The 120,399-nt window shown below is 43.2% G+C and overlaps 4 protein-coding genes, 1 long non-coding RNA gene and 2 pseudogenes across 5 annotated transcripts; 4 read left to right on the forward strand and 3 right to left on the reverse strand.

Annotated features, from left to right (window-relative positions):
- Positions 1-9,467: 9,467 nt before the first annotated feature.
- Positions 9,468-11,962, forward strand: LOC121531491 (annotated as a pseudogene).
- Positions 11,963-16,746: 4,784 nt separating this feature from the next.
- LOC121531311 (homeobox protein DBX2-like) lies at positions 16,747-21,469 on the forward strand. The gene is made up of 4 exons (XM_041836545.2): positions 16,747-17,204; positions 18,446-18,535; positions 20,634-20,818; positions 21,100-21,469. The coding sequence occupies exons 1-4, from the start codon at positions 16,904-16,906 to the stop codon at positions 21,355-21,357; spliced, it is 834 nt and encodes a 277-aa protein (XP_041692479.2). The 5' UTR covers positions 16,747-16,903; the 3' UTR covers positions 21,358-21,469.
- A 3,023-nt stretch (positions 21,470-24,492) lies between these two features.
- On the reverse strand, positions 24,493-25,800 carry LOC121531490 (annotated as a pseudogene).
- Positions 25,801-31,575: 5,775 nt separating this feature from the next.
- On the forward strand, positions 31,576-32,355 carry LOC121531310. Its single transcript, XR_005994122.1, has 3 exons — positions 31,576-31,644; positions 31,836-31,906; positions 32,336-32,355. It is a non-coding gene; the product is annotated as an uncharacterized LOC121531310 (long non-coding RNA).
- Positions 32,356-39,096: 6,741 nt separating this feature from the next.
- Positions 39,097-40,904, reverse strand: LOC121531309 (secreted frizzled-related protein 2-like). Its single transcript, XM_041836544.1, has 3 exons — positions 40,611-40,904; positions 39,970-40,235; positions 39,097-39,782 (listed from the first exon to the last, which is right to left on the reverse strand). Exons 1-3 carry the CDS (start codon positions 40,892-40,894, stop codon positions 39,472-39,474), a joined length of 861 nt encoding a protein of 286 aa, XP_041692478.1. The 5' UTR covers positions 40,895-40,904; the 3' UTR covers positions 39,097-39,471.
- Positions 40,905-50,094: 9,190 nt separating this feature from the next.
- mov10l1 (Mov10 like RISC complex RNA helicase 1) lies at positions 50,095-77,615 on the reverse strand. The gene is made up of 25 exons (XM_041837164.2): positions 77,407-77,615; positions 76,918-77,045; positions 76,473-76,660; positions 75,086-75,248; positions 74,823-74,935; positions 74,411-74,598; positions 74,053-74,196; positions 57,980-58,384; positions 57,638-57,832; positions 57,235-57,349; positions 56,855-57,032; positions 56,593-56,663; positions 56,395-56,486; positions 56,039-56,097; positions 55,726-55,878; positions 55,352-55,533; positions 54,741-54,887; positions 54,520-54,641; positions 54,335-54,434; positions 52,362-52,508; positions 51,847-52,020; positions 51,335-51,484; positions 50,981-51,088; positions 50,516-50,748; positions 50,095-50,407 (listed from the first exon to the last, which is right to left on the reverse strand). Exons 2-25 carry the CDS (start codon positions 77,009-77,011, stop codon positions 50,383-50,385), a joined length of 3,546 nt encoding a protein of 1,181 aa, XP_041693098.1. The 5' UTR covers positions 77,012-77,045; positions 77,407-77,615; the 3' UTR covers positions 50,095-50,382.
- Positions 77,616-99,855: 22,240 nt separating this feature from the next.
- On the forward strand, positions 99,856-117,840 carry LOC121531744 (NUAK family SNF1-like kinase 1). The gene is made up of 7 exons (XM_041837163.2): positions 99,856-101,125; positions 107,104-107,224; positions 110,395-110,546; positions 111,650-111,715; positions 112,023-112,142; positions 113,774-113,906; positions 115,267-117,840. The coding sequence occupies exons 1-7, from the start codon at positions 100,835-100,837 to the stop codon at positions 116,352-116,354; spliced, it is 1,971 nt and encodes a 656-aa protein (XP_041693097.1). The 5' UTR covers positions 99,856-100,834; the 3' UTR covers positions 116,355-117,840.
- The last annotated feature ends 2,559 nt before the right edge of the window (positions 117,841-120,399 follow it).

Below are 120,399 nucleotides of genomic sequence, written 5' to 3' on the forward strand. Positions count from 1 at the left end.
TATAATAGCTATAAGGCAGCTCTGGAGTTTGTGCTATATTGCCAATATACCAAGGCTAAGCGCTGTATCCAGGCACTCCGCGTTGCGTCGTGCTTAAGAACAGCCTTTAGCCATGGTATATTGGCCATATACCACACCCCCTCGGGCCTTATTGCTTTATTTGTTTTATTTGTTTTATTTCACCTTTATTTAACCAGGTAAGACAGTTGAGAACAAGTTCTCATTTACAACTGCGACCTGGTCAAGATAAAGCAAAGCAGTGCGATAAAAACAACAACACAGAGTTACATATGGGGTAAACAAAACATAAAGTCAAAAATACAACAGAAAATATACATACAGTGTGTGCAAATATAACAAGTTATGGAGGTAAGGCAATAAATAGGCCATAGTGCAAAAATAATTACAATTAGTATTAACACTGGAATGATAGATGTGCAAGATATGATGTGCAAATAGAGATACTGGGGTGCAAATGAGCAAAATAAATAACAATATGGGGATGAGGTAGTTGGGTGGGCTAATTTCAGATGGGCTGTGTACAGGTGCAGTGATCGGTAAGGTGCTCTGACAACTGATGCTTAAAGTTAGTGAGGGAGATAAGAGTCTCCAGCTTCAGAGATTTTTGCAGTTCGTTCCAGTCATTGGCAGCAGAGAACTGGAAGGAATGGCGGCCAAAGGAGGTTGGCTTGAAATAACGCACAGTGTATTTGCATGGTAGAATTCAATGGCTATAGTTCATTTTTACATATTTTGTTTGAGCTGCTTTTGAAAGCAAAAGTTGAAAGCAATATTGTTGAATTCAATTTTCTTATTAGCTAGCTAGGACTGATGGTTTGGTTAGCTGCACTAGCAAGTCTGCTTGTTTGGTTACCACGGCAACTACTGTAGCTATCTAGTAAACTTGCTAGCTACTTCAGTGGATGTTGAACACATTTCTACCAGCAAATGAACCCATTTCTAGTGGCAAATGTATTAAATTATAGCCATGGCATAAAAGGGATAATTAACTCAGGGCTCTATGCGTTCTATGGAAAATAATGCAACTCTGTTGAAGGTCAGTTCCACTCCGCTAGCGCGTCTTGGAACACACCTTCCACGTAGTTCATCATTTTCCATAGAATGCATATCCCCTCGTTGATTATCCCTTAGGTGTAGTATAGTATTCTACACAGTATACTAAAATATTCTAGAGTAAGCACTACATGATCAAGGGATCAGTGGCGGTCAGTGCCGTTTATGATGAGAGAGGACCATTTTTTAAAATGAGCATGACCTTATTTCTATTAGCTACAGCATATTGGATGACTATCATTCATATTCCATTGACCCAGTTCAATGTAACATCAAAAGGTTTAGGCTACTACATGATACTCAAATTTTCCCTATACCCATCATGAGGTTGCTACAACGTAGCCTACAAATGAAAGTTTACATCGTAGGTGCACAGGTCGAGCATTTTTCTGGGGACAGACAGTGACACATTGAATACCGCCTTGCACACTCTTGCCTGCATCTAGCTGATATAGGGTGTGTAATCATTAGTCCAACAGTTACAAACAAGAGTTTCTATTGGATGAATTCAGGTATGTTTATCCCCGTTTCGTTCCGTTTGCTTCCGCTTAATAAATGTTTTTCAACAGAATTGGTGGAATGAATACACCCCTGATCATCCGCAAACCCAGTTCACTTAAATAGCAGCCACATACAAACAGCATCATCACTTTGCTCATTGTATAATTTCAAAAGTTGTCTGTGACCAGGCGAAAAAAAAACTTTCCAAACCAAACCTTCATACCATACTGTCGTTGTCAGCATATTAGCTAACGTCATAGTCAACATACAGTAGCTACTCTACTAGTCATAGTCAACATAGCTACTAGAACTAACATGTTAGTAAACCCCTTACAATCATGCAGTACAGTGTACAGCAAGCAACCCGGTGGCAATAAATTAATAAAACCAAAAGCTTACCTTGACTTGGAAGAGTTCCAGTGTTGGATAGCCATAGCCAGCTAGCTAACATAGCAACCCTCTCTATTTGAGCCAGGTGTTTGAGTAGGCTAAACTAGCTAGCTGCAATCGCCTGCTAAGTAAATGAAAGTGAAAAAAATACAATATATATAGTATAGTTTAATCTAAAAACTGTTTTAATGTTTTACAATTTTAAGTTTTCTGAAATTCACTAAGGAGCAGTGGCGACCCGTCATTCAGGGCAGGTGGGGCTGAGCCCCACATTTTTAGCAAAAAAATAATATTTAAAAAACAGGTTGCCTGTTTTGCATGTTATTTTGGCATTAATACATGTCACATATCAGTTTGCAAACAATGTAAAAACATATATATATATATATAATTGAGTTAATAAAGCCGCATACAAACATGGTCTCTTTTTTGCTTTCTTGAGTAAGGCAGCTCCAAAATGCAGGTGTTTCAGCCTAACTTAGCGCTTTCTGTTGTGGTGGGGCAGCCAGCGGAAAATACGGAGCTTAGGGGTTGGTAATGTTCTCTAGTTGCGCCTTGATTGGCTCAGTGTTCTGTCACTCATGGGGACACTATGTCACTGCCAAATCTAAGGGTAGAGCAAAAAAAATTCAAGCCCCTTGGGTGCTGCCATATAGTTCCATTAGAAGTGCCCATCCAAGAAGGCTCAAGGTCATTGGCCACAGATAAAATTACGTCAAATTACATTATGTCTACAGTAGCTTTGATTGGACTGATCATGTCAACATCATACTTTCAAAATCTTAGCTAGCAGTCATCATCATGAATTAAGTCGACAATCTACTGGCAAATCCTTTTCAATCCTTGTCATATGAAGAGAAATAATGAAGAGAAATGATAGATAAAACGTATCGGTGCTCATCGGCCATTGGACATAAACATTACACAACAAGTTGGAAATCACAAATTCAACAATGAGTGGTTTGAAAGGAATCAGTGGCTAACTGCAAGCATAGCAAAGCAATCACTAGCCTGCTATTCAGTGGAGTGCCTGTGTGGTCCCAAGTCTGGGTTAAAGGGTCTCTTTTCCAAGCTTAAAATTATAAACATTCAACATTGGCCATGCTGTCAATCCAGCATGATTTCTGCCACGCTCAAAACAACTGTTAACTCGGAACTGGGAAATCTGACTTCAGTGAGTTCCAGACAACTGGGAACTCTGGAAAAAATTTGCTTAGACTGGGAAAATAAGTTTTGAATGGTCATCCAACTCGGAATTGTAAGTCGGGAACTCGGGCCTCTTTCTAGAGCTACGACCTGAAGATCACTGACGTCATCATGATTCAACCTTGTTTTTTTCAGAGATCCCAGTTGTCTTGAAAGCACCATAAATTCAGAGAATGCCAGACTTTGATGACAAAGTTTGATGACAAAATTTGCCCACAAAGGACCGCCGCACCACCTTCCTGTTCAAGTGATCACAGCACGACAAGGTGAGTCCAATTATGTATTGTATGCTGCTGCATAAATTATGTAATATGCCAGGGAGATATGTATACTCTAGCTAAGAAAGTAATACTAAGTGTATGTTGTGTAGTACGCTGTTAGTAGCCCATGTGCCTCACCCTAATAATTTGGTCTATTTTCTGTTTTAGAGAAATGTAATCATCGGATATTGTAAGAGCTTTCATTGTCTGCTTATATGCCCCCTTTATTTATCTTATGGTACTGACTTGGTGTACAGGGAGAACACTGTAAGAACGGCCCATGTTCTGAATTCTGTTGCTGTACATTTCAAAAGTGCTGAAGAAATAGTTATATTGTCTATGTCCATCCTAGCTCGCTCATTAATGTCTTAATCAAAATTACGGATTGCCTCTTATCCGCTTGTCGTCCCCTTATGCCATAGTTTGTACATCTCAATTGTCAGTAGAAACCACATTTGTTTAAACAAGTCAGCCATATCAGCTATGTTTTTTTAAAGGCAGTAAATTAGGCTGAATGAACTGTTTCGCTGCCAGACAAGGCTCCACTCATAGACAGGTGTAGCAGTGGTAAGGTGTTGGGACTGCTGTTGGGACTCTGTTGTTGGGACAGCTTTATGTAGGCCCTAACAGTTTGTGGGCACCGTTTGTCACCGTTGTAGTGCAATTAAGGTATTGTTTAGTGTTGTGTTGTGTAGTGGCTTTGCAGGCATGCATCCCCCCAAAAAAATGTTTGTTTGCCCCACCAATATTTCCATGCTAAAATCACCAATGCTAAGGAGGATGGTCCTCCTCTTCCTCCTCTGAGGAGCCTCCACTGCAAGGGATACTACAGTGTGTAGTATAGTATTCTACAGTATACTACAAAAATCTATAGTAAGCACTAGAAGATCGAGGGATACTACAGTGACTACAGTTTACTACAGAATTCTATAGTAAATACTATAGTATTCTATAGTAAACTTTTGTATAATTTTTTTTATATGATGGTTATCTGGCTCAGTGGTCCAGCTCTTCCTGTAGGCTACACTAAATAGTGACATCATCATTTGGCTGAATTTAGTTTCAATAAATGCATTTTAATGTCATGTCTAAGGTCAATAGATGTTCATGAATCATCCCTCATCAAAGCCTCCACTGTGTCTGTAGCAATGGGGATTTAACGCACCGTTTCGACACTTAAGCTACATCACAAGAAAGAGAAGAAAGATAACTTTATTTTGATTGGTGTTCATTTTTTGTGGAATTGAAAAAATTTATCATTTAATACAGTTGAAATGTTTACAAATTAGATGCGCTGATATCAAAGCAACTTCCGAAAATGAACACTTGGTTATAGTGATATTATGTTTGATCTCGCAAACAATGTAAATGTGTGTTTAGATAGGTGTAATCTAGAGCCAAGCGTGTTGATTTTTAATCCGAGGGTATCATGCTATTGACACACTTGTTGAATTATGCAAGAGAACGTGACAACAACAGTCATTAATGAGGCAGTTGAGTGCAGGTAGGGTAGACAGAGCAAATGTTTGGTGGTTGCAGCCCTGTTCCACCCCTTTATGTTAATGTTTCATATATGCAAATACACCAGCCATACCTATGCAAATGAGGCACATATACTTTTCTTTATTTTAACACTAAATGTTTTTTTAAATACCTGATACAATAAGAAAATGTATAGTTCATTCTAAGAAAAAAAGTGAAATTTGACTAATTTATTACCTGAATTCCCACCAAAATCCCAGAACTCCATTCATTATTTGTCTGTGCCACGAAAATGTTGTATGTGCTATAATTCAGTCAATATCTGATGGATTATACAAATTCTAAAAGTTTGGAGTATCTTCATCCATTGTCCAACTGTTGTATTTATTATAATTGTTTTAAAAACCTTTTAACAATTTATATGACCGTTGCTACTGTCCTGATTGGAATTGTTGCTTCACAATTATGTTTTGAGCTCTGTTGTGAATCTATGACGAATACTCTCCATACTTCAACTTTTAGCTGTCTATTTTTATTCAACTTAGATATATACTCTTCAACCTATCCCTGGTAGCACTGGGCAGGCATTGTGAATAAAACCAAGTTATTGTTTCCTGTACGACGACTGTGCCAAGGAAGCACATCTGCTGTATGAGACAGCCTCCAACTCTCAATTCATTATTAATACTGAATCTCATCTGTGTCAAGGCACAGGAAATGTAATTACTTTGTAATGCCCACAAGTCGTAATTTGCTAAAGTGCCATCAGGAAAATAAAGTCATTCAAACATGTGGCCATGCAGCCAAGAATAAAAAGCAATACAAACAGCCTCTTATGACAATGACAGAGAGAGTAGACAGATGGAGGATACATAGCCAACCGTGCTCTTGGGAACTCACCCACTCGCTATAATCTTGGCAACTAGCAATACTAATATCAAAGAGGCTGCAGCATTAAGCAGTCATAGTCAGTGTTGGTAGCTACCTCAGGGTATTTGTGTTTGAATGGAAACTAGCTTGGGGAAATGGCTATTCTCTGGCCCCAGAGCTCCTCTCAGCTGCTATGGGATAGTAGCCGTATAGTGTACAAGCTTCGTAGTGACAGTTCTCCTTGACTGTCACATAAGTCACTTCCAATACTAGACTTGATGTCATTATACAATCTTCATTTGTCCTGTGCAGGAGTCATGACAATTGACTTGTCTGGAAAACATGCATTTGAATAATTGGGATAAGACATGAATTAAAGTCTGGAAAACATGCATTTGAATAATTGGGATAAGACTTATGATTTCAAGCCTGAAGCATTCCCAGTCTGGCATTATCCAAAATGATGAGAGATCATATAAATACAGACAATGTTCCTATTGTTAAGATACATTCATTCATATTATGGTGAATTATTAATAAGCCTATGGGCTACAAGCTTCAAGTCTGCAATACAGCTCAATGGTAAGTACAAATCCTGCTTTTGGAATGGCACACTCTTGATTTCTTTTTCTTGGTGCCATCTAGTGAGCATGGTTGAGAATTACAGAGATTTTACCAATGTATTAGTAGAAGTACTGGATCAGAACAGGTGGTGTAGCTGTGGTTCCACTGTATGCAGGCTGGGGAGAGTTGACCTCTTGGTATCAGCATAAGTATACTGAACCAAAATATAAATGCAACATGTAAAGGGTTGGTCCCATTTTTCATGAGCTGAAATAAAAGATCCCAGAAATTTTCCATACGCACAAAAAGCTTATTTATCTCAAATTTGTGTATACATTTGTCTATATCCCTTTAAGTGAGCATTTCTCCTTTGCCAAGATAATCCATCCACCTGACAGGTGTGGCATATCAAGAAGCTGATTAAACAGCGTGATCATTACACTGGTGTTGGGGACAATAAAAGGCCCCTCTAAAATGCCACTGATGTCTCAAGTTTTGAGGGAGCGTGCAATTGGCATGCTGACTGCAGGAATGTCCAACAGAGCTGTTTTAGAGAATTTGGAAGTACATCCAACGGGCCTCACAACCGCAGACCACGTGTACCACGCCAGCCCAGGACCTCCACATCCGGCTTCCTCACCTGCGGGATCGTCTGAGGAGGGGGAGGGGGTGCTGAGGAGTATTTCTGTCTGTAATAAAGCCCTTTTGTGGGGAAAAACTCATTCTGATTGGCTAGGCTTGGCTCCCCAGTGGGTGGACCTGGCTCCCAAGTGGGTGGCCTATGCCCACCCAGGCCCACCGATGGCTGCGCCCCCCTGCCCAGTCATGTTAGAAATCCATAGATTAGGGCCTAATTTATTTATTTCAATTGACTGATTTCCTTCTATTAACTGTAACTCAGTGTATATTTCTACATTCAGCAATATACATTTTATGATGTCTAGTTTTTCAGTTTAGAGAGAGTGTAAATCTAAGAATAAAAGTGTTTGATTTATACACCTTACTCAAGACAGTATTTTGAATCAGTTCCTATTGGGCAAAACATCATTTGACGGCATCACAATCAAAACAAGCTGTAAAAACAAGTTTGTAGAGTCACAAGCTTGATTGACGTAGTCATTGCGTGCTCGGAATATGGGACCAAATACCACATTTTTGACTACTTTAACCCTCTACTGCACATCGTTGCCCACAGGCAACAGAAAACCTGTTTACCCCTCACACACCCCAATATTACTTTTGTAAAAATCCTACACATAACAATATGTGATGACATGTCTGTAAACAATCCAATGAGGTGCAGAAGTTGGTATGATGTATCAATTAAGGGATGGGACCTTATTTTAGGAAGCAACATAAGCGCATGGTGTGAGTGAAGGGTAAGATACATTGCTCTAAAGAAGCATATTTGATTTAATAGATATTCACAAAATGAAGTTTTCTTTTCGTTGGCTCAGGGCAACGTTGTTCAGTTAGGCTACTTTTCAGGGCAATATCATTCTCAATGATAGACATGTAATTTGATGTAAAATGATGGCCTTGGTCAATATCTTTGCCAAAATATCCACTGACATACACAGGCAATGGAGCAGTTAGGATCATACCCTCTGATAGTGAGGACAGTGCGCTTGAGGACAGTGACAGCGAAGAGGAATCAGGTTTGAGAGGCAGTGAAATGCTAGTTTATGCCCCCAACTTGTATTTTCTTATGAAAAGAGTGCTTGTTTCTATTATATTTCACTTAATAAATGTTCCGAAAAGATCTGATTTTCCTTGGTGCTTTAGTAACCTTATGGCACAGCGTTACCCTGAGGCAAAACACTTTTTTTCTGGGTGTGGGGGTAAAAGTGACCATTTTTATTATTGATACATTATCAGTGTGATGAGGCAGCCTTAGTCTAACCTTGTCACCATTTTAAAATGTATTTTTAATGAAGTTATTAGTATCTAAAATACTTAAAGGTACAGTATATACATGTGTGGTTTGGATAAAGTGCACTAGTCCATTGCCATGCATATCTATCTACCAGTTTAGATGTTCCTGACCTTAATTGTTTGATACCGTGTTGGTTGCTCAGGTTTAAGCCAGGTGTGGTGAGTTAGATAACTAGCGTGTAGTTCAGCCATGCTTTCAGTCTCCCTGAGTAGTAGTTCTAATCATGTTCTATTTGTCTTTTAAACTAAAGTGTTCATGACTAAATATGGTAATTTAAACAAATGAATGCAATTAACTTAAATAATGTTTTCAATAGTGTTACCTGGTCTAATAAACAAAGTAAAGTTATTCTAATTAAATGCTCATTCTCATTGGTTAATAAGTGTGGGCGGGTTCGAGGAGAAAAGGGATAAATGCTGTGCTTTTCTCTCAGCTCAGGTTGAACACCATTTTACAATGTGCTCCATAGCAGTTTGTTTGTTGTGTCCCGTATGTACAGGCAGTTGATTTTGGCTATTCTGGTAGACTCTCTTTAGTCCCAGTAAGGAGAGCGTTAGGTTCTGTTTAGAGCTGTAAAAGGGGTCATTTCTAGTTATGCTGTTTAGCATTTAGGCCTAGTCTTAACTGCAGCAGGAACCCTATTGAGGGGTTGAGCTTTAGACTCGCTGTCATTTTTGTCCGTTTTCGTATCCTGAATGTTTCTGCTAAGGACAACTGTTTTCGAGACAAGCCATGTATCCTGAAACCCTGCATTTGTAATAAATTCAAATATTGTTTTTGTACAATCCTCCTCATTCCCACCTATCACCTCCCTTGGCTACTCTGGGTCTACAATCAGAAAGACTAAATCTTCCAAAAAATAGGATGGAATAGTTTTTTCCATGAAAAAACAGAATGTGTGTATTAGAGGTTAAGTGAATTTGGCCAAATACTTATGACTTCTTCAAATGGGGGGGCTAGATACATAAAGTGCTTTCATTTCTAAACAGTAAAACAGATATCGATCAAAATTAAACATTCAAATAAAAGGTGACATTTGGTACTGTCGCCTCATATGAAACATTTAATCTCAATTCCAAAATGCTGTAGTATAGAGCCAAATCAAAAAATGTAGCTTCACTGTCCAAATAAATATGGACGGGAGTGTATGCCTAATCCACAAAAGCTGTAAACCTAGGGATAACATGCACAGACTTTATGGAGATAGAGAGAACATCAAACAAGTACCAGGTTGAGTTCTCCCACAGCTTTTTGCAGTGTCAGATTCAAACAATTTGCTATGAGGTCTGCAGCTCACCCAGTGTTTCACTTTTTCAGAATACCTTACAAGTTACGTGAGCAACATATGTTCAATTCTCATGTGTTGGCTCACTACCTTGTGAGTGTATATAAAGAAGGGGACTGAGGCTCATAGACCACATTATTTCTGAAGTGGTGTCATTTTAGAATAAGGGATGCTGTAGCTCTGCGGCTGTTGCTCTTCTGTCTCTCTGATGCATGGGCTCAGGAAGAGTGTAGAGGGATCAGAGAGAGTTTGATCGAGAGCCAAGGGACTGAAGCTACAGAGATGACCTACAAACAGACGAGCAGCCAGACAACTACAACCCCTGACATCTAGACTGAGCTGAAAGAACTAAGAGAAATGGTGGTGGAACAGAGAATAGAGCTGAGGAACATGGAAGCCAGACTGGCAGAGGACCAGGCAGAGGAGCAACAACTTGAGCTTAGGCTGACCAAGAAGGATGTGGAGGAGCTGGAGACAGGAAATGCAGCCCAAGCTGCTGAACTGTCAGCCATGGAGGTCAGAGTGACAGCCAGTGAGAAGGAGATGGAGGAGCAGAAAAAGGAAGTGAGTGTCACTAAGACTGAACTGCAGCTCCAAAAGAACAAGGTGGAGGAACTGGAGAGAGAGAATGCAGCCCTGAAAGCCATAGTGACAGCTAGTGAGAGTGGGAACACAGCCTTGAAAGCCAGAGTGACAGCTAGTGAGAGTGGGAACATAGCCTTGAAAGCCAGAGTGACAGCTAGTGAGAGTGGGAACAGCCTTGGAAGCCAGAGTGACAGCTAGTGAGGGTGGGAACACAGCCTTGAAAGCCAGAGTGACAGCTAGTGAGAGTGGGAACACAGCCTTGAAAGCCAGAGTGACAGTGAGTGAGGGGTAACACAGCCCTGAAAGCCAGAGTGACAGCTAGTGAGAGTGGGACCACAGCCTTGAAAGCCAAAGTGACAGGTAGTGAGAGTGGAAACAGCCTTGAAACCCAGTGACAGGTAGTGAGAGTGGGAACACAGCCTTGAAAGCCAGAGTGACAGCTAGTGAGAGTGGGAACATAGCCTTGAAAGCCAGAGTGACAGCTAGTGAGAGTGGGAACATAGCCTTGAAAGCCAGAGTGACAGCTAGTGAGAGTGGGAACATAGCCTTGAAAGCCAGAGTGACAGCTAGTGAGAGTGGGAACATAGCCTTGAAAACCAGAGTGACAGCTAGTGAGAGTGGGAACATAGCCTTGAAAGCCAGAGTGACAGCTAGTGAGAGTGGGAACACAGCCTTGAAAGCCAGAGTGACAGCTAGTGAGAGTGGGAACATAGCCTTGAAAGCCAGAGTGACAGCTAGTGAGAGTGGGAACATAGCCTTGAAAACCAGAGTGACAGCTAGTGAGAGTGGGAACATAGCCTTGAAAGCCAGAGTGACAGCTAGTGAGAGTGGGAACATAGCCTTGAAAACCAGAGTGACAGCTAGTGAGAGTGGGAACATAGCCTTGAAAGCCAGAGTGACAGCTAGTGAGAGTGGGAACATAGCCTTGAAAGCCAGAGTGACAGCTAGTGAGAGTGGGAACATAGCCTTGAAAGCCAGAGTGACAGCTAGTGAGAGTGGGAACACAGCCTTGAAACCCAGTGACAGGTAGTGAGAGTGGGAACACAGCCTTGAAAGCCAGAGTGACAGCTCGTGAGAGTGGGAACATAGCCTTGAAAGCCAGAGTGACAGCTAGTGAGAGTGGGAACATAGCCTTGAAAACCAGAGTGACAGCTAGTGAGAGTGGGAACATAGCCTTGAAAGCCAGAGTGACAGCTAGTGAGAGTGGGAACATAGCCTTGAAAACCAGAGTGACAGCTAGTGAGAGTGGGAACATAGCCTTGAAAGCCAGAGTGACAGCTAGTGAGAGTGGGAACATAGCCTTGAAAACCAGAGTGACAGCTAGTGAGAGTGGGAACATAGCCTTGGAGGCCAGAGTCACAGTCAGTGAGAGGGAGGTGGGGGAGCTAAAGACGGAGAGCGCAGCCAGACCAAAGGTGGCCTTCTCTGCTAGTTGGGCTAATTTAGGACAAGTAGGACTATTCAATACTGAATATTGGTCTACAGTAGAGTCTTCAACACTGGCATGGCCTACAACCCAACTACAGGTATCTTCACAGCACCAGTGAAAGGAGTATACTACTTCAGATGTACAGCCCATGATTACCAGACTGTACGTTATATGACTGATTTCCTCCACCACCATAATCAGAAAGCTATGGATAATTCTATATATGATTATAATGGATAGGATGCGCATGTGTCTAATGCATTGTCTTCAGAGCTGGAGGAGGGGAGTTTGTGGTCTACATGCGTCTTCCCAAAGGCCATGGAATCCATTGTAATGATTCCCAAACCACATTCAGCGGCTTCCTACTCTTCCCTATGTGAGGGGAGCACCATACTATACTGCTGCAATGAACTGCTGTAACAAAAAGCTTTCTGATGTGAGCAGTTCTGGGGTTAAGATGTTCCTTTATAATCACTAAAAAGCCATTTAAAAATAACATTATTGGTTGTGTTATTTTTTTGAAGGGTGAATGTCTTCAGAGCATTGAGTCGATTGATTTCCCCTTGTCTTTATTGCAACTTCCATACATTTTTACCACATTCAGTTGGATATAGCCGCTGGATACAGACTTAATCATGGTGATTTTGAAGCGGAATGCTTCTGCAGCTGTGATGATGATGTAGGGTCCTTAGGCTCGTGAATGATAGTACTGCGAGTCTTAGGAGACATGAGCCCTATGTCATTGTCCTGTACTGGGGCTACAGCAGATAGACGACACACACACACACACAGACGCACACACACACACACAGACATCAGAAGCTGCTACTTACTGTCTGTAATAGTGAGTCACTCACAGTTGAATCAGGGTGTGCATGGCTGAGCTCCCTGCATGGTAAGCTCAAACAAATAACATTGTTCTTTGTTTACTATAAAACAAATATTACCACTGACAGTTAACACTGAATATGTACTTAGATGACACATTCAATTCAGTCAAAACAATGACTCCAGCTTCAAAACCACACATTTCCGTATTTACCCACTGGCCACAAACTGGTTGAATCAACGTTGTTTCAATGTCATTTGTCAACATATTGTGATGAGGAATGTACGTGGGAAATACATTGGATTTGAAAAAAGTCAACTGTTGTTTTGAGCGTGAAATTCCAACCACAGGATTATGTCATCATGGTAACCAAATTTCAACATAGACAAACCTTGCATAAAATATGGTGAATTTGTAACTTTAAAACAACATCAGATCTTCAACATTATATCCACTATCAGAAAACAAGCAATAGGCTGGGTAGGACCTCCTACTGGAGAATTGATCTATCTACAGCACCCATTTGGTCTCCCATTCAGGATTTCAACCAAGCCCAGCCCTGCTTAGCTATGATAGTTTTCACTGACTATTACCAACGTGCTATCTTGAGAGTGATTGTTGTGAGATCCCCACTTAAAACTAAATAGATTCACTGTTCCTATAAAAGTCATTCCAAAGGGTAGGTTTAAGAGTGCAAATGAAATGTAACCATACTTTATCACTCATATATCATCAATGATACTATTTAGGCCGATATAGCATTTGGAAAGTCTGGCTTTATTTCCAGTTCGTCTACAAATAAATAATTAATATGTTGGATTCACGTCTCCATCTCAACCAAAAAAGTTAAAGAATAGGACTAAAGGAAAAATAGGACTAAATCAAATCAAACTTTATTTAAAGCGCATTTAAAGTTTAATTTGATTTAGTCCTATTTTTGTCTTAGATTTTTAGTTGAATTGGAGACGTGAATCCAACATAAATTATTCATTTGTAGACGAACTGGAATTAAAGCCAGACTAAGTCAGTGGCTCAGATGGAACTATCCAAGCAGTAGATACACCTCCTTGAAATGTTGATATTTGGTTGTGTTGTCAACCAAACATAGTTTGTATTACAAAAGTAATATTTAATTATCTTACAAACTATTGCAACGTTCAACCTTAAAATGAATAGCACATCCATGGCCATATTTTGAGGTTACTGTAACTATAAATATATTCTTATCATATAACGCTTGCACCATGTACTTTTAATGTTATCTCAACTGCAATCCAGGTCATTTGGTTCTGCTATTAGATAAAGCACAGTGATAACACATTAATCTGTTGTATAAATAAACAAAATATCTGATGTATTCCCATTTGAACTTTGCTGTGCTTTTAAAAGGTTGAAAGCGTAGTGATAGACATTTGGGTGACAACTAACCCAAAATCAGACATTGTTTTTCCACTGGAATTTGGGTGTGCTTTTAGATGGTTGAAAGCATAGTGAGAACACATTGGAAATGTATCTAACTTTTATCTAAATTCATCTAACTCTAACATATTTTGAGTGGGTGAATATAGGTTGTAATCTCGTTGATCAACGTCTCAACCAAATATTACCCAATTATCCACGTTGAAATGACATAGTGTGCCCAGTGGGTATTCAGTGTGGGGTTATATTTGATATATCTCTTTCTCGTTGTCTTGCTATATATTACAGACTGTCATGGCTTTGCTTTGCAGTGTCCCTGCAGTGCAGTGCCTGCCTGCCTCCCCTCATCTGGGTTCCATTGTGTGGGTGTGCACAGAGCTGGCTCTGAATGGGCCTGACCATTCATCCTCCACACTGAAGCTCATTAGAACTCTATAGAAGCACAATTGTGAGCCCCACATTAGACACTTCCTCGCTGCTGCCACAGACACCACACAAAGTGCCAGTTTGCTGCTAAGCTAAGCGCATTGTCTTCTGATTCATAGAGTCTGGCCCTCCATTCATGATATTAAGTTCGAGTGGTGGAATATCAATTGAGTGTGTAATGGCCCGGTATCTTTTTAAGAGGCCAGGGACAGAAAGGAGCTTGGCTGGTCTGCACAGTGCTGGATCTCAACAGGACCATTGTGGAGCTCTGAATGGGGGACCCCACTTTTTCCCTCCAATAGAAAGTGGAATGGACATCAAATAAATTCACATGAACTTGCTTTCAGGGTATTTTCAAGAACTGCGTTCCCAATGGCTCAATTGTACCTCCCTTCCTTGGAATGCTACCTACGGAATCTGGCCCATTAACAAGTTGTGAATCTAAACAATGCTTTTCATACCAAATATCAAGTCTTACAAGATTACAATCCATGTACAATCCTTTTGTTTATAAGCGTAGTCAATATCATCAAGGAAATAACTCTCTTTGGTACAGAGCTGAAACAGAATAACTCAAAGAAGCAGACACGTTACATCATCAGTTTCTCAAATGACACCTCGCTTACACAAACAACATTGCACTCATCTTGCAGCCATGATCCTAAGAGCTGCAGTGCACTTTATGAATGTAATACTTTGAATTTGCAGTATCTATTTATGTGGAGATGAATAGTCTTACACTGCTGCCTGTGGCTCAGCCTGCGCTTCACTGTGTCATGAACAAATGGCTCCCTTCCGCACCAGACACCAGTATCACAAACAGCGGCCCATGTGGAGCATGTAAACCCGCATTAGGTACACACAGAGCTAGATAGCACAGCCTGAGCCCACTAACACCCCTCACACGAGACACCACAGTCGCTTTCTCCACCAGTCTGGGGAATATAAAACCTCAAATTTGATTACAAGCAACCTTTGGCTCCCTGGTGGCCAGACAATGGGCCCGGCTGTCTGGAGCAATTTCCATGCCCAGCATGAGGTGTCCCCCGAACCGTGCACCCCCTCGCCTCGCCCGGACATGCTTGTTTACTGTTCCCCAATTTTGTTTCATTTCAGTCGGCCTCCTTTTCCCCAGCTCCTCTATTATGAGGCTGAGGATCATTAGCAGGAGCAGTCAGTTCAGGGTTACATGGTTACACATGACGCCAGCCACCCATTGGCTAATATATACCACACACAACCTCACTGTGTTTGTGTGTCTGTAGGCTTCAACTGTGCCTCTGAAATTCAATGAATCTATAACAACAGGCCTGGGTTTGAGTCCCAATTCGGCAACCCCTGAATTCGCTGCAATATTATATACAGTGATATACTGCAACTGCTTGTCTAATTCTTCTCACATAACCACTTCATTTGATCTTTGATATTTCAACTCCACAGTACAGAAGGAGTAGAGTCTATAGTTTTGATTACTTACAAAGTGTCTCCCTTTCGTCCACATCAGAACCTGGCGTTAACTGCTGTAGATCCTTCACATAGCGGCTTTTTGCATATTTCTGTCAAGCTGGACGGTAAATCTTTTTAAAACAGACAGAATCTGGCAACCGGAGGCAGAGCAATTTTCTATGTCAAGCAGGAACCAATAGCCCTGTCATGTCTTTGAGTGACAAGCCATAGTGGAGTAGTCCAAATAGACACTGAAAAGAGGAGGAAAGTGGCTGGAGAATAGCACTTAGGCCATTACAGAGGCAATCTGAAATATGTTTTAATTGGTTTGAGTTCATGGAGTCAGAAATTGAACATGAATGGCCTGATGAATCTGGCATTCATATTATGTATCTGGTGCTCAATTAAAGTTAAGTGGAATTGCGAAAATAAAATAAAAATGACCAGAAAACAAGGAGATATTTTTCATTTAAATGTCATGGATATTTAAATTCTATGTCACACTTGCACAGTATTACACCATCAGAATAATTATACAATGATTTACTTTTGAAAAATTAAGTAATTAGAACGCAATGTGCAGAATCACATTCTATGTGGGAATTAGCTTTTTTTCTAGTTGGTCATCGTGCAACAAAATTAACACAAACGGTGACCTAGATCAAACCAAACCAAATAATATTATTATGCACTGTGTGAACGAAGCCACAAACTATTTAATTGCCACCGTGCCTTTCTTTGGGACACAATGGGTGCTCTGAAGGTGGCTGCAGAAAATAGAAAACTATTTACTGCAGGTCTGAGAAATACATTTGGTGCACGTTAAACTTTGGCCAGCAGTCCATTGTCTCGGGTGTCTATCATTTAATAGGCAAGTTGACATAATGAATGGAGTCGGACACACCTTCTGCCACTCCAGAACGGACCCAGTCTTATCTGAATTGAGAATCACATTAGAGCCTCTTAGCCAATCACGCGGCAGCCCCGGAGCAAAGTGCAGACCCTGGAGAAGAGAAGGAGAGAAGAGAAGAAGAGAGTTAGAGAGAGCTTTTGTTTTCCTGGGACTTTAATGAAGTTGGCCCTGGTCAGTCTTGGAGGGATTATAGCTCAGACTGGTGTCACTTGTGTTACTTGGCCCCGTGACTGCTGAGACTGCTGTGAGGTGAGTGAGGGAGCGTTCCTTAGGGCCACAGTGAAGGGGATGACCACAGGGCAGAAGGAGAGCAGGAAGAAGAGCATGGATATGGCGGCAGGATTACCTACTCACCCAGGCTTTGGGAGATCAGGGAAGAGCTTCCTCATGGACAATCTGCTGCGCTCGGCGGGGCCATCCTCTTCCTCATCCTCGCCCAACTCAGATGGACCAACGGGTGGGATCTTCATGGGTCCCCCGACCGGCCACCACATGAGAACCTGGGGCCCTCAGCATGTTGTCTACGAGGGCCAGAGTCAAAACTGTAAACGAGTCAAAGACATGGGGCTTCCTCCTCGGCCACACTCAGGTAAAAGCCTTATATGATACAAAACATCATGATGAGATCTAGCCTGTAGACATTTGAAACCACACTTCGGGAAAATGCATGTTTTTGATTTTGTTTAGTGTATACATTTTGAATATATCTTGTCTAATGACAATTGATGTTCTTCCGATTTGACCAAACCAGTTATTTTGACTCTGTACTATCCCTCATTTCAAAGTACGTATAAGCAACATGATTTGAAACATTCAGAATCAATCAAGTTTAGCTTATTTCCAGAAATAACACAAAACCTTTTGTATAGATTTATCATTAAAAAGCCACTGTAAGGAAATGCAAACACCACAATATCTTACTTTATTTTCCTTTTATGTGTTCAGTTCAGATATACTATGTATGTTTCTGATAATAATATCAGATAAACATTTGATATGCTATACTGGCTTTTTCTTAATTTGCTTTATTTTTTGGAAAGTAAATACAATTCTAAAACATTAGAAATTGTATTCATCAAAGAGTTTACTGAAGAATGCTTATGTTTAAGACCTATTCTAAAAGATAAGACATAACATAGTACTACACATGTAAAACATGGCATTAATGACAGTCAAAGCAGAATATTAAAGCAGCAATCAGCAGTTGAAACAATAACAAAGCATTTTTCCCGCCCCTGTTTCGGTAAATAGCTGAGGGATAGGGCTGGAGAAATGTAACCACTCTCAAATTCCTAGACAGAGCTATGGATACAAGGACTGACCATCAATGCTATCAAATTATAGTTTTAACCATGTTTTGAGGCTATATAGTGCTTTGTTTACAAACATTTGAGTAAAACAAGCTTATATTTTGGGTTCTGATGGGGTATGACAGTTGAACTAAGCTCATGAGCCGTATATAATATTCTTAAAGAATCAATGGGTACATATCATTAATTTATATGTCCAAAAATGGATGTAGCAACTACAGATTGCCCCTTTAATGACATACTGTATAACCAAATGCTGTTATGTTCTACCACATTGCATTTCACTACAGCCAAATTGTATATATATTTTTTTATATACATTCCATTTGCAGACAATAACCATTTGGCTACTCAAAACATGATGTTTGTTATTGTTTTTCTTCTGAGTGGATGGTTTAGCAGAAATATATATATATTTCCACCACAATTTATTCATGGTTTTCACCTGCCAGTATTTATTATTAATGTACAGTATAATTTAATGAAAGTCCCTCCCTCCCTCCCTCCTTCCTCTCTGCAGGCCTGTTGAGCAGTGTGTTTCTACGGGGCCCTCAGTATCTGCTGGCAGCAGTGTGCTGTGGTGGGTCCAGCCCTCCGTCTATCTTCTCCGGTGAGTGTTTTATGCTTCATCAGCGAAGCCTCAGCTCCTCTCTAAGCATTAGCAGCAGGGTCTCCCATACTCTCTACAGCTAATTACTGATGCAATGCCAGGAAACTAATTCTCCACTCAACTCTCTGCACTGCTATTCATGACCATTCACAGCTATTTAGACCCAGGGGGTAGGGTGGGGAGTAGGATATGGAGTAGGGGGGGGGGGGGAACTTTTATGGCCGTTGAGGCCCCCATTTGCACTCATATAGATACACACACCGACTCACTCCAATATGCAGAGCTAATAAACATTTTGTCTCTGTGAGATTAGAACTGTAATGATCAGTGGTATGCCACTGTAACAGTCTCTTACTGGTCTCTGTGTGACATTTTTATTGCCTCTCAGTGGCATTGAGCTCAGCCTCAGCACAATGGAACATTTGGCTGATAGTTGGTCCAACTGTGATAATTGGTCCAGTGTGAGTAAACTGTTTATGATCCTGCCAAAGGAAGGGATTGTTTGTGTTTATAATGAGGCTCTTAAGATGATTTCCTGTAGCTGATTATCTGAAAAATCTACATCAAACCAGAATCTATATTCCCTGGAATATGGATCTGAATTGTGTTATGTAATTGCATTTGTTGTGAAGTCTGTATTAACCTTTTCATAGGAGAAGTCTCATTATGTGAACAACATCAATTTCTCCTAACTTCTGTCAGGGTTGTGATGCTAGTTTCTAAGTCCTGTGACTCCTGACAAGTGAGGAAGCGAATAGCATCCCTCAGTAAATACCCCCTGGTCCCTCTTAGTGGGCTAACACTTTCCCACAGTGCCCAGCAACAGGACAATGCTATGCCCGGCCATGACAAATCGGCACTTTCGCTCCACCATCCACACGCGACCCCGCTGCAATTTTTCACCGCAGCAATGAATTCTGCGAAGCACAAAACACAGAAAACACAGCCATTCCTCTGCAGAAAGGGGGCTTTGCCCGGGAACAGCCCACTAACCCTTTGTGTGGCCAAAGAACCCAGTTTCCCGACTCCCTCCTTTCTCCTGTCACCTCACTCTCATTCCTGCCCATTTAAAGTTCCCTTAATGGAACATAAGAACTCAATGAAAGTGACTTTTATAGACTTATTCGAGCTCATCTTCCCATAGAACCGGGCCCATACCTGCAAGAGAAAAGAATTAGTGAGGAGCGCTGAGCCAGCAAGAGTAGTGGCCTTTCAACGAACAGTCTCTTTTGTGGTGGGTCCCTCAGGGTTGTGAGCTCAGACCAAGGGGGCAGACACACACGTAGCCCCCGGGAGTGACCTGTTAATCGTCCGTTTAAGTGGAAGCCATTGAGGCCCAATGGAGGCCTGAGGAGCGTGTCTAAACCGGTTACTCGCTCCCCCGAGGTGGTCTGTGTGCAGATTTGTCGGACAGATTAAAAAGGCATTGCTCAATGGGATTTGGTAAATTGTTCCACTTGACTTTTGTTGTGTGTGCACCTGTGAGTGAGGCAGCGTGGGATTGCTCCTCAGAGTTCACCAAATCCCTTTCTCCCCGGTGAAAACGGGTCTCCATTCTCACTTTAGTCACCCCCATTTTGTTAAATTAGACAGATTGACGCAAGTGGAGAGTAAGCGTGTATAAGATTGGCTACAGGAGATGGGCACAATCCATGTAGATAGTGAGTGAGGAAGTGAGCCATTTAGTAGAGTCTGCCTTTTATAATCAGTATGAGGATATATTCAGTGCTTTGGACTGGACTGGACATGATAAACCAGAATAATGCTCCATTTGAATAACAATCGGAGCAGATAATTTGCCCATTTATTATTTGGATGATTTTCTATTTCGTTCCACTTGATATGGAAATATAATACATTTCTTTTGCGTATTCAAATGTGTAATTGTTATTGACCTTATTTAAGTAAGACTATTTCTATATTCAAATATTGGTACTTGTCTCTAGTAGTGCAATGTGCCATTGCCTTCACGCAACAGAGAACATACGTCAATGCAAATGAGTTAACTCATCCATAACCCAATGACATTTCCCTTTCAGGTTATTATTAGATATAATGCAAACATTAATATGAATGATTCTAACCTCTGACCTTCCAGAGGGAGCCAACATTCCGATGTGGTCCCCGGATACGAGCCCCAAATCCCGGCGAGGGATCCTGAGGAGGGCGGTGTTCTCTGAGGAACAGAGGAAGGAGCTGGAGAAAACGTTCAAGAGACAGAAGTACATCAGCAAGACAGACAGGAACAAACTGGCAGCAGATCTCAGCCTGAAGGAGTCTCAGGTAGGAAACCATATATCTCCTATATAGGTCGGAGGTCACCATAACAACCTCATTTTACATCCCATGCTACATCATAGGCCTTCTCATCTCACCTCTTCATTGCATACAAACACATCTTACTGGGTCTTATTTGGGTGCCCCAGCCTAAATTGAGTAAATATCTAGAGTCACTTCTATTGTAAGAGATCATGCTCTCTGCTGTATCACAGACTTAGATTTGACTAAACAAAATGAATGGCACCTCAGTATGAACCTCTCACTGACTTGTGTGTCTACTGTAGGTGAAGATCTGGTTCCAGAACCGGAGGATGAAGTGGAGGAACTGTAAGGAGAAGGAGGCCCACAGCGGCCGCTCCCCCATGGAGGAGCTCATGTCCCGTGGCTACAAACAGGAAGAGGAACGCAAGGAGGCACCAGAGAGCACGGGCACGCCATTAGACAGATCATCATCACAGCAGCGGGACAGGGAAACGGGAGTTACCATAGAGAAAGAGCCATGCAAGACTTTGATACAGCCACTGAGTCTGCACACACTATGACCTCTGACCCCTGAGAGGATTAAAGACTGAGAGAAACCTCTGGGCAAAAACTGGTTGAATCAACGTTGTTTCCACATCATTTCAACAAAAAAATTATACATGACTTTGAATCAACGTGGAAAACCGATTGGATTGGAAAAAAGTCATCAACATAAGGGAATTTTGTATTTTTTTCACCCAACATTTAACCTAAATCCAATGGCATGGTGAAAGTTTTTTGTTGATTTCACATTGAATTCATGTTAGTTGACAACTCAACCAAATGTAAACCAAAACTAGACGTTGAAATGATGTCTGTGCCCAGTGGGAAGATGAGGGTCAGTGTTGTGAGGCATGATTGAAAAGGGACTGTCTGAGCATTGGATAAAACGACTAACACTCCATAACAATAAAATACTTTTCATTTTAGTATTGTGTGGGTTGCTATTGTGTAGCAACATTTTGGAGACTGACTAAAAGTGTTTTTGAATGTGTTTTCGGAAAGCGTTTTTGAATAATCAATACAAATCTCAAAAACAAAACTTTTATTAGACCATACACTGTATATTAACACACATTGAAGGTTAGTCAGCTACACACAACCATGTATAAATGCTTTAACATGTAATATTGTATTCAGAATGTTTGTTTTACTCTTAACTGAAACAATTGCTGTAAATAAAATGATTAATTAAATGCTGATTTCTTCATTCCATGTTAATATTCAAGACGTTGAGCATGCAAACTTAATAAGTTAGTCTTTAATATTTACAAAAATACAGTTAATAACTAAAGATAGTGCTTTCAACCAAGGACCTCAGGAAAAATATCAAATAAATGACAGATATTAAAAATATAAAATGAAAAATAAATAACAGTGTGCAAATCAAACATAGCGAATGTCAGATGTTATGCTGGAACTGTGCAACCAGAGCGGATGTCAGATTGCGGTGTGGACAGCTGGACACACCTCAACAGCCCTGCTCAGGGAGGATGGTACACTTGAGGATGTGGAGGTAGCTCTGGACCTTGTTGGTGTCTCGTCTTTTTTTTTTTTTTTTTTTTTCACCTTTATTTAACCAGGTAAACCAGTTGAGAACAAGTTCTCATTTACAACTGCGACCTGGCCAAGATAAAGCAAAGTAGTGCGATAAAAACAACAACACAGAGTTACATATGGGGTAAACAAAACATAAAGGCGGCAGGTAGCTTAGTGGTTAAGAGCGTTGTGCCAGTAACCGAAAGGTCGCTGGTTCTAATCCCCGAGCCGACTAGGTGAAAAATCTGTCAATGTGCCCTTGAGCAAGGCACTTAACCCTAATTGCTAATGTTAGTCGCTCTGGATAAGACCGTCTGCTAAATGACTAAAATGTAAAATAAACACGAAACAATTTCGTATTAACACTGGAATGATAGATGTGCAAAAGATGCTGTACAAATAGAGATACTGGGGTGCAAATTAGCAAAATAAATAACAATATGAGGTAGTTGGGTGGGCTAATTTCAGAAAGGCTGTGTACAAGTGCAGTGATCGGTAAGCTGCTCTGACGCTTAAAGTTAGTGAGGGAGATAAGAGTCTCCAGCTTCAGAGTTTTTTGCAGTTCGTTCCAGTCATTGGCAGCAGAGAACTGGAAGGAATGGCGGCCAAAGGAGGTGTTGGCTTTGGGGATGACCAGTGAGATATACCTGCTGGAGCGCAGACTACGGGTGGGTGTTGCTATGGTGACCAATGAGCTAAGATAAGACGGGGATTTGCCTAGCAGTGATTTATAGATGACCTGGAGCCAGTGGGTTTGGCAACGAATATGTAGTAAGGGCCAGCCAACAAGAGCGTACAGGTCACAATGGTGGGTAGTATATGGGGCTTTGGTGACAAAATGGATGGCACTGTGATAGACTACATCCAATTTGCTGAGTAGAGTGTTGGAGGCTATTTTGTAAATGACATCGCCGAAGTCAAGGATCGGTAGGATAGTCCGTTTTACGAGGGCATGTTTGGCAGCATGAGTGAAGGAGGCTTTGTTGTGAAATAGGAAGCTGATTCTAGATCTAACTTTTGATTGGAGATGCTTAATGTGAGTCTGGAAGGAGCGTTTACAGTCTAACCAGACACCTAGGTATTTGTAGTTGTCCACATACTCTAGGTCAGACCCGCCGAGAGTAGTGATTCTAGTCGGGTGGGCGGGTGCAAGCAGCGTTCGGGTTGAAGAGCATGCATTTAGTTTTACTAGTGTTTAAGAGCAGTTGGAGGCTACGGAAGGAGTGTTATATGGCGTTGAAGCTCGTTTGGAGGTTTGTTAACATAGTGTCCAATGAAGGGCCAGATGTATACAAAATGGTGTCGTCCGCATAGAGGTGGATCCGAGCGTCACCAGCAGCAAGCGCGACATCATTGATATACACAGAGAATAGAGTCGGCCCGAGAATTGAACCCTGTGGTACCCCCATAGAGACGGCCAGAGGTCCAGACAACAGGCCCTCCGATTTGACACATTGAACTCTATCTGAGAAGTAGTTGGTGAACCAGGCAGTCATTAGAACCAGGCAGTCATTAGAGAAACCAAGGCTATTTAGTCTGCCAATAAGAATGCGGTGGTTGACAGAGTCGAAAGCCTTGGCCAGGTCGATGAAGACGGCTGCACAGTACTGTCTTTTATCGATCGCGTTTATAATATCGTTTAGGACCGTCTTTATAATATCGTCTTATGGCTACCCCCAAGCCATAAGACTCCTGAACAGCTAATCATGGCTACCCGGAATATTTGCACTGCCCCCCCACCCCATCCTTTTTACGCTGCTGCTACTCTGTTAAGTATTTATGCATAGTCACTTTAACTCTACCCACATGTACATATTACCTCAACTACCTCAACTAGCCGGTGCCCCCGCACATTGACTATGCAACGGTACCCCCCTGTATATATAGCCTCCCTACTGTCACTTTATTTTACTGTATATATAGCCTCCCTACTGTCACTTTATTTTACTTCTGCTCTTTTTTTCTCAACACTTTTTTGTTGTTGTTTTATTCTTACTTTTTTTGTTTAAAATAAATGCACTGTTGGTTAAGGGCTGTAAGTAAGCATTTCACTGTAATGTCTGCACCTGTTGTATTCGGCGCATGTGACCAATAAAATTAGATTTGATTTGATTTGATTAGAGGAGGTAATGGTGGTCCATGGGGTCTCTCTCCAAGGGGGAGGAGGAGGGGGGAGGAGCCAGGGCTTCAGAGGAGGACAGGTCACTCAGAGAGTTACTGATCACTCCCAGCAATTGCATCTGAGGCAGATAAACACACAGAGACCGTGTCAGTGGGATACAAATCACTCTAGTCAACAGGCTGCAGAGATGGAAGTATGCACATAGTAGTCACACTCTTTTGCACACACACACACACACAGTGTCTGACTCTTACCTTCTCAGTCACTCTCTCCACTCCGTTCTGTAGTTCCTGCAGTATGTCGCTCATCTCCAGAGCCTTGTTGGAGCTGAGAGCTGAGCCTGAGCTTGGCCCTGAGCCATGCTGTGGTGGAGCTGGGACAGGGGGTCTCCCCAAGCCCCCAGAAGCTTCAGGATTACCTCTGTCAGCTCCTCTCTCTGGCAGGGAGGGGAGGAGGGGTGAGTCCAAATCAGATACAGACGATTACTTTTATGGATATTTATTAAACTTTTATCTGTCCAGGTGAGTCAATTTTACTCACTTATACCAGTGGAATCAATTATGCTCAACTTTACTCTACAGTACTATACAGGGCAGGCAGTCACTGTATTAACATGATACAGAAGGGTGCAGATATGAACATGCAGAAGAGACATGCAGAAAGAGTTTAAACACATGCAAACACAGCAACATTTAGATATGACTGTAAAGTGCTAGGCTCACTGCTAGTCTCTGTGCATTCTCCTTGTCATCCGGTGTAAGTTTGTGAAAGGTGTGGCACTTCCGTTTTCCAATGTGGTTTTTCATGGGGAGGAAATATTGCTCCTTTGGAAGAGACGTCAAATAAGAGATAAGGAGGATAAAAATGAGGAACAGGATTAATAATAATAATGAATAATAATAATGAATAATGAATAAGTAATGATGTAATCTCTAAGTTGAAAGAGTGAGGGAGAGGGAGTAAGTGAAAGAGTGCAAGGAGAACAGAGGAGAGAATAATAGAGGAGAGACTCACAAACTCTGAGTGCCGATCACTGGAGATACCATGCATTCTGGCAGACTGCTGAATGAACCTGTAGAAGAGGTCTGCCAGGGGTATGGCACCCTGCCTGTCCATGGGCACAGATGGGGGCACAGCCAGCCTTATAGTCAACATATACCAGGGCAAGGGAAACAACCCACACTGACCAATGTAAGAGAAAGCAACAGCAAGAGGAAAAAGTCAGTTGGAGATACCCAAATCATAAGCAAATGTAAGCTGGAAATCCAAGTTAAAACTACATCCAGCTCTTACTGTGCTTCATGGCCCGTCCGATGGGTTGCCAATCCTGTTGATGGGTTGACGGTTGTTGTGGTTGGTCAGCAGTGGTCTGTCACTGACTGTCCAGGCATCTGTCTGGACTACATGACTGGACTCTATGACTATGATTGTATGATGACGTCATTGTTCATAGAACATGAGGAGGGGGTAATAAAGCCATGCTTTTGTCTCTGTTTGTCATATCCGCTCCTCACACCCTGGAGCGGACAGAGGGAAACCAGGCGGAATGGCATCGCATAAGAAGAGAGAGAGAGAGAGAGAGAGAGAGAGAGTGAGAAAGAGAGCGAGAAGAGGAGAGAGAGAGAGAGAAGAGGAGAGAGAGAGAGACAGAGAGAGAGAGACAGACAGACAGACAGACAGACAGACAGACAGACAGACAGACAGACAGACAGACAGAGAGACAGACAGACAGAGAGAGAGACAGACAGAGAGAGACAGACAGAGACAGAGAGACAGAGAGACAGAGAGAGAGAGAATCAAAAAGAGCACAATGGCAGAGATGAATTAATGTATGGCAATGGAGCCCCAAAATAAAGTTTTACTGGCCCTCCACAGTCTGGTATGACCTGGTATGACCTGCATAAGAACTCTAAAAGAACTCACATTGCACACAATCCCTCCAAATCCTTAATGAACACCGTCCATTGTTTGGGAACAAAACACTCCATCACTAATACCAATGTGACCTTATATGACATCATATGATCTTATTGGTGGTGGTACAGTGGTGATACAGATTCAGTGCTTAATTTGTAAATTGGGAGGTACCAGAACAAAAAGTGTGCCCGAGAAGGGGGTGACCTGGGGGGCTCTGAGGTACCGAAATGCATGAAGAAAAATCACCTTTATCATAAAGCATTGCATGCATTATCATCGCTTTTGCATACTGGTATAGAGCAGTAGAGTAGAGGCACTTGCAGAAAATAATTGGCCTAGGTTTTTGAAAAGAAATCTGCCCTTTTATAAACGCATTTCTTGCAATTCTACACCATTTTAGATGACTGGAGACTTCAGCATAATATTTTTTAATACCTCACAAATGTTCAAAATGACAGGCTACTTTGACACTGACAAAGAGAGAACCTGTGGTCAATAAAAATGATCCATCAATATCCTAGGCCTAGGTGTGTGGATACACACATACTGTACAATATGAGGAGGAAATTATAGTCCTAAAAAAGCTTTCTAGTTTCACTGACTCATCCAATGATGTGCAGCTCACTCATTGGCTATGGCCGGTGCACTCGTGCCAAATGCTTATCTTTACTGAATACAAATATAAACGCAACATGTAAAGTGTTGGTACCAAGTTTCGTGAGCTGAAAAAAAATATTTCAGAAATGTTCCATATGCACAAAAAGCTTATTTCTCTCAAATTGTGTGCACACATTTGTTTACATCCCTGTTAGTGAGCATTTCTCCTTTGCCAAGATAATCCATCCACCTGACAGGTGTGGCATATCAAGAAGCTGATTAAACAGCATGATCATTACACAGGTGCACCTTGTTTTGGAAACAATAAAATGCCACTCTAAAATGTGCAGTGTTGTCACACAACACAATGCCACTGATGTCTCAAGTTTTGAGGGAGCGTGCAATTGGCATGTTGACTGCAGGAATGTCCACCAGAGCTGTTGCCAGAGAATTGAATGTTTATTTCTCTACCATAAGCCACCTCCAACGTTGTTTTAGAGAATTTGGCAGTACGTCCAACTGGCCTCACAACCGCAGACCTCATGTAACCACGTCAGCCCAAGACCTCCATATCCGGCTTCTTCACCTGTGGGATCGTCTGAGACCAGCACTCGGACAGCTGATGAAACTGAGAACTATTTCTGTCTGTAATAAAGGCCTTTTGTGGGTAAAAACTATTTCTGATTGGCTGGGCCTGGTTCCCAGTGGGTGGGCCTGGTTGGGGGTGGGGGTGGGGGTGGGCCAACCCATGGCTACGCCCATGCCCAGTCATGTGATTAGGGTCTAATGATTTGATTTCAATTGACTGATTTCCTTATATGAACTGTAATTCAGTAAAATCTTTGAAATTGTTGCATGTTGCATTTATATTTTTGTTCAGTATAGTTCTTATTTTACTTTGTAAAACAATTCTGCTCACTCAATAGGCCTATTTGGAAGTTGAACTTTGCAGCCTAGTGACAGATTAGTCTTCTCTTTTCAGCAGGATCCATTTGCTTTCAAACCTGCGTTTTCCCTCGATTGTACTTGAAATATTGCAAAAGGCCTGTTTTGGCTGCTTGCTGTTCACTGACAGATTTGCCACACATTCCTGACTGTAGGCCTGCCTTGTGATTGGGCTACACACAATCCTCAGCTAGACCATTAAAAAAAATAAGCTATAGCTTGAACCTATGTGGTTAAATTATAGGCTTACTCCTGGTGTAGCATTTTGAATTATTTAATTTATTTCTGAACAGACAGCAGTAATTCTATAACTTTGCAAATGTATTTCAATTTACCAGGGGTGCTGCAGCACCTCCAGCACACTATGATTCTATAAGGAAGTAATTGATTAAGTGCAACACTGGAGAGATAAGAGTTGCAGGCTCATGTCTATCAGAGAATAGAGAGGGAGAGAGATCATAGAAAGTGGATCTCATTTTAGTTCTGTGGTAGATACAGGCGCGCTTCTCTCTCTCGCCACAGCAATGGCCACGCGTTGGTCTATATAGTGCTGGCCCAACATTAGAATATCTGGCATGTTTTCACATTACGTTTTATATTAGCAGGTGAATTACAGAGGAGTCGACTTGAATTAACTTTGATTGCTTTTATTTGAATTTTTACATTGCAAACTGTGAAAATATTTGTTTCATGCCACGAGAGGTACCGGATCCTGGCAAATGGGTTCCGGAACGAAACAATCCACAACTGAGAGGTACGGATCCTGTTCCGGCAGAATCCAGCTCAAATTAAGCCCATCATTCTATAATGACTCATGGTATTTTTATAGCTCCACTTGGCATAAGCCTACCACTGGGTGCAGACAGGATGGACCCATGTCCATACGCTATGCAAAACAATGTGACAATCATAAACAATTCCCTTGCACTTAATTCAACCTAGAGTCAAAATAGATCCCCAACGTCTTTGCCCCTCGCTCACACTGCCATCTCGTGGTAGCAGCTTCCCCATGAGAAATTGGGGAGCTAACATGATCCCCACTCATGGACTCAAACATTCATGCCTGAATGCGTTGTTTCTGTTTCTTATTTATTCGACTGTCTGTCTGTGTCCATACGGACAAATTATAGATTTACATATCTTAACAACATGTATATACATGTATTTACATATATGTAAATTACATATATCTAAATATATGTTTACGCCTTATATGTATAGATATTTAAATATATGGACATGGCCGTTTTCATATATTTATACATATATGTTTATATATTTAAATATATGGTGTGGAAATACATTTTGACAGCATGCTGTGGTAGCTAGTAAAATATATTCCAAAATATATGTCATTAATATCCTACTGGGCACAGAAGGCAATTCAATGTTTTTATGAATGGAAAATTAAGCTTTTCACTTTACATACATCTCAGAATATACAGTATTAATGTTCTAGACATGTTTCATGGGACGTTGCAAGAACATTTGTGTCCAGTTTTCTGAAGATTAGGAGAATATTCCATCAACATCACATCAAACATACACAAAACATGTTTACCATGTTCTCAGAATATACAATATTAATGTTCTAGACACGTTTCATGGGACGTTGCAAGAACATTCATGTGTCCAGTTTTCTGAGGATTAGGAGAATATTCCATCAATGTCCCACCAAACATACACAGAACATGGTTGCCAATCCCAAACCACTGTCCCAATAAGGGATATCTCTAGGGCATGTGCTTATTGGGCCAGTATAGGTAGGCCATGCCCAGAAGAAACCCTAACCCCTTCTCCATAGGCACTTGTGTAGATCGGAAACAACTTGATAGGTGCAAGCAATAGGGTGAATGCACTTTGAAGTAAACTATATGTACAAAAGTATGTGGACACCCCTTCAAATTAGTGGATTCGGCTATTTCAGCCACACCGTTGCTGACAGGTGTATAAAATTGAGCACACAGCCATGCACTCTCCATAGACAAACATTGACAGAATAATGGCCTTACTGAAGAGCTCAGTGACTTCGTCACATTTCTGCCCTGCTAGAGCTGCCCCTGTCAACTGTAAGTGTTGTTATTGTGAAGTGGAAATGTCTAGGAGCAACAACGGCTCAGCCGCTAAGTGGTAGGTCACACAAGCTTACAAAACGAGATCGCAGAGTGATGAAGCGCGTAGCGCGTAAAAATTGTCTTTCCTCGGTTGCAACACTCACTACCGAGTTCCAAACTGCCTCTGGAAGCAACGTCAGCACAAGAACGGTTCACCGGGAGCTTCATTAAATGGGTTTCCATGGCCGAGCAGCCGCACATAAGCCTAAGATCACCATGTGCAATGCCAAGCGTCGGCTGGATTGGTGTAAAGCCTGCCGCCATTGGACTCTGGAGCAGTGGAAACGTGTTCTCTGGAGTGATAAATCACCATCTGGCAGTCTGACGGACTAATCTAGGTTTGACGGATGCCAGGAAAACGCTACCTGCCCAAATGCATAGTGCCAACTGTAAAGTTTGGTGGAGGAGGAATAATAGTCTGGGGCTGTTTTTTATGGTTTGGACTAGGCCCCTTAGTTCCAGTGAAGGGAAATCTTAACGCTACAGCGTACAATGACATTCTAGACGATTCTGTGCTCCTAACTTTGTGGCAACAGTTTGAGGTAGGCCCTTTCCTGTTTCAGCATGACAATGCCGCCGTGCACAAAGCGAGATCCATACAGAAATGGTTTGTCGAGAGGCTGTATCACAACCGGCCGTGATTGGGAGTCCCATAGGGCGGCGCACAATTGGCCCAGCATCGTCCGGGTTTGGCCGGTGTAGGCCGTCATTGTAAATAAGAATTTGTTCTTAACTGACTTGCCTAGTGAAATAAAGGTAAAATAAAAAATAAATAAAATCGGTGTGGAAGAACTTAACTGGCCTGCACAGAGCCCTGACCTAAACCCCATCGAACACTTTTGGGATGAATTGGAATGCCGACTGCGAGCCAGGCCTAATCGCCCAACATCAGTGCCCAACCTCACTAATGCTCTTGTGGCTGAATGGAAGCAAGTCCCCGCAGCAATGTTCCAACATCTAGTGGAATGCCTTCCCAGAAAAGTGGAGGATGTTATAGCAGCAATGAAGGGACCAACTCCATATTAATGCCCATGATTTTGGAATGAGATGTTCGACGAGCAGGTGTCCACATAGTTTTGGCTAACTAAGCGCCACCTGCCTAACTTCCTGAGTAACTACCCAGTGCCCCAGGCTCTACGGGACTGTATGGAGGCCGACAGTGATGTTTTGGTGGCCCAGCCATGTCTAGGAGAGGTAAGGGAACCACAAGTTAACTCAGAATCAAGTCTTCTATCATCAATGGAATGCTTTGTTTCCTCCAGCCTATAGGAATTGGGCTCCAATTGATTTAGATGGGAAAGTCTTATAAAGAGGCTCTGGATTTTGATATGGGGGCCTTTGCGCTTCCACTGTAAAATAATGGATTAGCTTCTCTCTCTCCCTCGCTGTCTGCCAGACTCTGTCGGCGGCCAACATGCATCTCCGTTTCTCGTCCCTGCTGTGGCTGGAGGAGCTACAGGCTGAGAGGGAGCTCAGGGAGTTCAGCATCTGTGGAGCCCTCCTAAGGAGAGGTGCTATCTATCTGCACCTAGAGGTGCTGGGCCTGGCTGAGGGCCGGCCCAGTCTCTTCATAGGTACGTGTTGACTCTTAATTATGGCTTGGCTGCTACACACATGACATACCCTATTGTAACATGAGACTTGTAATAATAATAACATGTTTGATTGTCACACACACAAGATAGGTGCAGTGAAATGTGGTGTTTTACAGAGTCAACCATACTTGAATTGAGATGTTAGATATAGTGTTTTGTCTTCTCTACAGGTGACAGAGTGGCACTGAAGAAGCCAATCAGTGGAGGCGTGGTGATGGAGTACATCGGTTATGTCACAGAGGTACTCAGAGGTTTCGATCTTCTTAGAGTTTTGCTTGTAGCTCTGATGTTTCTCCTTGTGCTTTGTTCACATTGACCTGAACACTGTTTACATTTAAGTCATTTAGCAGACACTCTTATCCAGAGCGACTTACAGTTAGTGAATACCTTTTTTTTATTTTATTTTTATACTGGCCCCCCGTGGGAATCGAACCCACAACCCTGGCATTGCACACGCCATGCTCTATCAACTGAGCTACATCCCTGCCGGGCATTCCCTCCCCTAACCTGGACGACGCTGGGCCAATTGTGCGCCGCCCATGAGTCTCCTGGTCGCGGCCGGCTGCGACAGAGCCTGGATTCGAACCAGGATCTCTAGTGGCACAGTTAGCACTGCGCCACTCAGGAGATCAGATATGGTCCACTGCGCCACTGTGGACCATATCCACAGATCAGTGACGAGGACGTGAGTCTCGTCACTGAATTTCAGCATGGCTACCATACTTTGAAGAGAATGGTGATCTTGTCTTTTTTTTCTCAATCCCACTTCCAGTATATTTTGTATTTAGTCAACTATTTCTTCTTCTCTTCTCTCTCCCTATCCCCAACCCCTGATACGTTTATTTCCTGTCTGGTCTGGTCCACCCCTGATTGTGCGTCCTCTCCTCTCTTCCCAGTGTTCTTCCCCAAAGCCATGATTCTTCAGGCCCCTCTACGTAGTGTAAATCTCAGCTCTGTTAAAAGTACACTTAAGAAAAACTTTTATTGATCATAGTGATTCAGGAGTATCATTAAAACAGGTCAATATGACCAACCAACATTAGACAACTATACAGAAAGCCCCTAAATTGATTAAATAAGTCAATCATATCAATGATGAGAAAATAGTCAGAATAACTGATAGCTGACACAGACATGGTGGTGTAGCAGGAAGATCAGAGTACTGTGAACCAAGAGGTTGTGAGTTCAAATCCCAGGTGAGGACATTTTGATTAACAATTAATGTATGAAAGAACATGCCCAATGTAATCATGTCTGCTAAATGGCATATTATTATTATTATATTATGTATGGCAAATATGTCAATTTAAAACATTGTATGTTAAAAGCACTGTGTGTGTATCCCTTAACCTTGCCAACAGACAAAGAGCTAGGTATAGATCAGTGGTTCACCTTGATTGGCTCGGTAACTTAATGTGTTATGACTTTTTCTTTGGATATACATGTTCTTTCAATGTTCCCATGAAACGTGTCTAGAACATTCAAATCTTATGTTCTGAGAACATGGCAACCATGTTCTGTGTATGTTTGGTGGGATGTTGATGGAATAATCTCCTAACCCACAGAAAACTGGACTCTTGGATGTTATTGCAACATTCCCATGAAACATGTCTAGAACATAAATATCTTACATTCTGAGAACGTTCTGGGTAAGTTTTATTTGACATTAAGGGAATGGTCTATTGGAAACATTCCTTGAACATCACTGGAACATTACTTTGAAAACGCTAGTTAATGACCTAACGAGACTCTTAAAGGAACATTCTCTAAAGTTGTGGGAACGTTTGTTGTTAGCTGGAAACCTGGTATGTTAATTCTCCTAACCTGCCTTGAAGAAGTCACTTCTGCTCTTAGCTGTATACCACCTAGTCAAAACCATCTTCAACCTAGGTTCTGATCAAGCATGTATTTATTACTGTTTGGACTAATGATTACACGCCAGCTGTTTTCCTGCGCTCTGGCAAAGGGCTTTCTTGTGCACAGGTGCACACTTTTATTGATTAGTGACGTCATTGGGGTAGACCACTTTTTTCAGTTATGTTCATTACTTAGTGTGTATTAATTTCTATTAATATTGAGGGCCTAAATGTTTACTGGAAATTCATTGAGATGGTTACTGTTTATGAAGATTGAGATATTTAGGCCTACCTGTTCAAATAAAATAAAATAATATTTTATTTGTCACGTGCCGAATACAACAGGTGTAGTCTTTACTGTGAATGCGTACTTACAAGCCCTTTCCCAACAATGCAGAGTTAAAAACTCTGATTTTGTATATATACTCAACAGAAATATAAACGCAAGATGCAACAATTTGTATGATTTTACTGAATTACAGTTCATATAAGGAAATCAGTCAATTGAAATAAATTCATTAGGCCCAATCTATGGATTTCACATGACTGGGCAGGTGCGCAGCCATGGGTGGGCCTGGGAGGGCATAGGCCCACCCACTTTGGAGAAAGGCCCACCCACTGGGGAACCAGTCCCAGCCAATCAGAATGAGTTTTTCCCCACAAAAGGGCTTTATTACAGACAGAAATACTCCTCAGTTTCATCAGCTGTCCGGGTGGCTGGTCTCAGACGATCCCACAGGTGAAGAAGCCGGATGTGGAGGTCCTGGGCTGGCGTAGTTACACGTGGTCTGCGGTTGTGAGACCGGTTGAATGTATTGCCAAATTCTCTTAAACGATGGTGGAGGCAGCTTATGGTAGAGAAATGAACACTAGATTCTCTGGCATCAGCTTTGGTGGACATTCCTGCAGTAAGCATGCCAATTGCATGCTCCCTCAAAACTTGAGACATCTGTGGCATTGTGTTGTGTGACAAAACTGCACATTTTAGAGTGGCCTTTTATTGTCCCAGCACAAGGTGCACCTGTGTAATGATCATGCTGTTTAATCAGCTTCTTGATATGCCACAACTGTCAGGTAGGTGGATTATCTTGGCAAAGGAGAAATGCTAATAGGGATGTAAACAAATGTGTGCACAAAAGCTGAGAGAAATAAGCTTTTTGTGTGTATGGAACATTTCTGGGATCTTTCATTTCAGCTCATGAAACATGGGGCCAACACTTTAAATGTTGCATTTATATTTTTGTTCAGTATATACAGTACCAGTCAAAAGTTTGGACACACCTCCTCATTCAAGGGTTTTTCTTTATTTTTACTATGTTTTACATTGTAGAATAATAGTGAAGACATCAAAACTATGAAATAACACATATGGAATAATGTAGTAACCAAAAAAGTGTTAAACAAATCAAAATATATTTATATTTGAGATTCTTCAAATAGCCACCCTTTGCCTTGACGACAGCTTTGCACACTCTTGGCATTCTCTCAACCAGCTTCACCTGGAATACTTTTCCAACAGTCTTGAAGGAGTTCCCACATATGCTGAGCACCTGTTGGCTGCTTTTCCTTCACTCTGCCGTCCGACTCATCCCAAACCATGTCAATTGTGTTGAGGTCGGGGGATTGTGGAGGCCAGGTCATCTGATGCAGCACTCCATCACTCTCCTTCTTGGTAAAATAGCCCTTACACAGCCTGGAGGTGTGTTGGGTCATTGTCCTGTTGAAAAACAAATTATAGTCCCACTAAGCCCAAACCAGATGGGATGGCGTATCACTGCAGAATGCTGTGGTAGCCATGCTGGATAAGTGTGCCTTGAATTCTAAATAAATCACAGACAGTGTCACCAGAAAAGCACCCCCACACCATAACACCTCCTCCTCCATGCTTTACTGTGGGAAATACACATGCGGAGATCATCCGTTCACCCACACGCGTCTCACAAAGCCACGGCGGTTGGAACCAAAAATCTCAAATTTGTTGCTGGTGTTTCTTGGCCCAAGCAGGTCTCTTCTTATTATTGGTGTCCTTTAGTAGTGGTTTCTTTGCAGCAATTTGACCATGAAGGCCTGATTCACACAGTCCCCTCTGAACAGTTGATGTTGAGATGTGTCTGTTGAGATGTGTCTCTGTGAAGCATTTATTTTGGCTGCAATTTCTGAGGCTGGTAACTGAACTTATCCTCTGCAGCAGAGGTAACTCTGGGTCTTCCATTCCTGTGGCGGCCCTCATGAGAGACAGTTTCATCACAGTGTTTGATGGTTTTTGCGACTGCACTTGAAGAAACTTTCAAAGTTCTTGACATTTTCCAGATTGACTGACCTTCATGTCTTAAAGTAATGATGGATTATCATTTCTCTTTGCTTATTTGAGCTGTTCTTGCCATAATATGGACTTGGTCTTTTACCAAATAGGGCTATCTTCTGTATTGTCACAACACAACTGATTGGCTCAGGAAAGGAAAGGAATTCCACAAAGTAAGTGAGTCGGACGGCAGAGTGAAGGAAAAGCAGCCAACAAGTGCTCAGCATATATGGGAACTCCTTCAAGACTGTTGGAAAAGCATTCCAGGTGAAAGCTGGTTGAGAGAATGCCAAGAGTGTGCAAAGCTGTCGTCAAGGCAAAGGGTGGCTATTTGATTTGTTTAACACTTTTGTGGTTACTACATCATTCCATATGTGTTATTTCATAGTTTTGATGCCTTCACTATCATTCTACAATGTAAAAAATAGTACAAATAAAGTAAAACCTTTGAATGAGTAGGTGTGTCCAAACTTTTGACTGGTAGTGTATATATATATATATATATATACACTGTATAAAAAAATTACAAGTAATAATATAATATACAGTGGGGAAAAAAAGTATTTAGTCAGCCACCAATTGTGCAAGTTCTCCCACTTAAAAAGATGAGAGAGGCCTGTAATTTTCATCATAGGTACACGTCAACTATGACAGACAAAATGAGATTTTTTTCTCTCCAGAAAATCACATTGTAGGACTTTTAATGAATTTATTTGCAAATTATGGTGGAAAATAAGTATTTGGTCAATAACAAAAGTTTCTCAATACTTTGTTATATACCCTTTGTTGGCAATGACACAGGTCAAACGTTTTCTGTAAGTCTTCACAAGGTTTTCACACACTGTTGCTGGTATTTTGGCCCATTCCTCCATGCAGATCTCCTCTAGAGCAGTGATGTTTTGGGGCTGTCGCTGGGCAACACGGACTTTCAACTCCCTCCAAAGATTTTCTATGGGGTTGAGATCTGGAGACTGGCTAGGCCACTCCAGGACCTTGAAATGCTTCTTACGAAGCCACTCCTTCGTTGCCCGAGCGGTGTGTTTGGGATCATTGTCATGCTGAAAGACCCAGCCACGTTTCATCTTCAATGCCCTTGCTGATGGAAGGAGGTTTTCACTCAAAATCTCACGATACATGGCCCCATTCATTCTTTCCTTTACACGGATCAGTCGTCCTGGTCCCTTTGCAGAAAAACAGCCCCAAAGCATGATGTTTCCACCCCCATGCTTCACAGTAGGTATGGTGTTCTTTGGATGCAACTCAGCATTCTTTGTCCTCCAAACACGACGAGTTGAGTTTTTACCAAAAAGTTATATTTTGGTTTCATCTGACCATATGACATTCTCCCAATCCTCTTCTGGATCATCCAAATGCACTCTAGCAAACTTCAGACGGGCCTGGACATGTACTGGCTTAAGCAGGGGGACACGTCTGGCACTGCAGGATTTGAGTCCCTGGCGGCGTAGTGTGTTACTGATGGTAGGCTTTGTTACTTTGGTCCCAGCTCTCTGCAGGTCATTCACTAGGTCCCCCCGTGTGGTTCTGGGATTTTTGCTCACCGTTCTTGTGATCATTTTGACCCCACGGGGTGAGATCTTGCGTGGAGCCCCAGATCGAGGGAGATTATCAGTGGTCTTGTATGTCTTCCATTTCCTAATAATTGCTCCCACCGTTGATTTCTTCAAACCAAGCTGCTTACCTATTGCAGATTCAGTCTTCCCAGCCTGGTGCAGGTCTACAATTTTGTTTCTGGTGTCCTTTGACAGCTCTTTGGTCTTGGCCATAGTGGAGTTTGGAGTGTGACTGTTTGAGGCTGTGGACAGGTGTCTTTTATACTGATAACAAGTTCAAACAGGTGCCATTAATACAGGTAACGAGTGGAGGACAGAGGAGCCTCTTAAAGAAGAAGTTACAGGTCTGTGAGAGCCAGAAATCTTGCTTGTTTGTAGGTGACCAAATACTTATTTTCCACCATAATTTGCAAATAAATTCATAAAAAATCCTACCATGTGATTTTCTGGATTTTATTTCCTCAATTTGTCTGTCATAGTTGACGTGTACCTATGATGAAAATTACAGGCCTCTCTCATCTTTTTAAGTGGGAGAACTTGCACAATTGGTGGCTGACTAAATACTTTTTCCCCCCACTGTATATAATATGCCATTTTGCAGACGCTTTTATTCAAAGCGACTTACAGTCATGTGTGCATACATTTTTTTACGTATGAGTGGTCCCGGGGATCGAACCAACTACCCTGGCGTTACAAGCGCCATGCTCTACCAATTGAGCTACAGAGGAAAAAAATTGAAATAGTAACACAATAAAATAACAACGAGGCTATATTCAAGGAGTACCGGTACCGAGTCAATGCAGGGGTTGAAGGAAATGCACCCGTCTTATTGGACCGAAAGGTATTGTCTAGGGAAGAGATAGGCAATTTCCTCAGGACTACCTAGCTGATGACTCCTGACTGTCCCTGTCCCTAGTCCACCTGGGCGTGCTGCTGACCCAGTTTCTGCTGTTCTGCCTGCTGACCTGTTCACCGGACACCCCCCCACACATGCTGTCTCAACCTCTAAATGCTCAGCTATGAAAAGCCAAATGACATTAACTCCCGAGGTGCTGACCTCTTGCACCCTCTACAACCACTGTGATTATTATTTGACCCTGCTGGTCTTCTGTGAACTTTTGAACATCTTGAAGAACGATCTGGCCTTAATGGCCGTGTACTCTTATAATCTCCACATGGCACAGCCAGAAGAGGACTGGCCACCCCTCAGAGCCTGGTTCCTCTCTAGGTTTCTTCCTAGGTTCCTGCCTTGTTCCTGCGTTTTTCCTAGCCACCGTGCTTCTACATCTGCATTGCTTGCTCTCTGGGGTTTTAGGCTCGGTTTCTGTATGAGCACTTTGTGACAACTGCTGTTGTAAAAAGGGCTCTATAAATACATTTGATTGATTGATTGTATTATATTGTTTGTAAGTCAATTTCCTTTTTGGGTTTTGTTGTACATAATAATACAGTGTATTATAGTCTTTTCGTCATCCATTGGACATCTTGCACTATACGGACATCCTGCAATTGTAAAAAAACAACATTCTGCACTCACCTTAGCCGTATTCGGCAATTTTTATAAAATGTATGAATTATAGACAGTAGAATAACCAACACTAATTCAGTGGAAATATGGTCGGTAAATATTGGCATTTTATTATATCATTTTCACTGACTTAACAGACAAATCCAACATACAAAACACATAAATACGGCATTATCTAAATAGAAAATAATACTCTTTAGAAATCATTTACATTTAGCTATTCCTATGTACAGTTTTTAGAGTGCATTCTATTGCTGTGTGCTATCAGAGGGAGCTGAGCTACTGTGAAGGATCAGTAGAGGGCAGCAGAGGGTCGTGTCGGTGAGAGAGTCCAGCTCTAACTATGCTCCTCTGCCCTCCTGCATCAATTCAGTAACATCAGAAAACGTCATATACTTAGGCCTTATACCAAATCTTTCCATTCTGAGAAAACTATTATTATCGTGAGTCCAGTCCTGGCTTGTGTGAGTAAGGACGCAGTTCTAAGCGACACAGATTCATCAGAGCTCATGTTTTTCATTCTATTATTCCTATACATCGTCCAGGCACTCAACACTTGTGGTGCTTCCACTTCCGCGTGGCCACTGCGATGCTGTGGTCCTCCTTGTGCCAGGGGAAGAGGCGGGTGAGAGCCAGGGTGCCATCTGGCTGCACCGCCCCAGTCAGCAGGTAGAGCTGGGTGCGGCCGGGCCGGACTAGGGCGTTGGCACAGCGCAGGTTAATGAGCAGCCACTGCTGGAGGAGGTGCTGGGTGTCGTAGGGCAGGAGGGGGCCCTGGCGGATAAACTCTACCCTGCCCTCCACCTCAAACTCTGGCTCCCCTGAGGGCAGGCGCCGGCGAGACAGTTTGGCTGTTACAGCTGGGGGAAGAGAGAGAGGAGAGAGGGTGAGTATGCTAGCTTAGACAGAACTACACACATATGTATGGTACAAACACACACAAATATACACACCAATACACACACAAATGAACACTAATACACTTGCGTAACACACTAATCAATAGAAACATGCACAGACATGCAGTTCATTATTGCACATGCTTACCAAAGTCATCCTGGCACAGAGCGTCCAGAACTGTCTTCAGTGAAGGGTGCTCCTCCACAGAAGGACAGGCTTGGCATGCAGGCTTAGGTAATGCTTTGGCGAGGTGACTGTTGCTGTGTTTGGGGTGGGGGGTCAGGCACATGTCCTCTTGGGCAGGGAAACGGTCACAGTCCAGCGCCTCTGGCCAGACGTGGCTCTGACAGGCCAGTACTGGGGCACAGCTGTCCCTGACGGCCACGCACAGGCTATGGCATGGCTGGATAAACCTGGAGATGGAAAGAGAGACACAGGGTTAGGTTTAAGAACGCAGTGGGTACTCGCTGGAAATTACAGGAATGTTACACTGTAGACACACACTGGTGTGGATAGATTGAGGGTGAAAAGTGAGTAGTGGATAGATTCCTCTTAAGAAGGAGTTAGCAAGAGAAAGTGGGAAGGAACTAGGCAGACAGACTCAAACACGGGAGAAAGAACAGCCAGATTGACAGAGAAGGAAAAGAGTGGCATAGTATGGAGATAGAGACACAGACAGACAGACAGACAGACAGACATACAGACAGACAGACACGGGCACAGCAAGGACATACAAAGGTAGAAGAGGACATGAATAGGTAAAAGGCAAACAGAAGCTATATACGTACGTGTCGAGGCAGACGGGGGCGATGAGGGAGCAGAGGAAGGCTTGGGCCTGGGGATGGCAGCCAGTCTGCAGCAGGGGTCTCCAGTCCTCCGAGCGGGGAACCACTTCGCCCTCCAGGCTGCTGTGGCCCAGGAAGTTAGGCAGCCTCATCTCCGAGTAGCCCACGTCCTGGCACACACTCATCTGGTGGGGGATGGGCACGCACCGGGTCGACTGGCCCAGGTCGAAGCCCCAGGCTGGGGTCAGGAGAACCAGGAGAGCCAGGGTGACAGTGAGGAGATCCATAGCGAAGAGAAACAAAGTCCTGACTGAGAATCCAAAGGAGAAGACGGGTGCTGCTGTTGCTTGTTTCTGTAGGAGAGGTAATGTCTCTCTGTACCAGTGGTCTCCTCTATATATGCAGTCAGCCCAGCCCAATCAGACTGTTATCAACTACCGATCAAAGGGGCTGAGACGGCATGTGAGAGGAGACAATGGCTTGTTTTGTGATGAATGCAGACAGAGAGGGGGGTAATAGGTGAATGGAAGGAGGGAGGGGGTTGGGGGGCGGGGGGACGACATTATGAGAGCAATCACAGCCAAAGCATTGCAATGCAAACTATTAGATTTGGCTCTACCCAGTCCATTTCACCACTGAAAATGTATGACTTTTACACTAGACATGGCTACTGTACTGTTTAGTTCACACAGGCTGCTTTGCTGGACATTATGTATTCATGTACTTTGGACTTTTATCTTATGAGCTATTGTTTTGAGAGGCAAATACACTAGTGCAATGACAGACTCTCAAATGTATATTATTCTAAAAACTATTTGATGAAGAATGTTTACAGTTCATATTCTACACAGGAGTAAAAGTGTATTTCATTTTAGAGGGTTGTGTAGACAGACAGACAGTCTCCTTAATATTGAGCCTCTTTCATGTCTCCTCCTTTACTAATATAAAGGGTTTCCTGAGAAGAAGAGCGCAGCCCTGATCACACTCCCATTAGCAGCACAGTGTTTCCGGCTGTCTCATGTGGCTTTGATGTGACACTAGATTACAGTCTAATTCAAATGCTAAACAACAGCAAGCTACAGCTGTCTACCTACTGTAGCTATCTGATCATACTTGACTGCCACATAGACAGACACAAACAGTCATACGAAGCTATGAGTCTCTATGTTGCATAAAAACATGCAATCCACTGGTCACACCATGTCATTTCAAGGTGATAATTTCAACCATTTTTAGGCACAACAAAGTTCAAATGGGAATACAATGTCAGATATTTAGTATTTATACAATAATTTAATGTATTACCAATGTGCTTCATCTAATAGCACAACCAAATGACCTGGATTGCAGTTGAGATTACAAAAAAATACATAGCGTAAGTGATCAATGCTGTTCAAGATTCTGCACAGATTATTATAGCAATTGTCAAGATCTCCACAGACCTGCGACCTTTGCATGTTTTCTTGAACATGCACGCTTTCATTTATACAGTGCCTTCAGAAAGTATTGATACCCCTTGACTTATTCCACATTTTGATGTGTTACAACCTGAATTCAAAATGGATTAAATTATTTTTTTAAATCTCACCCATCTACACACAATATCCCATAATGACAAAGTGAAATTATTTATATTTTTATTGAAAATGAAATACAGAAATATCACATTTACATAAGTATTCACACCCCTGAGTCAATACATGTTAGAATCACCTTTGGTAGCGATTACAGCTGTGAGTCTTTCTGGGTAAGTCTCTGCAATATTTGCCCATTATTCTTTACAAAATTCTTCAAGCTCTGTCAAGTTGGTTGTTGATCATTGCTAGACAGCCATTTTCTAGTCTTGCCATATATTTTCAAGCCGATTTAAGTAAAAACTGTAACTATGCCACTTAGGAACATTCAATGTTGTCTTGATAAGCAACTCCAATGTATACTTGGCCTTGAGTTTTAGGTTATTGTCCTCCTGAAAGGTAAGTTTTTTCTCCCAGTGTCTGTTAGAAAGAAGACTGAAACAAGTTTTCCTCTAGGATTTTGCCTGTGCTTAACTGTATTCTGTTTATTTTTATCCTAAAAAAAACACCCTAGTCCTTGCCGATGACAAGCATACCCATAACATGATGCAGCCACCACCATGCTTGAAAATATGAAGAGTGGTACTCAGTGATTGATGTGTTGTGTTGGATTTGCCACAAACATAATGCTTTGTATTCAGGACAAAAACGTCATTTTTTTGCCACATTTTTGCAGTATGACCTAAGTCCCTTGTTGCAAACATGATGCGTGTTTTGGAATATGTTTATCCTGTACAGGCTTCCTTCTTGTCATTTAGGTTAGTATTGTGGAGTAAATACAATATTGTTGATCCATCCTCAGTTTTCTCATATCACAACCATTAAACTGTTTTAAAATCACCATTGGCCTCATGGTGAAATCTCTGAGTAGTTTCCTTCCTCTCCGGCAACTGAGTTAGGAAGGACGCCTGTATCTTTGTAGTGACTGGGTGTATTGATACACCATCCAAAGTTAAGAACTTCACTATGCTCAAAGGGATATTCAGGGTCTGCTTTTTTTTTTTTTTTTTTACATTTCGGTGCTCTTCTTTGCGAGGCATTGAAAAACCTCCCTGATCATTGTGGTTGAATCTGTGCTTAAAATTCACTACTGGATTGAGGGCCTTTACAGATAATGATGTACAGTGGGGAAAAAAAGTATTTAGTCAGCCACCAATTGTGCAAGTTCTCCCACTTAAAAAGATGAGAGAGGCCTGTAATTTTCATCATAGGTACACGTCAACTATGACAGACAAAATGAGAAAAACTATTCCAGAAAATCACATTGTAGGATTTTTTATGAATTCATTTGCAAATTATGGTGGAAAATAAGTATTTGGTCAATAACAAAAGTTTCTCAATACTTTGTTATATACCCTTTGTTGGCAATGACACAGGTCAAACGTTTTCTGTAAGTCTTCACAAGGTTTTCACACACTGTTGCTGGTATTTTGGCCCATTCCTCCATGCAGATCTCCTCTAGAGCAGTGATGTTTTGGGGCTGTCGCTGGGCAACACGGACTTTCAACTCCCTCCAAAGATCTTCTATGGGGTTGAGATCTGGAGACTGGCTAGGCCACTCCAGGACCTTGAAATGTTTCTTACGAAGCCACTCCTTCGTTGCCCGGGCGGTGTGTTTGGGATCATTGTCATGCTGAAAGACCCAGCCACGTTTCATCTTCAATGCCCTTGCTGAAGGAAGGAGGTTTTCACTCAAAATCTCACGATACATGGCCCCATTCATTCTTTCCTTTACACGGATCAGTCGTCCTGGTCCCTTTGCAGAAAAACAGCCCCAAAGCATGATGTTTCCACCCCCATGCTTCACAGTAGGTATGGTGTTCTTTGGATGCAACTGAGCATTCTTTGTCCTCCAAACACGACTGAGTTGACTTTTTACCAAAAAGTTATATTTTGGTTTCATCTGACCATATGACATTCTCCCAATCCTCTTCTGGATCATCCAAATGCACTCTAGCAAACTTCAGACGGGCCTGGACATGTACTGGCTTAAGCAGGGGGACACGTCTGGCACTGCAGGATTTGAGTCCCTGGCGGCGTAGTGTGTTACTGATGGTAGGCTTTGTTACTTTGGTCCCAGCTCTCTGCAGGTCATTCACTAGGTCCCCCCGTGTGGTTCTGGGATTTTTGCTCACCGTTCTTGTGATCATTTTGACCCCACGGGGTGAGATCTTGCGTGATTATCGAGGGAGATTATCAGTGGTCTTGTGTGTCTTCCATTTCCTAATAATTGCTCCCACAGTTGATTTCTTCAAACCAAGCTGCTTACCTATTGCAGATTCAGTCTTCCCAGCCTGGTGCAGGTCTACAATTTTGTTTCTGGTGTCCTTTGACAGCTCTTTGGTCTTGGCCATAGTGGAGTTTGGAGTGTGACTGTTTGAGGTTGTGGACAGGTGTCTTTTATACTGATAACAAGTTCAAACAGGTGCCATTAATACAGGTAACGAGTGGAGGACAGAGGAGCCTCTTAAAGAAGAAGTTACAGGTCTGTGAGAGCCAGAAATCTTGCTTGTTTGTAGGTGACCAAATACTTATTTTCCACCATAATTTGCAAATAAATTCATAAAAAATCCTACAATGTGATTTTCTGGATTTTTTTCCCTCAATTTGTCTGTCATAGTTGACGTGTACCTATGATGAAAATTACAGGCCTCTCTCATCTTTTTAAGTGGGAGAACTTGCACAATTGGTGGCTGACTAAATACTTTTTTTCCCCACTGTATGTATGTGTGGGGTACAGAGATGGTGTAGTTATTTAACAAATATATATATCACTATTATTGAACACAGAATGAGTCCATGCAGCTTATTGTGTGATTTGTTAAGCACATTTTTACTCCTGAACTTATTTATGCTTGCCATAACAAAGGGGTTGAATACTTATTGACTCATGATATTTCAGCTTTTCATTCTTTATTAATTTAGAAAATGTTCTACAAACAAAATTCCACTTTGACATTATGGGGCATTGTGTGTAGATCAGTGACACAAAATATAAACTTAATCCATTTTAAATTCAGGCAGTAACACAAAACAATTTGGAAAATGTAAAGGGGTGTGAATACTTTCTGAAGGCTCTGTAGTTACGGTAGGCTAACCTCTAAATGTGGCCATGGAAGTGTTACTCATTTTAAGGTTGAATAAATACTGTTACATTCGTTTGTAAGATAGCCTTAACTTTAGGCTATTTATTGTATAACAAAAGTATTATTGACAACGCAACCAAATATCAACATTTAAAGGATATCTAATGCTTGGATAGTTTCATCTGAGCCACTGGCTTAATCCTATTCTTTAACTTTTATTTTTGGTTTAGTTGGAGATGTAAATCCAACATAAATGATCATTTGTTAACTTCTATTAACAAGTTAATAGGCTATTTACTGTATTGCAAAAGTGATACTGAATTGTGTTTGGTTGTCAACGCAACCAAATATCAACATTTGAAGCCACTGACTTAGTCTGGCTTAGGACTGATGGTAGCGCTCACCTTGTCTTCTCCGGACAAGCTTTTTTCCGGATGCCCCAAACAATCGGAAAGGGGATTCATCAGAGAAAATGACTTTACCCCAGTCCTCAGCAGTCCAATCCCTGTACCTTTTGCAGAATATCAGTCTGTCCCTGATGTTTTTCCTGAATCAACTTTAGGAGACGGTCCTGGCGCTTGCTGGACTTTCTTGGGCGCCCTGAAGCCTACTTCACAACAATTGAACCTCTCTCCTTGAAGTTCTTGATGATCCGATAAATGGTTGATTTAGGTGCAATCTTACTAGCAGCAATATCCTTGCCTGTGAAGCCCTTTTTGTGCAAAGCAATGATGACGGCACGTGTTTCCTTGCAGGTAACCATGGTTAACAGAGGAAGAACAATGATTTCAAGCACCACCCTCCTTTTAAAGCTTCCAGTCTGTTATTCTAACTCAATCAGCATGACAGAGTGATCTCCAGCCTTGTCCTGGTCAACACTCTCACCTGTGTTAACGAGAGAATCACTGACATGTTGTCAGCTGGTCCTTTTGTGGCAGGGCTGAAATGCAGTGGAAATGTTTTTTTTCTAAGTTCATTTTCATGGCAAAGAGAGACTTTGCAATTAATTGCAATTCATCTGATCACTCTTCATAACATTCTGGAGTATATGCAAATTGCCATCATAAAAACTGAGGCAGCAGACTTTGTGAAAATTAATATTTGTGTCATTCTCAAAATGACCACAACTGTAGATAGAGCCACTTGCCAGTAGAAGGTGCTGCCCAGCCTATTGTTTTGTTTTTCTGATAATGGATATAACGTTAAAGACCTGTCTTTGTTTCAAAGGTACAAATTCAACATATTTTATACAAGGTTTGTCTATGTTGAAAATTGGTTACACTAACCAGGTTTCCATCCAACCATGTCATGCAGATGAATTACCTCGCAGATGAATTACCTCACACATGAAAAAAGTCAAGACTGGGCTGATGGAAACGGGATATATAGGTACAATTTTATAAATGCGAAAGACAATTTGTTCATTCTACATGTTGTTCCGGTAGAATTAATAATGCGACAAATTGCGGTGGAAACACCTTTATACGCAAATATTGATATAATAACTATCATATCGAAGTAAACTTGGGAGTCACGCGATAATATGGTGTGTGCTCCTCCAACTACGACTCGCAGATGAAATTAATGATGATAACTTCACAGAGTGGTGAAAGTGCACGTGATGAGGTTGATGCTCCTTTCCAATAAATATCGAGGGTGTTATTCTGGTGACATGATGATCGATGCTTGACTGCCATTTATCAAATAAAAATAATATAGGTCTTATCCATAATCTCATAGGTCTTATCCATAATCTCATAATGTAGGTAGCCTACCCCCACTGTCTCTGCGAGTTGTTGGCTAGAGTGCACGTTCGAAGAGCAGAGTGGGCACATTTCCTATATTACGCAACAGTTTTTGTGACAAAACCATCAGTAAAGTTGAAAATGCGATGGAAACCCATTTAACTTGTATTTTTCATTCCGTACATGGGAAATTAACCGCAAACGTAATTTTTAATGTGCAGTACGTCATCACGCACAGACCTTTATCCGCAATACGTCAGTTTGATGGAAACATCTCTGGTAGGAACATGCGCAAATTCATTTATGCAGATTTTAGAATATTCGCATGGAAATCTCTCACAAATTGGATGGAAACCTAGCTACTGATGACAATCCTGTGGTTTAAAATTCACTCCCCTCCCCCATTTTTTTTTTTTACGTTTATGATTTTATTTCAAATACAGTGTATTTTCCACCTTGATTCCACGTCACAATATGTTGACAAATTATGATGAAACAACTTCAACCAGTTTGTGCCCAGTGGGATTTCTGTTGGCAATTATTTACACTTTCAAATCATAGAACCAACTTCCCTTCTTTTAAAGCTTGTGCAAAAAGTAATTATGCAAATTAGACATTTTCTGCTTTATATTGCACATTAAGAGTACCAACAAATTCCAGAAATTCCTGGGAAAAGAGACAAGAGATGGATTATATTGATTATAACAGAAAAAGTATTTCAATGCAGTTTTGGAGGAACACTGTCCTATTATCGTCAGACAGCCACAGGATGCTCCTACCCTCTCAGCAATTAGAAGAGATCTCACACTGCGATGCAGACTGGTGGTCCAGGCTCCGCTTCTAATGACGGTCTGGCATTCTCCCTCCCTCCGTTTCTCAGGACTCTAGCTTCTAATGGCAGCAGGAAATGAAAGTACAGTTAAGCAACTCAACGCAATTGTGTGGATTATGTCTGTCTCCAAAACCACGTTCAGATGTGTATCTTCTATGGGTTTGTGCCCAGAAGGCTTAAAGTCAGTAATAAGGCTGGGTCTTGCTGTCCCACACACAAGGAATAGTGGCCGAGGCTGAAGACCTGCCAGGCTAGCCAAGCTAAGCCCCAGGGTCCGTATTCATAAAGCGTCTCAGAGTAGGAGTGCTGATCTAGGATCAGGTCCCCCCTGTCCATGTAGTCTTATTCCTTATGATGTTAAAGGCAAAACAGATCCTAGAGCAGTACTCTTACTCTGAGACGATTTATGAATACAGACCCAGTCGGTCTGGCCCCTTACTCTCCCACAGCCTTCAGTCTCCAGTCAGAGCTCCACCGGCCCCAGCTCTGCAGCCCCCTTCTAAAGGATTACTGCTTGCCCCAGTCTGATCTGAGCCGGGGCCCTGGGTTCAGACGAGGAGCGCTACTGAGGGGCAATTAGAGCCACAGACCAATTTGTCAGAACAATGGGGCCACACGTTTAACAAGCTCCCTCTGCCATTATCCCGGCAGGGAGCTGTTTTTCTTCTTAACAGCTCCCCTGCCCATCTGTAGACGCTGTGTTTGTGTTGGTAATGTGTGGCCTGCCCTAAGCTGCCTGCTAATAATGGAGACTACTGTTCTGTTGGGCACCCGTCTATCAAAGTCTAGTGGAGATGCACAGGAGCAGCACACCCACACTGATACAGTACGTTCACTGTAAAACCAGTCGGACTAGCTAGCGTACTAGTCTTTGTGTTTATGGTCATCGTACTCTAGGTGCATCTACCTATACCATAATTGTAGTGTGTTAACACCTGGTTTCAGTGTACAATAGGGGTCCAGACAAACTGGTAATTGAATCAGTACCGCAATAGCAGAGTGAGCTCTGTACACTACCAACCACTTCTCTACAATTAAACCCGTCCACGTCAGCAAGTTCTCACTTAAGACTCCATTGTTTATATTTAGATACTAATTAATAGTATTTGGAGCTGTAGATCATTGTAGGTCTGTTTGCTTGGCTATCATGAGAGTAAGTCAGTCATGTTGCCCCTACCATACAACATTCCTAAACTGTGGGAGTAAGGAACTGAAATGTCTTTTTGTACATCTTTGCTCTTCATTTTAATCATTTAGCAGACGCTCTAATCCAGAGCGATTTACAGGAGCAATTAGGGTTAAGTGCCTTGCTCAAGGGCACAGACAGATTTTTTACCTAGTGGGCTCGGGGAGTCGAACCAGCAACCTTTCGGTTACTGACCCAATGCTCTTAACTAGGATACCTGCAAGTAGTCAACACAGCATCATCTGACAGTGAAGGAGAGAGTTGACTTAGCATAGGCTAGGGCCCTGTGTTTTGCGCAATCATGTGACATAGCAAGATTTTATCCTGTATTTTAAGGCTTATCCAGAAATAAGACTTATACCAAAAATGAAAGCAATTGTCTGAGGATGGTGGACTACCAGACTTGAAAAAGGGGCAGTTTGATGAAAAAGCTTTAAATAAAAAGGTTAAAAATCCAAGCATGTCACATGATTGTGCAAAACCCAGGGCCCTAGCAGATATGCCAACCATTGGATGTAGACAACCATAACCTTTCTATTGAGTGACTACTATTTTTAAGCATCTCAGACATTTTATAGCTATGTGAGGAATGGGATACACTGGGCTGCAGGTAACTGTGTCTAAACACCTCTGTGTGGCAGACGGGCAGCGTCTGTCTGTCTACCAACAGGTCCACATGGAGACTGGATGTGGAAATTGACAGTGAATCTCCAGTGACAGTCAGCCCTGGTGGAGCCCAGCGAGTGTAGGGGGAGATGGAGAGAAGGGGGGTGGGGGGCTCAATCCGTTTTATTTGAGTGTGCTGCGCTGCCAAGGAGCCTCACTCAAACCCCCCTTCTACATGAGGAGCTCTTTGATGTGGGACTCAGATGCCATGGTGCTGTCCCAGTCCCTCTCTAATTGTTGATAGGTTACTCACAGGTAGTCACTGGCACCAGTCCTTATATATTATACCTGTATGTGTCTTATGCACACATACAGGTATAATGCATCATCACTACAACACTGATCATCAATACAAGTACAATAACCCAATAAGAAAAATCAACACCAAAGGTTTGTGTCATCATATTTATTACTACCACCCAGTGGACTGCATGATAACTGCAACTAAACTTTGCTCATACAGCAGTTAAGAAATTGAGTGCATGCTCTTTTAAGAAAGACATCTTTACAAACCAATTCTCCATTTATCGATTAAGACATAGGCAGCCGACTGTGTAGAAGAACAAATGTAGAGAGCTACGTCATTGTAATGTAAAGAATGAAAGAAGAAACTTCTATTTGAACATAATAGTACTGGTAGTATTGGACTGTTGGACAGCTGGGCAGTGGTTGGGGGCGGTGAACTCTCACTCCTCTTTCTCACTGGCCGCTCTGAGTAGAAAGTAAGAGATGAATGTGTGTTATTACTGACAAATTAAAGCGTCTTGCTTTTACTCAAATGATATGGTGTGTGTGTGGTACATAATACAATAAACACACCGGTGTGCAGCCCTGAGACAGGTTGGGGGGTCACAGCCCAGGTAGGCCCCGTTCTCAAAACAGTACTGGAGGAAAGCGTTGAAGCATGGGTCCTTGACGAGGACGTGCGGGTTGCCCACGACGATGAGCAGGGCTTTGGGCCGCGTGATGGCCACGTTGAAGCGCTTAGGGTTGGACAGGAATCCCAGTATGCTTTGCAGGTCGTTGCCCTGCACCGACTCATTCGCCCTCACCTGGAACAAGAGGTAATTTATTTAGATGTTTTAGGATAGGGGTGAATTAAAAACCTCAATTCAGCAAAGTGATATTCAACTCATACAAAAGTGACACATTATTTCAAATTTTTCCATTTCAGAATTGATTCCCTGAAATGAAAAGTGAATGGAACAGAGTAAACCCTGTAAAGGGAGAAATGAGTCAAAGAGTTCAATAATGAGTAGGACAGAGGAAGGATTGGAACGTTACCGTGGACAAGATGATAACCAGAAACTCCTGTCCCTGGAACTCCTCCACAGATCCCACCTTGATGTCAGACAGGCCCACCCTGTGGAGCAGCACACGGATCTTCTCCGACTGGAGAGGAGAGTAGGTTCATGGTTCAGGTGTCCAGACCGATGTTCAGGGTTAAGGAAAAGGGAGCACTGTACTACTTGTGACAGAATTATTCACTTTTTATGTTTTTGTGGCCTTTTAAAATGTTAGCTTAGTAGATATCACCATCTAGAGGCTTAGACTCTACGGGGGGGTTAACAGCAAAACTAGCAGAGTTACAAAACAGGATAGGACCAACCGTTGATGGCCAACATGTGCACTACTAACCTGTTTCCTGTAGGGGGCGATGATGCCAATATCACTAGCAGCTACAGGATTGTAGAGCTTCTTGGCCAGCTGGCAGCAGTACAGCATCACCTGTACCGCCTCTCCAGGGTTGAACCACGACGGGTTGTTGCCCTCCCTCATCTCTGTGCCCTGAGAGGGGGAATGATGACTGGCATTATTGGTGTTTGACGTCTAAGTTCTGTGCCGACCAAAGAGGAAAACCCATATTTCTCAAAATGTTCTCAATGTCAGAGGTAAGCAAGGAGAGGAAACGCTGATTGTTTGAGAAAGAGGCTGGAAGAGGACAGGAGGAGAGGACACGAGTATGTAAAGATGAGACTACTGAGAAAGTTCATTTTGGACAGTTTCTGCTGTTCTGCCTGCGACTATGGGACCCTGACCTGTTCACCGGTCATGCTACCTTGTCCCGGACCTGCTTTGTCGGCTTCCTCTTTATAAATTCATTTGACTGATTGATTGGAGAGATAGAGAGCAAGAGATGGAATCCTTACCCTGACTCCGTGGAAGATTAGGGGGAATCCCTTGGTTGGCAGACGGCTCCAGTGACAGAGGGAGTCCACTACGGACCTTTGGGCCCTGACACAAAGTTCCCCATTGTAGAACAGTCTAGAGGTCAGGGCCAGGATGGCCTCGTGGGAACGGTAGTTATACACCAGCTTGGTCACCTGGAAGAGGAAGAAGAAAGGACACCAGGAGAATGCATCAACTGTGATAGCATCCATTTACCATGCAGTCCTGTGTGGCTCAGTAGGTAGAGCTTGGTGCTTGCAACACCAAGGGTCGTGGGCTTGATTTCCGCTGGGGCTATCCATGCAGAAAATGTTTGCACATACGACTAAGTTATAAAACAGTCTGCTAAATGGCATATATTATTCTATAATATTACAATGCAAGACAAAACATTATGTCGAAAAATATGCAGAATTTGTATTCATAGTTGGTGGATTCACTATGCAGGATTTTAGTGATCATGGCACTGACAGGGAGTGTGTGTATGTACACTCACCAGCACTGGGTTGTATCCTCCATTCACTCTGGAGTACAGAGGGTTAGCCATCAGTCTCTCCAGCAGGGACACCCCCAGGCCGAACGCCTGCGCAAGCTTGGACTTCACAATTGGTCCCAGCTGCCGGGGGTCTCCGGCCAAAACTATCTAAAAAGTGGCGGGAGCAACATAAAATATTACTCACTTCTTGATCAGGAGGCTACAAAATGCAGTGTCTTCTGTCAGTTACAGTGAGGGAAAAAAGTATTTGATCCCCTGCTGATTTTGTACATTTGCCCACTGACAAAGAACTGATCAGTCTATAATTTTAATGGTAGGTTTATTTGAACAGTGAGAGACAGAATAACAACAACAAAATCCAGAAAAACGCATGTCAAAAATTTTATATATAAATTGATTTGCATTTTAATGAGGGAAATAAGTATTTGACCCCTCTGCAAAACATGAATTAGTACTTGGTGGCAAAACCCTTGTTGGCAATCACAGAGGTCAGACGTTTCTTGTAGTTGGCCACCAGGTTTGCACACATCTCAGGAGGGATTTTGTCCCACTCTTCTTTGCAGATTTTCTCCAAGTCATTAAGGTTTCGAGCCTGACGTTTGGCAACTCGAACCTTCAGCTCCCTCCACAGATTTTCTATGGGATTAAGGTCTGGAGACTGGCTAGGCCACTCCAGGACCTTAATGTGCTTCTTCTTGAGCCACTCCTTTGTTGCCTTGGCCGTGTGTTTTGGGTCATTGTCATGCTGGAATACTCATCCATGACCGATTTTCAATGCCCTGGCTGAGGGAAGGAGGTTCTCACCCAAGATTTGACGGTACATGGCCCCGTCCATCGTCCCTTTGATGCGGTGAAGTTGTCCTGTCCCCTTAGCAGAAAAACACCCCCAAAGTATAATGTTTCCACCTCCATGTTTGATGGTGGGGATGGTGTTCTTGTGGTCATAGGCAGCATTCCTCCTCCTCCAAACACGGCGAGTTGAGTTGATACCAAAGAGCTCGATTTTGGTCTCATCTGACCACAACACTTTCACCCAGTTCTCCACTGAATCATTCAGATGTTCATTGGCAAACTTCAGACGGCCCTGTATATGTGCTTTCTTGAGCAGGGGGACCTTGCAGGCGCTGCAGGATTTCAGTCCTTCACAGCGTAGTGTGTTACCAATTATTTTCTTGGTGACTATGGTCCCAGACTATGGTCCCAGCTGCCTGATCATTGACAAGATCCTCCCATGTAGTTCTGGGCTAATGATCCTCCCGTGTAGTTCTGGGCTGACTCCTCACCGTTCTCATGATCATTGCAACTCCACGAGGTGAGATCTTGCATGGAGCCCCAGGCCGAGGGAGATTGACAGTTCTTTTGTGTTTCTTCCATTTGCGAATAATCGCACCAACTGTTGTCACCTTCTCACCAAGCTGCTTGGCGATGGTCTTGTAGCCCATTCCAGCCTTGTGTAGGTCTACAATCTTGTCCCTGACATCCTTGGAGAGCTCTTTGGTCTTGGCCATGGTGGAGAGTTTGGAATCTGATTGATTGATTGCTTCTGTGGACAGGTGTCTTTTATACAGGTAACAAACTGAGATTAGGAGCACTCCCTTTAAGAGTGTGCTCCTAATCTCAGCTCGTTACCTGTATAAAAGACACCTGGGAGCCAGAAATCCTTCTGATTGAGAGGGGGTCAAACACTTATTTCCCTCATTAAAATGTAAATCAATTTATAACATTTTTGACATGCGTTTTTCTGGATTTTTTTGTTGTTATTCTGTCTCTCACTGTTCAAATAAACCTACCATTAAAATTATAGACTGATCATTTCTTTGTCAGTGGGCAAACGTACAAAATCAGTAGGGGATCAAATACTTTTTTCCCCTCACTGTATGTGCAATGTTTTTTTTTCTGAAGTAACATTTAACGTTTAAGTCATTTAGCAGGGTTGTATTGTGGTTGTAGATGCACTCGGTGTTCAATCTAACCTGTCCGTCTCGCTCTGACAGAAGCCCCAGGGGTACCAGTGCCTCTGGCTCCGTGGCTTGGCCAGCCTCATCCAGAAACACATGGGTGAAATGACCCACCCTGCAGAAACAAAGCAAAGAGACAATGATCTTAGAGCTCTGGTGAGGGAGGTTCACATTGAGCCCTATTACCCTCCCTCCCTCACCGCAGTCCAATCTGGTAGAACATGCCGGCGCTGGAACAGGTGCTGACCACAATCCTGTGAAAGGAGGCGTGTCGGATGTCCTCCCCAGCCTGAGAGTACTGCCTTAGAACCTCTGGGATGGCCTATGGAGATACAGAGGGCAATGCGATACAGACAGAGGCACTAACTGGTAGAAAAAAATAGGACTGATGAAATTCCTGAGGCGGCAATGGGTGCAGTACCTCTTCCTGTCGACAGGAGGCATTGACGCGGGCCAGGCTGGAAGCGTTCAGGTACCCACTTTCATGGAGCCGGATACAGACGAGGTCTGCAGCACTGTTGGAGGGAGTGCACACCAGCACACGACTACTGGGCAAGCGGTGATACACCTATGGGAGGAGGCCACTATTATTTATTCAGGGTACTAAAATTAGGGAGACTGTTGTAAATAACCAAATGCAAGAACCTTGATCGAGCTTGCCAGATGCAATGGAATTAATGGAACATACTAAAAGTGCAAACCCTGCTCATCAGGCACGCTGAACAAAACTGGTTGTTAATTTTTCTCTGCATTGTTGGGAAGGGGCCGTAAGTAAGCATTTCAATGTTAGTCTACACCTGTTGTTTATAAAGCATGTGACAAATACAATTTGATATCCATTGGGTTTACGTTGACATTCAGCCGCTTTTATCCAGAGTGACTTATAGGAGCAATTAGGGTTAAGTGCCTTCCTCAAGGGCACGTCGACAGATTTTTCACTTAGTCGGCTCGGGGATTCATACCAGCGACCTTTTGGTTACTGGCCCAACGCTCTTAACCGCTAGGCTACCTCCCAGGTTGAGGGGTGTCTACCTGTAATATGGACTCTATGAGGGTGATCGTCTTTCCTGTCCCTGGCGGTCCAAACAGGATGTACGGAGTGGGCCGACACTCCCCTGCCAGGATACGCTTCACTGCCTCCCTCTGACACGGGTTCAGCTGCTGATTGAATAACTGGCCTGGGTTAGGGATGGGTTTAGATGGCAGCCTGGAATCTGAGAGAATGAAAGAGGCTTAATACTCATTCCCCTCCATCCTTCATCATTCATTCTGTCTCACAAATGTACTGAACTGTCGTAGTTAGGACATGAGTTCTAATGCCATTTAGGTTTATGACACTTCAGCAGCTGTAGTATATAGAGAATCTCTGTGCTGTCGGAATGAAGGAGTCCCAATGCTTATATCACCTGGTTTGGTTTGTGTGGACTTTGAGACCATGTCAACGGAGACGCTTGACAGCTTCACCCCATCGGTTGTGGGGGTCCCCTCTTTCACCACCTCTGGACCCCACTCTCCCGTCCATAGAGGGGCCTGAAGCATCACGGCTTTGGGGAAGAACACTGGGAAGAGAGGAGAGGATGCACAATCAGGGGTGGACCAGACCAGACAGGAAATAAACGTATCAGGGGTTGGGGATAGGGAGAGAGAAGAGAAGAAGAAATAGTTGACTAAATACAAAATATATTGGAAGTGGGATTGAGAAAAAAAAGCCAAGATCACCATTCTCTTGAAAGTGCTTGCTCTGGTCCAGTGCTAAATGGCATCTCCTCATGGTCAACCTGTCAACACAAACATCCTCATGCATAATCCATATACTGTCAACCTGCCAACACAAACATCCTCATGCATAATCCATATACTGTCAACAAAAACAGCCTCATGCATAATCCATATACTGTCAACCTGTCAACACAAACATCCTCATGCATAATCCATATACTGTCAACACAAACATCATCATGCATAATCCATATACTGTCAAACTGTCACACTTTATCTGAGCTGAAGGAACAGAGATCAACACTTTGGTAGTGACACAGAAAGGATCCTTCCCAGAACCAGGACAAGACAGGTACCTGTTGAAGGTGAACTCAACATCTAGAGGCTCTCCCAGGTAGCCATGCTGAAACTCAGTGTTCACCCTCAGACTCACGTCCTCGTCACTGATCTGTGGATATGGTCCACAAACAGTGTTCAGGTCAATGTGAACAAAGCACAAGGAGAAACATCAGAGCTACAAGCAAAACTCTAAGAAGATCGAAACCTCTGAGTACCTCTGTGACATAACCGATGTACTCCATCACCACGCCTCCACTGATTGGCTTCTTCAGTGCCACTCTGTCACCTGTAGAGAAGACAAAACACTATATCTAACATCTCAATTCAAGTATGGTTGACTCTGTAAAACACCACATTTCACTGCACCTATCTGGTGTGTGTGACAATCAAACATCTTATTATTATTACAAGTCTCATGTTACAATAGGGTATGTCATGTGTGTAGCAGCCAAGCCATAATTAAGAGTCAACACGTACCTATGAAGAGACTGGGCCGGCCCTCAGCCAGGCCCAGCACCTCTAGGTGCAGATAGATAGCACCTCTCCTGAGGAGGGCTCCACAGATGCTGAACTCCCTGAGCTCCCTCTCAGCCTGTAGCTCCTCCAGCCACAGCAGGGACGAGAAACGGAGATGCATGTTGGCCGCCGACAGAGTCTGGCAGACAGCGAGGGAGAGAGAGAAGCTAATCCATTATTTTACAGTGGAAGCGCAAAGGCCCCCATATCAAAATCCAGAGCCTCTTCATAAGACTTTCCCATCTAAATCAATTGGAGCCCAATTCCTATAGGCTGGAGGAAACAAAGCATTCCATTGATGATAGAAGACTTGATTCTGAGTTAACTTGTGGTTCCCTTACCTCTCCTAGACATGGCTGGGCCACCAAAACATCACTGTCGGCCTCCATACAGTCCCGTAGAGCCTGGGGCACTGGGTAGTTACTCAGGAAGTTAGGCAGGTGGCGCTTAGTTAGCCTGTGAAATAAAAAACAAGAATAGAAAGTCATAGGCTAGTGACTATCTAGCTACACAGGAGAGGTGTAATTCAACAATGTGGAACAAACTGTCATCATTCAACATGTCTGACATGGGTAGAGTAACTAGGTTAGGTGAAAAACGTTTCCGATTATAGAGAGAACGTTGGTGGACAGCGTCACCAACAAGTCAAGGTGATCTTCATTATTCTATAGGGAAATGTGGTTAGCAGGTAGGCCGAACATACTTCACAATACAGAACCGAGACACTATCAGGGTGTAGTTTACCGTTGAGGTGGATGTGCAGCCATCACAGTGACCACCTGGGTAGCCTGAGGAAGGGGCAGTGGGGCTGCCGGGCAGTAGGGAGCATAGGGCTGGAGAATACTCTCCTCTTTACTGCCTACTGTGACCTCCAGACGCCTCCCGATGGTGAAAGAGGGGAAGTGCAGGAGCAGCAGCTCTGCACAACGCCCCAAGTTCCTAGGGTAGGATGGAGGGATACATAAATCATTGTTTTAAAAACCTGAATCTTCAGAAGAAATGGATTCAGTCAGATAATAGTGATACCACCAGAAAAAGATGACTATATCAGACTTATGTTGTAGCAGCTAGCTAAGCATGACTTACTTGGCTCGGCAGCCCACTTTCACAGATACTTTCTCCCCTGGTGCGATCTCCACGTCTCGCTCCTCTGTCCGTATGGCAGACTTGTGAACAGTGTCCTGATGAGCCTCACCATTTTCTCCAACCACATCTCCATCTATCTCACTCATCTCCTTCCCATCACCATTGAGCAGTGCAGTAGGCCAAGCAGACCCGGACCGCGGGTAGAGAGTGGGACCCACCATAGGGGAGCGCTTGCCGGATAGGCCCTGAATACCCCGATAGAGGATCTGTGTTAGAGCAGGAAGCTGTACAACCCCCTTTTTCTGTCCCGGTGGGTCTGTCACAGTCCCTAGGGTGAACTGCTCCTCTGAGTCCCAGCCAGCAAACTCACAGCACTTCAGTCTATGGGTCTCAGAGCCTTGGTTCCTGTCAAGAGAAAAGAGAATACTGTGCATTCGTAAAGTATTCAGACGCCTTCCCTTTTTCCACTTTGTTACGAAATACCTTATTTACATACACTACCATTCAAAGGTTTGGGGTCACTTAGAAATGTCCTTGTTTTCCATGAAAACATACAGTGGGGAAAAAAAGTATTTAGTCAGCCACCAATTGTGCAAGTTCTCCCACTTAAAAAGATGAGGCCTGTAATTTTCATCATAGGTACACGTCAACTATGACAGACAACATGAGAAAAAAAATCCAGAAAATCACATTGTAGGATTTTTAATGAATTTATTTGCAAATGATGGTGGAAAATAAGTATTTGGTCAATAACAAAAGTTTCTCAATACTTTGTTATATACCCTTTGTTGGCAATGACACAGGTCAAACGTTTTCTGTAAGTCTTCACAAGGTTTTCACACACTGTTGCTGGTATTTTGGCCCATTCCTCCATGCAGATCTCCTCTAGAGCAGTGATGTTTTGGGGCTGTCGCTGGGCAACACGGACTTTCAACTCCCTCCACAGATTTCCTATGGGGTTGAGATCTGGAGACTGGCTAGGCCACTCCAGGACCTTGAAATGCTTCTTACGAAGCCACTCCTTCGTTGCCCGGGCGGTGTGTTTGGGATCATTGTCATGCTGAAAGACCCAGCCACGTTTCATCTTCAATGCCCTTGCTGATGGAAGGAGGTTTTCACTCAAAATCTCACGATACATGGTCCCATTCATTCTTTCCTTTACACGGATCAGTCGTCCTTGTCCCTTTGCAGAAAGCCCCAAAGCATGATGTTTCCACCCCCATGCTTCACAGTAGGTATGGTGTTCTTTGGATGCAACTCAGCATTCTTTGTCCTCCAAACACGACGAGTTGAGTTTTTACCAAAAAGTTCTATTTTGGTTTCATCTGACCATATGACATTCTCCCAATCCTCTTCTGGATCATCCAAATGCACTCTAGCAAACTTCAGACGGGCCTGGACATGTACTGGCTTAAGCAGGGTGACACGTCTGGCACTGCAGGATTTGAGTCCCTGCCGGCGTAGTGTGTTACTGATGGTAGGCTTTGTTACTTTGGTCCCAGCTCTCTGCAGGTCATTCACTAGGTCACCCCATGTGGTTCTGGGATTTTTGCTCACCGTTCTTGTGATCATTTTGACCCCATGGGGTGAGATCTTGCGTGGAGCCCCAGATCGAGGGAGATTATCAGTGGTCTTGTATGTCTTCCATTTCCTAATAATTGCTCCCACAGTTGATTTCTTCAAACCAAGCTACTTACCTATTGCAGATTCAGTCTTCCCAGCCTGGTGCAGGTCTACAATTTTGTTTCTGGTGTCCTTTGACAGCTCTTTGGTCTTGGCCATAGTGGAGTTTGGAGTGTGACTGTTTGAGGTTGTGGACAGGTGTCTTTTATACTGATAACAAGTTCAAACAGGTGCCATTAATACAGGTAACGAGTGGAGGACAGAGGAGCCTCTTAAAGAAGAAGTTACAGGTCTGTGAGAGCCAGAAATCTTGCTTGTTTGTAGGTGACCAAATACTTATTTTCCACCATAATTTGCAAATAAATTCATAAAAAATCCTACAATGTGATTTTCTGGAATTTTTTTCTCCATTTGTCTGTCATAGTTGACGTGTACCTATGATGAAAATTACAGGCCTCTCTCATCTTTTTAAGTGGGAGAACTTGCACAATTGGTGGCTGACTAAATACTTTTTTCCCCCCACTGTACATGAAAATGAGTTTGAATAGGAAATATAGCAAAATGAATAGGAAATGTAGTCATTGACAAGATCAGAAATAATGATTTTTTTATTGAAATAATTGTCCCCTTCAAACTTTGCTTTTGTCAAAGAATCCTCCATTTGCAGCAATTACAGCCTTGCAGACCTTTGGCATTCTAGTTGTCAATTTGTTGAGGTAATCTGAAGAGATTTCACCCCATGCTTCCTGAAGCACCTCCCACAAGTTGGATTGGCTTGATGGGCACTTTTTACATACCATACGGTCAAGCTGCTCCCACAACAGTTCAATAGGGTTGAGATCCGGTGACTGTGCTGGCCACTCCATTATAGACAGAATACCAGCTGACTGCTTCTTCCCTAAATTGTTATTGCATAGTTTGGAGCTGTGCTTTGGGTCATTGTCCTGTTATAGGAGGAAATTGGCTCCAATAAAGCGCCGTCCACAATTGGCTCCAATCAAGCGCCGTCCCTTTTACCCTGTACAAATCTCCCACTTTACCACCACCAAAGCACCCCCAGACATCACATTGCCTCCACCATGCTTGACAGATGGCATCAAGCACTCCTCCAGCATCTTTTCATTTGGTCTGTGTCTCACAAATGTTCTTCTTTGTGATCCAAACACCTCAAACTTTGATTTGTCTGTCCATAACACTTTTTTCCAATCTTCCTCCGTCCAGTGTCTGTGTTCTTTTGCCCATCTTAATCTTTTCTTTTTATTGGCCAGTCTGAGATATGGCTTTTTCTTTGCAACTCTGCCTAGAAGGTCAGCATCCCGGAGTCGCCTCTTCACTGTTGATGTTGAGACTGGTGTTTTGTGGGTACTATTTAATGAAGCTGCCAGTTGAGGACCTGTGAGGCGTCTGTTTCTCAAACTAGACACTAATGTATTTGTCCTCTTGCTCAGTTGTGCACCGGAGCCTCCCACTCCTCTTTCTATTCTGGTTAGAGCCAGTTTGCGCTGTTCTGTGAAGGGAGTAGTACACAGCGTTGTACGAGATCTTCAGTTTCTTGGCAATTTCTCGCATGGAATAGCCTTCATTTCTCAGAACAAGAATAGACTGACGAGTTTCAGAAGAAAGTTATTTGTTTCTGGCCATTGTGAGCCTGTAATCGAACACACAATTGCTGATGTTCCAGATACTCAACTAGTCTCAAGAAGGCCAGTTTTATTGCTTCTTTAAATCAGCACAACAGTTTTCAGCTGTGCTAAAATAATTGCAAAAGGGTTGTCTAATGATCAATTAGCCTTTTAAAATGATAAACTTGGATTAGCAAACACAACGTGCCATTTGAACACAGGACTGATGATGGTTGCTGATAATGGGCCTATGTACGCCTATGTAGATATTCCATTTTTTTTAAATCAGCCGTTTCCAGCTACAATAGCCATTTACAACATTAACAGTGTCTACACTGTATTTCTAATCTATTTTATTTTATTTTAAAAAGGGACAAAAAAAATTGCTTTTCTTTCGAAAACAAGGACATTTCTAAGTGACCCAAAACTTTTGAACGGTAGTGTAAGTATTCAGAGACTGCTATGAGACTCGAAATTGAGCTCAGGTGCATCCTGTTTCCATTGTTCATCCTTGAGATGTTTCTACAACTTGGAGTCCACCTGTGGTTAACTCAATTGATTGGAAATGTCTATACAAGGTCCCACAGTTGACAGTGCAAGTCAGAGCAAAAACCAAGCCATGAGGTCAAAGGAATTGTCCGTAGAGCTCCGAGACAGGATTGTGTCGAGGCACAGATCTAGGGAAGGGTACCAACACATTTCTGCAGCATTGAAGGTCCCCAAGAACACAGTGGCCTCCATCATTCTTACATGGAAGAAGTTTGGAACCACCAAGACTCTTCCTAGAGCTGGCCACCCGGCCAAAATGAGTAATCATGGGAGAAGGGCCTTGGTCAGGGAGGTGACCAAGAACCCGATGGTCACTCTGACAGAGCTCCAGAGTTCTTCTGTGGAGATGGGAGAACCTTCCGAAGGGCCACAATCTCTGCAGCACTCCACCAATCAGGCCTTTATAGTAGAGTGGCCAGACGGAAGCCACTCCTCAGTAAAAGGCACATAACAGCCGGCTTGGAGTTTGCCAAAAGGCACCTAAAGGACTCTCAAGATTCTCTGGTCTGATGAAACCAAGATGGAACTCTTTGGCCTGAATGCCAAGCGTCACGTCTGGAGAAAACCTGGCACCATCCCTACGGTGAAGCATCATGCTGTGGGGATATTTTTCAGTGGCAGGTACTGGGAGACTAGTCAGGATCGAGGGAAAGATGAATGGAGTCGAAGTACAGAGATATCCTTGATGAAAACCTGCTCCAGAGCGCTCAGGACAATGACCCTAACACACAGCCAAGACAACGGCAGGTCGCGCCCGGCTGCGACACAGCCTGGGATCGAACACGGGTCTGTAGTGACCCGAACACGGGTCTTAGACCGCTGCGCCACTCGGGAGGCCCATTCAAGCACAATTTTAAGCCCTCTCTATTACTGCTGGTGATCCTTCTAAATTTTGGAGCAAGTTCTGTCTGACTCAAGCATTTTATCGACTGCTCTTCCCTCTCCCAACCTCTACCTGACTTGGCGCTTAACCTGTCAACTAAGTGTTGTTTTTAAAACATGTATTTAAACAATTTACTACCTGTGATGTGCTAGATGCCTTGTTTAAAATATATGTATTTGCTTGATCCATTTTTGCTGCAGCTCTCTGCCCCCCGATTGCAGAATCATTAACCCATATTTTTAACCTGATGACTATTCCTGGTACCACAGGAGGAAAGGTATCAACAACATCAAACACATCGTTTCCATGTGTTTGATGCCATTCCATTCGCTTAGTTCCAGCCATTATTATGAGTCGTCCTCCCGTCAGCAGCCTCCACTGTCTGGTACTATCCCCAAGGTTTGGAAGGCGGCTCATGTACTCCCCTTTCACAAAGGTGGTGACCCTTGTAACCTAAATAACTAAAATCGCCCTATTTCAAAACTTCCTTGTCTAGCTAAAATATTAGAATTCTTGATTAATTCTCAGATCTTTCTTAGCTATGAAATGTGTTCTAAATGTACATCAGTTAGGTTTTAGACCAGGTCATTGAACTGCATCCCTAGTTATAAATGTGGTTAATTGAATGGATAAAAAGCAACATTGTGCTGCCCTCTTCAAAGGCCTTTGATACTGTTGATCACATACTGCTAATTCATAGGCTTTCCTCAATTGTCCTAGACCAGGCTGCAAGTATCTACAGCTCAAGGATGGGCAATTGCACAAGGTGCAATTTCGAAATTTGGCTGTGCATCAGCAGTTTCTATCTTGTCATGTCAGTCACTGACAGTAACTCAATTAGCCCATGTCAGCTAACATTTTATAGATTGGTAAGTTAGTCCAGCAGCCAGCTATCTAAATGTGTAGTAATCATGGTGAAATGCCTGTATCGCAAGAATCAAGGTTTGTTATTTTTTGTTTTTAATGAGCGTTTATGTCCGCTTGTTCTCGTGATGTATTTTTGGTCTTGTCTCTTTCACTCCTTCTGTGCTGCATGCACCTCCCCATTTACACACACACACACACACACACACACACAGTGGGGAGAACAAGTATTTGATACACTGCCGATTTTGCAGGTTTTCCTACTTACAAAGCATGTAGAGGTCTGTAATTTTTATCATAGGTACACTTCAACTGTGAGAGACAGAATCTAAAACAAAAATCCAGAAAATCACATTGTATGATTTTTAGGTAATTAATTTGCATTTTATTGCATGACATAAGTATTTGATCAACTACCAACCAGTAAGAATTCCAGCTCTCACAGACCTGTTAGTTTTTCTTTAAGAAGCCCTCCTGTTCTCCACTCATTACCTGTATTAACTGCACCTGTTTGAACTCGTTACCTGTATAAAAGACACCTGTCCACACACTCAAACAGACTCCAACCTCTCCACAATGGCCAAGACCAGAGAGCTGTGTAAGGACATCAGGGATAAAATTGTAGACCTGCACAAGGCTGGGATGGGCTACAGGACAATCGGCAAGCAGCTTGGTGAGAAGGCAACAACTGTTAGCGCAATTATTAGAAAATGGAAGAAGTTCAACATGACGGTCAATCAACCTCGGTCTGGGGCTCCATGCAGGATCTCACCTTGTGGGGCATCAATGATCATGAGGAAGGTGCGGCAGGACCTGGTCAATGACCTGAAGAGAGCTGGGACCACAGTCTCAAAGAAAACCATTAGTAACACACTACGCCGTCATGGATAAAAATCCTGCAGCGCACGCAAGGTCCCCCTGCTCAAGCCAGCGTATGTCCAGGCCCGTCTGAAGTTTGCCAATGACCATCTGGATGATCCAGAGGAGGAATGGGAGAAGGTCATGTGGTCTGATGAGACAAAAATAGAGCTTTTTGGTCTAAACTCCACTCGCCGTGTTTGGAGGAAGAAGAAGGATGAGTACAACCCCAAGAACACCATCCCAACCGTGAAGCATGGAGGTGGAAACATCATTCTCTGGGGATGCTTTTCTGCAAAAGGGACAGGACGACTGCACCGTATTGAGGGGAGGATGGATGGGGCCATGTATCGCAAGATCTTGGCCAACAACCTCCTTCCCTCAGTAAGAGCATTGAAGATGGGTCGTGGCTGGGTCTTCCAGCATGACAACGACCCGAAACACACAGCCAGGGCAACTAAGGAGTGGCTCCGTAAGAAGCATCTCAAGGTCCTGGAGCGGCCTAGCCAGTCTCCAGACCTGAACCCAATAGAAAATATTTGGAGGGAGCTAAAAGTCTGTATTGCCCAGCGACAGCCCCGAAACCTGAAGGATCTGGAGAAGGTCTGTATGGAGGAGTGGGCCAGAATCCCTGCTGCAGTGTGTGCAAACCTGGTCAAGACCTACAGGAAACATATGATCTCTGTAATTGCAAACAAAGGTTTCTGTACCAAATATTAAGTTCTGCTTTTCTGATGTATCAAATACTTATGTCATGCAATAAAATGCAAATTAATTACTTAGAAATCATACAATGTGATTTTCTGGATTTTTGCTTTAGATTCCGTCTCTCACAGTTGAAGTGTACCTATGATAAAAATTACAGACCTCTACATGCTTTGTAAGTAGGAAAACCTGCAAAACAGGCAGTGTATCAAATACTTGTTCTCCCCACTGTGTGTGGTTATATATATATATATATACATACACACACACACACAGTTGAAGTTGGATGTTTACGTACACTAGGTTAGTCAGTAAAAATCATTTTTCAACCACTCCACAAATGTCTTGTTAACAAACTATAGTTTTGGCAAGTTGGTTAGGACATCTACTTTGTGCATGACACAAGTCATTGTTCCAACAATTGTTTACAGACAGATTATTTCACTGTATCACAATTCCAGTGGGTCAGAAGTTTACATAAACTAAGTTGACTGTGCCTTTAAACTGCTTGGACAATTCCAGAAAATGATGTCATGGCTTTAGCTTCTGATAGGCTAATTGTCATCATTTGAGTCCATTGGAGGTGTACCTGTGGATGTATTTCAAGGCCTACCTTCAAACTCAGTGCCTCTTTGCTTGATATCATGGGGAAATCAAAAGAAATCAGCCAAACTGTAGACCTCCACAAGTCTGGTTCATCCTTGGGAGCAATTTCCAAACACCTGAAGGTACCACGTTCATCTGTACAAACAATAGTACGCAAGTATAAACACCATGCGACCACGCAGCCGTCATACCGCTCAGGAAGGAGACGCGTTCTGTCTCCTAGTGTGGGCAGAACTGAAAAAGCGTGGAGGCCTACAAACCTGACTCAGTTACACCAGCTATGTCAGGAGGAATGGGCCAAAATTCACCCAACTTATTGTGGGAAGCTTGTGGAAGGCTACCCAAAACGTTTGACCCAAGTTAAACAATTTAAAGGCAATGCTACCAAATGAAATAAATCAATCATTCTCTCTATTATTATTCCGACATTTCACATTCTTAAAATAAAGTGGTGATCCTACCTGACCTAAGACAGTTAATTTTTACTAGGATTAAATGTCAGGAATTGTGAAAAACTGAGTTTAAATGTATTTGGCTAAGGTGTATGTAAACTTCCGACTTCAACTGTATATACAGTGAGGGAAAACAAGTATTTGATCCCCTGCTGATTTTGTACTACACGGGAGGATCTTGTCAATGATCTCAAGGCAGCTGGGACCATAGTCACCAAGAAAACAATTGGTAACACACTACGCCGTGAAGGACTGAAATCCTGCAGCGCCCGCAAGGTCCCCCTGCTCAAGAAATCACATATACAGGTCCGTCTGAAGTTTGCCAATGACCATCTGAATGATTCAGAGGAGAACTGGGTGTGTTTGGAGAAGGAGGAATGCTGCCTATGACCCCAAGAACACCATCCCCACCGTCAAACATGGAAGTGGAAACATTATGCTTTGGGGGTGTTTTTCGGCTAAGGGGACAGGACAACTTCACCGCATCAACGGGACTATGGACGGGGCCATGTACCGTCAAATCTTGGGTGAGAACCTCCTTCCCTCAGCCAGGGCATTGAAAATGGGTCGTGGATGGGTATTCCAGCATGACAATGACCCAAAATAAACGGCCAAGGCAACAAAGGAGTGGCTCAAGAAGAAGCACATTAAGGTCCTGGAGTGGCCTAGCCAGTCTCCAGACCTTAATCCCATAGAAAATCTGTGGAGGGAGCTGAAGGTTCGAGTTGCCAAACGTCAGCCTCGAAACCTTAATGACTTGGAGAAGATCTGCAAAGAAGAGTGGGACAAAATCCCTCCTGAGATGTGTGCAAACCTGGTGGCCAACTACAAGAAACGTCTGACCTCTGATTGCCAACAAGCGTTTTGCCACCAAGTACTAAGTCATGTTTTGCAGAGGGGTCAAATACTTATTTCCCTCATTAAAATGCAAATCAATTTATAACATTTTTGACATGCATTTTTCTGGATTTTGTTGTTGTTATTCTGTCTCTCACTGTTCAAATAAACCTACCATAAAAATTATAGACTGATCATGTCTTTGTCAGTGGGAAACGTACAAAATCAGCAGGGGATCAAACACTTTTTTCCCTCACTGTATATACAGTAACAGTCAAAAGTTTGGACACACCTACTCATTACAGGGTTTTTCTTTATTTTTACTATTGTCTACATTGTAGAATAATAGTGAAGACATCAAAACTATAAAAGAACACATTAGGAATCATGTAGTAACCAAAAAAAAGTGTTAAACAAATCAAAATATATTTTATATTTGAGATTCTTCAAAGTAGCCACCCTTTGCCTTGATGACAGCTTTGCACACTCTTAACTAGCTTCATGAGGTAGTCACCTGGAATGCATTTCAATTAACAGGTATGACTTAATTTGTGGAATTTCTTTCCTTCTTAATGCATTTGAGCCAATCAGTTGTGTTGTGACAAGGTAGGGGTGGTATACAGAAGATAGCCCTATTTGGTAAAATACCAAGTCTATATTATGGCAAGAACAGCTCAAATATGCAAAGAGAAACAACAGTACATCATTACTTTAAGACATGAAGGTCTTTCAAGTGCAGTCGCAAAAACCATCAAGCGCTATGATGAAACTGGCTCTCATGAGGACCGCCACAGGAAAGGAAGTCCCAGAGTTACCTCTACTGCAGAGGATAAGTTCATTAGAGTTACCAGCCTCAGAAATCGCAGCCCAAATAAATGCTTCACAGAGTTCAAGTAACAGACACATCTCAACATCAACTGTTCAGAGGAGACTGCGTGAATCAGGCCTTCATGGTCAATTTTGCTGCAAAGAAACCACTACTAAAGGACACCAATAAGAAGAAACACGAGCAATGGACATTAGACCGGTGGAATTCTGTACTTTGGTCTGATGATTTTTGGTTCCAACTGCTGTGTCTTTGTGAGACACAGAGTAGGTGAACGGATGATCTCCGCATGTGTGGTTGCCACCGTGAAGCATGGAGGAGGTGTGATGGTGCTTTGCTGGTGACACGGTCTGTGATTTATTTAGAATTCAAGGCACACTTAACCAGCATGGCTACCACAGCATTCTGCAGCGATAGGCCATCCCATCTGGTTTGTGCTTAGTAGGACTATCATTTGTTTTTCAACAGGACAATGACCCAATACACCTCCAGGCTGTGTAAGGGCTATTTTACCAAGAAGGAGAGTGATGTGCTGCATCAGATGGCCTGGCCTCCACAATCACCCGACCTCAACCCAAACTCCTTCAAGACTGTTGGAAAAGCATTCCAGGTGAAGCTGGTTGAGAGAATGCCAAGACTGAACAAAGCTGTCATAAAGACAAAGGGTGGCTACTTTGAAGAATCTAAAATATATTTTGATTTGTTTAACACTTTTCTGGTTACTACATGATTCTATATGTGTTATTTCTTAGTTTTGATGTCTTCCCTATTATTCTACAATGTAGAACATAGTAAAAATAAAGAAAAATCCTTGAATGAGTAGGTGTCCAAACTTTTGACTGGTACTGTATAACGACGAGATGCACGTCTCCACCCTAACAATGGGAGTCGTTGTCACAAAGGCAAGAAGGCAGGCGACAAGCTTAGGTCCAAAACAAGCCCATAGAAACGCGTCAGGCTTATTTTGGACAGATTTTAGCTTGAGTGAAACCTCTCGCTTCGCCTCTTCCTCTATGGTTTACACACACACACACCCCCCCAAGCCTCTCCCCCTGCCTCACATGCCAATAAAGTTGAGAGATCACATCTTCCTCTCTGACAAGCGGTTTCAACTCACTATTTGCATTTGAGGTTTGGTCCAACAGAATCAGTCATATTGACACCAAAACACTGAGATTTTACTGTAATAGAGGAGAAGTTAACTTTTATAACGATACCCTTTTTATGTCTCAACTACTCAATTGCACGCAGAGCAGACACTACTAAAACGAGAGTATCAATTAACATTGATTCTAGAAAATGAATGCTCAGTTTGTCGCGTGCGCCATTGGTGGACCACGTACCGCTAGCAGCATTATAGCTAAAGACTTATACTAGCCGTCTAGTCTGTGTTTTATAAATGTACAATAAGCATAAAAACACAATTATATAAGGAATTGGCAAGTCGTTATTTTTCGGAGAAATAACGTAGGCCACTTGAATTCAACATCTGAACAAAGTGGACAAACTAACATGCTTTTCAAACAGTTGGAGACAGACCTAAGGGTGTGTTCATAACAATTAAAAACTGTTCTGCCTTGTAAGCTAGCAAACAAATCCAAGTTGGCTAAATTTGAAATATAAAGATTAGCTGGCTAATCACTAGCATGTAGGCTTGAGAGAATGTTGATGAGACCCGTGTTAATTTTCTATAGCCTAATGCCTGCTACAAGAAGTTAGTCATTATTAGTGAATGTGCATTATTGCATGTTTCTAGATCCATTTGTAGCAACAACAAAAAAAAGCAGGTTAAACTATTTTGATAAAATAAAGTTATTAGTGGGTCTTCTGGTTGTGGAAGGATTACATTTAGCCTAGGTATAACTTCACAAGCCCTGAATTCATTCGATTATTGCTGACCGTTTGAAATGCAGTGTAATTTACCTTTAATTGTACAACGTCGCTTATTTAGAGAACATTATTATTATGTTTTTTTAATTGAGATATGTCCTGAATCGCCCATAAGTTTGAAGAAATATGATTTTTAGATATGATTTTTAGGCCATAATTGCCCAACCCTAGTCCTGTACTTTTTACATTCGCAATATTGAAAAAATTGTAACCACTTGTATACCGATGATACTGTTGTGTATGGTATTGCCACCACGGTTGACCAGGCTCTATCTGAACTACAGTCTGCCTTCACTGTTTTACAGAAAAACCTTCTTGACCTGAAATTAGTATTGAATGCAGGAAAAACTAAGTATATATTGTTCTCTAGAGCGCATACAAATAACTGATGATTTAAGCACATGTACTTTAAATGGTGCCCATATTGATCGTGTCCCTGCTTACAAATATCTGGGCATAAATATACAAAAATATAAACGCAACATGTAAAGTGTTGGTCACATGTTTCATGAGCTGAAATAAAAGATCCAAGAAATGTTCCATATGCACAAAAAGCTTCTCACAAATGTTGTGCCCAAATCTGTTTACATCCCTGTTAGTGAGCATTTCTCCTTTGCCAAGACAATCCATCCACCTGACAGCTGTGGAATATCAAGAAAACAGCATGATCATTACACAGGTGCACCTTGTGCTGGGGACAATAAAAGGCCACTCTAAAATGTGCAGTTTTGTCACACAACACCACAGATGTCTCAAGTTGAAGGAGCGTGCAATTGGCATGCTGACTGCAGGAATGTCCAACAGAGCTGTTTCCAGAGAAATTAATGTTCATTTCTCTACCATAAGCCGCCTCCAACGTTGTTTCAGAGAATTTAGCAGTACGTCCAACCGGCCACAGACCACATGTATGGCGTCATGTGGGCGAGCGGTTTGCTGATGTCAACGTTGTGAACAGAGTGCCCCATGGTGGCGGTGGGGTTATGGTATGGGCAGGCATAAGCTACGGACAACTAACACAATAGAATTTTATCGATGGCAATTTGAATGAGAAAAAAAACGTGACGAGATCCTGAAGCCCAATGTGAGGTCCATTTTTTAAAAGGTATCTGTGACCAACAGATGCATATCTGTATTCCCAGTCATGTGAAATCCATAGATTATGGTCTAATTTATTTATTTAAATTTAGTGATTTCCTCATATGAACTGCAACTCAGTAAAAATCTATTAAATTGTTGCATGTTGCATTTATATTGTTGTTCAGTATAGATAGATTTAGTTAAGAAGCTTCTTCTATAGAAATAGGTCATGCCTCTTGCTAAATAGTAGAAAGCAGATTATTCAATCGATGTTCCTACGGGTCCTAGACTATGGCGACATCATCTATATGAACGCAGCTGCCACTTCATTAAAGCCGTTAAATGCAGTTTATAACAGCGTACTACGCTTTATTATGGGCAACAGGTTTAGTACTCATCACTGCATGGTTGGCCCCCTGATGTCACGTAGGTTGATACATTGCTATGATTTCATTTATAAAGCCCTTTTAGCAAAACTCCCACCATATTTAACATCATTACTAACCTTTACACATATGAGTTACCAAACCCAGTCTCAGGGATGGCCAACTCTGGAAATTCCTTCAGTCTCTACAGAGTTCGGTAAATCAGCTTTTAGCTTTTTTGCATTGTATTTGTGGAACAATCGTTAAAATGTTATTAAATTAAATGTTTTGGTGCCTCTAGGTCAATTCAGAAAGCTCATTGAGGACCTTATTACTGATGAATACGTTTGTTTTCATGACCGTGTTTTCTTTCTGCTTGCATTTTGGATGCATTTATTTCTGTGATTTATGTAATTCTGGGCTCACCTGATGAAATAAAAGGTTAAATAAGTCTCACAATAAAATGATATTCAGCAAGTCTTGGTAGGACAATGGTGCTAAAAATTGTGCTTAAATATTATTACAGTGCATTCGGAAAGTATTCAGACCCCTTTACTTTTTCCACATTTTGTTACGTTATAGCCTTATTCTAAAATTGATTAAATTGTTTTTTTCTCGTGGTATCCCGGGAGGTCTACCCCGGGGGTTGGTGTAGCTCAGTTGGTAGAGCATGGCGCTTGCAACGCCAGGGTTGTGGGTTCGATTCCCCCGTGGGGCCAGTATGAAAAAATATAAAAATAATGTATGCACTCTAACTGTAAGTCGCTGGATAAGAGCGTCTGCTAAATGACTAAAAATGTAAATGTAAAATGATACAGGGGAGGTACGTGCCGCGACCTCTGCTGGGAGTACCCGGGCTGGGCACCCCGATGGCAACAATTAGGGGGAGTGCCAACCAGCCATGCAGGCCACATAAATGGAGCACCGTGGTAGAGAAAAAGGGAGGCAGGGAGTGAGCCTACAGACGGGAACAAAGCTCCCAGGGGACAGAACCGAATGCGAGGAGGCGGCCCAGAAGAAGGACCGAGCCAACCCTACGTTTTTTTGTTGTTACGTTTATTTTATGTTGTCCAGTAAAGGCGTGTTCTGACTAGAACCTCCCTTGTCAATCTCTGTGCACTCAAACCCAACACCCCACGGTTTACCACACCCTCAATCTACACACAATACTCCATAATGACAAAGCAAAAACTAGTTTTTAGAAATGTTTGCACATTTATAAAAAAAATTAAAAACAGAAATATTACATTTACATAAGTATTCAGACCCTTTACTCAGTACTTTGTTGAAGCACCTTTGGCAGCGATTACAGCCTCGAGCATGACGCTACAAGCTTGGCACACCTGTATTTGGGGAGTTTCTCCCATTCTTCTCTGCAGATCCTCTCAAGCTCTGTCAGGTTGGATGGGGAGCGTCGCTGCACAGCTATTTTCAGGTCTCTCCAGAGATGATAGATCGGGTTCAAGTCCGAGCTCTGGCTGGGCCACTCAAGGACATTCAAAGACTTGTCCCGAAGCCTCTCCTGCGTTGTCTTGGCTGTGTGCTTAGGGTCGTTGTCCTGTTGGAAGGTGAACCTTCGCCCCAGTCTGAGGTCCTGAGCGCTCTGGGGCAGGTTTTCATCAAGGATCTCTCTGTACTTTGCTCTGTTCATCCTTCCCTCGATCCTGACTAGTCTCCCTGTCCCTGCCGCTAAAAAACATCCCCACAGCATGATGCTGCCACCACCATGCTTCACCGTAGGGATGGTGCCAGGTTTCCTCCAGACGTGACACTTAGCATTCAGGCCAAAGAGTTCAATCTTGGTTTCATCAGACCAGAGAATCTTGTTTCTCATAGTCTGAGAGTCCTTTAGGTGCCTTTTGGCAAACTCCAAGCGGGCTGTCATGTGCCTTTTACTGAGGAATGGCTTCCGTCTTGCCACTCTACCATAAAGGCCTGATTGGTGGAGTGCTGCAGAGATGGTTGTCCTTCTGGAAGGTTCTCCCATCTCCACAGAGGAACTCTGGGTTCTAGGTCACCTCCCTGACCAAGGCCCTTCTCTCCCGATTGCTCAGTTTGGCCATGCAGCCAGATCTAGGAAGAGTCTTGGTGGTTCCAAACTTCTTCCATGTAAGAACGACGGAGGCAACTGTGTTCTTGGGGACCTTTAATGCTGCAGAAATGTTTTGGTACCCTTCCCCAGATCTGTGCCGCGACACAATCCTGTCTCGGAGCTCTACGGACAATTCATTCGACTTCATGGCTTGGTTTTTGCTCTGACATGCACTGTCAACTGTAGAACCTTATATAGACAGGTGTGTGCCTTTCCAAATCATGTCCAATCAATTGATTTCCCACAGGTGGACTCCAATCAAGTTGTAGAAACATCTCAAGGATGATCAATGGAAACAGGATGCACCTGAGCGCATTTTCGAGTCTCATAGCAAAGGGTCTGAATACATACGTAAATAAGGTGTTTCTGTTTTTTATTTTTAATAAATTAGCAAACATTTCTAAAAACCTTTATTGGGTATTGTGTGTAGACTGATGAGGAAAAACATTTTTTAAATACATTTTAGAATAAGGCTGTAGCGTAACAAAATGTGGAAAAGGGAAGGGATCGGAATACTTTCCGAATGCACTGTAAAATGGCAGCAGGTAGCTTAGTGGTTAAGAGCGTTGTGCCAGTAACCGAAAGGTCGCTGGTTCTAATCCCCAAGCCGACTAGGTGAAAAATCTGTCGATGTGCCCTTGAGCAAGGCACTTAACCCTAATTGCTCCTGTAAGTCGCTCTGGATAAGAGCGTCTGCTAAATGACTGAAATGTAAATGAAATGTAAAATAAACATTTCTACAAAAGCCGTCATCAGGGTATTTACAGATGTACAGGGTAGATCTCTCTCATTTAAGACAAGTAGACACTCCATGGCTGACTCACTGTATCCAGACCACCAGCTCCCGGCTCTCTCCCAACAGCAGAGCCCCAAAGTGGGTCTTGTCGCCAACCACCAGGCCCCCCTTGCCCTCCAGGAGACTATTGATCTCCGCCTCTGGGATGGACCTGGTATTGGCAGTATTCATACTGTAAGAGGAAAAAGACCAGAGAGTAATGGTGTAGGTTAGTGGCCCGAGTCCTAATTCATTATCAGCCTTTAATACCATGAGAATTCTTCCTGAGATTTCACCCAACAACATACATGGTGGGCTTCCTGATAATGCCATGAGACCATCATGGGTCATTTCATTGATAAGTCTCAATAGGGTTTGTTGTTGTTGTTGTTGTTGTTGTTATTTACCTGTGTTCGCTGGGAGCCATGCACAGAGCCCTCCAGCAGTAGAAGGACTGGCTGCTCTCCACCACCACCAGGCTGACCATGTCCCCAGGGGAGGGACGGTACCCGGCCGGGAGCAGCAGGTTGTCCAGGCTGAAGAACACACTGTCCTCCACCACCCCACTGCTGCCAAACACACTGGACACTCGCACCTGGGTAAGGGAGGTTGAGTGCAGAGAAGGGGGTGAGTCTAGAAGTTTGTATCATCACATTAATGTGGACTTGAGGTTGATAATTGGACTATAGATCAAAGTCCATGGGCAGGAAACATTTAGGTAGTGTATGTTGCCATGTCTTCTGTGAGACAAAGTTGAAATGCCATTTGCAAGGAATTCATTAATGAATAAATGAACAGGGTTCTAGAGGAGGGACTGACCTGGTCCATGCGGCGGTAGCGTAAGGGGGACACAGAGCGGGCCTGGCTGCTCCACTGGGTGGGACTAATAAAGTACTGGGCCTGGACCCAGTCCCCTTTCATGGGTTCAAAACCTGATGGACAGGAGCAAGGAATTGAAAAAAGGAAGCACAGAATAGGAAATTAAAGGCTAAACGGGTATAGCATCTGGGACAGGTTGGCAGCATAGAAATAGAATAGTAGAACATAAATAGAAGTAAATCTATTTCTATCGTTGACAGTACCATCACAAAGAGCATGTCTTGGAAAAAAAGTGGTCTGATTGATGAAGCCACCATCCCTGTCACATGACGTCACGGTGCCAATCAGAGGACGGAGCTGGTTGCAGTCTGCCTCCAGGGAGGCTCCTCTCCCTCCATCCTCCCAGGCATCAGCGTTCTTCTCCACCTGAGGAACGGAATGGCCACAATTGTAACCACAGAACATAGTATGTATGTATGTATCGCTATGGTTGTAACATTCATGACAAACAAGGGGGATGTGTCCCATTCCTTCACAACCACTGATTTAAAAATAAAATAAAATAAAAAAGACTTGACACCTAGTCATTTCTAGAGCCCAACCGATTAATCGGTTGACCAATATTATCGGCTGATATTAGCCTTTTACGGATGTATTTGTATCTGCATTTTATCCACCGAAAAGGACCGATATAAGATGCGGAGAAAACACACACAACCCCCTCATAGAATTTGACTTTTTTTTTTTTTCATTATTCTTCCTGAAGAGGGCACTCTTTACATGGCTATAAGCCTATGGTGCCTTGGCACTACAGCAAGACTTGACACTATCACCCAACTACACCTGTCGGAGAGGAGAGAACTACTGTGAACTAACTGTTACTGCGTCTACAGTGAGTGCTGAGTAGATATCGCTTGCCAGCTCAATAAAGTGCAAAAAATGTGCACTGGCCATATACTGTTACGTGAAGTGTCATGGTAGGGTGTTGGGACAAACAATGGATGCTATGCCCAAACGTAAAGCAAGCAGAATGTTCAACTCTGTGGTAACATTAACGTTACAGCCCTTTAGTGAAGCCCACGAAATCTGGTGTGTTATATTTGTTCTTTGCGAAGGGTATTCCTCAAGCTCTGTCATTCAAATGATTTCAGAGACACATAGCAGGTTACAAAGTAGTGCTTCATAGCTACGCTTTGATGCATGTGTTGTCACTTTTCAGGGACTGGTCCAAATTCACTTTTCGCCAACCCCGTTTCCATGACGAGTGCTAGCTATCTAGCCAGCTAACTAGCTGTGGGAGAGTATTTGACGAAGTTCACATTAATGTTCTTTCCTCAAATTTAAGAAATCAGCTTTGAGTATCTTTGTAGGGCTGTTTTAAGCACAATCCATACATTCGTTTTTATTTTATTATTCCAGCTATAATAAAAATATCAGCAGATATCGATTATCTGTGAATATTTCCACTCTAAAATCGGACCAAAAAATCCCATATCAGTCAGGCTCTAGTCATTTCACCTGGAAATTGTAATGTAGGCCAGGATACGGAGTAAGGAACCAATTTAATGTAGTGAGACCCAGCCAAGGTCTCATCTTCATACATAACAAAAACATACTGGTTAAAGTGCAGCCTTGGTCAAAGTGTCTCACCCTCAGTGCTTTCCACCCTCCTTGGGCACTGTCTCGTACTGCAAGGCCGTTGACTGCATCCCCGACCCTGAGTGGCACCCCTCCCAGCACCTCTCCAGTGGTGAAGTAGACTTCGTCGTCGATCATGCCGTAGTCCTGACACAGTAGGGTCACCACGCCGCAGCGCACGTTGCGGATCTCCTCCAGCGCTGACACACAAAAGATTATGACTGGTCATTGATCATTGCATTGAAAAACGTAAATGTTAAGGGTTTTCACCAAATCATTTGGAGGTTTTTGACACAAAAGTACTTAAAATTCCCCTGAGAACAGGCGGGTCGTAGGCACTGGCAGTGTTGGATCTATCTCATTCTGGGATTTATAGCATTCATTTGCTGTTGACTGAAACAGGACAGGTGCATTGAGAAGCTGTCAGGCTGCTTGGTGAGCTCATTTGTAGACTTACCTGCCCCATCGAACCCATCCTCTTCATCCTCCTCTAACTTTCTCCATAGGGGGGCCAGCAACTTGGCTATCACACACTGCACTGCTGTTACCATATCTGCAAATAGCTAGATGCTGAAGGTGGTGCTACTGTAAATGAGGGCAGAGGGGAAAACAAAACAATGTGACTGGTGGTTTATCAAACTCATTTACATAAGTGTGTGGCCAGTCTTGCACTTGATTGCTTGATCGGGCATGCAAAGCACTTGCTAGCTAATCCAATTGCCATTGCATCTAATTTATTATCTAGCGAATGTTAGTTAGCTAGTTAGCTAATGTTGCCAGCTATGCGAACGGTAGCTAGTTGACTGACATGCGTCCAAAACTCTTCTTTGTTGCAGGTTTGTAGCTATTTAAACGTGATGAAAATACAACACGGTGCAGAACCTAAGTAATAAAATATAGCCTAATAGCTATATTCCTGAGAAATTATTGGACAAAGCCTACATACCTTTGTTGCAGCAAATTGCTCTTCGTAAATGTGTTCACGTGCTGCTTTCTCACCTTACGATAGACAGCGCGCGACTAAAAAGATGTAATTGCGTGCGCGCACATGGACACCTTTCTTCAAATAGTCTCCTAAACCCGACACTAGGCAAGAGCATTGATACATTGTAGGACGCAACAAGTCTGCCTAGGGCAGGCTTCCTAACTGGCGTACCGCGGTTGATTGGATTTGCCCCCCTCCAAAGTTTTCTGAGCAAAGAAGGGGCATGCGGTGAAAGACTATAACACCAGGATATCAGCTCCAAGTGATTTTAATTTTGGAAATCTGTTGCAAAGTATTCCCCGCATAATAGAGAGATATCCCACCTAGCAAAATGTCGTTGAAAAGACGACTGTGCCCGACGTTAAATCTACGTTCGGTTTTGTTTGAAAGTTGAAGTTGAAAATATGTACTTGAAAACAAGGTAATTTCAATGTATTTGCATACACATGGACACAGTATCAGAAATTGGTCTATGAACAATTTGATTAACAATCATACATCACTCCAGTATTTACACACAGTATTTATTTACAACATTCATTTTTATTTATTCCATGCCTCACCATTAAGTGAATTATTGCCAATACATATTAACAAATTGGTTTCCATTCAGATTTGATATTTTCATTTCATGTAACATTTACACTGAACAAAAATATAAACACAACATGTAAAGTGTTGGTCCCTTGTTTCATGAGCTGAACTAAAAGATCCCAGAAATGTTCCATATGCACAAAAAGCTTATTTCTCTCATATTTTGTGCACAAATGTATTTACATCCCTGTTAGTGAGCATTTGTCCTTTGCCAAGATAATCCATTCACCTGACAGGTGTGCACATCAAGAAGCTGATTTAACAGCAGGATCATTACACAGCTGCACCTTGTGCTGGGGACAATACAAGGCCACTCTGAAATGTGCAGTTTTGTCACACAACACAATGCCACAGATGTCTCAAGTTTTGAGGGAGCGTGCAATTGACATGCTGACTGCAGGAATGCCCACCAGAGCTATTGCCAGAGAATTGAGTGTTAATTTCTCTACCATAAGTCACCTCCAATGTCATTTTAGAGAATTTGGCAGTACATCCAACCGGCCTCACAACCGCAGATCATGTGTAACCACGCCAGCCCAGGATCTCCACATCCGGCTTCTTCACTTGCAGGATCGTCTGAGACCAGCCACCCGGACAGCTGATGAAACTGTTGGTTTGCACAGGAGAAGAGTCTCTGCACAAACTGTCAGAAACCGTCTCAGGGAAGCTCATCTGCGTGCTCATCGTTCCTCACCAGGATCTTGACCTGACTGCAGTTCGGCATTGTAACCAACTTCAGTGGGCAAATGCTCACCATCGATGATCACTGGCACACTGGAGAAGTGTCCTTGTCACGGATGAATCCCGGTTTCAACTGTACCGGGCAGATGGCAGACAGCATGTAAGACGTTGTGTGGGCGAGTGGTTTGCTGATGTCAACGTTGTGAACAGAGTGCCCCATCGTGGAGGTGGGGTTATTGTATGGGCAGGCATAAGCTACAGACAACGAACACAATTGCATTTCATCGATGGCAATTTGAATGCACAGAGATACCGTGACGAGATCCTGAGGCCCATTGTCATGCCATGCATCCACCGCCATCACCTCATGGTTCAGCATGATAATGTATGGCCACATGTCGCAAGGATCTGTACACAATTCCTGGAAGCTGAACATTTCACAGTTCTTCCATGGCCTGCATACTCATCAGATATGTCACCCATTGAGCATGTTTGGGATGCTCTGAATCGACGTGTCCGACAGCGTGTTCCAGTTCCCGCCAATATCCAGCAACTTCGCTGAGCCATTGAAGAGGAGTGGGACAACAGTCCCAACGCTACATTCAACAGCCTGATCAACTCTAAGCGAAGGAGATGTGTCGCGCTGCATGTGGCAAAAGGTGATCACACCAGATACTGACTGGTTTTCTGATTCACGCCCCTACCTTTAAAAAAAAAGTACATTCTACACAAATTACTTTCATAATAACGAAAACAAATGTGTGTGCCTGAGGGGAAATAAACTTTCATACAGCCAAAAGGGGTGAGAAATTACATGAATATCGGTGGACAATTTGCACTAATGCAAATGAACATAGATTATGTAACATATTTCCTTTAGCTTGTGTGACAAATATTTACCATCAAAACCATGTGACCTCTCACCTCACTGGCTGTAGAAGTGTTCTTCCTAACCAGTCCCTCAACAGCTCTCTGACTGAGCTCCACCCTCACTGGGTCCTCAGAGGAGAGGAAGGCTGGGGAGAGATGGAGGGATGAATGGATCAATCATTCAACAAGTCAGTAAAATAAAGAGAGTGTTGATAAGCTTAAATGTCCATCTCCCACCAATGGAGAGACCTATATACTGTATCTTACCCTCCAGACAGCCTGGGAGGAAGCGAGGCAGGGTGGCTTGGCTCATCTCCTGTTCAGTAGGGGGTGAGTAAATCATCACTGGTTCATACACACACAGAACAGGGACATATAGTAGAGCCTAGTTAATACATCACTACTATAGAGCGTCTAACCATGTGTTCTCGCATACCCCGAGAGCATCTGGTCAGCACGGCGGTGGCACAGGAATCCTCATCTCTCCAAAGTGGACATTCTCTCTGTTTCCCCTGACCCATCTGTCTATCTCCTCATTTGAATTCCATGCTGTCACAGTCACTAGCCCATTCAAGCTTAACATCCTTGTCATTTATCGCCCTCCAGGTTCCCTTGGAGAGTTCATCAATGAGCTTGACGCCTTGATAAGTTCCTTTCCTGAGGATGGCTCACCCTCACAGTTCTGGGTGACTTTAACCTCCCAACGTCTGCCTTTGACTCATTTCTCTCTGCCTCCTTCTTTCCACTCCTTTCCTCTTTTGACCTCACCCTCTCACCCGTCCCCCTACTCACAAGGCAGGCAATACGCTTGACCTCATCTTTACTAGATGCTGTTCTTCTACTAATCTCACTGCAACTCCCCCTCCAAGTCTCCGACCACTACTTTGTATCCTTTTCTCTCTCGCTCTCCTCCAACACTACTCACTCTGCCCCTACACAGATGGTAATGTGCCGTCGCAACCTTCGCTCTCTCTCTCCCGCTACTCTCTCCTCTTCCATCCTATCATCTCTTCCCTCTGCTAAATCCTTCTCCCTCCGATCTCCTGATTCTGCCTCCTCAACCCTCCTCTCCTCCCTTTCTGCATCTTTTGACTCTCTATGTCCCCTATCCTCCAAGCCGGCTCGGTCCTCCCCTCCTGCTCCGTGGCTTGACGACTCATTGTGAGCTCACAGAAGAGGGCTCCGGGCAGCCGAGCGGAAATGGAGGAAAACTAGACTCCCTGCGGACCTGTCATCTTTTCACTCCCTCCTCTCTACATTCTCTTCCTCTGTTTCCGCTGCTAAAGCCACTTTCTACCACTCTAAATTTCAAGCCTCTGCCTCTAACCCTAGGAAGCTCTTTGCCACCTTATCCTCCCTGCTGAATCCTCCTCCTCCTCCCCCTCCCCCCTCCCTCTCTGTGGATGACTTCGTCAACCATTTTGAAAAGAAGGTTGACGACATCCGATCCTCATTTATTAAGTCAAATGACACCGCTGGTCCTGCTCACACTGCCCTACCCTATGCTTTGACTTCTTTCTCCCCTCTCTCTCCAGATGAAATCTTGCGACTTGTGACGGCCGGCCGCCCAACAACCTGCCCGCTTGACCCTTTCCCCTCCTCTCTTCTCCAGACCATTTCCGGAGATCAACTCCCTTACCTCACCTCGCTCATCAACTCATCCTTGACCGCTGGCCATGTCCCTTCCGTATTCAAGAGAGCGAGAGTTGCACCCCTCCTCAAAAAACCTACACTCGATCCCTCCGATGTCAACAACTACAGACCAGTATCTCTTCTTTCTTTTCTCTCCAAAACTCTTGAGCGTGCCGTCTCTAGCCAACTCTCCTGCTATCTCTGTCAGAATGACCTTCTTGATCCAAACCAGTCAGGTTTCAAGACTGGTCATTCAACTGAGACTGCTCTTCTCTATGTCACGGAGGCTCTCCGCACTGCTAAAGCTAAATCTCTCTCCTCTGCTCTTATCCTTCTAGACCTATCCGCTGCCTTTGATACTGTGAACCATCAGATCCTCCTCTCCACCCTCTCCGAGTTGGGCATCTCCGGCGCTGCTCACTCTTGGATTGCGTCCTACCTGACAGGTCGCTCCTACCAGGTGGCGTGGCGAGAATCTGTCTCCGCACCACGTGCTCTCACCACTGGTGTCCCCCAGGGCTCAGTTCTAGGCCCTCTCCTATTCTCTCTATACACCAAGTCACTTGGCTCTGTCATATCCTCACATGGTCTCTCCTATCATTGCTACGCAGACGACACACAATTAATTTTCTCCTTTCCCCCTTCTGATAACCAGGTGGCGAATCGCATCTCTGCATGTCTGGCAGACATATCAGTGTGGATGTCGGATCACCACCTCAAGCTTAACCTCGGCAAGACGGAGCTGCTCTTCCTCCCTGGGAAGGACTGCCCGCTTCATGATCTCGCCATCACGGTTGACAACTCCATTGTGTCCTCCTCCCAGAGTGCAAAGAGCCTTGGCGTGACCCTGGACAACACCCTGTCGTTCTCTGCTAACATCAAAGCGGTGACCCGATCCTGCAGGTTCATGCTCTACAACATTCGCAGAGTACGACCCTACCTTACACAGAAAGCGGCACAGGTCCTAATCCAGGCACTTGTCATCTCCCGTCTGGATTACTGCAACTCGCTGTTGGCTGGGCTCCCTGCCTGTGCCATTAAACCCCTATAACTTACCCAGAACGCCGCAGCCCGTCTGGTGTTCGATCTTCCCAAGTTCTCTCATGTCACCCCGCTCCTCCGCACACTCCACTGGCTTCCAGTTGAGGCTCGCATCTACTACAAGACCATGGTGCTTGCCTACGGAGCTATGAGGGGAACGGCACCTCCTTACCTTCAGGCTCTGATCAGACCCTACACCCAAATGAGGGCACTACGTTCATCCACCTCTGGCCTGCTAGCTCCCCTACCTCTACAGAAGCACAGTTCCCGCTCAGCCCAGTCAAAGCTGTTTGCTGCTCTGGCACCCCAATGGTGCAACAAGCTCCCCCACGACGCCAGGACAGCGGAGTCACTGACCACCTTCCGGAGACACTTGAAACCCTACCTCTTTAAGGAATACCTGGAATAGTATAAAGCAATCCTTCTACCCCCCCCCCCCCCATAAAAAAAAGAAGGGGAAAAAAGTGGTTGTCCCACTTGCTATCATAAGTTGAATGCACCAATTTGTAAGTCGCTCTGGATAAGAGCGTCTGCTAAATGATGTAAATGTAAATATAAAAAAATAGAAATGCCGTCTTTTTGTAGGTGTAAAGGACTGCTTGCTTAGCGAGTACCACTTCCTCCCGATTCGGCCCATATCTGTCTCGAACTCGGGAACTCTGTCTCACAAACACACGTGACCGTCCTCCCTCAAGCGTCTTAACCGATCGCGCCACCTCAAAAGCTAGCTAATGAGGCAACGCAAGTGGTACACTTAAGGCCGAGGAGGAAGTTTCACACATCCCCATGTTCTACAGTCACCCTTCAAACTTACTCAACAGCGACCCCAGCTGAGCACAACTGTGGATCCGGGTCATGGCACCACTGTAAAGGTGTCACGCTTCTTGCTTAACGAGTACCACTTCCTCACGATTCGGCCCATACCTGGCGCGAACTCGGGACCTCTGCCTTGATAGCACATGTGACCACCCTCCTGAAGTGTCTTACCAGTCGGCGCTACACCAAAAGCTAGCTAGTCGCTGGCACAAGTGGGGACACTTCAGGCTGAGGAGGAGTACGTTTCACACATCCCCAGGTGCTACATAGGCACTAACTCTGCCATGGTTCGTTGGACAAAGCCTACGAGGAAATTAATGCCATTTTTGTAGGGTTTAGGATAAACGCCGAAAATAAGGTCTGTGGTCCAAGAGCCTCAGGCCCTCTGGAAGGGGAGAAAGAGAAAAGATTAGGGTTAATCAGAGCCTCTGTAATCAGCCTCTGTGTCTGTGGATCCTTTCCCCTTAATGTATTTTTCATGTCAGCCAGGCCCACCTTTTCAAAGAAACACAATTTATTTAAATCTCTAGTTGAGTAAAATAAGTAGTTTTGTTCTGGTCACAAGAGAATCCAGAAAATTGCTGTAAACAGCGCCACACTCAGGCAGAAAACGGAATGTTCCATTCTCAGCCATGCCCATCTGTTCAAAGAAAACACAGTTGAATTATATCTCTATTTGAGCAAAATAAGTTGTTTTGTTGTGATAACAAGAAACTCCTAACAATTCAGGTAAAGAGCACCACAGTCAGGCAGAAAAATCTGAATGTTCTGTCTTAAAATGAGAACAATTTGTTTCCCTGGCTGTTATGGCTGCGTTGCTACTTAGAAATACTATAACAGTAAATTAATAGATGACATTCACTGTTATAAACCTGTCTCCAATATAATCGCATAGTTTACACAGACCCACTGCGGACCTTTGACAAATACATCTCCGTGTGAAAAGGCGTCCCATGGTCTGTTTTGTCAATGAACTCAATGTATTCCAAACACTGGTGATAACCAGATGATCCCAATAATGTAGATAGCCTAGCAAATGATACCCCTCTCTAGTATGTTTTATTGCAAACTGTCTGGGACTCTTTGTTTTCTTGTTTACTGCTCAAAGATATTTGACTTATTAAGTCAAAGAAATTAACTGCAATAGAGTACCACAGGATGAGTCATAATACCCATAAAAGTCACCTTGTCCTAGAGAGATTTACATGGTTATCAAAATGTCGCGCCAGGGTCAGCCTACACGAAACACAGCCCTTATTTTAAGTGTTTCTAAAATTTCCAATGGAAAAATGAATGGTGGGAAAACGATTGGAACAATTTCCCTGTTTGACCGCTAGGTTTTATGGGTATTATGACACCTCCACTGTGGGGCTCTATAAGCACTCTATCTCCATATTCTAATGGATCGAGTTATTCCACCCTGATCATCCGCTCAAGAAAAAATCGTCCAGTGGCTGAATCTAGTTGATGATCCCTGGCCTAGGGAGACTGTTCTTCAAGCGGCCTTGAAATGCAGATTCCAACTTGCTGCTGGTTGTCATTTATTTAAAAAGTAGATACAGAATGTATTAATCAGCTATGAGGGTTTATGTAAATTGACTGAAAACAAAACATTTTCATTTGACTGAATATTACATTTGATTCTTACAATAATGAGATTGGGTATAATAATGTAGGACGTTATTATGGTGCTTTGTCCAAATGGTCCAAAAAAAGGTACAGTCAAAGAAGCTAGCAAACTGGTTAAAATGGCCACTTTTTGACTCCAGCCTCTGGGCGCGTTCCTCTGCCCAGGCATTGCGGACGCATGCCAAATCGTACAATTCCTGGATAGGTATTTTACATATCAGCTAACCACATCATATGTTATAGCAATCTGGTGCCGAAAATAAGGTCTGTGGTAAACACAGGCTTATGAGATCTTACATATTTTGTTCTATGAAATAATCTTCATCAGCTAATGTCACTTTTTGTCAGTTGTGAAGTATTTACATAATCAAAACAAGTACATAAAGCACATAAGGGCTTCAAAATTCATAAAGGTCATGTTAGTAACCCCTAATTTCAGTTTATGTGACAACACAAGCAAGTAAAGTGTAGAGAATCATTGTACCATCTAAACCGCTGTGAAATATATTTTTCATAACCAAAAATATTGTATTTTCAGCTGTTTGAAGCTGGTGTACAAAACCGAAAGGAAAAGACACAAAAATGAAACTTAAGAACGGGAAGCATAGAAATAGCACACATCGAACATATCTACCGCTTCTTAGACACATTTCTATTTGAATTTGTCTGGTCACCCAAAAAGTTACATATTGCAGCTTTAACTGACTGATATTATCTCATAGAACAAAACGTAGCCTATAAGATATCCTAAGCCTGTGTTAGCCTCAGACCTTAACCCCATTCTTTCCCTGTTCATTTGCCCCCCTAGGAATGGCCGAATGAACCAGAGGTAACTAAATTCCGGGTTTTTGGACTACAAGCTAGCGAGCTCTATAGCTATGGGAAACACGCTTTTCACACCACTTCGAAACTGAAGTGACTTTCTCGCAGCAGGTTAGGAGAATTAACGTAGCAGGTTAGGAGACTGAGATTAAGGTTAAGAAAAGGGTTAGGGTTTGGGAAAATGCTCTCCTAACCTGCTACGAAAATCACTTTATATTGATGTGGCGTGAAAAGAGTGTGCCCCCTATAGCTATGTGTCACGCCCTGGCTCTGGGGACTCTGTTATGTTGAGCCAGGGTGTGTAGAGTCTATGTTTTGTGTTTCTATGTTCAGGATCTAGTTCATTGTGTTTCTATGTTGGCAGGGGTGGTTCTCAATCAGAGGCAACGAGAATCAGCTGTTGCTTGTTGTCTCTGATTGAGAACCACACTTAGGCAGACGTTTGGGCATTTGTGTTTGTGGGATCTTGTTCCGTGTTGGTTTGTTTATGTTACCAAGGACTTCACGTATCGTTTTGTTGTTTTTGTTCGTGTGGTGAATATTTAATAAAAGTATGTTCGCATTCCACGCTGCGCATTGGTCCACTCCTTTCAACGATCGTGACACTATGGTCGTGTTCGAGAGCATCATAGGTAAATTGTGACTGACTGACTGATATACAAATAATAATGAGTCGTTATTTATGATGCAAGTTGATTTGTAGACCAGTCAGTCGGCAGTCGCCTGCACTGTCGGCTGCAGTGTCGAACAAGCCCAATCTGTCAGTCGATGACACAGTCAATGAAGTGGCATGCAACCATTGGTTGATGTATGCAATGTCTGAGCAGGGGAACGCGACCAATGTGAATGATGTATGATAGGAAAAATATATATAAACGTTGGATATTTTGATTGGTTGAAATGGGAAACGTCATCAATCGCGGGATATTTGAAAGGGAAGAGAAAGATGGCAGGACACAAATGGTCAAGGGAAAAGCAAGTTAGTGAACACTGAAGAAACTGGCAGAAGCGGATGTTATGTTTGAATCAGATGGCGTGTCAAGTGGAGATGAGCGTGAGAAGAATGGTATTACAGTGGTGAATGCAAAAGGCAATAGGAGAAGTAAAGTGGTAGTGGAATCTAGTCAATCCAAGCCTAGTTCTGATGATCTTTTGGTCAGAGTAAGTGTTTTGGATCGATGTTGTTACCTGGGAGATCCGATTGAAGTCTCTATAAAAATGGTGGAGCGTTGGATGAGGTGGCATCAATGAGAGTAACGAGAAGTGGGCTTATTTAGTTTTTTTTGTGTATCTATGGAACAGAAGGAGCATGCTCTGCGCCTCAAGAAGATATCGGATTGGAATGTGTCATGTGTGGCTCTTCGAAGCAGGGTGCCTATCTAGAATGTTATCTCTGGGGTGGCGCTAGAAGTAAATGCAAAGGGTATATAGTATGTGAAGAATTGGATCAAGTGGTTGGTGCACACCGACAGACCATGGAGGAAGCCCACTCCATCCATTCTATTGTTTTTTGATGAAGAGTCTCTCTTTTATGAGAGAGCCTTCGTGCCCAAACCCATGCAGTGTGATAAATGCAAATGTATTGGTCATGTGTAAAGTGTATGAAGACGGGAGGGGTATCCTATGCCAGCTGAGCCTAAATGCTGCAATTTTGGTGGTGAACATGCACCAGAATTTCTGAAGGGTCCTGTTAGGGTGAAGGAGACGGAGGGGGCAGTAATATGGGGCTGTCTAGCATGTCTCCTATTCGGAGGCGGTGAGAAGAGTGGAAGAAAGGAGTGAAGTTGAAGAAGTAATGGTAGTAGGAGTAGAGACACCAGAGAATATTCCTTGTCAACAGAGGGATCCTGACATGTTGCATGTTATAAAGGTGGACTTTGTAGCGTTTATTGCGTTGGTTATCAACTTCACAGTGCAAACAGAGAGGAAATCTGAGAAAATAGGCATCATTGTGAGTGCAGCTGAGCGTTTTTTGTGACTCAGGGATTTTACAGCAGAGGCATTACAAAGAATCTTGTCGATGAATGCTCCGACTTCACAGGCACCTAAGTTGTTTAGGGATGGGATTTGAACTGTGACTGAAAGAGTGGGATGTTTTGTGAAAAAAAGTCTATATTTTTTGTATTCTATCAGAAAAGGACATGTTTGACATTCAGAAAAACATACAGTGCCTTCAGAAAGTATTCACACCCCTTGACTTTTTCCACATTGTGTTACAGCCTGAATTTAAAATGGATTACATTTAGATTTTGTGTCACTGGCCTACGCACAATACCCATAATGTCAAAGTGGAATTATTTTTTTAACTAAATAATAAAAAATGAAAAGCTGAAATGTCTTGAGTCAATAAGTATTCAACCCCTTTGTTATGGCAAGCCTAAATACACTATATATACAAAAGTATGTGGACACCTCTTCAAATTAGTTGATTCGGCTATTTCAGCCACACCCATTGCTGACAGGTATATAAAATCGAGCACACAGCCATGCAATCTCCATAGACACATTGGCAGTAGAATGGCCTTCATAGGATACCACCTTTCCAACAAGTCAGTTTGTGAAAGGTCTGTCCTGCTAGAGCTGCTCCGGTCAATTGTAGGTGCTGTTAAAGTGGAAATGTCTAGGAGCAACAACGTTTCAGCCTCAAAGTGGTAGGCCACACAAGCTCACAGAACGGGACCGCCGAATACTGAAGCGCATAGCGCGTAAAAATCGTCTGTCCTCGGTTGCAACACTCACTACCGAGTTCCAAACTGCCTCTAGAAGCAATGTCAGCACAATAACTGTTCGTCAGGAGCTACATGAAATGGGTTTCCATGGCCGAGCAGCCGCACACAAGCCTAAGATCACCATGCGCAATGCCAAGCGTTGGCTGGCGTGGTGTAAATCTCACTGCCATTCTCTGGAGTGATGAATCACACTTCACCATCTGGCAGTCCGACGGACGAATCTGGGTTTGGCGGATGCCAGGAGAACGCTACATAGTGCCAACTGTAAAGTGTGGTGGAGGAGGAATAATGGAGGAATAATGGTCTGGGGCTGTTTTTCATGGTTCGGACTAGCCCCCTTAGTTCCAGTGAAGTGGAAATCTTAACACTACAGCAATTCTGTTCTTCCAACTTTGTGGCAACAGTTTGTGGAAGGCCCTTTCCTGTTTCAGCATGACAATGCCCCCCTGCACAACGCGAGGTCCATACAGGTTTGTCGAGATTGGTGTGGAAGAACTTGACTGGCCTGCACAGAGCCCTGACCTCAACCCCATTAAACACCTTCGGGATGAATTGGAACGCGGACTGCAAGCCAGGCCTAATCGCCCAACATCAGTGCCTAATGCTCTTGTGGCTGAATGGAAGCAAGTCCCCATAGGAATGTTCTAGTGGAAAGCCTTCCCAGAAGAGTAGAGGCTCTTATAGCAGCAAAGGCGGGACCAACTCCATATTAATAATGCCCATGATTTTGGAATGAGATGTTCGACGAGCAGGTGTCCACATAATTTTTGGTCATGTAGTGTAAGTTCAGGAGTACAAATTGCTTAAGTCACATAATAAGTTGCATGGACTCACTCTGTGTGCAGTTATAGTGTTTAACATGATTATTGAATGACTACCTCATCTCTGTACCCCACACATACAATTATCTGTAAGGTCCCTCAGTCGATCAGTGAATTTCAAACACAGATTCAACCACAAAGACCAGGGAGGTTTTCCAATGCCTCGTAAAGAAGGGCACCTATTGGTAGATGGGTAAAAAAAAAAAAAGAAGACATTGAATATCCCTTTGAGCATGGTGAAGTTATTAATTACACTTTGGATGGTGTATCAATACACCCAGTCACTACAGTTGCCGAAGAGGAAGGAAACCGCTCATGGATTTCACTATGAGGGCAATGGTGACTTTAAAACAGTTACAGAGTTTAATGGCTGTCATAGAAGAAAAGTGAGGATGGATCAACAACATTTTAGTTACCCCACAATACTAACCTAAATGACAGAGTGAAAAGTAGGAAGCCTGTACAGAATAAAAATATTCCAAAACATGCATCCTGTTTGCAATAAGGCACTAAAGTAAAACTGCTAAGAATGTGGCAAAGAAATTAACTTTATGTCCTGAATACAAAGTATTATGCTTAGGGCAAATCCAACACAACACATCACTGAGTACCACTCTTCATATTTTCAAGCATGGTGGTGGCTGCATCATGTTATGGGTATGCTTGTCATCGGCAAGGACTAGGGAGTCTTTTAGGATAAAAATAAACGGAATAAAGATAAGCACAGGCAAAATCCTAGAGGAAAACCTGATTCAGTCTGCTTTCCAACAGACGCTGGGAGACAAATTATCCTTTCAGCAGGACAATAACCTAAAACATAAGGCCAAATATACACTGGAGTTGCTTGAAAATCTATGGCAAGACTTGAAAATGGCGATCTAGCAATGATCAACAACCAACTTGACAGAGCTTGAAGAATTTAAAAAAGAATAATGTTCAAATATTGTACAAATCAGGTGTGCAGAGCTCTTACAGACTCACAGCTGTAATCACTGCCTAACATTGATTGATTCAGGGGGTTGAATACTTATGTAATCAAGATATATTAGTCTTTTATTTTTCATAATTGTTTTACAAATGTTTGAATTTTTTTCTCCACTTTGACATTACATAGTATTTTGTGCAGATCGTTGACAAAAAATAAATCCATTTTAATTCCACATTGTAACACAACAAAATGTGGAAAAAAAATAAGGCGTGTGAATACTTTCTGAAAGCACTTTACTGGTCAAGCTCAGGCACTTAAATTCTAATAATTATAGGCAGATTGTTCACACATGGACCATGACATATTTCCACCCTGTTAGGGACATACACATAACTATCTGAAAGTGTTAACAATGCATGTAAATATCTAGATTTAGATTTTGTAAGACATCAGATGTCCCGTATTCTATTGCATACATTTTTCTTCTTCAAATTATTATAAAATAATTATTGAGTGAAATGTGTGTCATTTTCAGAACCAGCGCTTTATTTGCACCTTATTTTTCCAAATAAGAGTGAAAACCAATAGAATGTGGTCAACATTTTTACATCTTTAGTTGACCCCTTCTGTCTCTACAAGTTACCACAAAAATATGCATAAAATTGGATGGTATTGATAAATTATTTTAAAATACCGACCTAACAGGGTGGAATGAAGCAACAGCAGAGTGAAACTAAAACCAATAATGAATACAAGATTAAAACAATGACATATATTTTATTAACTTTTACATCTGTGAAATGGTTGAAAAATATTACACCTATAATAAGAATGAATATTGTGCATCAGTTTACATTACTTTCTATTTATTTCATTTGTAATATTTATTTATGTCTTTTTAATAATATTGTCAACCTGAGTTTGTAAAACAACATTACATCTATTTGTATAATTATACATGTTGTTGCTAACATGTTGTTGCTAGCTAATTACATTACAATTACTAATTATAATTATATATAAATGTCATTACAATTACTTATATTAGGCTACAGTGGGGTGAACAAGTATTTGATACACTGCCGATTTTGCAGGTTTTCCTACTTACAAAGCATGTAGAGATCTGTAATTTTTATCATAGGTACACTTCAACTGTGAGAGACTGAATCTAACACAAAAATCCAGAAAATCACATTGTATGATTTCTAAGTAATGAATTTGCATTTTATTGCATGACATACAGTGGGGAAAAAAAGTATTTAGTCAGCCACCAATTGTGCAAGTTCTCCCACTTAAAAAGATGAGAGAGGCCTGTAATTTTCATCATAGGTACACGTCAACTATGACAGACAAAATGAGGAAAAAAATTCCAGAAAATCACATTGTAGGATTTTTTATGAATTTATTTGCAAATTATGGTGGAAAATAAGTATTTGGTCAATAACAAAAGTTTCTCAATACTTTGTTATATACCCTTTGTTGGCAATGACACAGGTCAAACGTTTTCTGTAAGTCTTCACAAGGTTTTCACACACTGTTGCTGGTATTTTGGCCCATTCCTCCATGCAGATCTCCTCTAGAGCAGTGATGTTTTGGGGCTGTCGCTGTGTAACACGGACTTTCAACTCCCTCCAAAGATTTTCTATGGGGTTGAGATCTGGAGACTCAAAGACCTTGAAATGCTTCTTACGAAGCCACTCCTTCGTTGCCCGGGCGGTGTGTTTGGGATCATTGTCATGCTGAAAGACCCAGCCACGTTTCATCTTCAATGCCCTTGCTGATGGAAGGAGGTTTTCACTCAAAATCTCACGATACATGGCCCCATTCATTCTTTCCTTTACACGGATCAGTCGTCCTGGTCCCTTTGCAGAAAAACAGCCCCAAAGTATGATGTTTTCACTCCCATGCTTCACAGTAGGTATGGTGTTCTTTGGATGCAACTCAGCATTCTTTGTCCTCCAAACACGACGAGTTGAGTTTTTACCAAAAAGTTATATTTTGGTTTCATCTGACCATATGACATTGTCCCAATCCTCTTCTGGATGCACTCTAGCAAACTTCAGACGGGCCTGGACATGTACTGGCTTAAGCAGGGGGGACACGTCTAGCACTGCAGGATTTGAGTCCCTGGCGGCGTAGTGTGTTACTGATGGTAGGCTTTGTTACTTTGGTCCCAGCTCTCTGCAGGTCATTCACTAGGTCCCCCGTGTGGTTCTGGGATTTTGCTCACCGTTCTTGTGATCATTTTGACCCCCACGGGGTGAGATCTTGCGTGGAGCCCCAGATCGAGGGAGATTATCAGTGGACTTGTATGTCTTCCATTTCCTAATAATTGCTCCCACAGTTGATTTCTTCAAACCAAGCTGCTTACCTATTGCAGATTCAGTCTTCCCAGCCTGGTGCAGGTCTACACTTTTGTTTCTGGTGTCCTTTGACAGCTCTTTGGTCTTGGCCATAGTGGAGTTTGGAGTGTGACTGTTTGAGGTTGTGGACAGGTGTCTTTTATACTGATAACAAGTTCAAACAGGTGCCATTAATACAGGTAACGAGTGGAGGACAGAGGAGCCTCTTAAAGAAGAAGTTACAGGTCTGTGAGAGCCAGAAATCTTGCTTGTTTGTAGGTGACCAAATACTTATTTTCCACCATAATTTGCAAATAAATTCATTAAAAATCCTACAATGTGATTTTCTGGATTTTCTTTTCTCAATTTGTCTGTCATAGTTGACGTGTACCTATGATGAAAATTACAGGCCTCTCTCATCTTTTTTAAGTGGGGAGAACTTGCACAATTGGTGGCTGACTAAATACTTTTTTTCCCCACTGTAAGTATTTGATACATCAGAAAAGCAGAACTTAATATTTGGTACAGAAACCTTTGTTTACAATTACAGAGATCATACGTTTCCTGTAGGTCTTGACCAGGTTTGCACACACTGCAGCAGGGATTTTGGCCCACTCCTCCATACAGACCTTCTCCAGATCCTTCAGGTTTCGGGGCTGTCGCTGGGCAATACGGACTTTCAGCTCCCTCCAAAGATTTTCTATTGGGTTCAGGTCTGGAGACTGGCTAGGCCACTCCAGGACCTTGAGATGCTTCTTACGGAGCCACTCCTTAGTTGCCTTGGCTGTGTGTTTCGGGTCATTGTCATGCTGGAAGACCCAGCCACGACCCATCTTCAATGCTCTTACTGAGGGAAGGAGGTTGTTGGCCAAGATTTCGCGATACATGGCCCATTCCATCCCCTTTGCAGAAAAGCATCCCCAAAGAATGATGTTTCCACCTCCATGCTTCACGGTTGGGATGGTGTTCTTGGGGTTGTACTCATCCTTCTTCTTCCTCCAAACACGGCGAGTGGAGTTTAGACCAAAAAGCTATATTTTTGTCTCATCAGACCACATGACCTTCTCCCATTCCTCCTCTGGATCATCCAGATGGTCATTGGCAAACTTCAGACGGGCCTGGACATGCGCTGGCTTGAGCAGGGGGACCTTGCGTGCACTGCAGGATTTTAATCCATGACGGCGTAATGTGTTACTAATGGTTTTCTTTGAGACTGTGGTCCCAGCTCTCTTCAGGTCATTGACCAGGTCCTGCCGTGTAGTTCTGGGCTGATCCCTCACCTTCCTCATGATCATTGATGCCCCACAAGGTGAGATCTTGCATGGAGCCCCAGACCGAGGATGATTGACCGTCATTTTGAACTTCTTCCATTTTCTAATAATTGCGCCAACAGTTGTTGCCTTCTCACCAAGCTGCTTGCCTATTGTCCTGTAGCCCATCCCAGCCTTGTGCAGGTCTACAATTTTATCCCTGATGTCCTTACACAGCTCTCTGGTCTTGGCCATTGTGGAGAGGTTGGAGTATGTTTGATTGAGTGTGTGGACAGGTGTCTTTTATACAGGTAACGAGTTCAAACAGGTGCAGTTAATACAGGTAATGAGTGGAGAACAGGAGTGCTACTTAAAGAAAAACTAACAGGTCTGTGAGAGCCGAAATTCTTACTGGTTGGTAGGTGATCAAATACTTATGGCATGCAATAAAATGCAAATTAATTACTTAAAAATCATACAATGTGATTTTCTGGATTTTTGTTTTAGATTCCGTCTCTCATAGTTGAAGTGTACCTATGATAAAAATTACAGACCTCTACATGCTTTGTAAGTAGGAAAACCTGCAAAATCGGCAGTGTATCAAATACTTGTTCTCCCCACTCTATATATATGTATGTAACTGTAATTAGTAATATGTAATGTAATTAGCAACAAATACTGTATGTATCTAAATATACATAAAATATAAATATATTATGCAAATATGAATAAATATTGACATTAGTCATTTATTTACTATCTTTTTTAACTAGATTTCCACCCTTTAAGGTGCATTTCCCACCCTGTCAGGTGCATAATCCTAACAGGGTGGAACCTAACAGGGTGGAAATTTAGACACTAAATTAACCATTGCTCTGTGGATGATTATGATTGAGCTAGCATAATGGTAAACACTTGAAGAGGATTTGAACTTCTATATCAAACATATTTTAACATTTTAAAATGTTATACATTTTCTCTATAATTTAGCCCAACAGGGTGGAAATGTATGAGTGAGTCAAACACACTAACATCATGAAAAACTGAAACATTAAAAAATTGATAAAACAAAGTGTTTATATTTATTTAGCTTTGCACCATTGTTTTCCCACCCCCAAAATAATGACACTTCCTGAATGTGATGTCATTGTGGGAAGTTGCTGTTTTTTAAAAGGGGAATTACTACAAACAATAGAGTGGAAAGTGAAATCAGGGACACCCAGAACATTTTAATAAAATAATAATAAATACAATAATCATGAAAAATATATTTTGGTAAGAGAGATTTTAAGTAGGTTTATAAAATAATGAAGAAATATTTAAAATATTGTATTATTTATATCCACTAAAAACAAAATACATAAAATTCACTTTGAGATCCATATCTCTGTGTTTTTATGGTAAACAACACCTAATTTTATATTTAAAGCCCTTTGGAATACACATTTTACACTAAATAAGAGGTAACTGTAAGTCGCTCTGGATAAGAGCGTCTGCTAAATGACTAAAATGTAAATGTAAATGTGATATTTCCTGGGGACAGAAAAGGCACCGTAAGTAGGAATGACACAGCTAGTAGCTTCATTTCTACTGCTTGGTCTTGTTTACTTTTGTCAAGGCGTCAGTGTAATGCAGTAGACTAAGTCAGGCGCAGGACACAGAGCTAATCGAAAAAGCGTACTTTACTCGTATGGTTAATGAATGAACAAAACCTCCACGCAGGGAGGAACAAAACCTCCACGCAGGGAGGAACAAACCCGCACACTAACGACAACCAAAACATGAACAAACACACACAACACACAGTGTGAGACAGAGGGTTAAATAGGGAAGACATAACTACATGATGGGAAACAGGTGTGACCAATGAAGACAAAACAAGTCGAACATAGACGCATGGATCGGTAGTAGCTAGTACTCCGGTGACGACGAACGCCGAAGCCTGCCCGAGCAAGGAGGAGGGGCAGCCTCGGCTGAATTCGTGACAACTTTACCCTCAAAACAGACTTACTCTACCCCTGATCAGTGGACATCATAGCCTCGAGAGACTGCCTGCGGTCGCTGTTGTTTCTTCCTGTCTTTTGACTCGTACCCGCAGCATGTAAAGCATTGTGAGCACCTGGAAAAGCTCTAAATGAGCATCTGCAGAAGTACAGCATAATATAATTTAATCCACGTCATATTTTCAGTTAAACACAGCATGCAAGCAAAAATAACTTGTTATTTAAACTTCCATCTACAGTGCAATATAGTTCCTCTTCAGTTGCCATTAGAACAGACTGACAAGGGCCTCCCGAGTGGCGCAGCGGTCTAAGGCACTGCATCGCAGTGTTGTGGAGTCACTAAAGCCTGGGGTTCGATCCCAGGCTGTGTCACAACTGACCGTGACTGGGAGTCCCAAAGGGCGGCACACAATTGGCCCAGCGTCGTCCGGGTTAGGGGAGGGTTTGGCCGGGGGGGGCTTTACTTGGCTCATCGTGCTCTAGTGACTACTTGTGGCGGGCCGGGTGCCTGCAAGCTTACTTCGGTCGTCAGTTGAACGGTGTTTCCGCCGACCCATTGGTGCAGCTGGCTTCCGGGTTAAGAAGCGCGGCTTGGCGGGTCATGTTTCAGAGGACGCATGGCTCGACCTTTGCCTCTTCCGAGCCAGCTGGGGAGTTGCAGCGATGAGACAAGATCGCAATTGGAAAAAGGGGGGTAAAATTTAAGACATTCAAAATATATATAAAAAAATTGTCAAATCTGTGATTACTTTTTTTGATTTTAAAATCTATGATATAGCTAGGCCTATTGATTCTTGAAGAATATAACATATATAAATACTTAATGAACTTAGTTCACCTGTCGTACCCCATCAGAACCCCAAATATACATTGTTTGTCAAGAATGTTATTGTAAACAAACCCTATATATTAGCCTCAAACTAAGAATGGTTAAAGCATATGCTGATTCCTGACCTGGGCGATTGTTTGAATTATTTTAGGCAGAATGATCTACTCTTTACCCTTGCTCTGCTCTCCCTCGCTGTGTTGGTAGTTCTGGAGTGGCATGGGACCGATGCAGAGAGAGCTGGTAATGCAACACATGCCGAATCACAGATAAGTTCTACCTATAATATTCATATTATTCCAAATACGTCTCAGGCTCTGCACTCTCTTATGGAAAGTGTCAGTGTCCGCACCGTATCCCCTCCCTGGTGTTGGTTCTCTCTGTACACAAAGTCACTTGGTTCTGTCACATCTTCACATGGTTTCTCTTATTACTGTTATGCTGATGGAAGTAAACTATTATTCCCCCAACCCCCCTGAAACATATGATCTCTGTGTGTCTGGCAGACATCTCTCCTTGGATGTTGGTCCAGCAGCATTGTTATTCCATCCTTGGGAAGGCCAGCCAGCTCCAAGACCCCTCCATCATGGTTGACAACTCCATTTGTGTCAACCTCACAGACTGAAAAGAACCTTGTTTTGACCTTGGACGACATCTCTGCTTGGATGTTGGTCCATGTGAGGTAGGCGTCACAGTGGATGTGCAGTAACTTGGCAGACAAGCTTGGTTCCTTGTGGTTGTGTTTTTGTATAAGTTACAGTATACAAGTCAAATCAGATCAAGTAAAAAATATATACACATATATTTGGATACAGCATGTCCTTGTTACACCATGTCCATGTTCCCTCAGGCTATTCCTGTTCTATTGGCAGTTAACCCAACTTTCCATGTCGGACAGATGGGATACTCACTATATCAAATGTATGATGAGATGAGTCAGTGTGAGTCAAGAAAGATGGAATTATCTGTTAACATTGGGATTAAACCGTGCCCAATTAGGCCTACCCCCACCTCTTTTTTGTTTCTATTTTTAGAAACACCGTAGGCCTATTCACCTGTAATGTTTACATTCTTTCTTTATTATTATTATTATTATTTTAAATGACTGTATCCCAGATATTCAATGTAATCTCAAAGTTTGTCTGAATTCTTGAAGTGTGGAATGCCCTATTTTGGGCATTCTAAATACAGCAGTGTTGTTTTCTCTTTATGGTGGCCTAGTTTCTTATGTCATATGAGAAATATTCTATTTTGGATGCCCACTGTGTGCCCAAATAGTTTTGTTGATCTTGAAGTTGTTATTGTGAGTTACCTCTGCCAGTGGCCCAGGGGTTCTGAATACCTGGCAGGAACACATGGGTTCTGTATCAAATGGCACCCTTTTGCCTAAATAGTGCACTACTTTTGACCAGGGTACCCATAGTTCTCAGTCCAACAGTAGTGCACTATTTAGTGAATAGGGTGACATTTGGGACGCACCCATGCATTTCAAGGAGATCACTGCTCCAGAGTTCAGAGATGTTTTTCGGATTCACCAAGAGCACAGCGTGAAATTGTAGTTTGTGAATTATTACTCCGATTTTTTCTTCTGTGTTTTGTAACCATAAAGTTACGTAACGTCTTTTATAAATATATTTTATAACTTTTCGGTTGGGTACATCGCAGAGAATGTAAATTGACATTTGGAACAGGGCTATGTATAGTGTCATAGCTTAGGCCTACTATTATTGAACACACTGACATGGAAATCTTGTCTTTCTCTAACAGGTTCCACTGTTATGGAAATTATTTATAGTGACATCTGTCACTGACTGTCCTAGGCTATAACCTACATGGGGTAACCTACAAAATACAAGTTTATTGATTAGAGAATATTATTTAAAAAATATGACATAGGGGTAAATATGTTCCTAGACGCAACTGTGACAAATACAAGCAGATTAACATCTCTTTTATGTAGAAGCCATTAGATGTATTTCCGCAGGTGCTGCCCAGAATCCACTTTTATGGCTATTTGGCAGCCACCGTCGTCTGTCTGATGGTTAACTCATTGGGTTGTGACTAGCTGGGAACTCTAAAATCATAAATTCATAAATCAATAACCCTACTGGAGAGGAATATATTTTTATTTGGAACTGCTGCTATTGTTTGGAAATAAATTGTGTCAGGAGAATAATATGACTGTTAAGACTTTGTCCTCTTGGTTGACTTGGTAAAGCTTTATGAATTTATGGGATGTCTCCATACCTCTCCACACTAGAGGGCAGTATGAACATTATATTTGTCCAAGAACAAATATTTGCCTGAGTGCAAAGAAGGCCAACTTTGCTTCATATCAAATACACATCTCTGACTGAGTCAGTGCTGCTATAAATGGATACTCCAATGACCATGTTTAGAGATCAACAAAATACCACAAATGTTTGAAATGTGTTCTGCTATCATATAGGTCACTCTAATCAGATGATGTTTGACATAAACTTCCCCTCTCTCTAATTAGTATATAAATTACACCATACACAACCCAACGTTAACAAGAGCAATTACAGTAAACCCAATGAGCTGCAGGCTGCATCAGGTCATCACCTGGTAATGTCTCAGAGTCTGGGTCTAGATTAGGACCAGAAGTGAGATGAGTCTCTCTGGGCATAGTAGGTCTGTTCAGGGGTATGCAACATTACAGAACCCTCAGATAGAAATGTATTGTGTAGAACCAGATGCAAACATGAATTCATTTTGCACAATGATAACATACATACTGTGGTATCCCCAGGGAATGACAGCAACACTGAGCTAGATTGTGAATTGTGAATTCTGCACAGCCAGATTCTCAATGTGCCTTACTGCCTGTCATCTGTCATTGTCATGCCAGATAATGAATGCATAACATTTATTTAGTGATAAACCTAACATTGGATACGTGTTTCTGTTTTTGCTTCCTGGTTCATAAGTATCATTGGCTCTTATAGACTGTCCCACAGTAACAGCAGTGGATGTATTATTAATGGAAAAAATATTGGTTTGAAAGTGATGGACCTCCTGTGACTTCATAAAGGTTTCAGCAATATTAATAATTAACTGACTCAACCTGAGTTGCCATTCAAAACAAATGTTCTCTTGCACTCTAATAACCTTGACAGCTAAAATAATGAATGAAAGGCAGGTAGGGTGATATTCCTTGGCAGGTTATTACGATTTTAGGTTTTATTATGACTTTATATAATATTTTGTGTCTGAAATACAGTTTAGTCATTAGGCTATAGTAAAATGACTGTAGCTGGCCAAAAACAGGGCTATACTTCCACAGCCTCTGTCAAGGGAAAAAGCAGTCAGCAGCAGCAGTCCAAAATACAGAAAGAGGCAGAGAGCACATAGTGGGAGAGAAGGAAGGAGGGGGACTGTAACTCCGCCTCCGGACTCGGATCGTCTCACATTCCTTATTCACAGCCCCTCACGTTAGAGAATAGAGAGAAAGGGAGAAGAAGGGCACAAGAAGAAGGAGAGCAAAACGACAATGGCAATCATCAAAACGTCTGTGCTTGACATATCCGATCATAGCGCATCTGCAACGTCGACTTGGGCATGGAGCACTCGCGCCATACACAGAGCTCAGCTGAATGACGTTACACCTGGTTTGACGACAAAATGAGGGTCATCTTCATCCAGAACGCCGGTTTCGTCGCTGCTTTCTCCGGAGGCAATGACGTTGAAGGTTTCGCCTGTTAGTTGTGAGTTAACGATGTTGGCAGCATTTTTACGGTAGATTATGTGAACGACCCAGAATAAACGAAAGACTATGAGATAATAATGCCAGTATAGGCTACTACACGGATGACGAGAATAGAATAGCCTGATGTTGAAATAACCTAAATATTTTTTTCTTTCTGGATTGCTCAATTTTGAGCACCATTGTTCATACCCGAGGAGACATACAATCGAAAGTGGATTCAGCTTTCGACATGCATTCGTCTGTCGAATTCTGAATACATATTTAGAGGACTGTAGCCCTATAATATACCTTTATAGTTAAACATGTATAATATGCATTGCATTATGTATCAGGCGCGTAAAGACAGGTGATGTCACATGTCTCCTTTATAACCTTTTGCTTTTTTATTTAATCGTATAATAATGACTCACTCTTATAAGGCGACAAATGGATGACTAGATATGGAGAGAATTCTTTGATTAGAGAAGAATTAACAAAGGGAGTGATCATTAGACAATCGGAATAATTTCTATGTTCATTAATATAATATTTACGCATTATTCACTGTAATTTATTTTATTTATTACGACTATTATTAGGCCTATAATAAGTATAACTATAGTATAAATATTTGTAACAAATAGCTTAGTTTAAGATATTTAACTGTGGGAAGTTAGTTTGAATACTTCCCTAGAGATGGAAACAGCTTGTCTCTCGGCCCACCGAGGGCTGACCCGTCCTGAGGCCAAACAAACCCTCACCTCAGCGGCGAAACTATCTAGGGGTGACCTGTCCCCTCCATCGCTACCTGCCGGTCATTCAATGGCAGAGACACCGGCAGCTAGCGATGGCAGCAGGAGAAATTCAGGCTTCAAGAAACACCACCACAAGCATAACCTGAAACACCGCTACGAATTGCTCGAGACTCTCGGAAGAGGGACCTATGGCAAAGTCAAGAAGGCAATTGAACGACACTCCGGCAGAGAGGTGAGACACTTATTTATGCATAGGGGTTTTAAACACTCTTTACGCATAGGGGTTTCAAGAACCCTGTATGCCTGAGACATCTGTAAAAGTTCTTCTTGCGTTTACACAGGCAGCCAATTCTGGTCTTTTGACCAATCAGATCAAGAAAATATCTGATAGAAATACCAATTATTTGAAAAAATATCAGAATTTGGCTGCCTATGTAATTTAAGCCTACAGACTTGAGACGCCCAATCCTGAGACATAGCTACAACAAAGAGGCCCCAAATAGCTTCTTTGCTGAGCTCTAGGCATGTGCATCTTTTTTTCCCTCTGGGAATTCCCCCGTGCTCATAAGGCCCTAGAGGCCCTGGGAATGTCTTTAGCACGCGCTGTCCTCAATGATACACATCATTGAAACAGGCCAACACTCCTCCAAGATACTTCAGCCTACTCACACTGAATGGGCTGGAATGTGCCATTTATTGCTGGAAGGTTAAGAGGCAAACTCAAACTTGAGAGCTGGCCTAGAATAACACCTATTTTTGATGTTGTTGAAATAATTTAACTGCATGTTAAAATAATAATTGCCTGAATGACTGTGTCCCTTTTACCAATGTCCCTCAACTGTTTTGTTTTTGTTTGTGTCTTGGTGTTGTTTTGGTCAACAAGTTCCTTGAGTTTCTCAATGACTTGGAGGACTGCAGCATGTCATTGAATGCTCACCATCTGCCCTCATGCACCATATTTGGAGACCCATGTACCTCACCTCTTCAGATATTTCTATGTGCTGCAGAATTTTACCCATGGTCCCCTTTTGGCAGAACGAGAGGAAATTTCCTTACGTGTGTTCAGATTCAGAATGCCAGGGGGGAAACTCAGTCGGGTCAACATGTCCCTCTGTGTTCCATAGCTCCTGGCACATGCATGCTTGGCACCATAAACCCATAGCTCAAATAGCTCCCTCACATGGCCTGCCTGGCAGGTGCCACTGCTTTATGGCATCAATGCCTTATAGCAAGTTTTCCAACTCATTAAACAGCTTGGTTCAAGTGAAAATCAGGGTCTGTTTGGGTCTGTTTTTAAAAGCCTAGTCACATTTGGTGATATTTTTAAGGCTATTGTGTTATATCCCATTAATAACCACAGTTTTACCACTTAGTATGTCATTGCCATCTCCACATGCCCTGACATCATTCTAGAGATTTATGGAGTGATGGTAGTGCCTGATCAAAATAATGTATGCACTAACTGTAAGTCGCTCTGGATAAGAGCGTCTACTAAATGATTAAAATGTAAATGTATCAGTGAGCCTGGCCTGGCTTTGTTCTTCAGCCTTTAATGATTCCACTTCAAATAGCAGGCAGCAGAGCTGACCCTGGAACCCTAGGTGGTAGCTAATTATAAATCAACCTGAACAGTTGCCATTGAATGTGTCACAACATTATTACCAGTACAAGTGGCCATGGGCCCTTTGTAAATTAACACTTGAGTACATTCAGTTCAGAGGCACCCAAACAGAGATAGAGAGGGTGTGCAGACTGTGGCCCCAGGGCACGTGTGTCTGGCATGGTGCTGTGAGAGTGTACACGACCCCTGACCTAAAGAGCCCCTAGTGTCCATATGATAGAGATAGCAACAGGGTGAGAGACTGTTATGGAATCCCTCTGCTGGCCCTGCCTGTATTACTTTCCCTGGCGTGCCCCGGCTTCCTTTGCAGCTAATGAGAAGAGCAGAAGGGCAAAGAGATTGAGAAGAGACTGATGACGTGTGTGTGGGACTATCACTGAAGAGAGATTGATTAGATGTCGGGGTGCATGAGTGCATGTGTTAAAGTTTGACAGCCTGTAGACATAGAATCTGCACAACCTTCTGTTGTGTTTGTCGGCTGCTCACTTTGGATGGCAAGTCGGTTTATCTGTGTCCTCATACTGTATGTGTGGCTTGATTTGACTACTGTATGTGTGGTTTGATTTGATTACTGTATGTGTGGTTTGATTTGACTACTGTATATGTGGTTTTATATCACTACTGTATATGTGGTTTGATTTGACTACTGTATGTGTGGTTTGATTTGACTACTGTATATGTGGTTTTATATCACTACTGTATGTGTGGTTTGATTTGACTACTGTATGTGTGGTTTGATTTGACTACTGTATGTGTGGTTTGATTTGACTACTGTATGTGTAGTTTGATTTGACTACTGTATGTGTGGTTTGATTTGACTACTGTATGTGTGGTTTGATTTGACTACTGTATGTGTAGTTTGATTTGACTACTGTATGTGTAGTTTGATTTGACGACTGTATGTGTGGTTTGATTTGACTACTGTATGTGTGGTTTGATTTGACTACTGTATGTGTAGTTTGATTTGACTACTGTATGTGTGGTTTGATTCTAACTCTTGCACGTGTGGTTGTTATGCTGTAGATGTTGCCAGGACAGAAGGGTGTGTGTAGGCGCGTGTGTGTGCTTACATGCGTAGGCCTCCTGTAGCTCAGTTGGTAGAGCATGGCACTTGCAACGCCAGGGTTGTGGGTTCAATTCCCACGGGGGGCCAGTATGAAAAATGTATGCACTCACTAACTGTAAGTCGCTCTGGATAAGAGCGTCTGTTAAATGACTAAAATGTGTGTGTGAGGGAGGAGATGCCTTGGTTGTGGTGACAGCAGGGCCCAGAGTGGGCATTGACACATGAAAGGCCATCCCCAGCAGGAAATGAGACACGAATGGAAAGTTAATATCCTGTGTGGGGGTCCAAAGCAGAGGGAGGGATGAGAAGGTAGGAGGAGAGGAGCAGTTTAAAGACAGGGAAACCCACCATAATGGGAATGGTGGGCTTCACTTAAGGGGTTAGAAAGTCACATTCATATGAGTTTAAAGCACTAGATTACCTCACCCCCAAACAATGGATTCACTGGGGATTAACTGGGAGGAGAAAATTACTGAGATTCACTGTTATGGGCTGTAGTTGTGCAGTTATCAGCAGTTTTTCTTCTTCACTCTGGCTCTGTGGTAAACAGATGGCTCAGCTCTCTCAATCAATAATAGGGTCCTCCCTGCTATTGTCAACTCCCCTGACACACACACACACACACACACACAAAATATCTCTCTCTATCCACACAAATGAACATGATCTTAAGAGAGAAAGGGAACTTGTGATGGATACCTCATCTATTTTAATGGGCTGAGAAACCGCAGGTCGTTGTCAGGCTCTAGTGGAGCGGAGCGTGGCCTCTCACATCAAACACACTGCAGCATACAGCCTGTAGAGGAGGACTATACCTGGCACAGGGTGGCTGGGCCAGGCCGGTAGGGCAGCCATCTGTGTGACTGACAGTAATAGCACACCACTTAAAGACAAACGCAGGGCTGCAGTACTGTAGCCAGTCAGCCAGCTGGCAGGTGGATGATACACAGGCCTGCGTGTTTAATGACCCCACCCACTACAGGGTCCCAGGGGGATAAGAGACGAGCCTGGGGGGATGGATGGATCTTTGTCTGCTCTCTGTATTGTTGGAAGGCTGTCTCTCTAATAGGTTGACATATTTCTTCTTATTTCTTGTGTGTTTTTTCTAGTATTACATTGTTATTGATTATTGCATGGTTGGGTTTTGCGTTTGCAAGAAAGGCATTTCACTGTACTCATGCATGTGATATTAAAAACTTGAAACGTACAGTATAATGAGGGTCAAAGGGCAGTATCTATTGATACTGTACTATCCGCAATAAGGAAGTACATGCTGTCCAGTCGTCCACAAATCTCTCAAAAAATTAAACCACACACACCACTGTACCCATGACTTAGGGTCATGTCAGTAAGACCATTGTGTACTCCCTAAAAAAATTAATTCAGAAATAAACCTTTGTGTATTTATACATGACCATCTCCAAGTAGAGTATGTCCTGTATTGTATTTCTATAGGAACTGAAAGAACACCCCTTAAATTAAAAACAGCAAAAGTGAAAAACAGACCTGCAGTGTCCTGCTTCACATAGAGACAGACTGGGGATTTACGTTCCCTCTCATGGTTTAGGATTTGGCATGAAGTGAATACAGTACTAATGCTGTTGATAACCCCATGAGGTAATGGAACACACGAAACAGTGGAGGTACAACACTTAACCAATAAAGACCAGTGACTAACTAAGACTTAAAGACTGCTACTCAGCGTGTGGAAACAAAACAGGGCCTTTACTTGTTCATATTTACATCTTTCTTTTAATTCTATGTAATCAAGTCGTTCTCTGGATGAAGAAAGTTATTCGGTTGGGTTATTTTTATGAATTTACACAGTAATTAGCTTGGCACACTGACTGTGTGGTTTCTACTGCTGCCTGGCCCTGGAGTAGAATTGGCCTTCACTGTAATTGACCTCTCTCTTAGTAAGGAAAGCTTTTGTCCTCCCTATAGGCTAGCAAACAGAGACCGGCTGAATGAATACAGTAGTAAGGATAGTCTATGGGGCTCAAACATGTATGTTTAGCATTAGGGGGAGTCTCTGTTGACTTGACATTTTTTACTCTTATCCAGAGCGACTTACAGGAGCAATTAGGGTTAAGTGACTTGCTCAAGGGCACATCGGCAGATTTTTCACCTAGTCTGCTCTGGGATTCAAACCAGCGACCTTTCGGTTACTGGCCCAACGCTCTTAACCACTAGGCTACCTGCCACCCTTGACCTTAGGCCTCTGGTTTGTAGTTTTTACAATAGATGTGGGTGTAGACCTACATACTGTACGACGTGTGTAAGTGTTTGTGAGCAGGATGGTGTAAATCAACACGATACGTTGGCCTGAAAATGTGTTTGTTTGGCACTTGCATCTACTGTAATGTCTTCGCAGGCTAGTTAAGAAGGTTCAGCTCATCAATCCACACACACCGCCCCGAGCTGCAGTTGCCATGGAAACCCACAGCACAGAAACACCCTATTCTCCTTGATGTTCTACCTATGTCCATTAGACCGGAGTCTGGCTAGGGGGAGTCGCCCCCGCCCCACTCCACACACATCACAGACTAGATAGACCAAGCCCCTAGCACTAGCTGTCTGTTAATACCAGGGTGAACACTCAGTACAAAGGAGTCCTCCATTACTGCACCACGTGCCACATTGTTTTTTCGCCAAGAGCACCTTTATTTTCTCCTCTTAAGAGACGGGGAATTACACAGCAGGAGCCTCTGATGACTGAGTCTCAGTGCCTCTCCTGTCTGTGTTGACTGGCTGAGTGGAGAGCAGAGGTCAGAGGTCACAATGGGTGGGTCACTATGGGGCTCTAGGAAGGAGGGTCAAAGAGTGTTCATTTAGATTATGTTATGTAAGACATACTGTATTTTGCGAAGGTCAACAGAGCAAACATTCTGGCTGTCCAAATGTCCCTGCTGATGTACGTGCAACGAGCTGTCTGCAACGAGTGTTGTGGTTATTGTTTTTTAACATAGTTTGTGTGTGTCTGAGAGGCTGATTAGGAGAACACTTCTATAAACTAGCTTATAAGGAGTTGGAGTGCTGCTCCCTCCTGAGTGTCCTCCCGAGTGGCGCAGTGGTCTAAGGCACTGCATCGCAGTGCTAGCTGTGCCACTAGAGATCCTGGTTCGAATCCAGGCTCTGTCGTAGCTGGCTGTGACCGGGAGACCCATGGGGCGGCGCACAATTGGCCCAGGGTAGGGGAGGGAATGGTCAGCAGGGATGTAGCTCAGTTGGTAGAGCATGGCATTTGCAACGCCAGGGTTGTGGGTTCAATTCCAGTATGACAAAAATAAAAATGTATCTACTCACTAACTGTAAGTCGCTCTGGATAAGAGCATCTGCTAAATGACTAAAATGTATATGCTGTGTGGGTGTATTGACTCTTGGTTTGACCTGTGTTGATTTATCATCACAATCTGTTAGTGAGTTTGATTGACCTGCCCACTCCACTGGTCATTTTCTCATGATTTTACACATTAGTCCACGTCAACTGACCAGAACACGTGTCTGTCCTCTGTGTCCTCAGGTGGCTATCAAGTCCATCCGGAAGGAGAAGATCAAGGATGAGCAGGACATGGTTCACATCCGCAGGGAGATAGAGATCATGTCGTCCCTAAAACACCCCCACATCATCTCTATTTATGAAGGTGGGTGTCTGTCTATACACACACATAGCACTTGATCTCTTCCTTCCTCCTGCCTGGTGCTGCTGTAAGACTGTCATGTTATGACAAGCAGATGTCATCATCCGATCTGGACCTCGGTTTTGGGATGTTATTCATCTTTTCTTCTCTGTCTGAGCCCAGTGAGTAGATCCAGTGTGTGTGTGTGTGTGTGTGTGTGTGTGTGTGTGTGTATGACTGCAAGTGTGTGTGTGTGTGGGTGTCTTTCAGAGAGTGTGTGTATATGTGTGTGTCAGGGGGGTGTCCGTGAGGTTTGCCTCTCTCTCCCACATCTGAGAGGTCTCCTCTTGTGTCTTCCGTGGTCTCAGGGCCATACATCTGTTAGTACTTGGAGAGATCTCCAGCTGGGAGCCAGACTGAGACTGAGGATAGTAGAAGGAGGGAGAGCGGGAGAGAGAGGAGGCTAACCCTGAGCCTGACTCCACAGATATGCACAGGGAGGAGAGGCCCTAAGCTCACGCTAAAGCTACATCCATATACAGTATATCTGTCCCACAACCCTCCAACAGACAAAGGCTTCACTCATATCTTGTGTTGCATATTTGCTCTTTTGGCTTGACCCCACACCTCCGTTTGAGAGGGGAATTGTGATTTACAGAGAATGTTGATGCAGGTGGTATTATCTTACATTTTCCAATCCAAGTTTGAACCACAAATGAACCGCCATTTCAAAGGGCAGTTAAACTATGAGTCACATCAGACTCATTCCTAATGCCTATTTCTGTTGTGCCACATTGTTTAACAACACTGCCCAAACCGGTTGACTATGACTGCTTTGATTGGGTTCAAAGTCTGCTAAACTTCATCGACCCACGTGTTGGTGACGAACAGTCAAACAGTGACATTTGTCATGGGAACAACAGTGAGTGTTGTGGTTATTGTTTTTTAACATAGTTTGTGTGTGTCTGAGAGGCTGATTAGGAGAACACTTCTATAAACTAGCTTATAAGGAGTTGGAGTGCTGCTCCCTCCTATGTGTGTGCCATGTACTCAGACCCACTGTCTGCTACCAACCCTTGCCAGTCATTTCTTTGGAGAGGTTGCCTGGTTTCTGGTGTTTCTCTTGTTTACTGTTGTGGGCTGGCGCCCGCCCAGAATAGTGTTGCAAATGTATAGACACATATGTGTATCCGGCAACACCCGTGTCAACAACTAACTGCCTGTGTGAAACAAAGCTGAAACAGATGTGCAGCGTTGATTAATTTTTTGAAAATAATGCCTGCGAGCATTTAAAGCACATTTGCTTGTCACTTCCAGCATAATTCATAACCTCATAACTCGATTTTAAAGGAACAATTTCCAGAGAAGTCTTCCTGAAGCAGTCAATATGGTCCATTCCATTGAAATAGTATTCACAACGGCTATTTGTGTATTGTTTTGTGTAATGCCATTGTTCCCCAGCAAACTTAAAGGCTACAAAACGAGCCTGACAAGGACCTCCCTCTGGTTTAGAAAAGAGAGGATTTTAAGAAGATTTCTCCGACTCATTCTCTGGTTTGAATGGAAAAAGCACTGCATTATCAGTACTGTGCATTACCCTCCTTGTAAAATATAAGACAAAGAACTAAATGTTCATGTTAAAGGCCTCACTTCAGACAACACACATTTAAACACACAAGGTAAATGTTCTTTGTAACTTCCTTGTCCTCTAACTCAGCTGAGGTAGCGATTTAGCTTAACTCTCATGTTAACAGCTCAGAGGCCTAGCCCTAGCTGGCCAAGCAAAGTCCAGGGCAGTGGGACAATAGGTGCTAATTAGTGTGATCTGAGACCTGCTGGCCGTGGAACAAAGAAAGAATGAGAGACTGACGGAGGGGCAGCTAGCTAGCGGGACCCAGCCCAGCGGGCCGTGGATAACACGCCTCCGTTATGTAAACCAGGTAATTATCCCATTGAATCATGGGGGGCTGGCTCTCAAACGGACCCCTGCCACGGCTCGCCGGAAGGGTCGTCCCGGGTCGAGGCTTTGTCAGCCAATCAGATCCGACCCCCAGGACAGCTGGCCCGCTTCCCGTGCTGCCTGCCCTGTCCGGCGGAACAGTCACAATCAGGGAGGGTTACCATCAATCAGCATCAACATGTTTTTACCATAGGATTATTCTCTTGACGGGAGGGTGAAGGAGAGGGGAGGGGTGGGCCTGTGAAGGTGCTCGCTCATGGGTGCAGAGAGCGGTGACTAGGCCTCCACCCCTGGAGCCCCTGCTGTGTGGGAAAATACACTGGCAGTTCTCATCCCTCACATGGTGCACTGCTGTTGGCACGGCAACATGCCCTGGCTGTAGGCGTAATGATACATGGGAGGCTAGATAGATAGTGGTGGAACAGGTTGTCCTGTGTCTAGTCTGTAGGGCGTTGAGGCTTCCTATCTCTTCTCCATGTGAATAGGGCTTAGTGTGGGGGCTTGGAATGTGGGAGAGAGTGGTGAAAGTTAGTGACATGATGAGAAGTTGATGATTTACTGTCCAGGTCAGGGCAAGAAGACACTATGGACCTTTGGTTAACTAGGCCCCCTCCTGTATTTATCTTCTATTTAACCTCTTTCCTTCGCTTCCTCTCCTCTCCTCTCCTCTCCTCTCCTCTCCTCTCCTCTCCTCTCCTCTCCTCTCCTCTCCTCTCCTCTCCTCTCCTCTCCTCTCCTCTCCTCTCCTCTCCTCTCCTCTCCTCTCCTCTCATGTCCTCTTCTCTCCTCTCTTCTCCTCTCATGTCCTCTCCTCTCTTCTCCTCTCCTCCCATGTCATCTCATGTCCTCTCCTCTCTTCTCCTCTCCTCCCATGTCCTCTCATGTCCTCTCCTCTCCAAGGGGTTTGGCTGATTACTAAAACACCCCCTCCCTCCCAGCAGTGTTGTTAAGACTCAAGCCAGACACATGAGGTGGGGTTGGTAGTGATGTAATGTAATCGTATGAGCAGTGCCGAGATGCAACGTGTTCTGGAGTTTGAACACAGCCAGTTTGCTCTGAATCTGGTAGGGGTTCTCATTTAGATGATATTCAACATAATACTGTCCACTGAAACGATGAAGTTAGTTGTTTTTCCGCAAATGTTTTTGTGATGAAATCTCTGCTTTGAAACAGATGGTATCTGTCTGTGTGTCCATGCTGACTGTGTCCATTCTACTTCTTCTGTCTCCTCCAGTGTTTGAGAACAAGGACAAGATCGTGATTGTGATGGAGTACGCCAGTAAGGGTGAGCTGTACGACTATATCAGTGAGCGCCGGCGCCTGAGCGAGAGAGAGACACGACACTTCTTTAGACAGATAGTCTCTGCCGTGCACCACTGTCACAAGGTAAGATTCTGCAGAGCAACACACACACATTTCTGCTAATCAGATGCAGGGCGAAATATCAGAACCTTGTGAATATAACCGTATATATCCCTCACGTTGTCAAGCAGTATGAGCTATGCTTTTCTTGGCATCTTGGTGTTAGGGAGGACAGATTTAACGCAAGCCAGTGTTGCCCATAGTGCACTGAGCAGTCCCAGTCTCGGCTCTGGTTCCCTGGGCCCTCATCTGTTGTCATGTCTCCATGTCCCTGGATCACCCAATAGCTCCCCCAGGACACCCCGTTATCTCCACCCCCACATAGAATGGATCCTAGCCCACACCCTCTCCTCCACTCCCCTCATTCAACCATGGTCCTCCAGAGAGGGTGGATGTTTGACTGGGCTCCCCCCTAGTCATCATCTCTACAGCTGGGATAGGATGATGTCATCTCCCCAGCATAGATAGGGGGAGCCCCACAATCACAGTGTATTGGGATGAGTCACTAGAGGCAACCGCACTTGGGGGTGGAGTAGCATGGTGTAGGGTGGGGTGATATAGTGTGGTTGACTGACACAGGAAGGAGGTGTACTGTGAGAGGGCTGATTAGAGCCACCTCCCCCCTCTCCAATCAGAAGCATGTGAACAAGTGTTCCCTGTCACTGCTAACCAACTGAAGACACACAGCACAAAACAGAACCCAGCCACAGCTGTAATGAAGTCACCCCATCACTTCCAGATCTGAAATGGCTGCATGTGTTTCCTGTCCCTGTGTGTACCACATGTTAATGCCTGCCTTGAAAGGGCCACTAACTACATAGTTGCTATTTAATCCGGGGCTGTTGTGAGAACATGATTTATCTGAGTCCATAATTACAGGCTCTTTTTTTATTGTGACACGTTAGAGGGAAAATCACTGCAGATGTCAACACAAAGACGATAGAGTGTGAGGCAGGGAATTTAAACAGTACTAGACCAATTGGCCCACTCTGACTATATCCCCTGAGAGCAACACTGGAGTTTGGTCTCTGTAAATCACCACACCATCAGCAAGCCGAGCGAACTGCAAACAAATGGCCCTCTACTGTACCAACCTAGAACCAACTAATGGACTGTTTGTTTTACAGAATGGGGTGGTGCACAGGGATCTGAAACTGGAAAATGTGCTACTGGATGAAAACTGTAACATTAAGGTAAGAAAGAGTCATTTTTAATAAACTCTACAGACCTTGCTTTTGTAACCTTGTAACAGAGTCTGTAAATGTTTAACAGAGTCTGTAACTTTGAATAGAGTTTAGATATGCCGGTGCTTGAAGGGTTTCTGTCACCTTGTCAGTACCATGAGACTTTTAATGACCTTTGTTATGTCACCTTGTCAGTGCCATGAGACTTTTAATGACCTTTGTTATGTCACCTTGTCAGTGCCATAATACTTTTAATGACCTTTGTTATGATGTTTTACCAAACCACTATGTTCTTCTGTCTCCGTCTCCCCACCAGATTGCTGACTTTGGGCTGTCCAACCTCTACCATAAGGAAAAACTGCTGCAGACGTTTTGTGGTAGCCCTCTCTACGCATCACCGGAGATAGTCAACGGAAGACCCTACCACGGCCCAGAGGTAGGCACTAGGCAGGCACCACACAGGTCAGAGGTCACAGACGGACACAATGAGACAGACTGGTTTTCTTTTGTCCCTGGGAGAAGTTATTACTAATCTCCAGGACCTGGCACTGTGGGGTGGGAGTCCCAGATCTAATAGAGAGATAGTGGTGTAGGGAGGAAGAGAGAGAGAGAGGGAGGGAGAGAGAGAGTGGTGGAGGGAAGGAGGGAGGGCGGGAGAGAGGGAGGGGGAGAGAAAGTGAAGGAGGGAGGGTGGGTGGAGGCATTAGGTCTCCTCTTTGATGGGATTACTCCCCAGTCAGTTACTATTCCCAGCAACTCTCACATCCTCAGTGGGAGGCCTCAGATGGTGTCTCAGCTCCCTTTGAAGACTTTAAACTTCCGGACTTTAGGAGTTACACAGACAGGCCCAGGAACTTCACTGCCAAGGATGGGTGGGACTGAGAAGTTGTTTAGTTGAGAAAAAGGGAGAGAGAGTAACAAAATAGCCCCAAACGATTTATTGACTAATTCCAAGGTAATTGTTCTTCAGGGCGTTTTCCGAATTGCAAGAAGAGTTGTGCGTTATAAAAAGTCCAACCATTCAATTTTGTATAATTCACTGTGCAAAAAATCCCCACAGAGATTGCAAATTAAAATGACAGAACCCAGTTGCGGAAAATCCACAAATTACAGCTAACACTGGAAACAAAAACAGAACACAACAATGGCACTCGCCCCGTCTCACCCTCCCAGCGGCCCTGCCAGCCGACCAATTACGGAGGAGAGGTCTCAGTCAGTTAACCAATGAAAGAGCGGTTCCAGGGTGAGACATTCCTGGCTTTGGCCCTAGGGGAAGTCCAGTCAGTGTGGGGCTGCCGGGGCAGCCCTATCTAATTTCCTGTGCCCTGACAGTCAGTCCCTGACAGCCAGTCCCAGACCTCAGTCCCAGCGCTGGGCTGGCTATACCCCCCTGGCCATCAACAGCCACATTCCTCCAGGAGTCTTGTCCTTCCCTTCCAAAGCCTGACATCTGGCTAATCAGTGGCTGGCAGTGTGTCTCCTGAGATCTGTCAGGGCCAGGATATCACAGCTCTGCCATCTCTGCTAGACTCATTACCCACCCTCCGTCCCACTCTCTGTCCCCCCTCCTGCACCCTCCATGCCCCAGACACTGGTCTTACATAACCCATTTACTAAGAAAGCCACATTGCATTAGGTTAGTGGACAGAAAGTAAGACAGAGGGAGAAATGGGAACAAACTGGCACAATCCCGACTCCACACTAGTGTTTATCACTGTTTCTATGGCTGAGAGGATGGAGATGGAAAGTGGGGCCAAGAGCAATATGGTATAGCTGTGCGGTGCTTACAGTGTTTCAGCTGTCGCTACACCATAGTTACGTCGTTCCAGTTCAGATACAGTATGCTCCTTGTTAATGTTTTGATAATCTGTTGCTAACCCAGTAATGGCATTGAGCCTCATTTATCAGTTACTGGAAATTGGAAAAGGGAAATGTGAGATTCCTATCCTTTTCAACTGCGTCTCCAGTGACTGATTTAACTGACTAATCTCTCACATTCAGTCTATCTGATCCTGATCCTGATCTGTGTAGCGACCTATGTATTGACACGTGTGTGTGTTGCTATAGGTGGACAGCTGGGCTCTGGGGGTGCTGCTGTACACCCTGGTCTATGGGACCATGCCGTTCGATGGAGGAGACCACAAGAACCTCATCCGCCAGATAAGCAATGGAGATTACAGAGAGCCCACCCAGTCCTCAGGTGCAGAACAAGACCCTCAAATCAAATCAAATCAAATACAATATAATTGTATTTGTCACATGCGCCGAATACAACAGGTGTAGACCTTACCGTGAAATGCTTACTTACAAGCCCTTAACCAACAATGCAGTTCAAGAAAGAGTTAAGAAAATATTTACTAAATAAACTAAGGTAAAAATTGTAAAAAAGTAACACAATAAAATAACAATAACGAGGCTATATACAGGGGGTACCGGTACCGAGTCAATGTGTGGGGGTACAGGAAATTCGAGGTAATTTGTACATGTAGGTAGGGGTAAAGTGACTCAACCTACACAGTCTAAGATCTAGTTTCCCTCTATCCACACACCCTCTACGCTTAGAAAAAAGGGTTCCAAAAGGGTTCTATGGCTGTCCCCATAGGAGAACCATTTTTGGTTCTAGGTAGAACCCTTTTGGGTTCCATGTAGAACCCTCTGTGGAAAGTGGTTTACCTGGAACCAAAAGGGTTCTTCAAAGGGATCTCCTATGGGGACAACCGAAGAAACCTTTTAGGTTCTAGATAGCACCTTTTTTTGTAAGATTGTATACACTGTCTAAGTCAGGGATGAGCAACTGGCGGCCTGCGGCCCCCCTTTTGAAGGCCCTCTCATCAACCCCCCCCCCACAAAAAATTAATAACTCAGTCGGGGTCTCAACTTACTGTTGCGAGTTAGAATAGTAGAATACACAAGGTGCAATTTAGAAATTTGGTTGTGCATCAGCAGTTTTTTTCTTGTTATGTCAGTCACTGATAGTCAGTCAATTAGCCCATGTCAGCAAAAATTTGTTAGATTGCTAAATTAGTTTAGCAGCCAGATATCTAAACTTGTAATCATGGTCAAATGACCGGCCGGTAATTGATTCTTTTAGTCAGTCTCACTCAGATATCATATTAAAAACTACAAACATTTCTCTCCACCCCATGGCAAAATGAGTAGAATTGCATGAAATAAGTTATACAATTGCTAAATCTGCTTTCTGCCCCATGGCAAAATGTGTAGCATTACAGCAAACTTGCTTTAAAACTGCAACATTTTCTCTACACCACATGACAAAATGTGTACAATTTCACAAAATGTGCTCTAAAACGTACAGTACATTGCTCTCCGCTGTCAAGAGGGGGGCCACTAAAATGTTTTGCTCACAATGTGGCCCTTCAGATTTTTTGTGGCCCCCACCCCCATCAAATTTGCCCATTCCCGACTAAGTAGAACTATTATTAGATAATGAATGCTCTGTAGCAAAAGAAAACACTGAAATGTAACCCGATCATACATGCCCCCTGTTGTGCTCATAAACAGAATGTTAATCTCTGCTCCCCTCCTGTTTCCCTTCCCAGATGCCCGCGGTCTGATCCGCTGGATGTTGATGGTGAACCCAGAGCGGCGGGCCACGGTGGAAGACATCGCCAACCACTGGTGGGTCAACTGGGGCTGTAAGAGCAGCGTGTGCGACTGTGAGACACAACGGGACAACGGCACCTCCTCTCCCATGCTGGCCCGCTTCATCGACTGGCAGAACCGCACCGAGCCCCGGCCGGGAAAACCCACCACCCTGCTGCCCCTGGTCCTCCGCCAGCGTCCCAAGAAGTCCAAGAAGGAGAATGAAGTGGGGGATGGGCCCCACGGTGGAGTGGAGGGGGACAAGCCAGGGCTGAAGAGGCCCAAGGGGATTCTCAAGACCAGGGTGACGGAGGAGCAGCGCTCGCCCAGCCTGGAGGAGGTGGAGCTGGGGAGTGGTGGAGCGATGATGGGGCTCAGGCCAGCCGAGGGAGAAGCAGGCTGCTCTAGCCCCGACAGAGAGGAGGAAGAGGAGGAGCCTGCCCTGGCAGGGGGCTCGCCAGCTAAGATGGTGCCCACCCTCCCCAAGAAGGGCATCCTGAAGAACAACCAACAACGGGAATCAGGGTACTACTCCTCCCCGGAGCGCAGCGAGTCCTCCGAGCTGCTAGGGGGCGCCACCATGTCCCTGGTCACCGCCTGCAACTCCCCTCCTAGGAGAGTGGTGGGGAGGAAGGGCATCTTGAAGCGCAATGGGAAGTATTCCACCTACAGCGGCCCTCCCTCAGCTGGTGCTCTCGGGGAGCCCTCCTCGGGGGGTGACTCAGGCCTGTCCCGTAGCCAGAGCCGTCCGTCCAGCATGGTGTTGGAGGACGACGTCCTGTCCCCCAGTTTGTCCCCCGACTGGCCCCCCATCGCCCCACACCGCCCCAACATCAGGGCCTGCGTGTCAGCCGAGAACCTGCTGCAGCTGGCCAGCTTCAAGGGCTTCCAGGCGGCCCCTCCGCTCCATGGGTCAAAGTTCAGCCGGACCCCCAGAGCGCTGGGGTCCCCAGGGGACAACGGCAGCTTCTCCCTGCTGGGGGACCTGGACGACATGACTCAGGTGTACCAGCAAGCCCTGGACATCAGCAGCAACCTCACCTAGCCGAGGAGGGCCCGGGGGGGAAGAGAGGAGGCAGCCAGGTGGCCAAGCTGATGCTATAACATCTGTCTCTGTTGGTGTGTATGCGTGTGTGTTCATGTATGTGCATGTCATTGACGACAATTGACCAGTGTGTTGCTGGGATAGCCTACCTACACTTTTTGGGAGGTTATAGTTTTCTTACCGGGAATTTTATCCTTGTTGGAAACTATATTATACATACACTGTTATGCACTTCTCAGTCAAAGGAAATTCAGTTAGCAGGGTTTTCAAACGATGTAGAGAGAAAAACAACTGGCACGAGAGAATGCCACCCAGCCTGCCTCCTCCATCCGCCCATAGACTTTGCTGTGTTCAAATGTTTACATATTCAGCAAAAGGCAAGTTAGAATCACAAATGCAGAAATCAGAAACTGGTTGGCTCTTGAAGCGAGCCATGAATTGAGTTGGAGTTTAAAAATGCACCTTAAAACTCACACAGAGCAGGTTTTTGTGATCTTTTACTTCCTGTAAAAAACAAACCAGGGTCTTGCGCCAAAATAACTGACAATGTTAATTATTTATTCATATTTGCGTAGATTTTAGTTGAATAGAAAACTGGTGGGTTCTGGCAGTACTGGAAGAGTCCAAAGCTCAATGTCTCCAACCCTTTGTGTGGAACTGACATATGTAATTATTATGTTACCCATTAAAATGAAACATGTATACATGATATATTAATATGGCTGCATATGTAAAACATGCAGCTATGTATATCACCATAAAAGCGCATGTCCTATATATGAGCATATGATATTAGGGAATATGTAGGAAGTGCCTTTTAGATCCATATAAAATTATGTATGTCATTTCCTGAAAGTGGAGAGAGATGGATGCCAGGCCAACCTGTCACCAGTTGTACTGTTTTGATTCGTATACATGTGAACGTGGTGAGAGAGACCCAGGACCTTAATGGAACACACAGCAGCCTATAGCCTTACACAGTCACAGGTCAGGGGTCACACAGACCTAAAACGGCAGTTGAGATGAAACAGTCCCATCTCCATTCCCCAAAAAACGCAGTCAGGAACAAGAACCAAGCCCAGAGAGATGACAGAGTCTTAAACAATCCTTTTCGTGCAGTACTTTCTAGTTTTTTTGTTCCCCCATAGATGTGTCAGCAGTTTGGTGATTTGGTTTAAACACACGGCCTGGCCAGGTGAGCTGGAGGGGTCTGGAGCTGCTCACCTTAGTGAAGGTAGATGGCTCAGATGCCCTCTCATAGCCCTGGAATGTCCTTGGCAAATAAACAGCCATGTCTGTGGTTGTTTTGTCTGTCTGTCTGTAGTGCTGGAGTTGCCTCTGGTTTGAGGACTTCTCTCTCAATTGGCATAACTTGGCTACAGAGTCATACCAGCTGGAAATGACAAAGAAACCCTACACTCTTAGAAAAAAGGTTTCAGCTGTCTCCATAGGATAACCGTTTTGGCTCCAGGTAGAACCCTTTTGAGCCAAAAAGGGCTCTTCAAAGGGTTCTCTTATGGGGACAGCCGAATAACCCTTTTAGGTTCTAGATAGCACAGCTTTTTCTAAGAGTGTACGTCATGTGTAGACCCACGCAATGCTCAGGTTGTTATTTGTGGATGTTATAGTCTAGTTAATTTTTAACGCAGGCACCCCCTCCCACTCCACAAAGGGCTAAGTAGGAGGATTTGTTTCAGAGCTCTGATGACACAGCACATTCCACAGACAATGGCTGGAGACGTGTTGGTGCAGGAGATGTTATCGGTACCTGGCAGGTGGGTTCTGTGGTGTGTGCTGTCGGGCCTCCAGCTGTGTGTACAGGGGAATTATGTCAACTAAGCATAATTAGCCAGCTATTGTTTCTATTAGAGGAAAGTAGCGTGTAGCAGAGAGAAAAATAATGGTAGAGTGAACGAGAGAGGGAGAGCGTTGTAGAGATTTGAGTGGGAAACAAGTGTTGGAGTGAAAGAGAAATGTTCTTGGTGATGGTGAGATTTGAGAGGCCTTTCCTGTTGGAAAGGGTGAAAGAGTTGAAGGAAACAGGTATGTAGACTAGTGAAAGTAACATAGAGAAAGTGAGTTCTGAGTAGAAAGAAAGGAAATGAACGTTTAAAAAAAACCAAAGATGAGAAGAAGCTTTAATGATCCAGGGGATGAAATAGATTGGGTACTGTATGTGCCCTTGGAACTTTTAACCATAGATGGGAAACCTCATCTGAAAATGAATTCATTTTGCAACAATAGTAGCCTGACAGGCTTTTGTTATATTTTTACTTTTGTGTTAAGAGATTGTTTTAGGCCGAACGCTAGAGGCTTTTAAAGCAACTTGTGTCATGGGCTGAGTGTGTTCTGTGGAACGTGTTTGTGTGGCGTGTTTAGAATGGCCTTGGTGTGCAACACATTTCAATCCTGGGATGGGGCGGCAGATCTGTGACTGATACATCCGATATATTATCAGAATATGTGTATGGGAAACTATAGCAACCCCCAAGCAACAGAATGAACATGTTGAATGTTGTCAAAGGTCCGCTAGTGCAAAGTCCTGGGTATTGATTGAAACGACAGACCCGTTCCGTATTATATTGCATTTTATTGCCCTTTGTATTGCCTTTTATTGTCAACTGGATTTACAGTGATAAAATTATACTATGTTAGTATTTTGTTTCATTACGCTTCTGTTTTTGATTCTCCAAAATATAGAAACTTTATATTGCTTTATGTTATGGCAGAAAGTATTTCTTCCCTGAGTTTGGCCGTAAGAGATCAGAGGACTGATCTGACGTCGGTGGGATCTGAATGTTTCCCCTATTTTGGTACACCTGGTACACATGTCTTATTATTATGACAGTAACCTCTCTAAAATGCTAACACATAGCAACACAGGGATAAACACATACGTGTACGTGCCATCACATTGACAACCCCTTGTTTGACCCCAAATAAGTAATGGTAAGACTCCATCTGTACCAAAGCAGGGAATTCCTAATCTAAGGAGTGATATCAGGAAAAAACAATGGAAAGAATCTGATTAAACTCTATCTGCCAAACTGGAAATAACTGGTGCATATCCGTTAGTTAGTAGCAGAAAGTCTAATCATAGGAAAACTTGACTGGATAATGGTATTAAGACAATAATAATAATAATAGTATTATGTTATTTAAGTATTATTTTTGTTACGGCTCATAATTTTTCTTGGCTATTGCCATGGTTATGATTTTTATTTGGTATCAGTTGGTGAACCTGGACTGCCAAGGTGGTTTAAGTTGAGTGCCTTTGCTATCTTTTATGATCATGTTTTTTTTTTTTTTTGGTAATGATAATTATTATCAAGGTGTTTTTTATACTTGTATTTATTGGTGATTAAGCCATTTGATGTATAAAGCTACTCTGTCCATGCTTTGGCCTGCTTGGGAATGTGTTGATGACATAAATGGAGATATATCATTGTCTGGGATACAGCATTAGGGGAGTGATGATGTGTCATTTCATTGTGAAAGCGTTGGTCAAGTATTTGTTTAAGGAGTTGCAATCTAATTTCATTGTATATGAATAAGTCTTAAGACATTTCCTGGTGAGGAACCAAACTTCATGTGTCCCTCTACTACAACCCTTCTACTGTAGTACTGTACCAACTGAAATAAATGGATCACGTCAAAGAAGTTGTGTTTCGTGTCTGACTTTGTGTGTTCTGTGTTGTTCATTTTATGTCTGTCTTGCTTTTCTTGGCATTAAAATCCTACTGTAATCTACTTGCATATTTTGGGAATTGGTAGAATCCGACTGGGCAAAAATTGGTTGAAACAACGTTGTTTCGATGTAATTTCAACCAAAACATTCAATGTGATGACATTGAATCAAAGTGGGCAGGTAGCTTAGTGGGTAAGAGCGTTGTGCCAGTAACCGAAAGGTCGCTGGTTCTAATCCCTGAGCTGACTAGGTGAAAAATCTGTCGATGTGCCCTTAAGCAAGGCACTTAACCCTAATTGCTCCTGTAAGTCGCTCTGAATAAGAGCGTCTGCTAAAATGTAAGTGGAAAACTGATTG

Source organism: Coregonus clupeaformis, chromosome 19 (genome assembly GCF_020615455.1).
Source record: "Coregonus clupeaformis isolate EN_2021a chromosome 19, ASM2061545v1, whole genome shotgun sequence".
In the NCBI taxonomy this organism is placed as follows: Eukaryota; Metazoa; Chordata; class Actinopteri; order Salmoniformes; family Salmonidae; genus Coregonus; species Coregonus clupeaformis.

Excerpts from the sequence above, each read along its gene's own strand:
- LOC121531311 (XM_041836545.2), top strand. The coding sequence starts at position 16,904 with ATGACCACAGGGCAGAAGGAGAGCAGGAAGAAGAGCATGGATATGGCG. Across the intron at positions 18,536-20,633 it reads CCCTCCGTCTATCTTCTCCG|AGGGAGCCAACATTCCGATG; the intron begins GTGAGTGTTTTA and ends CTGACCTTCCAG. Across the intron at positions 20,819-21,099 it reads TCAGCCTGAAGGAGTCTCAG|GTGAAGATCTGGTTCCAGAA; the intron begins GTAGGAAACCAT and ends TGTCTACTGTAG.
- LOC121531309 (XM_041836544.1), bottom strand. The coding sequence starts at position 40,894 with ATGGATCTCCTCACTGTCACCCTGGCTCTCCTGGTTCTCCTGACCCCA. Across the intron at positions 40,236-40,610 it reads GCCCCCGTCTGCCTCGACAC|GTTTATCCAGCCATGCCATA; the intron begins GTACGTATATAG and ends TTCCATCTCCAG. Across the intron at positions 39,783-39,969 it reads TCTGTGCCAGGATGACTTTG|CTGTAACAGCCAAACTGTCT; the intron begins GTAAGCATGTGC and ends CTCTTCCCCCAG.
- mov10l1 (XM_041837164.2), bottom strand. The coding sequence starts at position 77,011 with ATGGTAACAGCAGTGCAGTGTGTGATAGCCAAGTTGCTGGCCCCCCTA. Across the intron at positions 57,033-57,234 it reads CCCAGCCATGTCTAGGAGAG|ACTCTGTCGGCGGCCAACAT; the intron begins GTAAGGGAACCA and ends GCTGTCTGCCAG. Across the intron at positions 55,534-55,725 it reads GTCCACACAAACCAAACCAG|ATTCCAGGCTGCCATCTAAA; the intron begins GTGATATAAGCA and ends TCATTCTCTCAG.
- LOC121531744 (XM_041837163.2), top strand. The coding sequence starts at position 100,835 with ATGGAAACAGCTTGTCTCTCGGCCCACCGAGGGCTGACCCGTCCTGAG. Across the intron at positions 101,126-107,103 it reads AACGACACTCCGGCAGAGAG|GTGGCTATCAAGTCCATCCG; the intron begins GTGAGACACTTA and ends CTGTGTCCTCAG. Across the intron at positions 112,143-113,773 it reads GACCCTACCACGGCCCAGAG|GTGGACAGCTGGGCTCTGGG; the intron begins GTAGGCACTAGG and ends GTGTTGCTATAG.